Source organism: Delphinus delphis, chromosome 20, assembly GCF_949987515.2.
Source record: "Delphinus delphis chromosome 20, mDelDel1.2, whole genome shotgun sequence".
In the NCBI taxonomy this organism is placed as follows: domain Eukaryota; kingdom Metazoa; phylum Chordata; class Mammalia; order Artiodactyla; family Delphinidae; genus Delphinus; species Delphinus delphis.
Window position 1 is genome coordinate 1,792,164 of NC_082702.1, and position 144,179 is coordinate 1,936,342.

At 43.8% G+C, this 144,179-nt stretch overlaps 3 protein-coding genes and 1 long non-coding RNA gene across 14 annotated transcripts; 1 reads left to right on the forward strand and 3 right to left on the reverse strand.

Moving 5' to 3' along the window:
- Positions 1-6,324: 6,324 nt before the first annotated feature.
- On the reverse strand, positions 6,325-9,907 carry LOC132416642 (uncharacterized). The gene is made up of 4 exons (XR_009517673.1): positions 9,659-9,907; positions 8,723-8,849; positions 7,674-7,795; positions 6,325-6,427 (listed from the first exon to the last, which is right to left on the reverse strand). It is a non-coding gene; the product is annotated as an uncharacterized lncRNA (long non-coding RNA).
- A 6,231-nt stretch (positions 9,908-16,138) lies between these two features.
- Positions 16,139-108,248, reverse strand: LOC132416625 (zinc finger protein 805). Of its 10 annotated transcripts, none has more exons than XM_069540233.1 (7): positions 107,829-108,248; positions 106,064-106,190; positions 90,754-90,849; positions 84,158-84,301; positions 81,831-83,272; positions 44,453-45,358; positions 16,139-18,929 (listed from the first exon to the last, which is right to left on the reverse strand). In XM_069540233.1, the coding sequence occupies exons 1-7, from the start codon at positions 108,048-108,050 to the stop codon at positions 17,454-17,456; spliced, it is 4,413 nt and encodes a 1,470-aa protein (XP_069396334.1). In that variant the 5' UTR covers positions 108,051-108,248; the 3' UTR covers positions 16,139-17,453. The 10 variants fall into 10 exon arrangements, with proteins under 10 accessions (XP_069396334.1, XP_059856060.1, XP_059856062.1 ...); XM_060000077.1 differs by lacking the exons at positions 44,453-45,358; positions 81,831-83,272; positions 84,158-84,301; ... (1 more) ...; positions 106,064-106,190; positions 107,829-108,248 and adding exons at positions 19,938-20,081; positions 23,949-24,044; positions 31,894-32,020; ... (1 more) ...; positions 34,110-34,262; positions 34,441-34,847 and having other exon boundaries at positions 16,139-19,420; XM_060000079.1 differs by lacking the exons at positions 44,453-45,358; positions 81,831-83,272; positions 84,158-84,301; ... (1 more) ...; positions 106,064-106,190; positions 107,829-108,248 and adding exons at positions 19,938-20,081; positions 23,949-24,044; positions 31,894-33,999; positions 34,110-34,262; positions 34,804-34,873 and having other exon boundaries at positions 16,139-19,420.
- AURKC (aurora kinase C) lies at positions 65,273-68,588 on the reverse strand. 2 transcript variants are annotated; one of them, XM_060000114.1, is made up of 7 exons: positions 68,329-68,588; positions 68,173-68,209; positions 67,740-67,931; positions 67,193-67,331; positions 66,624-66,772; positions 65,740-65,914; positions 65,273-65,575 (listed from the first exon to the last, which is right to left on the reverse strand). In XM_060000114.1, exons 1-7 carry the CDS (start codon positions 68,354-68,356, stop codon positions 65,405-65,407), a joined length of 891 nt encoding a protein of 296 aa, XP_059856097.1. In that variant the 5' UTR covers positions 68,357-68,588; the 3' UTR covers positions 65,273-65,404. The 2 variants fall into 2 exon arrangements, with proteins under 2 accessions (XP_059856097.1, XP_059856098.1); XM_060000115.1 differs by having other exon boundaries at positions 68,096-68,209; positions 68,329-68,586.
- Positions 108,249-121,913: 13,665 nt separating the features above from the next.
- DUXA (double homeobox A) lies at positions 121,914-124,844 on the forward strand (the record flags this gene model as incomplete). Its single annotated transcript, XM_069540225.1, has 4 exons — positions 121,914-122,075; positions 123,161-123,263; positions 123,670-123,815; positions 124,746-124,844. Coding segments are annotated over 4 exons (510 nt in total), but the record flags the coding sequence as incomplete, so codon positions are not given.
- Positions 124,845-144,179: the final 19,335 nt, after the last annotated feature.

The following is a 144,179-nucleotide window of genomic DNA, read 5'->3' on the forward strand; positions in this document are numbered from 1 at the left end:
GAATGCATTTTTACAGACCGTATGATTCAAATTAGAACTATGAAGACTAATTGCTCTTAGGCTTAAGTGGGCAGTGGAGTTAACACAGTTTCATATCATGGTATACTTCATAAGATGACATCATAGTTCATGTCTAATTCACAAGAACAAAGACTCAAACTCCTCCTGCCTTCCCCTCTAACTCTCAGGGCAGGCAGACCTAGGTACAAATGTATGATCATGACATGGTCCAGTCTGATATCTAGTGGCTCAAGGTCACCAGGTCTGGTCCTCCTTCTCTTCAGCTCCCAAAGGAGCAATAATTCGTGGGGAGGTGTGAAAACTGGAAACAGTGAGGTCCAAAGAGGCAACCCCAGGAAGGAACATAAATAAGAAGATAAACTGAAGACACATTATTCACAATCACTCTTGCCCATTTCCATTGGCCAAAATTTATTTGCATGGTCCCAAATTAAATAAGGGAAGCTGGGACATGACTGTCCTCTTAGGTGTCCAGGAGGAGAAAACAGTATTGGTGAATGACTAGCCAGTTTCTAGCACAATCCTTGATTTGATCACCAGACACCCATTTTTTATTCATCTTCTACATTCTACACTCTTACACCCTCATTCATGTGACCAGATCATAATTTGTTTAAGCATGTTCCCATTTATGGTTGAGTGAGTTGTTTCAACCTCTTGGCTGTTATCAATAAAGTTGTTATAAACCTTCATGTATATATATTTTGGAGGAAAAAAAATGCCCTAATTTCTAATGGGTATACGCTTAGAATTGGAGTTGCTTGGTTATAATATATACATATGTTGAAATTTAATGGTAATCTTGACACATAAGAGTTAAAACTGAAATTAATGAAAGCACTGTGAGAATTAATTGGCATGTGGAATTTACAGTAGAGACTGTTGGATATATTATCATCATTTGTAAATTGTGTGCTATGCATCCTTTATGTCTGTAAAGTTTGTAATGAATTTATGTAATCTGTGTGCACTTTCTTCTTAAGAGCAGGTGTTAAACATTTATTATCACATTCCTATGTGTACAGATCTGATTATCTGCATTTGGGAATGCCTGTATAATTGTGTATGTGACCGAGTGAGCTCTTGTGTGTCTCTCTGGATGGCTATACCTATTTATGTATGACCATTTGTACATCTGCTTCTGTCAACATGGCTGTGCAAAGGTGTCTACCTTTGGCTCTGTACATGGAGCCCTCTCTCAATGTACCTGTTTCCGCTGTCCCTGTGATCTCCTGTGTAGTCTTTCTGTGTGTCTAGGAGTTTCTTTCTCTGTGTCTCCATACTCTTTCTGCATGCCTGTGCCCGTGTCTGCACGTACATGTTTGTGCCAATGGGTGCATCTGCCTTTTGCCCATGATGTCCCTGTGAGCACCGTTCTTGGTATGTATGGGATTTGTGTGCACACGTGTCTGGGTGTCTATGTCTGTTTTCATGTGTGTGTCTTTAGTTAATATAAATATATCCTCTCTATTCTGTTTGTGTCCTGGTGGGAATTTGTGTGTGCATCTGCATAGGATTTTGTGTCCCACATATGTGTCTGTGCACATCTGCCGATTTATTTTTGGGGAGTCCTATGTGTGATGGTCCTGTAGAGTCCACTCCTGGTCTATACATGTCCCACGGCATGTCTGGGTGTGCCCTGCGTGTGCCTCCCTCTAGGTGCCTATGCTGACCCCATGTCCCTTGTTCTGCCCTAGCCCAGTCACCATAAGGGGACCTCTTAGTGCCACTCAGGCTCTGCAAGCAGTTGGGCACTCCTGGAACAGGGTGTCTGCTGGGATATCTGTGCCCTCAGCTTGTCCCAACTCAGAATTCACCTGTTCTGAGAGGCCTCTCTGACCAGTCCCCAGGCCCTGGCCTCAGAGTTCCCTACACTGAACTTTCAATTTCTCAAGTGCCCCAGGATCACTCCCACACCCCCATCACTGCACAGGATGTTCCCTCTGCCTAGAACTCTGTGTGTGGTGCTGATCTGTATTACAGGTTTAAATTATATGCCATGGAAGGGGTTATGACTGGAAGGGGGAAAGCAGAGTTCAGGGGGATCCTGGGGGCCAGGCTGCTGGTCTGGCACTCACCTCTGAACTCTGGGTTTCTCCTGTTGAATATTGTTCACCTAAAAGAAAGACTGCCATATATTGCTCCAGCAAAGATTGGCTTACTCAGGGTCAGCTGAGAATTGTAACTCGGAGTCTGCAACCATGGTGAGCCACCAGGCAAGGACCTGCACAGCAAAGGTAGAACACTTTTATAGAGGTAAAAAGTAAATTAAGAGGGCTGTAGTAAAGAAAGAGTCGAGGGCTATTCACTGGCTGAGTCCTTGCCAAGAAAGAGGAGGAGTCTTTCTTCTTCCTGTTGAGCTCTGCTGTCAGTTGCAGGGTGTGAGAGTTTCCCCTGCTGGCCTCCTTTTTTTTTTTAATGTTTTATTTTATTATTATTATTTTTTTGGCTGTGCCACATGGCTTGTGAGATCTTAGTTCTCAGACCAGAGATGGAACCTGGGCCCTGGCAGTGAAATCGCCGAGTCTTAACCACTGGACCGCCAGGGAATTCCCTCCTGACTCTATTTAACCTAGGTTTTTATTTACTATTTTTTACAATATAAACAAGTTCACAGAACACCAACATCAGTCAGGGCCACTCAGTGACCATGATGAAATGAGACAATGACAAAACCACCCTATCATCATATCTGAGCAAAGACAACCAGAGTCCTGTGCAAACAAGCAGATAGCCCCCTCTCCTGGGTAACATGAGTGACAGCTGCATCTTCCAGTAGCTGCTGCTTTAGTGCCGCTGCCTTCCCCTGCCTTGTAAATAACAAATTTCAGGATATCTGATCATAAAACCAACTCCGTTTCCTGACAGCATCCAGTTCAGACCAAAGCTCCATTTCCTTAAACTCTTCTCCAAATCACTGAACACAAGCCCAGAGCCTAGAAAATGTCCTAACACCTTCATACTGAGGGCCCCACATTTCCCACGGTGTGGTAACCCACACTGCAGCACACCAATAAACCTCACTGCTCCACCACAGGTGTCAGACACGTTCCTGGTGCTGGACGCACTAGCACCACATATCTGCAGACCCGAATGACCCCCAAACTCCAGACTGCACATCCAACTAGATCGACCTTTCCTCTTAGATGTCTGACACGCATCTCAAACTGCACGAGTACAACCCAACTCATCTCTCCCTGCCCTGCTTTCACTGCCCACCCCTCTCCTCTCTACGGCTGCAGTGACTGTCAACTGGTTCCTGCACCAGACAATGCTCTTGTCAGTCTGTGTTGACACCTGTTACCTTTGCTGGAGATGTTCTTCTGCGACTCCAACCCTGCCTGGGGGTCCTGCATCATTCAGGGGTCTCCACATCAAGCTCTTCCTTCTTTCTAATTTGCTTCCTAAGCTTTAGTTCAATGTCCATCTTCCCATTTTACACACAAGAACACTGAACCCCGAGGATAAGTGACAAGACCAAGGTCATGTGGTTGGGGATAGGCATGGTGGAGACAGGCTGCAACCCCAATCAATCCCAACTCCAAACTCTGAAGGAAATAAAAACAGGTTTTTAAAGAGATATATGCACTTCCATGTTTATTGTAGTTCACAATAGCCGGGATATGGAAACAACCTAAGTGTCCATCAATGGATGAATGGATAAAAATGTATATATACCTACAATGGAATACTACTACTCAGCCTTGAGAAAAAAGGAAATTCTGCCATTTTCGACAACACAGATGGACCTTGAGGATGTTATGCTAAGTGAGATATGTCAGACAGAGAAAGACAAATACCGTACAATATCCCTTATATGTGGAATCTAAAAAGACAAAACAAAACCAAAAACTGAACTGGAAAACAGTAGAATGACGTTTACCAAAGGCTGGAGGTGGGTGAGGGGATGGGAGAGGTGATGATGTTTAAGGGTACCTACTTACAACTAATAATTCCTGGAGATGTAATATAAAGTACAGGATTACAGACAACAAAACAGCATTATAAACATTAAACTTGCCAAGAGACAAGATCTTATTTGTTCCCACCACTAGAAGAAATGATACTTCTGTGGCACAACAGAGGCTAAGGCTACAATGGCACTCATACTGCAATATAAATGTATCGAATTAAATATGTTGTACATTCTTAAACTTACACACCGTTATGTCAATTATATCTCAATAATTAATGAATAAATTAAAAAATGAAAATGAAGCCTTAAATGGTTTTAAGCGGTACACTAAAATGTACCCATTCATAAGTGTGTCCTTATCTCCTTAGATCTAATTTTAAACAACATTCTTAGTATCCTAATTTCTTTTAAGTTTTAAATGCTTCATAATTCAAGGCTTCACATAAGACAATATTTTGCAACAAATAAATATTTGCAGGGCTGTTCTCAAGTGTCCAGCTCTCCAGCTCTCCTAGCATGGCATGACAGACAGCGCATATGTAGTAATTTAGGTGTTTACCTCTCAAACACTGCTCCTCCCCTGCCACCCAATAACAACAAAAAACAACCAATAAATTGTCACAAGTTTGTCAGGAAAACTGGAAAGAAGTCATAAATATATTTCTTTTCCTGTTACATCTACTTCTTTTCTTCTTCCTCCCTTATTTTTGTCTTTTAAATATTCCTGTGGTTGCTTTTTCAGTGTATACTAAGGGTAGAGCTATAGCTGAAGATTTTTGAAATTGCACAATAGTCACTGGTTCTCTCTTCTTTGTAAATTCTCAGGTGCAAAGTCCTAGGATGGGTCCATTTCCAGTATGACTCTTTAGATGACAATAAGTGATGATTGGCCTCAGAAGATTTTCTCACAGCAATGACACTTACATGGTTTCTCTTTGGTATAATTTCTCAGAGTAAGACGTTTCCTCTGGTCAGATGATTTTCCTTAGGAGTTACATTCGAAAGGTCTTTCCCCAGTATGAGTTCTCTGATATCACAATAAGTCCACTTGTGAAAAGCTTTCCCCCATCTCTTACGCTCATATGGTTTCTCCCCAGAATGAATACTTCGAGGCTTGGTGAAGGATGAACGAAGGCTGAAGGACTGTCCACATTCACTATATTCATGGGGTTTCTCCTCAGTGTGATGCTTCATGTGTTGAGTCAGGGAAGAGCTGTTGTGAAAGGCTCTCTGATATTCTTACACTCAAAGGGTTTCTGTCCATTGTGGATCCTATTAGGCCAGATAGAAAAGGGTGAATGAAGGCCTTTCCACATTCATTGCACTCAGGGATCCTCTCCTGTGAGAACCCTCACATGATGAGTGAATAAAACAGCTGTCAAAAAGGGTTTACCCGCATACTTTGCATTCGAAGTGACTTTTTCTGGAGTGGGAAATATTATTTGGGACAAAAACAGACCTGACACAAGAGACTTTCCCACATTCTTTGCATTCATAAGGCTTCTCCTCAGTGTGAATCTGTTGTAGCTGCATGAGCTCTGACCTGCAGTTGAAGGCCTTCCCACAGTGGAAGCAGTCATGTGGTTCTGCTAAGCATAAATCCTCATGAGTTGACCGAGGTCTGCCCTCTTGAGAAAGGCACGTCAACGTTTGTTAAACCATTTCCCACATTTCTTCCACTTGCAGAGATTCTTCCCTGCGTAGATCATGGAAGCTTTACCTGGTCCATGTTGAGTTCTGTTCATGAAAAGCATCTCCCGGAGGATTGCTCTAGTAAAACTCCTGAGTGCAGATTATCATCTGTCCTCACACCATTGTGTTCAGAGCTCATCCTCCGGAGAAAACTCTCCTTGTGGGAAACTGTCCCTGGGTTCTTCCTGCAGTTCTAATGGCCCTCACTGTTTCCTGGTTTGCCCCCAACAGAGAGTTAAAGAATCAAATGACCCTGGAGCAACATTCCCTCCATGAGGGCAGCTAAGAAGCTTTATGGCCTGAGGTTGTGCCTTCTGGCCTAACGGGAATCCAATACCCAAAAGGGCCTATTAGTGAGGACAGCAGAGAATAAGCTCCCAACACTCCGGTGTGGCTTCTCCCCACTGTGAGGGGTCAGGTGTTGGCCAAGAAGTTCTTCTGACCCTCCCTGCAAGTGAAGGCCTTCTCTGATACACTGGTTCTGCAGCACTTCACAAACGAGGCCTGGATTTTCTCTTCTGAAGACTCCACTCCACTGCTTCTGCATCCAGTCAAGGTTTAAACTATACAAAAAGTCTCTCCTCCATGATTCACATGTTGGGAGTATGAGTGCTGCCCAGATGGTGTTCCCTGTGGCTCAGCCAGGTGCAAAAATGTCTTTCAAGACTGGGCCACACATGTCACAGGGGTGAGCCTTTCGGGTGGAAGGATCTGCCTTGGGAGTTCTCATGTGTGACACTCTCACAGAAACCCCCTGCTCAGAAGGTGCAGCCACATCCTCCACTCCATGCCAACAACCTGAAAAAAGATGAATGCTGGTGAAGTCTATGTTCAGTTGGTAGCAAATGGCATCCAGTAACAAATATGTGTCTGATACAACTGGCAACTAGTCTATGAGACTATGGGCATCATAGGGGACCCAGAATCAGGATGAGGAAAGGCTGCTGTGTGCTGTGGGCCTCTAAAGCTTAAAGAATGAAGGACAGGTTTTCCTGGTGGCGCAGTGGCTGAGAGTCCACCTGCCGATGCAGGGGACACGGGTTCGTGTCCCAGTCCAGGAAGATCCCACATGCCGCGGAGCGGCTGGACCCGTGAGCCATGGCCGCTGGGCCTGCGCGTCCAGAGCCTGTGCTCTGCAACGGGAGAGGCCACAACAGTGAGAGGCCCACGTACTGCAAAAAAGAAAAAAAAAAAGAATGAAGGAAACCTTGCAGGAGAGGATACCAGGATGGGATACAGTGTGAGCAAGAGAGGCATGCTCTCTGAATGACACTTTGCAAATGATCTCCCAGCAAGGCTCCTGGTTCCTTGTGACAGGTGAGTGCTATGAAAAAGGGTCTAGCCAGGACCAGAAAAATCTGGCCAGATAGAACATTTAGTGTTCAAGGAAAATTTAAGGATATGTGCACATCTCGTGACACGTTAAAAGAAACCCAGTGCTGTAGAGTTCCGCATGGAGCAGCAAGAGAAGAGCAGATAAGATGTGCGACTAGAAAGGGGGGTGGGACTAACAGGTACCTAAGGTCAGAGTAAAAGTGACAAATGAGCAAGGCATCAAAATTGGGGAAGGAAAAGTGGGATAAGTTTCGCCACTGGTGTTGCCACCTAAACACTAGTAGACATGGCACAAAGTGCTGGTATAAAGTGAAGCCAGCCCTGGGCTTCCCTGGTGGCACAGTGGTTAAGAATCTGCCTGCCAGTGAAGGGGACACAGGTTTGAGCCCTGGTCCGGGAAGATCCCACATGCCGCGGAGCAACTAAGCCTGTGCACTACAAGTACTGAGCCTGCACTCTAGAGCCCACGAGTCACAGCTACTGAGCCCACGTGCTGCAACTACTGAAGTCCGTGCTCCACAGCAAGAGAAGCCACTGCAAGGAGAAGCCCATGCACCGCAAGGAAGAGTAGCCCCTGCTCGCCGCAGCAACGAACCCAACACAGCCAAAAATAAATAAATAAAATAAATAAATTTCTAAAAATATAAATAAATAAATAATAAAATAAAATAAAGTGAAGCCAGCCCTGATTCCCGCATCTTCTGCTCACCAGGCCTAGGCCTCCTCCAGGTCTTCTCTGCTGTGACTGGAGCCACGTCTACCTTCTCAGGCACCCTGGGCTCCCCTCTGGCTCCAGCTGGGTGGCTCCATGAGACCTGGAAACCGCAAGTCCTGATGGGAAGGAAGAGCTGGTGAGTGGTCAGCACTGACCCAGGGAGACACTCTCCGCAGAGAAGATAATTAAATACTAAAAAAAGAATCTTGGAAGAGGGCTTACAGGAAGAGCTCAGTGTTCACCACAAGGAGTAACAATATCAGTGCCTGCAATTCCATGTCAGACCTTGGAAAATTAGAGGAAGGAGGCAGAACTTGGGCCAGGGATTTGGACAGACACCTAGCCAAGGAACGGCCAGGCCATCTGGAATCTCTGGGGCAGAGGGGAAGACTGCAAGACTTCTCACCCCCAAATTCTTCATCTCAAAGCTTTGGGGCAGTACAGGTTGGTGGTGCACATCACCCAGCCCTGATACTCACACTACTTACCCCAGGGAACCAAGGAAAGAAGCCGTGCCGTGACAGAACTGTGAGACAGAACTGCCCCTTGAGAAGAACAAAAACCAGCCCAGGAAACTGGGAATCATGTCCTTGTTAGCTCCCTCCTGCTGAGTGTTGGCTGGACCTAAAAATTACTTTCTAATGAATAGAATATGGCAAAAACGATGAGATGGCACTTGCGAAATTAGGTGATAAAAATACCAGTTTCCATCTTGGATGCTGTTTCTTGCTCATTATCATGGCTATCAGCTGCCTTGTTGTGACCTGCTTATGGAGAAGACAACATGGCAAGAAACTGTGGGAGGGTTCTGGCCAGCAGCCAACGAGGAAATGACTAGTCTAACCAGGTGAGCTTTCAGATCAGATGGCAGCCCTGGGCAGCTTGCCAGCAAGGTCATGAAAGACCCTGAGCTAGGGGTATCCAAGCAGGATATGCCTGATTCCTGACCAAAACCAACTGTGAGATAAACGTTTGTCTTTCCAATGCACTTAGCTTTGGAGTAATTTGCCATGTAGCAACACATAACTAAAACAGAGACTTACCCAGTGATGACACAAGTGCAAAGTTCTCCAGCATCACATCACGGTACAGGAGTCTCTGAGCTTCCTCAAGGAGCTCCCACTCCTCCCGGGAGAAGTACACGAACACATCCTCGAAGGTCACACAGCCCTGCCACGATGGGGACAGTTGAGCTCACGGACAACAGGACTCCCCGGTCTACCCACTCACCTAATCCCCCCACCCCGTCCCTCTCCTCCCCGGCCTCCCAGCTCAGAGGCGATGCCAGGCTTGGCACCACTAGTGCCTGCTCTCTCCTCATGTCCCTCTGATTACTGTGTCCAGCCCAGAGCAAAACCAGGCACGCGGGCAGACAAAATACTATCTCAGCTGAGTATGGCATGACAGACCTCAAACACTCTCCTGTCAGCCAGTCCTCCTGGTGTCATCCAGAGCCTACCCCCGAGGCACAACTACACTTAGGCTCAGCCTTCCCCCACAAGCCCCCAGGACTTGGGCCTTAAGGCTGTCTGTTCACCCTCCTCCCCGGTCTCCCTGCCTCCTCCTCACTTCCACAGTCTCCACTGTGCAGCCAGAGGAAAGCTTTCCAATGAATTATGTGTTAAATCACCTCCACCTTCTGTCCAAACTTTCAGAAGGGAGGTCTAGCTCCTCGGGCTGCCATTCCAGGCCTGACTTCTGCCCGGCTGCTCTGTTCCCTGATCACTCCCAACTCAGTCTCACCGAGTATTTGCACATGCACTAGGACACCGTTCTGATATTTACTCCCTTGGTTGCCAGTACAGGAAACTATACATAAAATCCTTGGTCTGAATTCAGTACCCTGCGCCACAAGTGACTCCCTCCAGAGACTCCACGACCAAGAACTGGGAGAAGAAAAGGCAGAGTCCCAGGACACCATCAGCTATCGCAAGGGGCGGGGACCATGAGCGTGTGGCCCTGGGTGACCCTCCACTCACCTGCGCTGGATTCATCAGTGCTGCTGCACCTGCCACCGCCAAAGGACCCAGTGGGCTGAATGGGGCCCTGAGAGGCGGGAGACCAGGGCGGAGTCACCTCGGGCTGCGTGTCACACTCCGAATCTCGCTATGAAATGTCAAACGCTCGAAAGGCCCAGGCCGCCGCCTTCGGGGGCCTGTCAACGGAGCGCGTGAGAAGACCCGGGAAACCGTGAGGTCCCGGCAGGGCCTGGCAAACACGAGGCGCGAAGTCGCCTGTCCCACGGACGGGGACACAGTGTCACAGTGAAGGAGCCGGGGCTGGGGGCGTCACGGCTCGGACAAGGTGCGGAGATAGCCCCCGGCACCTCGCTCTCCTTCCCCGTCCTGCCCTAGAGATGCGGCCCCAGTGCAACGCTCGAGTCCACGTGGCCGCCGTCCAACCAGCACCCGCTCACGGACGGATGTTCTCCTGCAGCGAGGCCGGAAGTCCCGCCCCGAAGCCGAAGGAAACGCCCCCCTCCTAGGTCGTGATTGGCTTAGGGCTGGGGGCGGTAGCGCCGGTGGCATCCACTTTTGGGTTACGTAGTTAACGCCCAGCCTGTGCCCACGCGCGTGCGCCATTTCCCTTCTCCATGGCGACGGCCCAGCGGCACCGCGGGAAGAGACTGGGAAATAATTTAGCTCCAGGAATCCTCATACGGGGTGGGGCGGGGCTTCGCTTCCTTTTAAAGAAAAGTGCCCAGATTTCCGTAGGCCTGGGGGTAATGCCCCGCCCTCCCTAATCGTGCCACCGCAGGACCTGGGAACCTGTTAGCAATGCAAGCTCTGGGGCCTTACCCAGACCTAGAGAATCAGAAACCCTGGGGACGGGGCTCAGCACTCTCTGCTTTCAGGAATCCTGGTACCGCTCATTCAAGTTTAAGAACCATGGCTCTACTGTGACTAGAATGGGAAATACTAAGTCCCTCGTGGTTATTTACATAAAAAGTGCCTATCTCATAGTTCATGCTCAGTAAATAAGAACGATTATTATTACTGTCATTAGTATTAACATCACAATGCTTTCACGTACAGGGCTTGGGAGGATAAGTCAGGGATACCTCTTTGCAGGATCCTTGGCGTTATTTGTGAAAAAGCAATGATTCTTTGACGTGGCAAGTAGCCTCATAGGCATTGATTAAACGCTTTACATAAAATCATACATTTGTATGTACTACTTGGCATATTTATTTCTTAAAGAGCACCGCAGGAAGGGTTTGTTTTTTTTGCCATGCCGAGTGCCATGCAGGATCTTTGTTGTCCGACCAGAGATTGAAGCCGAGCTCTCTGCACTAGAAGCGCAGAGTCCTAACCACTGGACCACCATGGAAGTCCAGGACGGCTTCTTAAACTACAGGTAAGCATGATGCCCAAAGAGTTGCATCATTACAAATAAAGCCACATGATTCAGATCTTCAGAACATCAGGACTAACTGTCCTCAGGTCTAACTGGAGTGGAGCTGATATGGTTTCATGTTTGTGACATAAGATGACATGTCATCTAGTTCACAGTAACTGGGGCCTCCCTCTCCCTCTCCTGTCCTCCCCTTGACCTTCAGGACAGGTAGACCCAGGTACAAATATGTGATCAGGAGATGGCCCAGCTTGAAGCTTAGAGGTTTTTCAGGTCATCAGGTCCTGTCCTCATCAAAACACCATCAACCCATCTCCTGAACCTACAGTACGCAATGGAGCACTAAATCCTGGGGAGGGGTGAAATCTAGAACCACTGAGGAGATTCCCAGAATGGTGCACAAATGCAAGAACAGTTAAGACACACATTCACAATCAATTCTGCCTGTATTTAACTGGCCATGTCTCATTCACATGGTCCCAAAGTTAACTGTAAAGAAAGCGGAGACACGCTGTCCTCCCAGGCATCCAGAAAGAGAAAATTGGGGTTGTTAATCATCTAGTCAGTTTATGTCACAATCCATCAACCTGGTCACCAGATACATATTATTTCTCCTATGCATTCTACACTGTCATCCTTTTATTATTCCAACAACTCAAAACCCCATCTAATGACTAAGCCCATCTCACCGTTACAATTTCTAGGGTGTGTTGTTCTTTGTATCAGGTTCAAGTACTGTTCCTTAACACCAGGAAACTATCAACACAAAATAAATTGTCTCCACTCACACCTAACATATAGTGGGGTCAGGGACATAATGGAAGGACATGTGAAGGTGCTGAGGAAATAACCGCCAACACAGATTTCTATACTCAACAAAAGTGTTTTTCAAAACAGAGCACGAAATATGAGAATCATAATAGAAAACTAACCCACACAAAATGAATCCTAAGGTTAAATTTAAGGCCAGAGGAAAGTGATCCCAGGTGAAAAGTCTGCAGTGACAGAAGGAATGAAGATCCAAGAGAAGGATGCACGTGTGAATCAATACAATTGATTCATTATCTGTGTAAAACATGAAAAACATCTCCTTGTTGAGAACAATAAAACTACCATGCAGGGGCTTCCCTGGTGGTGCAGTGGTTGAGAGTCCGCCTGCCGATGCAGGGGACACGAGTTCGTGCCCCTGTCCGGGAAGATCCCTATATGCCGCGGAGCGGCTGGCCCCGTGAGCCATGGCCGCTAAGCCTGTGCGTCCAGAGCCTGTGCTCCACAACGGGAGAGGCCACAACAGAGAGAGGCCCGCGTACCGCAAAAAACAAAACAAAACAAAACAAAAAAACCTACCATGCAATCCTCAATAATATCCCTTACATCGTGCAAAAGGAGGGTAATGGTATTAACTCTATACTTTTTTGTGTTAAAGACATTATAATTTTTAGCTTAAGCAATAATAAAATAGGAGTATATACATTCCCAACTAAAAGCGAAGTTTAGAATGTAAATAATCTACACAAAATTTTAAAAGAATGTATATAAGACACAGAACTGAAGTAAAGATAAGCACACAACAGGAAGATGCATCATACAGGAAATGTATATGGAATAAATGTTTGAATTAGTAGTCAGTAGTTTTCAGTGGGTTGAAAAATATACAGCAATATTCAGTTTATAAGTCACAGTTCGAAGATATGTTACAGAAATAAAGCAAATAAAAATTTGGAAAATATATACACTTATTAAACAAAAACATAAAAATGTGTATTTGTATCTGAAAAATAGATACAAGGAAGAAAATAGCAGGAAGACATTATACTTTAAAATTTGTACACAATTTTAAACATCAATTCAATTTACATAAAACAATTTTACTATAAGAATAAAGAGTTAAATCTATAAACAAATTAGAATATTTTAATGTTATCTCAGTAATTAATTTTTATAAGGCAGGAATAATGTTGGTTATGTTCTGTTAGGTTCATACACCAAAATGCATAAATCTGACCTAACAGATACATATAGAACTGCATACACCAACTGCAGGATGTTTGCTTTTTAGCACAAACTGAATATAGGTAAAACTGACAATATATAGGACCATAAAAAAAAAAAATCTCTAACTTGCATAGAATGTAATAAAACAGAGACTGTAATAAAACAGAGACTGAAATAAAACAGGACAGAGAATAGAAACAGAAGATGTGATTGAAAACATTTAAAGATATAGGACCACAAAAAAATTCTTTAACTTGCATAGAATGAAACAAAATGGAGAATGAAATAAAACAGGACAGACGTTAGTAACAGAAGATGTGAATGAAAACATTTAAAGATGTGCTTGGAAATTAAGTTATGAAATACGAAATAATCCATGCCTGAAGGAAGCAAAGATAATCAAAACTGGAGAACATGTTTTTTGAAAATAATGACATCCCCAATGCCAATTTGATGGGCTTTTTGGGGTTGTTTTCTTTGTTTGTTTGTTTTTGCGGTACACGGGCCTCTCACTGCTGTGACCTCTCCCGTTGCGGAGTGCTCTGGACGCGCAGGTCCAGCAGCCATGGCTCACGGGCACAGCCGCTCTGCGGCATGTGGGATCTTCCCAGACTGGGGCACGAACCCGTGTCCCCTGCATCAGCAGGCGAACTCTCAACCACTGCGCCACCAGGGAAGACCTGATAGGGCTTTTATAAGCAGTATAATGGACAGCAGTCCAGTAAGTTAGGAGAAATAGATGGGATCTGCCCTTGTCTGGAGAATATGGGCTTGGGCTGGTCACCTGGCTTCTCTGCACCTCAGTTTTCTCATCATTAAATTGAAGGGGTCTCTATGGTCCTTTAAAGTGTTCAAGCCCTATTATTCAAAGCATAACCTTGTTTTTAAATTATTATAGGATATTCAACTTGAGACTTCGCTTTACAATGTTTGAGAACTAATGACATCCCTATATAGTCTCATGAGATGCAATTAATAAATTACATTAAAAGGAATCTCCAGGCCCAAATGGTTTCACCAGAGAATTCTACCAAACATTTAAAGAAGAAATAAAACCAATTCCTCAAAATCTCATCCAGGTTGGGGGGGAGGGGGTGGGGGTGGGGGAACACTTCTTAGTTCATTTTGGGAGGCCAATATTACTCAGATACCAATAACAGTATAAAAATAAATAAATAAAATATAGACCAATATGCTCATGATTTTACACATAAAATTTCTCAACAAAACACTGGCAAAAGGAATGTGTGTATATATACACACACACATACATATCATTATATTCCATGTTCCATGACTGCAGGGATTACTGCAGAAATGCAAGGCTGGTTCAACATTCAAATCCAGTCAATCCATCATATCAACAGGCTACAGAAGAAAAGACATATGATCACATCAACTGAAGGAGAAAAGGCATCTGACAAAATCCAACACCTATTCATAATGAAAGCTCTTAGCAAATGAAGGAAACCTTCCAAACTAAAAAACATCTATATAAAAACCCACACTATCATCTTATTTAATGGTCAAGCAACACTGAATGCTTTCCCCTTAACATTAAGAACATGACAAGTGGGCTTCGCTGGTGGCACACTAGTTGAGAATCTTCCTGCTAATGCAGGAGACATGGGTTTGAGCCCTGGTCTAGGAAGATCCCACATGCCACAGAGCAACTAAGCCCATGTGCCACAACAACTGAGCCCGCCTGCCACAGCTACTGAAACCTGCATGCCTAGAGCCCGTGCTCCACAACAAGAGAAGCCACTACAATGAGAAGCCCGTGTACTGCAACGAAGAATAGCCCCCACTCGCCAGAACTAGGAAGAAGTCTGCATGCAGCAATGAAGACCCAATGCAGCCAAAAATAAATAAATTTATTAAAAAAAAAGAATAAGACAAGTGTGTGCTCTTTCACCATTTCTATTCAACATTGGACAGGAAATTCTAGCTAGTAGAATAAAGACAGGAAAAGGAAATAAAACTGATACACATAAGGAAGAAGTAAGATGTTCACTATTCACTGATAACATTATTGCTTATGAAGAAAATCCTGATGAATCTACAAAAAAAAAAAAAAACGCTGCTAGAACTAATAACTGAGTCCAACAAGGGCACAGGATACAAGGTCAACATATAAAAATTAATATTTCCCTATAACAGTAATGATAATGAGCAAACTGAAATTAAAATCTCAATACCACATATAAAGACTCCAAGAAAAGGTGTATGGATGAAGATCTAACAAAATATGTTCAGAATCTGTAAGGTGAAAATTATAAAACACTAATGAAATAAATCAGAGAATCTAAATAAATGGAGAGACATACCACGTTCATGGAATGGAAGACTCAACATAATAAAGATGCCAAATCTCACCAAAATGACCCACAATGTATCATCTATAAAAAATCCCACAAGATGTTATTAAAATATAGACAAACACATGATAAAATTTATATAGAAAACCAAAGGAAAAATTGACATGGAAAGCTAAATCAATTTTTAAAAACAATAAAGAAGATGGAATCACTTTACCCAATTTTAAGATTTAATGATAGCTACAGTATTCAAGATAATGTGGTATTAGCAGAGGTTTAAATACCCAGATCAATGGGATAATATAAAGAACTCAGAAATAGACCAAAATGAATATGCCCAACTTATTTTTTACTAACTTCACTTCAATAGAGGCAGGGCAGTCTTTTCCACGAATGGTACCAGAACAACTGAACATCCTGAGGCAAAAAACACAACCTAAACTTCACATGGTAATACAAAAATTAATTCAACATGGACTAGAGATTTAAATATAAAAGGTAAGGGCTTCCCTGGTGGCGCAGTGGTTGAGAGTCCGCCTGCCGATGCAGGGGACACAGGTTCGTGCCCCGGTCCGGGAAGATCCCACATGCCACGGAGCAGCTGGGCCTGTGAGCCACGGCTGCTGAGCCTGCACGTCCGGAGCCTGTGCCCCGCAACGGGAGAGGCCACAACAGTGAGAGGCCCGCGTACCAAAAAAAAAAAAAAAAAAAAATATATATATATATATATATATATATATATATATATATATATAATGTAAAACTATAAGACTTTTAGGAGAAAATATTCAGGACCTAGAGCTTGCTGAAGACTTCTTAGACAAGACATGAAAAGCATGAAGAAGGGGCCTTCACAATAATGCCATGGATTAACATAACAAAAATGACTTGGCCTTCAATGGGAATACAAAACTAGACATGCGGTCATTTGAAAGGCCCTGAGGAGGGTTCAGAGTGAATGCATGATTATTTTTATGTCTTTCTGTACAGTATATTTCTTAACATGAAGGAATACTATCACGTTGCTCAAAAAAAAAAAACAAAAAACAAAAAAAACAAAAAAACCCAAAACTCCAAAGAAGTAATTTCAAAATACCCTGACAAAAGATACTAGTCATTTAGTCATTATACTGGGACTAAGCCAATGGCAACAACTGTGGAACACACATGTACCTGCACCCACACATGCTCATATCATCTGTTAAAATTCTAGTCACTTTCCTTGACAGTGACTCTTCACACAATCTTTTGTAAGATTAAAAATGAGACTACCTCTCTGCATGTATCATTATCCTTTAGCTTAATTTAGCTATGTGTTTTATTTTGTTCTGGCTCTAATTTGACCTCTAGAAAGTCACTGAGGTGGACCTGAAGAAACCTCTCTAGGGAGGAATCAGAGGGAAGAACTGGGATTCATCTGGAAAGGTCGCACAGCTACACTGTCATTGTCACCCCACAGAAAAAAAAAGAATGAACAAGTAGATTAAGTATGAGTGTTGGGTGGTTAAAGACACATGACACAGTATGTTCTCAAAAAATCAGTCTTAAATATGCAGTAAAATGGGCCCACTCATACATACATCTTTATCTCCTTAAATATGAAAGTATTTCATAAGTCAAGCCTTCATATTTCTCATAAAGACATATGCTACTCAAGGATAGAGACGATGTTGTAGAACAAAGTTGGCTTGCAGTAAATATTTTCAGACATACTCTCAACTAACTCTCCTGACACTGGACAGCAGGTGCATGTATATTCAAGACAAATAAAAGGAACAAGGCCCTCTGATCTCTGCAACAACACTCCCCTTGCCTCAACTAAACTAAGGAAGGGATGACAAATTGCCACAGGCTCATCACTGAAATCTGAAAACTGTGTTTGCATTTTTCTCTTTTCTCGTCTCCTCCTCTTTTGTTTACAAATATCCCTGAGATAATTTTGTAGCGTAAGCTAAGGAGAAAGATGTGGCTGAGGGTTTTGCTAAGTGCACAATAAAGATTGGATCACTCTCCTGTGTGAATTTTCAGATACAGAATAAGTTTCTAGGCTGAGGCCATTTCTAAGATGACTCTTTAGATGACAACTGATATCCTGCAATAGCTTTTCTCATGGGGAAGAAAAATGAGAGGTTTCTCTTTGGTATGAATGATCAGATTCTGAGTAAGATGCTACCTCTGGCAAAAGATTTTCCTTAGTCGTTACATGCAAAAAGTCTTTCCCCAATAGGAGTTCTTGAAGACTGACTGAGGACTGCCCACTTGTGAAGGTTCTTCCCACATCTGTCACACTGACAGGGTTTCTCCCAGTATGAACCCTCTGATGCTGAGTGAGGGATGAGCTGCGACTGAAGGCCTTTCCACACTCACTGCACTCATAGGGCTTCTCTCCTGTGTGGATGACGGAGTGTCGAATGAGGCTTGTGCTCCAGCAGAAGGTTTTCCCACACTCGAGGCATTCATAGGGCTTCTCTCCACTGTGAATCCGCTGGTGCCTGGTGAGGCCTGACCTGCGGTTAAAGGCCTTCCCGCACTCCATGCACTCATAGGGCTTCTCTCCAGCATGGATGCTAATGTGTCGAATGAGGTCTTTCCTAGTGCTAAAAGCTTTCCCACATTCTTTGCACTCAAAAGGTTTTTCTCCAATATGGGCCCTTTTATGCAAGATAAAAGTATAGCAGTAGGTAAAGGCCTTTCCGCATTCAGTGCACACATAGGGCTTCTCTCCAGTGTGGATGATGGCATGTCGAATGAGGTTTGCCCTTTGGCAAAAGGCTTTGCCACATTCCATGCATTCATAGGGCTTCTCTCCACTGTGAATCCGCTGGTGTCTGGTGAGGTATGACCTACGGTTAAAGGCTTTCCCACACTCCATGCACTCATAAGGCTTCTCTTCAGTGTGGATGCTGAAGTGTCGAATGAGGTCTGACCGATTACTAAAGGCTTTCCCACATTCTTTGCATTCATAGGGTTTTTCTCCAGTGTGGGCTCTTTTATGTAAGATAAAAGTGGAACAGTGGGTAAAGGCCTTTCCACATTCACCGCACACATAGGGCTTCTCCCCGGTATGACTCCGCTGGTGCTGCTTGAGGTGTGACCTGCGGTAGAAGGCCTTCCCGCACTCAAGGCACTTGTATGGCTTCTCTCCAGTGTGGATGACATAGTGTTGGATGAGGTCTGTGCTGTCACAAAAGCCTTTCCCACATTCATTGCATTCAAAGGGTCTCACTCCACTATGAATCTGCTGGTGCCAGGTGAGATGTGATCTGCGGTTGAAGGATTTCCCACACTCCACACACTCAAAGGGCTTCTCTCCCGTGTGGATGATGTAGTGTCGAAGGAAACCTGTCTTATCTCGAAAGGCTTTCCCACATTCTTTGCACACAAAGGGTTTTTCACCAGTGTGGCTTCTGTTATGTAAGACTAAATTGGAGCGGTGGGTGAAGGCCTTTCCACACTCACTGCACTTGTAAGGCTTCTCTCCAGTGTGAATCCGCTGGTGCCTCGTGAGGTGTGACCTGCGGTTGAAGGCCTTCCCGCACTCTGTGCACTCATAGGGCCTCTCCCTGGTGTGGATCATGTGGTGCTGGAGGAGGTGTGTGCTCTTAATAAAGGTTTTCCCACACTCTGTGCATTCATAGGGCTTCACGCCAGAGTGAATCTGCTCATGTCGAACAAGGAACCAATTCTTGTTAAAAACTTTCCCACATTCCTCACACTTATAGAGGTGTTTCCCTTCATGTATCAAGGGTCCTTTCACTGGTCCACGTGAGTCACATTCATAAAGAATATCTCCTGGAAAGACTTGCTGCTGAACAATCCTTGAGTGAAGACCATCATGTGTCCCTAAACCACCATGTTCAGGGCTCATTTTCCCAGAGGGCTTCTCCCTCTGGGGGTCCATCCCTGGTCTCAAGTGGACTTCATGCATTTCCAGTGGCCCATCCTGATCCTTGGTTTGTCCCAACAGGGAGTCCCCTGAGGCTCGCTGAGTCAGTTGTTCCTGGGGTGAGACTTCCTCAGACAACGCCCGGTGAGAAGGGGTAGGCTCTGTGGTATCAGCTTTTGTGTTGCCACCTGAAGGGAATACAATACACAAAAGGCATATAAGTGATGGCAACACAGAAGAAACTAAATCACCATGTCAGTGAGAAGATGAAAATAGTGGCTCTGTACCTGCTGCGTTTTCAAATCTCTGAAACCCAGGTGTGCAATTTCTTTCTTTTTGGTTCTTAGATTCTTGAAAATTTTAGAGGGAAAACCCAAAGGGACAGCATGGACAGGGGACAGAATGTCTGGAGATGAGGGACAGGTAGACAAAGGAATGAAGACACTGTGTGTGGTGAGTGCTCGAAGCCAGAACATCTCAAGGTGCTACAGGAAGCCAGCAAAGGGGCACCTAGTGCAGTAGGTGGGAGACAGGAAGAGGTCATGCAGGCTTCCCAGATGCAGCCAGACCTTCTGACGTATAGAGAAAATGGGAAGGCCCTTTCAGCCTTTGGAAATACAACGAACAAAGGCACAGAATCTTCCAGAATCAGGGAACTGCCGTGCATGAGAGGATAAGCTCCCAAGATGGGATTAGTGTCCTTACCAGAAAAGATACTAAGGAGCTTGCTTCTTTTCTCTGCCATGTGAGGACAGAATGAGAAGCCTGCCATCTGCACACCAAGGAGCAGGCCCTCATCAGGTGCCAGATCTGCCAGCCCCTTGATCCTGGATTTCCCAGACTCCCGAACTGCGAGAAATAAACGTTTGTTACTTGAGGTGCCCACTCCGTGGCATTCTTGTTACAGCAGCCAGACTAAGACAGAACGGTATGAGTAATGTTCTCATTCTGGAGTTTGGTGATGTTAAGAATATTATTTTCAAAAAGAAACAAAGGAGCAAATAATTTAATTAATACATCAATTAATCAAGGTCATTGATTAATCAGTGATGACAATGTCCCCATAAAACCAAGGTTTATGATTAACTGAAACCCGTACCTGAGGTCCACTAAACAAAAGTTAGAGGTCACATGAGTATTATGGTTAAGAACATGGTCTCTGACCACAAAAACCCTAGGCCCAAATTCCAAAAGAACACAATATTAGCTTTGTAGCATCTGGTAAGGCACTCAAATTCCATAGGCCTTCATTTTCCTCTTCTGAAAAATAAAGCTAAAAATAAATCTGGTAAGGCACTCAAATTCCATAGGCCTTCATTTTCCTCTTCTGAAAAATAAAGCTAAAAATAGAGCCCACCTTGTAGGACTGCTATGAGGATGAAGTGAAACACTACATATACCATGTTCTGGAGGGTGCCAGACACAGGGCAAAAAAGTCAATTAATTAGCTTTAATTTTTTATTATGGGTTAGTCCAATAATGTACACCTGGGACCTAGTTAGGCAGCATGTAAATTGGAGGTGTGAGAATGAGAATGTGTGGATTAACCTTGGAGAGCATTTAAGAGTAAAGAGAATGAGCCATGAGATGCCCGACGAGCCAACATTCAAGTGATGACCAGAGAAGGAGAATGAAAGTCCAGTGAGAAGAGGGACAAAGAATCCAAGAGGGTCAAATGCTCAAACACGACACAGTCTGGAAAGTCTGTCTTGCGTCCTGAGCTCATTTGGCGTGGCGGTCAAGAGTGCTCACTCTGGAGCAGAACAACTCGACTCAAATTCTGCCTGTACCCAGCCAGCTAATGTTGGACAAATTCTTAGCTGTTTCTTGTCTAAGATTCCTTCTCTGAAAAACTGAGAGGCTCTCAGTGTCTGCCTCATAGGCTGTTGTGAAAGCTAAATGAGAAAATGTCTGTAAAGCACTGGGCACAGTGCCAGGTGTGTTCAGTAAATTGTGGTCCATTGCTCATGATCGTTTATGGTTGTGCTGTATTTGAAGATTAGGAGCAAAGCAGTGACCATGTAAGGAAGAGTTTCAGTGCTGTGGTGCAGAGGAACCTCCCCCAGACCTCAAAGAGCAAAGAGAACATTACCAAGAGCTGCCAAGGATAGGGACAGATGGAGTCTTTCATAGATGAATGGTGGGGATGTTAAAGGGGGCAGACACTCTGCAGAACTGTCTGGCAGTTTCTATCAAAGCTGAGCATACAGCTACTCCATGACCTGACCTGCACACATACCAGAATGTATTCCTAACGGAAATCAGTGCTTACATGCACCAAAAAACATAACATGAATATTCTCAGCAGCATTAAGTTGAAAACAACAGGAGTGCCCATCAGGAGGGGAATGGATCAATGAAGGGCAATTTTTCAAGCAATGAGCTATTACACCGTATTAAGAGTAAACAAATTCCAACCCCAGGTAACCACATGAAAAGAATCTCAGACATGATGATCAAAAGAAGACACATATGACAGACAGCATGCTATGGGGTTCAACAGTCAAAACGAATCGGTGCCAACAGTCTAAATAGGGGTTACCAAGCACAAGGGGCTATCGAGGACATGAGATCCCAATGAGATGCTGGAAATATTCTACATATTGACTGAGGTGGTGCTTACATGGGTTAAACATACCCAAGCATTCATGAAGTTAACCTCTTAAGACTTTTACACAACACAGGGTGTGAGTTACACCTCATTCAAAACGTGCAAGAAAATTTTAGTAAATGTGATGGACAGGACTCAAGTGTAGACATCTCTTGCAAGAATGAGACAGCTTCTCCAAGAAGATGGATTTTACAGGGAAAGTAGAGTCAATGTCAGTGTGAAGCCATTAGAGAGGCAGAAGCATTTTCTATTTACTTTCCCCGAATGTGAGGCAACTGAGCATATCTTTGTTACAAAAGAGGCAGAAAAAGTGAGAAGCAGCAGTTCCCTGAAAAGGTTTGGCCTAGACTCTTGTACATGAATTGGCCTTGGTCAGGGGTGAGATCTCCTCTAGGGAGGTGAGGAGGTAAGCTACACATATGAGAGATTTAGATGAATGTAGAAGGGTTTAAGGATCAAGCAACACAAGGATACAGGCTCTATTTTCTTTTTTAAGTTTTTTTTGATGTGGACCATTTTTAAAATCTTCATTGAATGTGTTACAATATCGCTTCTGCTTTATGTTTTGGTGTTTTGGCTGCGAGACATGCAGGATCTTATCTCCTCAACCAGGGATCGAACCTGCACCCTCTGCATTGGTAGACAAAGCCCTAACCACTGGACCACCAGGGAAGTCCCACAAGCTCTACCTTCGACATGAAAACGTGCTGAGGGCTCTGTGGCTGGGGGAGTGCTGAAGGTTGGGAACAAGATCTTGGTGGCTGCGGGGGCCACCGTGGGAGACAGAGCTGACTAGAGGCACAGAGGAGGTGTGGGGAGACCAGCCAGGAGTGTGCTGGCATCACCCAGGCAAAAGCTGAAAACCTGGACCGAGGTTGTGGGGGGGACATCTTCTCCTGGTGGTGGAGGTGACAGACTCAGGAGGCGTGCATGCAAAACGGACAGCATTTGGAGGGCTTGGTGGAGACGGGGGTGTTGAGGAGTTATCTGAGGCTGAACCCAGCCTTCTAACATGCACGGGAGGTGGGAGGAACGGGCAAGGTCAAAAGCCCCCTCTTAGGCATGTTGAGCATGAGGTGCCTTGAGGTTTAAGCAAACAGAAGGGATAGGAAGACTAGGGCGGAGGAGTGCTTCTGGGTGTCTGACTGACGCTCAGAGTGTGGGTGGATGGAGAAGGTGGGAAAGGGTAAGATAGACAGCATAGTTGGAAAGGCCCTGTTTACTTGCAGTTCAGAAGGAAATATGAGATACTATCATTACTCACTAGCACTAATCCCATGATGTTAATAATACTAATAGCTTACTTTTGCTGAGCCACTCACTATGGGTCAGACCAAGTGAGAAGCAGTTTCATACATAATCTATTACATCCTCCAACCACCCAATGAGACAGAATCGATTATGACTACAATTTCTCAGGAACAGACTGAGTGTAACAGACCACACTAATCAAACCATTTCATTCCTCTCCTTGAAAACACTCAGCCTCCTATCCCAGCCCCAGGCACCAAATGACAAAGTCGAGTATCTTGTCAGTGGAATGTGAGTGGAAACAATGTGTTGGAAGTGGGTGTGACATTTTCCCTTCTCTGTTTTCCCTCTGCCAGATGGAGGATGCCAGGAACCCTGAAGGTCCCACGCTGATGACAGAAGGTAGCTGAGTCCCTGAATAACTGTGTGATCAGAGCTTCCTACTGATCCGCATCACCCTTGGTTCAAGAAAAACACTTTTCGTGTGCTGAGCCATGGAGATTTTGGAACACACCTGTTAGAACAGCTAGGTTTACCTTGGCCAAACTTATATACAAAGGCACAACAGGATCATGGAACTTCCCCAGGGCCACAAGGCTGTGTGGTGTGTCACACCTAGTTTTTAAGCCCAAGTACATGGAGCCGAGAGCCTGAACTTACCTGATACGCCCCACACCTCCCCAGGAGCAGTGGAGAGTGTTATAGGGTAGAAGGACCACAGGTTAAAAGGTTCCACAGATACCATGCCTCCAGAGAGACCATGACAAGAAAATTCTCACAAATTTTATAGGCAATGGTCCTCCTGCTGTCTGCAACCTGCTGTGATGCCCGCTTGGCCAGCTGTTGGCACTTACCTGGGCAGGAGCTTGGGGAGAGGCCTCTCTTCCACGTCTGTAACTCTGGGCTGTGCTCCAGTGGGTGGATCAGCTCTGGCTTGGGCAAAGGACATCCTGTTCACAGAGAAAAAAAGAGAACATGAGGATTTTGGTGAGAAGAAAGAAACCTCTCAACCCAGATTGGGACTGCAGGATTTGGAAGAGACCTCGGAATGCAGCTGCTCCCATCTAGGCAAACAAAATGCTGCAACTAGGAAACAAACTGTAAAAACACCATCCTTTGTCCCTGAAGACTGTAGACATTAGTGCTGGCTGCACAGACAGCACCAACTCCCTTTGATCTCCATCCCACAGAACCCAGCACTGTTCAGATGTACCTCCTGAAGACGTTTTCTAATTCATTCAAGTCAGGGACATCAACCTCCTGTGCATCAGCAACACCTGGGGTGCCCAGCTACCACCACACAGCAGTTCAAACAAAATCTCTGGGAAGGGCCTGGGCATCAGACTTTAAACGCTCCCCAGGTGATAGTAGCCAACCTGGCAGGCTAAGAAGCCCTGGTCTCCATCATCCCACAAACGGCATCATCCGTATCTAAGGTAGGCAGGTGACCTACGACAGCTGCTCTGAGTAAAAAGAAAGCTTTATTTCAGGAAGGGCTGAGTGAGGCCCCCGCAGCTCCTGCCATCCAGAAGCATCTTGCGACTCCTGTGAGGGAACCAGCCTGAGCATCAGAACCAAGGAAGCAAAGAAACAGATACCTGGGTTGGCACCCTCAACCTGGAAGCCAGCATCACCTCTGAGCTGCTTCTTTCAGGGTGTAGACTGTTTGAGCTGGTCTGTCATGTGTACCCAAACATATATCAACCGATGTGGGGGTAAAGACTGTAGATAAATCAATGGCAAAGGTACCAGGACCCGCACAGAAAGCGCATCTGCAGATCCTGAACCAAAGCTCAGGATTCGTTTGTCATCACTAAGCAAATGTTCACTCCTGTCTGCTACATGCTCAGCACGGGGCTCAGGGACAGGGCAGTGGAAAGCGAAGGAGTCTTTCTTCAGCTGTCAGGAGTCATGTTCCCTGCAACCACAGGGCCTTTGCACGTGCTGTCCCTTCTAACTGGAAGGCTGTTTTTTCCCCTACTTTGCTCGTTCTAGATTACTCTAATTCTTTGGGTCTCAGCTCAAATGTCACTTTCTGAGATTTCACTGAACTGTGGCTCCTGAGCCCAGGTGCTTCATCAATCTGCCATGTTGCCATGGAATTTTTAAATCCTAACAGTTAAGTCAAAACTAATATTTAGTCGACTTCTTGTTTCCAGTTCTGCCTGTAAGGAGATTCCAGGTCGCCACTCCATCCTAACAACAAGTGGCAAACTGAACAGACTGAAAAGTCAACAAGTCTTCTTGGATCAATAAGGGGAGGAAACAAGGTAAACTGCTATCCCCAGGACTGGAGACACCGGGAATACAGTGAGTCACAGCTTACAAGAGCAGAGACTCATGAGCAGAAACTGCCACAGGAATCAGCGCCAGGATAGAAAACCTGAACGATAATGAATGGATTGGTGGAGGTTCAGTGCAGACAACCCTGACAGTAAAAAAAAACCTCCAGGGGATACAGTCACTATGAAATTTCTCTCCAGAAGCTCAACCAAGTTCCCACAAAAAATAGAAGAGAAAAATCCCCTTGGGCTTCTGGCAGGGGGGAAGGAAAAAGAACCAATTATGAAATATACCAGAGCACTCTCTTTAACCAGGCCTGTCCTCAGAAGAAACTAGTTAACCAGATCCTAAACTGCTGGGGTTTTATCAGAGCCTAAATGGCCTGGAAGAAGGGAAATACCCAACTCCAGTCAACTTTGGCCATCCTGTCCTACCTTAGTGGAGGAGATAAACACTTGTGACATTCACAGTCCAGAGGGATAGGCCCACTAAAAGACTGGGACCAAATCAGAACTATAAGAACACTCTTTCCCTCCTGCCCTGCCACTACATTTTTTTAAAAATTTATTTTATTTTTGGCTGTGTTGGGTCTTTATTGCTGCACGTGGGCTTTCTCTAGTTGTGGTGAGCGGGGGCTACTCTTCGCGGCAGTGCACGGGCTTCTCATTGCGGTGGCTTCTCTTGTTGTGGAGCATGGGCTCTAGGTGCACAGGCTTCAGAGGTTGTGGCTTGTGGGTTCTAGAACACAGGCTCAGTAGTGGTGGCACACGGGCTCAGTAGTTGTGGCACATGGGCTTAGTTGCTCCGCGGCATGTGGGTTCTTCCCAGATCAGGGCTCGAACCCGTGTCCCCTGCATTGGCAGGCAGATTCTTAACCACTGCACCACCAGGGAAGTCCCGCCCACCACATTCCTAAAGGCCTATTTACAGCAGTTACTTTTGCCCAGTATATCATGTGCAGCTATCAAAAAAAATTATGAGTCACGCTAAAAGTCAAAGAACACAATTTGAAGAGACAGAGCAAGCATCAGAACCTGACATGTCAGGGATGCTGGAATTATCAGATCAGGGATTTTAAATGACACTGATTAATATGCTAAGGGCTTAATGAACAAAGTAGACAGCATGCAAAAACAGAGGGGGAATGTAAGCACATCGAAGGAAATCCTAATTAAGAACCAAAAATAAAAAATGCTACATATCAAATAACACTGAAGAATGCCTCTGGTGGACTTATCAGTAGACTGGACACAGCTAAAGAAAGAATCTCTGAGTTTGAGAATATATCAATAGTCACCTTCAAAACTGAAAGCAAAGAGGACAAAGACTGAAAAAAACAGAATATCCAAGGACCACAGAACTATAAAAGTTGTAATATAAAGTAATGCGAATTTAAAAAGGAGAAAAAATGAGAAAAAGAAACAGAAGAAATACAGGAAACAATAATGACTGGGAATTTCCCAAAATTAATGTCAAACACCAAACCACAGATCCAGAAAGCCAAGAGAACACCAAGCATGATAAATGCCTACTACCCCCACCCCTGTCCCCCAACAAAAAAACCAAACAACCACACCTAGGCATACCATTTAAAAACTACAGAAAATTGAAGATAAAGAAAAAATCCAGAAAGAAGACGAAGGTCAAAACAAAACAAAACATCTTACCTATACAGGAACAAATACAAGAATTACATATGATTTCTCCTCAGAAATCACATAAGAGAGTTGAAAGATTTAAAGTGTTCAGAGAAAAACCTCATCAATCTTGAATTCCACACCCTGTGAAATTATCCTTCAAAACTGAAAGAGAAATAAAGAATTTCTCAAAGAAACAAAAATTGAGGGAATCTGTTGCCAGTAGACCTATCTTATAAGAAATGTTAAATTAACTTCTGTAGAGAGAAGGAAAATGATATAGGTCAGAAACTCAGATCTAAATATAGAAAGGAGGAATACTGCAGGAGGAATAAAAGAAGGTAAAGTTAAAACTTTTAGTTGTCTAACCAATCTAACAGGTAACATTGTGTTCAGAATAATAATAGTAATAATGTATTCAATTATGCTTATGTACATAGCTTACACACACTTATACATATACATACATACATATAAATGCTTATTTTTATATATGTATAAAATATATATTCCCATTATATATGCACTTACATAGTGAAACAAATGGCAGCAATGATACGAAGGATGGGAGGACAGAATATTTTGTTATAAGGTCTCATGTTACCAGTGAAGTGATATAGTGTTATTTGAAAGCAGACTTAGATTAGTTGCCCTTTGGCACATTATCATTTACATTAGCACTCCTACAAAATGAAATACTTAGGTATAAATCTAAGAAAATATGTACAAGATTTTTTTTTTTTTTGTGGTACGCGGGCCTCTCACTGTTGTGGCCTCTCCCGTTGCGGATCACAGGCTCCGGACGTGCAGGCTCAGCGGCCATGGCTCACGGGCCTAGCCGCTCCGCGCCATGTGGGATCTTCCCGGACCGCGGCACGAACCTGTGTGCCCTGCATCGGCAGGCGGACTCTCAACCACTGCGCCACCAGGGAAGCCCATATGTACAAGATTTATATGAGGAACTCCACAAAGCTCTGATGAATGAAATCAAAGAACAAAATAAATGGAGAGAGATTTTATGTTCATGGATAAGAAAACTCAGTACTGTCAAGATGTCAGTTCTTCCCAATTTGATCTATAGATCCAATGCAATACCAATCAAAATCTCAGCAAATCATTTTGTGGATATCCAAAACTGATTAAGTTTATATGGAGAGGCAAAAGACCCAGAACAGCCAACACAGTATTGAAGAACAAAGTGGGAGGACTGACGCTAATCCAACCTCAAGACTTACAATAAAGTTATAGTAATGAAGACAGTGTGATGTTGGTGAAAGATCAATGGAACAGAATTGAAAGCCCAGAAATAGACCCACATAATACAGTCAACTGATCTTTGACAAAGGTACAAAAGCAATACAATAGCTAGCAAAGCTAGTTTTTTTAACAAATGGTACTAGAACAGGACATCCACATATAAAAAAAAATTACCTTAGACAGACCTTATACCCTTCACAAAAATTTACTCAAAATGGATCACAGATCTAAATGTAAAACACAAAACCATAAAATTCCTAGAAGATATTATAGGAGAAAACCTAGATGAGTATGGGTATGTGATAACTTTCTAGATACAACACCAAAGGCATAATCCATGAAAGAAATGATTGATAAGCTGGACTTCATAAAAATTAAAAACTTCTGCTCTGCCAAAGGATGAGAAGACAAGCCACACAGTAGGAGAAAATATTTGCAAAAGACGTATCTGATAAAGGACAGTTATCCAAAATACACAAATATCTCTTAAAATTAGAAAGTAAGAAAACAAAAACGACCCAATTTTAAAATAGCCAAATACCTTAACAGACACCTCACCAAAGACCTTAAAACACATCTCACCAAAGACAATATACACACAGCAAACAGGCATATGAAAAGATGCTCCACAGAATATATCATCAGAGAAATGCAAATTAAAACAAGTTACTACTACATACCTATTAGAATGGTCAAGGGACTTCCCTGGTGGTGCAATGGTGAAGAATCCACCTGCCAATGCAGGGGACACAGGTTCGAGCCCTGGTCTGGGAAGATCGCACATGCCGCAGAGCAACTAAGCCCTTGAGCCACAACTACTGAGCCTGCACTCTAGAGCCCACATGCCACAACTACTGAGCCTGAGTGTCACAGCGACTGAAGCCCGCGGGCCTAGAGCCCATGCTCCGCAACAGGAGAAGCTACCGCAACGAGAAGGCTGCACACCACAACAAGAGTAATCCACGCACCGCAACAAAGAGTAGCCCTTGCTCGCTGCAACTAGAGAAATCCCACACGCAGCAACGAAGATGCAAAGCAGTCATAAATAAATAAATATAAATGAAAGAAAAGAAGGGAGGGAGGGAGGGAGGGAGGAAGGAAGGTCAAAACTTGGAACACTGACAACACCAAATGCTAGCAAGGATGCGGAGCAGCAGGAACTCTCATTTAATGCTGGTGGGGATGCAAAATGATACCACCATTTTGAAGACAGTTTGGTGGGTTCTTAAAAAACTAAATATACCTTCAACATAGGATCCATCAATCACAGTTCTCGCTATTTACCCAAAGGTGCTGAAAACTTATGGCCACATAAAAACCTGCACACAGATGTTTACAGCAGCTTTATTCATAATTGCCAAAACTTGGAAGCAACCAAGATGTTCTTCAGTAGGTAAATGGATAAACGATGGTAAATCTAGACAGTAAAATATTATTCAGCACTAAAAAGAAACATGCTACCAAGCCATGAATGAGAAACAAATGCATATTACTAAGTGAAAGAAGCCAATCAAAAAGGTTACATACTCTATGATTCCAGCTATATGACATTCTGGAAAACACAAATGGAGACTGTAAAAAAGATCAGTGGTTGGTGAGGGGGCAAGGATGAATAGAGAGGACTCTTAGGGCAACAAAAAAATTCTGTATGATACTATGATGGATACATGTCATTATACAGTTGTCCAAACCCATGGAGTGTACAACACCAAGAGTGAACCCTAATGTCAATTATGGACTTTGGGTGATCATGATGTGTCAGTGTAGATGAATTAACTGTAACAAATGTACCATTCTGGTGAGAATATTGAGAATGAGGGAGGGTATGCTCGTGTGGGGGGAGAGGGTATATGGGAAATCTCTATACTTACCTCTCAATTTTGCTGTGAACCTAAAACTGCTCAAAAAAAAACAAGTCTTAAAAAAATAATAACTATTTATAGGTATAACCATATTCCAGGGACTGTGCCAAGCAATTTAAATGCATAAAGAAAAAACTGAATTAAGTTTATGAACTAATTTAGAAATGAAATGACATACATATTTAAAATATTGAGTCTTTTCATTCAGGAACAAGGTAAATGTCTTCATGGATCTAAGTCTTTTTTAGGTCCTAAGCAAAGCGTTATATTGACCTTCCTGTGGGCCTTGCATGAAAAATTCTATTTTAGGATTTCCTTATAGCACCCACATGAAGTACATATTGCAATAAGCACCATTTTATAGACGAAGAAACAGAGGCTCAGGCAGATAAAATGATTTGCTGAAACCATGGACACGATGAATGGCTGAGCCAAGATGAAAACCAAAGTCTAGTCATCTCTGGCATCTGGCATCTGTATTTAACTACAAAACTACACAACACTGTTCCAGAAAATGCTGAGTCCAAGTGTAGGGTGATGACCATGACAACAAGGACGACGATGATATCACTAACAGTAGTGACAGCAGCAGGAGTCACAATTGCTAACCCTGCACACAGCCAGGCATCACCACACACTATTCTGAGCCATTCACCCTCACGACAGACGTGTGAAGCAGGTACTATATTACTTCATGAGATACTACCTATGAGATAACTGACACACAGAAGCGTTCAGTAACCTGCCCAGGAACACACAGCTCATAAGCAGCAGAGCAGGGATTAGACACCAGGGGTCTAGCACCAGACCCTGGACTCCCAAGTGCTACACGAAGAAGGAAACAGCAAACACTTCCCCGTGGGAGTCAGCAGCCTCAGACCAAGTGGGCTGTGGTGGTGAGAGGGGGACATGAGCAGAGGAGTCAATCCTCAGGAAACAGGGCCAGAGGAAGGAGCAGACATGGAGATGCCAGAATTCAGCATTTCATGAACTACTAAAAATAAAAACTTGGGTTTGGAATCCCACACAGTGATTTGGTCAAATAGAGACATTTGCACGAACATCATATATCATTTATTCTAATCAACATTTCACAAAAGGACGGATAAAAAATGCAAAGCAGAGCTGTTGACAACCAAGTTGTGCCTTTTAAGTTGAATGGATTAAGCTTTAGGAAGGACTCACAACAATGGCCCTATTTCCCTTACTTGTTGAGTACAGTGTGCTGGGAGAATTAACTGAGTACAGCATGAACAGAGAAACAAGATAAACATACAGCAAGAAACAGAGATGAGGAGTGAGTGGGCCTCAGAGAGCAAGGACTTAGTGACTACCTCCTTCTGCAAAATAGCTGCAGCAGAAAAAACCACTGTGAAAACAAAGTGACATGAGCAGGCCCACGAGAGAAGGCAGAACAAGAGACCCAGAAGCCAGGGCATAATCATGCTTCTCTAAGTCGCTATATCAGTCCCTCAAGGAGTTCAGCAGAAATTCCTACCTTTGGGTTCTGTGAGACACCTCCATTTCCTCCCAACACATCCTTCTCCTTTGGCTGTGACCAAAGGCAAACTATGTTTCTTGTCCAACTCTCCCTAAGTGAGATACAAGGAGACCAGGCAGCAAGAGGTGAGTCCAGAAAATAACTGAAGCTGTGCAGAGGGGGGTAGATGGGCTACAGAGGGCTTCTCAACCACCAGGCCTGGAGCCAGAGGGTGGAATGAAGCAAGTGACAGGTCCCACATGGATTGGGAAGGCCTTACCCAGAGAGACCAGGAGCCCGCAGGTCTCCAGCATCACCTCCTGGTACAGGGTCCTCTGGGCAGGGTCCAGCTGCCCCCACTCCTCCTGGGTAAAAGTCACGGCCACGTCCTCATAAGTAACAATCATCTGGAAAGTCAAGCAGATGCAGTTGTGTTGGTCTTGGGGCTATTGATCGAATCAGAGCCCATCTCTCTCCATGGCAAAGATGCAGAGACCAAACAGCCCCTGAAGGCCGAGTTCTGTGCTGGATTCCAGGAGGCAGACACTGCTCTAGACTGATCACAGCAGTGTAGCCGACAGAAGCCTCCTAGGCAGGAGGCGACGGAGAATGACACGAGGTCGGAACCCTCCCGCATGGACTGTGAGGCACAGAATGGTAAGGGTGCTAAGGTGTCAGACAAATGGGAAAGAATAATGACAACAAAACAATACCAATAATAATTACAGCAACAGTACCCCAGACCCACTGGTCCTCATTGTGTGCCTGCCTCGTGCTGAGGCATTTACATGTCTTGTTAAAGTGTCTGAAAGTCCCCAGCTCTTAAGTCCCACCCACTCTTGAGGTTTGAATCCTAAGTCCTAAAGTCAGCACTTGCCTGCTGTGTGAACTTGGGGGCCTCGCTTAATTTCTCTGAACGTTGATTTCTGAATCAATACAATGATTCTCACTGAGCAATAATAGTTATGAGAATTAAAGAAAAAAGAAACACTGGGTGACTGGCCACAGCCGGTGAGGTCAATGCCATTATCATCTTCATGTCAGTCAGGAGACCTGAGGTCCAGGGAGCTCTACGAGTTCACCCAAAGTTGACATGGGTTGTGATCAGAGGCAGGATTTAAAAGCAGGTTCCTCTGGTCTGAGGTCTAACAGCATAACCATGACCCACTGGCAAAGTAAAACCACAGTTAATGAAGATGTGAAGCATTTAAAATAAATTTCCCAGTTATATTCATTTCAGCCACTGCTGAAAATAATTCTGCAGACGTCGGCAGAGGAGCAGATTCATCATCACCCACCTCACAGGAGAGTCACCTGAGGTGGTGGTACCTGCTTGGGAAGTGGCAGGGCCTGGACCAGCTCCTGCTGCCATGGGAACCCTGGAGACTCCCAGGGAGAATCCACAATGAGCCATCACTTCTTTTTTCTACCTGAGACCTGACAGCATGTATCCCGGAGGAAAGAATACTTCAGGGACCAGGGAATAGGAATTGCTGAGGACACTGGAGGCTGTAGCCAGGAGAACAACAGCCTTTGATTGGCCATGATGTCTGTCCTGGCTGAGCAGGATGGAACATTCAGCCAACGGCCACAACGTCTGGCCCTCCCAGGACACGTCTCAGCAGATGGGGGAGTAGGGAGGATTCTGGCAATCGCAAAGACCCTCTGGGGGTTCCTTAAACAACCAATATACCTTTTATTTGGTCCACACTCTTCCGCATGCTGAAATGCCATGTCCTTGGTTCATGCCAAGACTGCCTACCGGAAGGAAGCCTGCTTGGCTTGCAAAGTTTACTTTAGGTGTCACCTCCAGGCAACCCTCTCCACTGTTCGTAGAGAAGAGGGTAAAAATACAGGCTGTGGTGGCGACATACTGGTTGTTAGTTTCTGCTACTAAAGAACTGCAGTGAACTTGGGCAGGAAACTGAACTTCACTGAGTCTCAAGTTGTTCTTGTACAAAACAGTGATAATAAGAGAACTTAGCTCTGAAAAGGTGAGGATTACATGAGGTGATATATTATGCCTGTCGACCTGCTAACAGCAAGGACTCAATCGAGGCCGGCCGGCTATTACGGTTCTTTTCTCATTGTTTTCTCTTTGCTCCCACAGCATCCTGGACAAATTCAACCAGGAATTTTGCCAGGTTCCCTACACAAAAATGCCAGAACACAGGCAACAGGAAGGGGCCATTTTAAGCTAACTGCTAGAAAAGTCCTCTCCAAATAGGAGACATCTGCGCAGAGGCCAGAAGGATGTGAGAGGGAAGTCCTGCAAAGATATAGGAACAGTGGGACTTCCCTGGCGGTCCAATGGTTGGGGCTCCATGCTTCCACTGCAGGGGGCGCAGGTTCGATTCCTGGTTGAAGAACTAAGATCCCCCAAGCCCTGCAGCATGGTCAAAAAAAAAAAAAAGATACAGGAACAGTACTCCAGGCAAAGGCCAGTGCAAATATAAAGATTGGGGGCGGGGCGGGGCGCGGGGATAGAGAACTTACGGTCAGGTTGGTGTGTCTGCAGAACAGTGAGCCAGGGAAGAACGGAAGGTCAGAGGAGGTCGGCCGGGAGGATGGGGAAGCTGGAATTCTAGAATTTTAAGTGTGACGGGAAGGAAGGAAGCATCATTCATCCTTCACGCACTGATGAAACACCTGTCGGAGACCCGAAACTGTGGTAAGACCGCGGATAAAATAACGAGTCAGCGCCACTTGTTGTAAGTAAACGACGAGGACAAAGAGAAACCCAATGGCTTACTTAGCCTCCAGCCTGCCCAGGAGCCCTCTCCGAACCAGCGGAGAAGCAGCAATGCCAGCAATATGGCCCACTCACCCGTGCCGGGTCCAACCACCCCGCCGCCATCACGGGACCGTGAGGAGAGAGCGGGGCCAGAGAGGCGGCTCCAGGATTCAGCCGCCCGCCTCCTGCCCAGAGCAGAGGGGTGAGGGGGTTGGGGTTGGGAGGGGTCACCTCGGCCTACGGTCGCACTCTGAGCCTCAGTTTCCCAGGCGCAAAATGCGCACGAGGCCCAGGCCGTCGCGTCAGAGCTGCGGGGACGGGGTCGGGGCCCCGGCAGGCGCTCACGGGACACTCCCGTTACGGAGGACCCGGGGCGAGTGTTGGGCTAGTACACCGACACGGAGGTAAGACACACCCTCCTCACTGGCCTGCCCAGCTCGGGGCTGGGAAACGCACCCGGCCCATCGCCACAGGACCCACAGCCCCGGAGGACCCAGCCGGCACAGATAGATGACGCAGCTCTCCAAATGGTCGGAGGTCCCGCCCCCGCCGGCGCGGGCCGCAGGAAACCACCCCCGTCCTGAGCCATCACTGGCCCAGCATCGGCGCAAACACGCGGCGCTCAGCCTTCTGGGTAACGTAGTATTTTTTTCCCCTGCAAACAACCAGGTGTGTGGAGCAACTTGCCTCAGAGCATCAGTGAAAGCAGTATTTCTGCACTCTCTCCTCAAACACCATGAATGGTCTCTATCGGTGGAAAAAGACTCCCAGACTGCCAGATTTTTTCTAGCAAGGAATGTGAAAATGTGTCCTGACCCTGGAATTCTGTCACCTGCTCCTTCCTGTTCATCCCTAGTATCACTTTAAAGCTCCCTGTGTAGAGCCCTGTAGGCCACTGTAAAGAAGTCATAATATGTTCCCTGTGTGTTCTAGAATATACCCAGGAATTAATTTGATATGTTAATATACACAGAAATGGGAATGATTGTCATGAAGGAAGTAGTTTATGCTCACACATTCCTAGAAACAGGAGACAGGGCACATAACAAAGGGCCACGAGGGGAAGACCAGGATGGGTCAGGTCAGGAGGTAAGAGAGGTGAAGAAAGCATGGTCCACAGCTTTTATTGTGTTTTCAACAGGAAAGATAAGACAGGGTAGGATAAACAGTTTGGTATTGGCTAGTTTGAATACTGTCAACAGGCTTTGGAGCATACGGGCTGACTTATTTGCCCGGCACAGGCCCTTAGATGATGAGAAATATAGTCTCCTAAGTGTAAGAGTCAGAAAGAGGAGGGTTTCCGACTAGGGGCTTTGGGTTGCTTAATTTACACATGAAAGAAACAGCCCCTAAGAGTAGTTTGTTACCTCTAAGAATTGGCTAGTCCTGAAAGGGGCATTCTTGGGAATTTCCTGGCAGTCCAGTGGTTAGGACTTCATGATCTCATTGCTGAGGGCCCAGGTTCAATTCCTGGTTGGGAAACTAAGAGCCCACAAGCCACGCTGTGTATTTGGGGACCTCAATTATTTGTCTTTCGCCATTTTCAGAGGTGTGGGTCTATGAGAAGGGCATGTGGAACAATCTCTCTAAAATACCAATCCCACGGGAGATAACTGGGATCTTACTAATACCATCATCCCTTGAATACCTGCTTTCTACTTGCACACCTGGACAGCCCCTCCTTGGAATTGCTCCTTACTCTGTCCATGACTCTCTACCTTGTTGCAAGTCAAAGATCACATCTGGCTTGACGCACTGACACCCTGTTCTTTGGAAGTGACATAAAAATGGCCAATTTGGGGCTTCCCTGATGGCATAGTGGTTAAGAATCCACCTGCCAATGCAGGGGACACGAGTTCGAGCCCTGGTCTGGGAAGACCCAACATGTCGCAGAGCAACTAAGTCCGTGCGCCACAACTACTGAGCTTGCACTGTAGAGCCCGCGTGCCGCAACTACTGAGCCCGAGTGCCACAAGTACTGAAGCCCGTGTGCCTAGAGCCCGTGCTCTGCAACAGAGAAGCCACCGCAATGAGAAGCCCGTGCACCTCAACAAAGAGTAGCCCCCGCTCGCCGCAACTAGAGAAAGCCCACGTGCAGCAACGAGGACCCAAAGCAGCCATAAATAAATAAATGTATATTTTTAAAAAAAGACTAAAAAGGGGGGTGGGGCACAACAACAAAAAATATATGTTTAATACACGGATCTCCAAATTAAAAATCACAGCAGAGAGAAATTTCCTTCAAGTCATCCAGCTGGTTAGAACAAGGCCAGGAAGTGTAACCAGGTGGTCTGACTAGAGGGTCCATGCTCTTGACACTGCTCCAAGGAAGGGAAAATAGTGCCCATTTACAATTTAGCTTAGACCACTCAATTGTCAGGTGTGTAACATACCTGTGAACAGATCACAAATCTTTAACCCTCAAAACTCAAGGATGACGTCTTTGAGCATTCCAGAGGCACCTCAGCATCCGATAACTAAGACAGGAAAGGCAGTCTGCGGGCCAGAGTATGAGTACAAAGGGGAGAGGCAAATACTCCCCGAGACCAGATTCCTACAGATCTCCAGCATCACATCTCTGTAGAGGGCCCTCCCAGCTGGACCAAATGCTCCCATACCATCTCAGTAAAACTCACAGACTGGTCCATGAACTTGACCAAGCCTGTAACCCTTTAATCTCCAGTTATGCACATTTAATGATGTAGGAATTATTATGACCCCATGTTCTTTAATTTTTTTTGTTGAAGTCAAAGGCTACAAGTTTCAACAGTGGGAACAAACAGTAAATGAGAAACTGTTGACACATGTGCAATGGAAATATACAGCATTGACCTGGTCGTTACATCTTTGTACAAATAAAAACAAATAAAGGGAATATTTGCAAGTCAAACCACTGACGACATACCTAAATAGACACAGATTTATTGAGAGGCAAGATTCTTTCTCACAAGACATTCTCTATATTTTGTCATCACTAAATTAAGTCTTGACCACTATGTAAGAATTTCCACTCTGACATAACTGATTGTTTTCGTTACAGTGATTTACATGTATATAAGCCTTCACCTCAAAGCTATGACTTATTTCTTGTTGTAGCAAACTGTATTTGTTAAAGAAATTTGAACTTCCTCAACATTTAGGTATCATTTAAGTCACTGTGAAGAAGAGTTAATATGGCATGCTATCATTTGAGCTTCAAAGTTTGCCCTTGGCTAAAGTTTGAGGCCTTAGATTTCGGGAGGCTTCCTATCATTCCCAGAAATGATGAATGGCTCAGTGCACCTATTGTTTGTGTAAACAAGGTGGCTTATGCTGCTAACCTGTTATGCTTCTGGAGGTCTAGAATTCTGTTATGCCCTAGACAGAGTGCCCAATAAAAATCATAGGCACTGAGGTTCTAATAAGTTTCCCTAGTAGACATTTCACACATGCAGTCATAATTCATTGACAGAACTTAAATTAAGCACTCAGAATTCCTAAAGCTTGTCCCTGGTTTCCTCTGGACTCCAGTCCTTGTATCTTTTCCCTTGACTGAGATTGCTTTGTATTCTTGTGCTGTCATAAACCTTCGATGTTCAGTATAATATGCTGAGTCCTTTGATGCTTCCTAGTAAGTCATAACCCTGGGTAGTCTTGAGGACTTTCAACACAGTCATTCCTTATGACTTTTAAAGTCTTATAGATCTGTCCATAAAAGCCCATATAGTTTCTCTTTGTGGTCAACATAAGTCATATACTGTGCCAACTATACACACAGCTTTGTGTAAACTCTGTGAGGGAGGCAAACATAAAAATACACTACTGTGTGGCCATTCACTAACACACATATATTGAGTGTCTACTGAGGAAAATAAAAACGTAAAGTGAACAGAATCAGACAGTGGCTGGATGTGAGAATGATAAAAGAAAAATGGCTGTGAGGTGTCTGGCTTTGTCAACAAGATAGAAGATAGTGGAATTCACTGAGATTGTTTTTTCAGGCACCTCAAACACAATGTCTAAAACCAAATGCCAACCTTAGCCCTTTTCTACCTCCCTGCTTCCTCAGAGATTATCTATTATTTCCTACAAAGTTACAAGAGATGATGCAACCACTGAAGACTGAGTTTGGTTTCTCACTCAAACTGAAAGGATGGCCAAGATGTACTATAAAATGAGAAAGGGGGTTACAGATCAAATGAGTATTATTTGATCCGTTTTAGTAAAAATGAATAGTGATCAAGAAAACAAAGATTCATACTACAAGAAGGAATCTAGGAAAGTGATAAGGGTATGGACTCTGCAGCCAGCCTAAATGGCCTCCAATCCCTAATCTCATACGTTGTAATGACTGTACAATTTTGGGCAAACTCCTTAATCTTTCTGTTCCTCAGTTTCCTGATTTGTAAAATGATGATAGTTACCTATCACATAGACTTGTTGCAAAGGTTAAGAGTTGATGTGTTTAAACATTCAAAACAATGGCTGATATACAGTAATACCACGTTTGCTTGCTCTTAGAATTATTATGGGTGCATCCTTATGGTGATGGTCTTGGCCAAATGACACATGCATAAACTCAGTGTATATGAATACACAGAAGGTGTGGAAGTATGAACAGAGGGTAACAGACATGAGAAATATTCAACCTGGAGACACAGATTTGGGGGAACTCTGTAGATCACTGAGTATAAAATGCATTGAGTGGGAATTAACTCACTCATGGAACACATCACAAGTGAGAAAGCAATGGCCTTGGATGGATCCTGGGAAGCACATTGTTTAATACATGGGCTAAAGACACAGACTCTCTGAAGAAGGGTAAGAATTCACAGAAACCAGGAAAGGACCTTCAAGTCAGAGAGGTGGGCAGCATTCCAACAGTGATGGGAGGGCGGGAGGAGGAGAGAGGACAAAAGGGAACTTTGTGAGACCTGCTTAAGCCAGGCAACCATGGTGGAGGTCATTCTTTAGTTGTCAGTGGAGCGAAAGGGACATGATGGGGTGAGGACAGGCAGTGGACAGAACAGTCACGCAGGGTGTATCTGTGAGAGAAAAGAGAAGGGCAGAGCTCAATACACATGTAGGGCAGAAAGTGCTTGGGGGTGAGGAACACAGGTATAGATTGTGAGGACAGAAGGGGATTCAGAGGGAGAATTTAAAGACCAAGAAGTAGAGGCACAAAAGAAAGACAGTGGCCCTATACAAGTTAGGGAATATGGGAGAATGTGTTCAACAACAATGAGGAAGACTGATCCTGGAAGACGAGTAGCCCATTCTCCTTTGAGGCTATAACAAGCCTTAGAGAGCTCAGAAATTTTACACACAAATCTTCCCTGGAGAACACAACTCTGAACAATCTGCAGGTTGCCCAGTTTTATTTTCTTGAGAAATATTTGTGGATAACAACACAGAAGATGGCAGGTCTTCCATTCCTCCAGATACTTCAGGATTTCTATTCCAGTATCAAGATAAACCACCAGAGAACCACTGACTTTGGACTACACAGTTTTGCTTGTTTTCTCAGAGTCCTTCTTTGGCATCATAAACTAGGCAAAGAAATAGAAGATGTGTAAAAGAACCAAACGGAAATCAGACAATTGAAAAATTCAAAAAGCAAAACGAAAATTCACTGGATAAGCTCAATAGTAGATTATATATGAGAGAGAAGGAATCAGTGAGCTCAAAGAGAAATCAATGGAAATTAATCAATGTGAGCAACAGAGAAAAGCAGACTGGGGGAAACAAAAAGATGGGAGCCTGAGAATCCTATGGAATAAGAACAAGAGAACAAAGGGCTGAAAAAACTATTTGAAGAATAACTAAAAAGTTCCCAAATTTGCCAAGTGGCATACACCACAAAATGTGAAAAGCTGAGCAAACACCAAACAGGACAAGCCCTCCAAATTTTATGGCAGGTTATGTCATAATCAAACTTCTGAACTCTATATACAAGGAAAAAACACTTTCAAAGCACTTGACATAAAGGATACATTACAGATAGGGAAATAATGAGTCAAATGGCAGCAGATTTCTCAACTGAAACAGATCAGATTTCCCATCTGGAAGACAGAAGGAAATTACTTACTTGCCTTTCAAGTACTAAAAGAAAAGAACTGCTGACCCTGAATCTTATATCCCACAAAAATATCCTTTGGGAATGAAGGAGACATAAAGACATTTTTAGATGAAGGAAAACAAAAACATTTTTTACCAGAAAATCTGCAACAAAAGACAGGCTATAGATTTTCATGGGGCAAAAAATTTAAAAAGAAACTGTTAATGGAAGAAACTTGAGATTTCAAGAAGGAAGAAAGAACAATGTAATGAGTAAAAGTAGAAGTAAACAGACTGTGCTTCTTCTGAGTTTTGTAAAAATTGTTTGACAGTTGAAGCAAAAAGAACATCATCCAATATGGTGTTCAGTATATGAAAAGGAAATACTTAAGACAATTATATTAAAAGAATGGGGAATGTAAAGGTACCCAATGGAAGTACGGTTTCTACGTGTCAAAGTGCTAAAGTGTTGATACCGTAGGCTGTGATAAGTTATGTATGTACAATACAATACCTAGAGTAACCACTAAAATACAAGAGATATACTCAAAAACATCATAGATATATCAAGTGGAGTTCCTAACATTAAAGTAACCCACAAGAAGGCAAAACAAACAACAAAAAGTACCCCCTCAAAACCAAACAACAGAGCAACAAAAACATCATAAAATGGTAGTTGTAAGCCCTAAAAATATCAATAATTATTTTAAACTTAAATGGCCTAAATATACCAATTTTAAAACAGAAATCAGTAAGATGGATATAAGAAAATGAGCCAAGTATATGCTATTCACAATATTCACATATTACATTACTTCAAATGTAACAATATAGATAAGGTTGAAAATAAAATTATGGAAAAATATAAACCATGCAAACATTAACCAAAAAACTCAATAGTAGCTATATTAATATCAGATAAAGTATACTTCAAAGCAAAAAATTTTAGAGGAGCAAAAAGAAAGCATAATGATAAAAGGGTTATTACACCAAGATGACACAGCAATCCTAAATGTGTATGCACCAAACAACAGAGCTTTGAAATACATGAAGTGAACACTGACAGAACTTAAAGGAGGAAGAGACAATTCTAGAATTAAACTGCAGGACTTCAACACCCCTTTCTCAGCTGTTGATAAAAATACGAGGCAGGAAATCAGCAGATATAGAAAATCTGAAAAACACCCTCAATGAACAGTATCTGGTACATACATATACAAACTCCACTCAATGACAGTAGGATACACACTCTTTTCAAGCAGCCTTACTGAACATTCATCAAATATCCTGGGTCATAAAACAAACCTCAAAAAATTTAAATAGCCAAATCAAACGTAAAAGAAATCAGAAGAAAGCACAAAATACTCCAAACACTGGGAAATTAAACAACATCCTTCTAAATAATCCATGGGTTAGACAGTCTCGAATAAAGAAATATTTAGAACTGAATGAAATGTAATTAGAACATAAGACAAGAAGCTAAAACAGTACTGTGAGGGAAATTTATAGAACTTAATGCTTACATTAGTAAAGTGAAAAAAAACCCCTCAAATCAATAACCTAAGCACCCACCTCAAGAAACTGCAAAGGAAACTACTATCAAAGCAAGTAGAAGAAAGGATATAATAAAGACCAGAAAAAAATAATAATTCAGTGAAATTAGGAAAAGATAGAGGAAAAAAATGATATAAAGTGCTGGTTCCTTGAAATAAAAAAATTGATAAATGTCTAAGAAGATTGACAAAGATAAAAGAGAGTTAACACATTTCCAATAATAGGAATAAAACAGGGACTATAAGTACAGATTCTGCTGCCATCAAAAGGATGATAAAGGAATATTTTAAACAAATAAGAAAATTTAGATGAAATGGGACAATTCCTAGAAAAAGATAAACTATAAAAACTTATCCAATATGAAATAGATACTCTGAATAGTTCTATACATATTAAATAAAATAAATACATAATTAAAAAGCATCCAAAAGAAAAATCTCCAGGACTAAATGGTTCACTGGAGAATGCTACCAAACATTAAAAGAACAAATAAAACCAATTCTATACAACACACTGTCTTGTGAATAATACAACACCTGTTAACACATGTTAGGAGGCCAGAATCACCTAGACACCAAAACCAAACAATGACAATTGAAAAAAATATATAGAAAGAAAACTACATATCACTGTCACTCATGAAATTAGAGGAAAACTTCCTCAACAAAATACTAGCATATTTAATACTGTAATATAATATATAAAAATAATTATACTCCATGACCAAGTGGGGCTTATTCCAAGGATACAAGGCTGGTTCGACATTCAAATCTCGAACGTAATACATCATATCAACAGGCTACAGAAGAAAAAACACAGGATTCTATCAATTGATTACAAAAAAAAACATTTGACAAAGTTCAACACTCATTCACAACAACAAAAAAACACAGTAAATTAGGAACATGGGAAACTTTCTAAACTTGATAAAGAAAACTCTATGAAGAAAACCTTACAACTAACACCATAGTTAATGATGAAAATCGGAATGTTTTTCCCCTAATATCAGGACCCAGGCAAGAACATGTTTTCTCACTACTAGTATTTAACATCATATTGGAAATCTTAGCTAGTGCAGTAGGACAAGAAAAGGAAATAACAGGTATACAGATGGGAAGAAGTAAAACTGTCTCTAATTGCAGATGATACTTCTATGTAGAAAATCCCAAGCATTCTATCAAAAGAAACAGCAAGGTTGCAGGATAACAAAATAATATGAAAAATATACACATTTCTGTATACTACCAAAGACTGTGTGGAAATTCAAAGTTTAAAAATCAATGCCATTTATAATTACTCAAAAAACAAAAACACCTGTATATAAATCTTAAAAACATTGTACAGGACCTATTACTGAAACTTATAAAATAGTAATGAAGTAAATCAAGCCATATCAAATAAATGTACAGACATAATGTTTTCATGAATTGGAAGACTCAAAACAACAAAGATGCCAACTCTCAACAAATAAATCTACCAATTTAACTTAATTTCTATCAAAATTCAATACAGCTTTTTTTTCTGGTAAAAACAGACAAGCTTATCCAAAATTTTACATGGAAATTCAAAGTAACGAGGAATGTTAATCAGTTTTAAATAAGAAGACTGAAGACAGAAGACTCACTTTACCCGATTAAAAGATTTACCACATAACTAGAGCAATTAGTAAACCAATAATAGTACAGGACCAAGAAAAAGTCTGAGTATTAGGTCTTTAAAACCACATGAAGAAAAGGTTTGTTTTTAAAGAATCAAAGCCTAAATAGTCTAAAATGGTTCAACAGAACGTGCCCATTCATATGTGTATTCTTATCTCCTTAAATATAAAGGCATTTGATGGCTCAAACCAAAAAATTAAGGTCCTTAAGAATAGAGACAATGTTTTAGAACAAAGGAGATGTTCAATGAAAGTTTTCAGACCTGTCTAACTCTCTTTAAACTGGATAGCAATGAATGTATATACAAGACACATAGAGTCTAGGTTCTTTACCATGGAAACAAAACTTTCCTCCTGCCAATTAACTAAGGAATCAATGACAAAGTGCCATAGCTTGGCAAGGAAGTCTGAAAGAAACATTTTGTAGTTCATTTTCTATTTTAAGTCTCTCCCTTCTTTTTTAAAAAAATTCCTGAGATAACACTGAAGTGTAAACTAAGAAGAAAGATGTAGCTGAAGGTTTTCCTAAGTGCATAATAACCACTGGGTCTCTCTCTTTGATGAATTCTCAGATGTAGAGTAAGGCTCTAGGTTGGGTCAATTTCCAATATGACTCTTTAGATGACAACTGATATCCTGCAATAGGTATTTTCACAGGGAAGAAAATTGTGGTGTTTCTCTTTGGTATGAATGATCAGATTCTGAGTAAGATGTTTCCTCTGGCAAAAGATTTTCCTCAGTGGTTACATGCAAAAAGTCTTTCCCCAATAGGAGTTCTTGAAGATTGACTGAGGATTGCCCACTTGTGAAGGTTCTTCCCACATCTGTCACGCTGACAGCGTTTCTCCCAGTATGAACCCTCTGATGCTGAGTGAGGGATGAGCTGCGACTGAAGGCCTTTCCACACTCACTGCACTCATAGGGCTTCTCTCCAGTGTGGATGATGGAGTGTCGAATGAGGTTTGTGCTCCAGCAGAAGGTTTTCCCACACTCGAGGCATTCATAGGGCTTCTCTCCACTGTGAATCCGCTGGTGCCTGGTGAGGCCTGACCTGCGGTTAAAGGCCTTCCCACACTCCATGCACTCGTAGGGCTTCTCTCCAGTGTGGATGCTGAAGTGCCGAATGAGGTCTGCCCGATTGCTAAAGGCTTTCCCACATTCTTTGCACTCAAAAGGTTTCTCTCCAGTGTGGGCCCGTTTATGCAAGATAAAAGTGGAGCAGTGGGTGAAGGCCTTTCCACATTCAGTGCACACATAGGGCTTCTCCCCAGTGTGAATCCGCTGGTGCCTCTTGAGGTATGACCTGTGGTTGAAGGCCTTCCCACACTCGAGGCACTCAAAGGGCTTCTCCCCAGTGTGGATGACATAGTGGTGAATGAGGGCTGCGCTCTCACAGAAGGCTTTCCCACATTCACTGCATTCGTAGGGCTTCTCCCCAGTGTGAATCTGCTGGTGCCACATGAGGTATGACCTGTGTTTAAAGACCTTGCCACATTCAAAGCACTCATACGGATTCTCACCACTGTGGATAATGTAGTGTCGAATGAAACCTGGCCTATCTCGGAAGGCTTTTCCACATTCTTTGCACACAAAGGGTTTTTCTCCAGTGTGGCTCCTGTTATGCAAAACAAAAGTGGAGCGGTGGGTGAAGGCCTTTCCACATTCATTGCATTTATAAGGCTTTTCTCCACTGTGAATCCGCTGGTGTTGTGTAAGGTGTGACTTGCGGTTGAAGGCCTTGCCACACTCCATGCACTTATAGGGCTTCTCCCCGGTGTGGACCATGTGGTGTTGAAGGAGATAAGTGCTCTTACTAAAGGTTTTCCCACACTCTGTGCATTCATAGGGCTTCACTCCAGAGTGAATCCTCTCATGTCGAGCAAGGAGGCGTTTCTTATTAAAAATTTTCCCACATTCGTTGCATTTAAAAATACTTTCCTCTTCCTGAATCATGAGATCATTACCAGATCCACATGAGTCATGGTCATGGACAGCACTTCCTGGAGGGACTGGCTCCTCTACAATCTTTGAACACACACCACCAGGTGTCCCTAAGCTGCCATATTCAGAGCTTGGTTTCCCAGGGAGCTTGCCCTTCTGGGGTTCTATCTCTGGTCTCAAGTGTCCTTCTTGCATTTCCAGTGATCCTTCCTGATCATTGATTTGGCCCAACTGGGAGTCCTCTGAAACTCTTTGTATTAGTTGTTGCTGGAATAAGACTCCCTCAGACAGGGCTGGCTCACAAGTTGTAGGTTCTGTGGTCTTGGGCTTTCCTTTGTCACCTGAAAGAAATTCAATACACAAAAAGATCTGTTAATAATGCCAACATGGAAGAAAGAAAATCAGTATTTCAGTGAAAAAAATGAAGATGGAAATAGTGTCTCTGTGTCTGCCACGTTTCCCGACCTCTGAATCCCAGGATAACAATTTCTTTCTTTCCTGATCCTCGGACTGTTGACACCTTGAAAGGGAGACCCAGAGAACTAGCTGGGTGAGAGGACAGGGGGCTGGAAAAAGACATGGTCAATTCCAGACTGGATAGTTATGCAAATAAGTAACTCATCTGGGCTCACAGAGAGTTCATGGTGAAGAGATGACTCAGTGCAAAGCCTGAAAGCCCAACTATGTGATCAGAAGGTTGGGGTTTTAAGCCATAAGATAACAACTAGACCTCCAGAAACAGAAGGAGGGCAGGAGACTGAGTCATACAGGCACTGATTTAATCAGTTGTGCTTATGTAATGAGACTTGGTGAAATTCTTAGGTTGGCAATATTTCATGCATATATTGCCATACATCAATGCCAGGAGGCTAACAAGTCTGAGGACATAGTAGCTTATGTTTGGAACCTCTCCAAAATCTGTTCCTAAAAAACATCTGATGCAAACCTATTGGACAAAGAATTTACAACAACCATCTTAAAAAAGCTCAAGGAGCTAAAGGAAGATACAGAGAAAGTCAAGAAAACTAGGTAAAAACAAAATGGAACCATCAATACAAAAAAAGAAAACCTAAAAAGAAATGAAAAAGAGGGAATTCCCTGGTGGTCCAGTGGTTAGGAGTCCATGCTCTCACTGTAGGGGGCCCAGGTTCGATCCCTGGTCAGGGAACTAAGATCCCGCAAGCCATGTGGCGCGGCAAACAAAAAAAGAGAAAAGAAATGAAAAAGAAATTCAGGAGCAACAAGTTCAGTAACTAAAATGAAAAACTCATTAGAGGGATTCAAAGAAAAATTTGAGCAGGAAGAAGAAATAATCTGCAAACTTGAAGACAGGACAATGGAAAATATTGAGTCTAAGAAACAGAAAAAAAGAAAAGACTGAAAAATAGTGAGTAGAGCCTAAGGAACCTGTGATACACCCAATGAATCAACATACTCATTAGGGAAGTCCCAGAAAGAGGAGAGAGAAAGAGTCAGAGAGAATATTTGAAGAAATAGCGGAAAACTCCCCAAATTTGATGAAACATCCAAGAAGCTCAATGAATTCCAAGAAAAATAAAGAGACTCACACTGAGAAAATTACAATCAAACTTTGGAAAGCCCAAGATAGAGTATAGCAAGCATGAAGCAACTTGTTACATACAAGGGGCACTCAATAAGATTATCAGCAGATTTCTCATCAGAAACTTGGGAGGCCAGAAAGCAGTGGTTCAATATATTCAAGTGTAAAACGAACAAAAAGTGTCAAGTAAGAATCCTGTATCTAGCAAAGCTGTCCTTCAAGAGGGGGGAAGAGGGACTTCCCTGGTGGTCGAGTGGTTAAGACTCCATGCTTCCAGGGCAGGGGGTGCGGGTTTGTCAGGGAATTAAAATCTCACATGCAGCTCAGCACGGCCAAAAAAAAAAAGTGAGGAAGAAATTAAGACATTCCCATATATGAAGGCTAAAGGAGTTTGTTACCACTAGATCTGCTCTGTAAGAAATTCTTAAGGGAAAATTCTTCCAGGGTGAAATGTAAGGACACTAGACAGTAATTCAAAGCTATACCAAGAAATAGAGATCCTGATAAAGATAAATACATGGGCAATTATAAAAGCTAGTATTACTTTGTAACTCCACTTTTTAAAAAAAAAAAAATATATATATATATATGTGTGTGTATATATATATTTATTTATTTATTTATGGCTGTGTTGGGTCTTTGTTGCACACGGGCTTTCTCTAGTGGCAAGGGGGGGCTACTCTTTGTTGCTGTGCATGGGCTTCTCATTTTAGTGGCTCCTCTTGTTTTGGAGCAGGGGCTCTAGGCACGCAGGCTTCAGTAGTTGTGGCACGCGGGCTCAGTAGCTGTGGCACACGGGCTTAATGGCTCCGCAGCATGTGGGATCCTCCCGGATCAGGGCTCGAACCCTTGTCCCCTGCATTGGCAGGTGGATTCTTAACCACTGTGCCACCAGGGAAGTCCCGTGTAACTCCACTTTTTGTTTTTAAATGATTTAGAAGACTTTTTAAAATTGTTAATCTAAAGGCTACTATTATTGTAACTTTAGTTTATAACTCCATGTGTAGTTTCCTACATAATTTAAGAGACTAATGCATTCAGAAGAATTAGTAGTTTAAGTTTCTAGGCATACAATATATAAAGATGTAACTTTGTGACACGAACAATTGAAAGGGGAGATGACAGAGTTGTAAAGGATTTTTGTTTGTTACTGAAGTTAAGCTGGTATAAAATCAAATTAGTGTTAAAACTTTAATATGTTAGATGTCATTCCCATGGTAACCACAAATAGCTATAGAATTTTAAGTAATTCCAAAAAGGAATTTAAATGTTTCATTACAAAATATCAACTAAACACAAGACTATAACACAGGAAATGAGAAAGAAAAAAGCTATAATGCATATAGAAATCAAATATCAAAATGACAGAAGTCTCTCCATATCAGCAATTACTTTAAATGTAAATGGATTAAACTCTTCAATTAAAAGACAGAGATTATCAGAATTGATAAAAACACATGATCCAGAGACTTCCTTGGTGATCCAGTGGTTAAGAATCTGCCTTCCAATGTAGGCAACACGGGTTCGATCCTTGGTCTAAGGAACTAAGATCCCACATGCCTTGGGGCAACTAAGCCCTGGCACCGCAACTACTGAGCCTGCACACCAGAACTAGAGAGCCCACATGTCGCAACTACACAGTCCACGCACTCTACTACAGAGCCCATGTGCTACAACTACTGAGCCCGCGAGCTCTGGAACCCACGTACCACAACTAGAGAGAAGCCCACACATTGCAACAAAGAGCCCACGTGCTGCAGCAAAAGATCCCATGTGCCACAACTAAGACCCCACGTAGCCATAAATAAATAAATATTAATTTCTTACAAAAACCCACATGATCCAACTATATGCTTTCCAAAAGAGACTCACTTTAGATCCAAAGACACAAACAGATTGAAAGTCAGAGGATGGAAAAAGATATTGCATGCAAATACTAACCAAAAGAGAGCAGAGGTTTCTATATTAAAATCAGACAAGATAGGCTTTAAATCAAAAAAGATTACAAGTGACAATGAAGGACATTATATAACTAAAAGGTATAATACAGCAAGAAGATATTACAATTGTAAACATTTACATAATGACAGAAGATCAAAATACATGAAGCAAAGAATGACAGAATGGAAGGGAGAAAGAGCACTACAACAACAGATGGAAACTTCAACGTCCCATTCTCAATAATGGAGAGAACAACCAGACAAAAGATAAGTAAAGAAATAGATGACTTAAATAACATAATAAACCAACTAGATCTAACAGATACATACAGAACATTTTACCCAACAACAATAGCATACACATTCTTCTCAAGTGTACATGGGACATTTTCCAGGGCAGACCATAGGTTAGGCCACAAATTAAGTCTCAACAGATTTAAAAAGATATCATACAGGGCTTCCCTGGTGGCGCAGTGGTTTAGAGTCCACCTGCCGATGCAGGGGACACGGGTTCGTGTCCTGGTCCGGGACGATCCCACATGCCGCAGAGCGGCTGGGCCCGTGGGCCATGACCACTGGGCCTGTGCGTCTGGAGCCTGTGCTCTGCAGCGGGAGAGGCCACAACAGTGAGAGGCCCGCATACCACAAAAAAAAAAAAAAAAAAGATATCATACAAAGTATGATTTGTGTCTAATGAAAACAAAAACTTAACATACCAAAACTTACAGGATGCAGAGAAAGCAGTGTTAAGAGGGAGAGTTGTAGCTATAGATGCTTCCAGTAAAAAAAAAAAAGACCTCAAATCAACAACCTAACAACATAATTAAGTAGGAAAAGAAAAGCAAACTAAACCCATACCTAGCAGTAGGGAATATGAAAGATTAAAGATAAATAATACAGGGGACTTCCCTGGCAGTCCAGTGGTTAAGACTCTGCGCCCCCAATGCAGGGGGCACGGGTTTGATCCCTGGTCGGGGAACTAAGATCCTGCATTCTGTGGCCAGTTTAATAAACAAACAAATATTTTTGAAAAGGTAAATAGTGCAGAGAATATTTTTTAAAAGGTAAATAGTGCAGAGAAAATAGAGAAAAATCAGTGAAACAAAAAGTTAGTTATTTGAAAAGATCAACAAAATTGACAAACCTTTAGCTAGATGGACCAAGAAAAAGAAAAGATTCAAAATACTAAAATCCGAGATGAAAGTGGGGATATTACTTTTGATTCTATAGATATCAAAACAGAGTATAAGAGAATACTGTGAAGAACTATACACCAACAAATTGGAAAACCTAGATGAAATGAACATATTCCTAGAAACACAAAACCTGTGAAGACTAAATCATGGAGAAATAGAAAATCTGAATAGACCTATAACTAAAAAGGGATTGAATTAATAATCAAATTCTCCCAACAAAGAAAAATCTTGGACTTGATGGCTTCACTGGTGAGTTCTAACCAAACATTTTTTAAGAAGAACTAAGACCAATCCTCAAACTCTTCCAGAAAACTAAAGTGGACAAAACACTTTTAAACTCATTCTGAGACAAGCATTACCCTAATAGCAAAGCCAAGTACACTACAAGAAAACTACAGAGCAATATCCTTTATGAACACTGATGCAAAAATCTTGAACAAAATATGAGCAAAACGAATTCAGCAACATATCGAAAGGAATATACACCATGACCAAATGCAGTTTATTCCTGTAACGTAAGGACAGTTCAACATATGAAAATTGATCAGCGTTAACACATCACATTAACAGAATGAAGGAAAAAGTCCACATGATAATCTCAAATGATGCAGTAAAAGTCTTTGACAAAATTCATGATAAAAAAAAAATCAATGATGAAAGTCTGAAAGCTTTTCCTCTAAGATCTGAAACAAGTTAAGGACATCTATTTTCACCACTTCTATTCAACATAATACTGGAAGTTCTAGACAGAGCAATTGGCAAGAAAGAGAAATCAAAAGCATCCAAACTGGAAAGGAAGAGGTAAAATTATCTTTGCTTGCAGATGGTAGTTTATTACATGTAAAAACCACAAAAACGTCACAAAATAACTGCTGAATAAATGAGTTCAGCAAAGTAGCAGGATACAAAGTCAACACACAAAAATCAGTTGCATTTATATACATGAATAATGAACAATCTGAAAATGAAATTACAAAACAGTTCTATTTACAATAGCATGAGAAAGAATACTTAGGAATTAATCAACGAAGTGAAACACTTGCACAATGAAAACTACAAAACATTGCTAAAAGAGTTAAAGATGATGTAAATAAACAGAAACACATACCATGTTCCCAATTTGGAAACCTAATATTGTTAAGATATCAATACTACCCAAAGTGATCTACAGATTCAATGCAATCCCTATCAAAATCCCAGCAACATTTTTTTTTTTAATCTTTTGGCTGTGCCGCATGGCATGGGGGATCTTAGTTCCCCGATGACCGGGGATCAAACCTGCGCCCCCTGCATTGGAAGCCCAGAGACTTAACCACTGGACTGCCAGGGAAGTCCTCCAGCAAAATTTTTTGCAGAAACAAAAAAAAATCCCCCCTAAAATCTATAGTGCATCTGAAGAGACCCTGAATAGCCAAAACACTCTTGAAAAAGAAGAACAAAGTTGAAGAACAGAAAATTCCCGATTTCAAAACTTACTACAAAACTACAATGATCAAATACAGTGTGCTACTGGCATAAAATCAAATAGACCAAGGGAATAGAATCGACAGCCCAGAAATAAACCCTCACATACATCATGAAATGATTTTTGACAAGGGTGCCAAAACCATTAAACGGGGGAAAAGACAGTGTTCACAACAAATGGTGCCGGGAAAACTGAATACCTACATGCAAAAGAATGAAATTGGACCCTTATCTAACATCATATACAAAACTTAACGCAAAATGGAGAGAAGTTACTTCCCTGGTGGTGCAGTGGTTGGGAGTCCGCCTGCCAGTGCAGGGGACATGGGTTCGAGCCCTGGTCCGGGAGGATCCAACATGCCGCGGAGCGGCTGGGCCCCCATGCGCCACAACTGCTGAGCCTGCGCTCTAGGGCCCGTGAGACACAACTACTGAGCGGGCATGCCTAGAGCCCGTGCTCCGCAACGAGGAGTAGCCCCCGCTCACCGCAACTAGAGAAAAGCCCATGAACAGTAACAAAGACCCAACGCAGCCAAAAATAAAATAAATAAATTTATTTTTTTAAAAAATGGAGAGAAGAAAACATAGGGCAAATGTGGCATGGCACTGGATTTGGCAAACATTTCTCAGATATGACACCAAAGGCACAGGCAACACAAGAAAAAATAGAAAAATTGTAGTTCATGAAAATTAGGAAAATTTGTGATCAAGACACTACCAACGGAGTAAAAAGATAATCCAAAGAATGTGACAAAATATTTGCAAATCATGTATCTGAAAAGGGATTAATAATCAGAATATACAGAGAACTCAAACTTAACAAAACAAAAAAACAGCCTGATACAAAAATGGGCAAAGGACTTGAATAGACATTTCTTCAAAGATATACAAATGGCTAACAAGCACAAGAAAAGATGTTCAACATCACTAATCATTAGGGAAATGAAAATCAAAACTATAATGAGATACCATCTCACAACCATTAGGACAGCTATTATCGGAAAAAACAGAATAACAAATGTTGGTGAAGATGTGGAGAAACTGAAACTCTTGTGCACTGTTGGTAGGAATGCAAATTGGCACAGACTGTGGAAAACAGTATGGCAGTTCCTCAAAAAATTAAAAATGGAAATATTGATACTACATGATTCAGTAATTCCATTTCTTGTTATATGAATTCTTTCAATTCAAAAGAATTGAAATCAGGGTCTCAAAGACATTTGTACACCCATGTTCACAGCAGCATCATTCACAATAGCTAAAACATAGAAGCAACCCAAGTTTCCACCAAGGGATGAATGGATAAGTAAAATGTGGGACTGAGACACACACACACACACACACACACAAAAGAATATTACTGAGCCTTAAAAAGAAATGACATTTTAACACATGCTACAACATGGATAAACCTTGAGGACGTTATGTTGAGTGAAATAAGCCAGTCACACACACAAAATAGCGTGTGACTCCATTTACATGAGGTACGTAGAGTAGTCAAAAATCACGGACACAGAAAGATTGTGGTTGCCAGGGGCAGGGCATGGTAGGGACATAGGGGGATTACTGTATAATGGGCACAGAGTTTCAAATGATGAAGAGTTATGGAGAAGGCTGGTGGTGATAGCTGCACGACATTATGACTCTATTTAATACCACTCAATGTATACTTAAAAATGGCTAAGATGATATATTTTACACTATCTGCATTTTACCATACCCACAAAAAAAGATAACATGAGTAATGCACAAAGAATCCCTACAAATCAGAAAGAAAATGCAGGGCTTCCCTGGTGGCACAGTCTGCCTGCCAATGCAGGGGACACGGGTTCGAGCCCTGGTCTGGGAAGATCCCACATGCCACGTAGCCACTAAGCCTGTGTGCCACAACTATTGAGCCTGTACTCTAGAGGCCACAAGCCATAACTACTGAGCCTGCGTGCCTCAACTACTGAAGCCCGCACACCTAGAACTTGTGCTCCACAACAAGAGAAGCCACCGCAATCAGAAGGCCACACACCACAACGAAGAGTAGCCCCCGCTCGCCGCAACTAGAGAAAGCCTGCACACAGCAACAAAGACCCAACGCAGCCAAAAATAAATAAATAAATTTGTTAAAACACAAGAAAATGCAAACAAGTCAATAGAATAAAATAGACGTTTATCATGAAATGACATTTCAAAGAAGAAAACTTAATTCATAGATTGACTCACAATCATACGATAAGGTGCTAAAGTTCCTTATGAACGAAGGAAAAGCAAATCAAAACCATGTGGGATACAATTCTGTATTCACTTGATTGTCAAAAATTGAGGAGCCTTATAATACCAGGTATTGGTCAAGGTATGGGTTGAAGAAACCTCCATTCTTTCCTGGTGGAAGTGTAATTGGTTTAGCCCCTTTAGAACATAACAGGAATTATCTTGTAAACTTGAGAATTTGCACAGACTATAATCCAACAATTTCACTCTAAGAAACATTAAAAGACAGCCTAAACATGAGCAAGATGACCAATATATACAAATGTTCTTGGCAGCACTGTGAGAGTGAAAAAATGTGAACAATTAAATGCTGCAGACAATGGATGAATACAATGTGAGACAGGAATATTTTTAATTTATTTTCTTCACTGTAAGGAACTTCAGCATATTTTTACTTTGAGCAGAGAAAAGGATAAAGTTATAAAACAAGCAGAATATAAGTGATGAAGGCACTTTCATGAAAAGCTATTTTCCAGATTCTGATGTCGGAACTGGCCATGCCCAGGGGCAAGACCTCTTCAACTAGGTGAAAAGAGAAGCTACAGATAGGAGAGTCCAAATGAGTGTGGAAGGGCTGAAGATCAAGCAATATGAGGCAGACTTTACTTTCCACATGAAAACTTGCTGACACATTAGTGGTCACATGCTGAGGCATCTATGGCTACACCTGGGGTAGCTCATGCAGGACAGAGAGCTGACCAGAGGCATAAAGCAGATGTAGAGACCAGTTAGGGGAACTACTAGCATCCGCAAGGAAAAGATGATGAGAGCTTGGACTCAGAATGTGGGGACAGATCTGATGGGAGGTGGTAGAAGTGACAGATTCAGGAGATGTACATGATGTAAAATGGACGGGATGTGGGAGGTAGCCGGATATAGGGGCCGATACAGGTGGAGGGGTGAGGATACAGTCTCTGGGGCTGTATCCAGTCTCCAACCTGCCTAGATGGCAGGACCATGCGCTCTAACTTGGGAGAGGAAGGAGTGAGCATCGTAACGGGTTCCTTGCCAGGCATGTTGACTGGGTGCCTCTGAGATATTCAGGTGGAGAAGGGCAGAGAGCAGAGGGCAGAGGCTCGGAACTGCCTCTCTGAGGGGCTGTCGACGGGCTGCACACAGACACTCGCAGGCTGGTGGGGCCGCCCGAGGGACTAGGAGGGAAAGAGCACGACTCTGCAGGGGCCCCATCACCACACACGGCGGCCCCAGTGCCCTCAGCAGCCCAGATGTGGGGCACAGCAGGACAAATGTCACCGTCAGGTTTTACCAAACAGGAGGAGTAGGGAGACATGCAACAAGGGAAGGCTTCTTGAGTATCTGGACAGTGTGGGAAAGGGGAGGCAGAAGAGAGCTGGAGAGGAGCTGGGAGAGGAAGGAAGGCCCTTTTCCTCAGAGGTCAGAGGGAAACGTGAGATGCATTACTCATTACAATACAGGGACATGAATGACACCAACGGCTTACTTCCCACGAGCCACTGACTGCGGTGCAGACGCTTGTGCTAAGCAGTTTTATGCTTTAACGCGTTATATGACCACGTCCCCAACAACCCGGGGACGGAGCAACTATCAGGAACAGACTGAGCGCAGCAGACCACACTCGCCAAACCACCTGCTCCTCCACTTGGACACATGGCTCAGCCCCATCTCCCAGCCCCATCCCCCGAGTGTGGCCAAGTGCCTATCAGTGGAAGCGCGGGGGGGGGGGGTGGGGGGGGGTGGCTGGTGTTTGTGCGAGTCTTCCTTGCCCTCTCACTCTCCTCTGCCTGCTGCAGGAGGTCAGGACAACCTTCAAGCCACATGCTGACGGCAGAGTGGACCCGGGTTCCTGAACAGCTGTGTGATGCACAGTCACACGGACCGGGTGTGCCTCAGAAAAAGTGCTTCCAGGGACATCCCTGGTGGTCCAGTGGTTAAGACTCCAAACTTCCACTGCAAGGGTCACGGGTTCGACCCCTGGTCAGGGAACTAAGATCCTGCACGCTGCGAGTCGTGGCAAAAGAAAGAAAGAAATACAAAAAAAGAACAAGTGCTTCCATATGCTGAGCACCAAGATGCTGGAGTCTCTCTGACATGGCAGCTAAGATTTAACTTAGTCAAACTTATATATACAAAGACACAAGGAGATCCCGAAGTTCACCAGGGCCACAGAGCTGGTGATCGGTGAAGCCCAGGCAGCTGGAGCCCAAGACACATCTCAGCTCATGCACCTCTATCCTCCAGGACAGAGGGACCTGGGGTCAAAGGGCTCCGTGGCCTCCAGACCACCAGAGGCCCGAACAAGACACTTCCCCAAGGAACCAGGGCCAGCGACCTTCCCCTGCAGGGTCTCCCAGCTGCCCAAACCTTGGCTCCTACCTGGACAGGTGCTTCGGGAGAGGTCTTTCTTCACTGTCCACAATTCCTGCCCCTGCTCCAGTTGGTAGATCAGCTCAGATCTGGGAACAGGACACCCTGTTCATGGAGAAAGGAAGAAGACACTAGGATTTCTGTGAAAACAAAGAAAACCTCTCGATCTAGTGTGGGACTTCAGGATGTGGACAAGACCTCAGAATGAAGCTGCTCCCATGCATATACAAAATGCTGTACTGTGAACTGGAAACCAAAGACATGCCACACTGCCATGGAGTTTTTATTCCTAAGTCAAAAACTAACATATAGTGTATAATCGTAGTAAAAGGATTGTGTTCAAGCAACTTAAATGCATTACATCATTTCAAAATTGAAATAAATTTATGGAGTAATTTAAACAACTAACATATTTAAAATATTGACTCTTGGGAATTCCCTGGCGGTCCAGTGATTAGGACTCTGTGCTTCCACTGCAGGGGACAATGGGTTCAATCCCTGCTGGGGAACTAAGATCCCGCAAGCTGCATCGTGCAGCCAAAAAAAAAAAGAAAATTGACTCTTTTCATTCAAAACAAGTTATGTGTCTTCATTGATCCAGTTCTTTTTTTAGAACCCAAGCAAAGTTTTGTATTGTTCTTCCTATAGGCCACAGAGGATTCTATCCTAGGGTTTCCTCACAGCATTCCCAGCAAGTACATATTGTGATCAGCACCATTTTTTAAAAAATTATAGTTCATTTACAATGTCAGATTAGTTTCAGGTGTACAGCAAAGTGATTCAGTGTATTTATACACACACACACACACACACACACACACACATATATATTCTTTTTCAGATTCTTTTCCATTATAGATTATTATAATATATTGAATATATATAGTTCCTTGTGCTATACGGTAGAACCTTGTTGTTTATCTATTTTATATATGGTAGTATCTGTTGATCCCAAACTCCTAATTTATCCCTCACACCCCACCCCCCAACTTTGCTTACCATATTTTGTGTTCTATGTCTGTGAGTAGCCCTATTTTATAGATAAAAACCATACAGAAACCATGCTCAGGCAGATAATGTGATTTGCCAAAGAGGCCAGAATTGGTGAATGGCTGAGCCAATATGGAGCCCAGGTCTAGCCATCTCTGCTCTGTGTGCTGTTTTACCACAAGGCTACACAACACTGTTCCAGAAGGTGCTGGATCCAGGCATGGGGATAATGAGACTCCTGAGGAGTAACAACGGTAGTGACAGCAGCGAGCTTCTCAACTGCTAACCTGCATGTAATCTGGTCACACGAGGCACAGTTCTGACCCCTTCCCATAAGTTAGCCATGTACCCTTGCTACGGCCCTGGCAAGTAGATACCATCTTACCCCATTTTACCAACGAGCACCCCAAGGCACAGACAGCTTCAGTAATTTGCCCAGGACCACAAGGTTTTAAGGAGCAGAGTGGGGACTGAACATAAGAGTCTGGCTCTGGAGCCTGGGCTCCCCAGCACTACACTAAGGAGGAAACAGGCCAGCATCCTGAGACCGAGTGCAGGGCAGTTGTGAGGCAGGGATGTGAGCACGAAGATCCACCTGTTGGGAACAGGGGCCGGGGTGGGTGGGGCAGACTCAGTGACCCTAGATTTCAGCGTTTCATGAACTACTAGAAAATAATAAAATTGAGAATCCTACACAGTGGTGTATGGTCACATTGGACATTTATAGAAACATCAAATAACATCTACTTTCATCAGTATTTCATAAAAGGATTGTTGCTTAAAATAAACCCACAGAAAAGCTTCATCAATGAAAGTGTATGTTCTTTACTGGGTAAGTTCAGCTGTATGAGACTCAGTGCAGTAGCTGAGTTTTCCTGACTTTGCTAAGGACCAGGAGAGCATGAGAATCAAATGGGTGCCTGGAACAGGCCTGATATGCAGTCAGTCCTCCAATGACCAGAGTGAGCTGTGACTAGCATTAACATTAATATTTTTCTTAAAAGTGACCCACTTTTTATTTTTCTTACATTCGTTCAAAAAGGGAATCCTCATTGTAAAAACAAAACAAAGCAAAAGGGAATCCTGGGCTTCCCTGGTGGCGTAGTGGTTGAGAGTCCGCCTGCCGATGCAGGGGTCACGGGTTCGTGCCCCGGCCCGGGAAGATCCCACATGCCGCGGAGAGGCTAGGCCCGTGAGCCATGGCCGCTGAGCCTGCGCGTCTGGAGCCTGTGCTCCGCAACGGGAGAGGCCACAACAATGAGAGACCCGCGTACCGCAAAAACAACAACAATAAAAACAAAAAGGGAATCCTGTTTAGCTCTGATAAACGGGAAACAGAAACCCAGAGTCACTTGAGTCGATGGCAGGTCAACCTGAAAAGGCAGCAATAAAATCCAAAGGATGGGGCTTCCCTGGTGGTGCAGTGGTTGAGAGTCCGCCTGCCGATGCAGGGGACACGGGTTCGTGCCCCAGTCCGGGAAGATCCCACATGCCGCGGAGCGGCTGGGCCCGTAAGCCATGGCCTCTGAGCCTGTGCGTCCGGAGCCTGTACTCCGCAACGGGAGAGGCCACAACAGTGAGACGCCCGCGTACCAAAAAAAACAAACAAAACAACAACAACAACAAAAAACTCCAAAGGGTGAGGTTAAGTGCCAGCGAGCTCATGCTGCTGCTCAGGGACGGGGCTCCCTCTGTTGAAAATGGGAAATTAGCAACAGTGGGGGTGGGGGGAGGTGTTCAGTACTGAACCCGGATTTTCACTACATAATCAGGGAGGACACAGAATAAAGGAATGGCCTCCTCGGGGTGTCTCTCAGTGTCCCTGGTGAAGTGTCCGTGAGCCTTCAGAAACAGGGTTTCTCAGCCTCTGTTCAACTGACATTTAGATCCAGGCAATTCTTTGTTGAGGAGAAGGGGAGGGAGTACGTATGTCCTGTGCAGCATAAAGATGTGTAGAAGCGTTCCAGGTCTCCACTCAATAGATGCCTGTAGCATCTACATCCCAGTTGGGACAACCCAAATGTCTCCAGACATTGTCATGTGTCCTCTGGGGGACAACATCATCCTTGAATGAGAACCACTGGCTTACAAGGATATAAATAGGGTGACGGGAAAAAGCGACTGTGACAGGGGAGGGGCCTCCAAGAGATTTCGTGATCAGGAAACAGCTGGTGAGGAGGTGGTGACTGTGCTGAGAAGGGGTAGCCATGTGAAAAGCCCAAGCACACCCACACCCACCAGGCATAGAGAACAGCAACTGCAGAGGCCCGAGGCAAGTACGTTAAGTATGTGCACAGGAAACAGCAAGACACCAGCGTGACCAGAGCAGACTGAGCTCAGGGAAAGCATGGGGAGGAGAGTGAAGGGTCAGCAGGGCCAGATAGTGGACCTTCTTATTTTTAAAATTTTGTTATAAAATATCTAAATATGTCAAACGTTTCCTAATTTTGTGTAACCTCTTCTCATTAACACAGAATACAATCCCAATTCTCTAAAAACAGGCATGTCTTACCCTATGCCCTGGATTTACAGCTCTCCTTTCCCTCAAACTGAGAGGTCTAAAGTGATTATCCTCAGGCTGCTGTTTCTCCACCTTGGCTCTCTTGCCCTTGTGGACTGGATCATCCTTTGTTGAATGGGGCTGTCTTGTCCATCCTCAGGTACTAAGCAGCATCTCTGGACTCTAACCTGCTAGATGCCGGGACCACCCACACCCCAGTTGTGACAGTCAAATGTGGCTGCAGACTTCCAAATGTCTCCTGGGGACAAAACCAAGTACTGAGAAGCACAACTGTCTCAGCTTCTCTCTCTTGGATCTTGGCCAGGACTCAGGGAACAAGAGACAATCATGAAGGCACAGGAGAACAGAAAAGCCCCATAACCGAGATCCTGTGGTTTAGAACAATACCTGTTGGCACTGACGGCAAAAACCTCCCGAGGCCCCACCTGCCTCACCCTCTTCCTGGAGACCATCCCATCACTCACAGCCCTGTGGACTGGGCTGCAGGGGATACGTGAGCCAACCAGTCCCACCCAGTCAGCTCCCTGTCTGGAATGTGAAACAAGAACCTCAGACAGAGGCCAGTCTGTGCTGGGCACTGGGGTAGAGGCTCAGGGAAGTATGGGCTCAGGTGGCCACTCCTGCACTGCCTCCATCCCTGGAGCCCAGCAGCAGAGAAAGAAAAAAAGAGAAACAATATAAGTATGCAAAGAAGTAGAAACAAGGTATCTTGGGGCCCCAGAGAGCAGGGACTGGGGTGGCCACTCCTGTCACAAACTTGCTGAGGCACAAAAGCCATTTTGAAAAGACAGAGACGTGAACAAAGCCAGAGGGAAAACCAGGACAGGAGATCCAGAAGTCAGGGTATAATCCTGGTGGTTCCCAGTTCCTACATCAGTCCATCATATGGCCCAACAAGAAATTCTGCCTTTGGGCTCTGCAGAACACCCCTGTTTCCTTCCATCATTTTCTAGGAGCCAAAAAGGAACTTTATTCAAAGAGACACAGGGATAGCAGGCAGGAAGAGATGAATCTCAAAAATGACTGAAGTTGTGAGGAAAAGGGAGGAAGGGCTCCTGAGGCCGTCTTGACCAGCCAAGACAGAGCCAGAGTTTGGGATAAAGGAGGTGGCAGGTCCTCTGCACGGCAAAGTGGCAAGGCCTTACCCAGAGACACCAGAAGCCCACAGTTTTCCAGCATCACCTCCTGGTACAGGGTCCTCTGATCCAGGTCCAGCTGCCCCCACTCCTCCTGGGTAAAAGTCACAGCCACATCATCGAAGGTCACAGACACCTGGAATGTCAAACAGAGATAGTAGCACTAGCCTTGGGATGGTTGGATGGGATCAGAGCCCGTCTCTGCATCGCTGGTAAAGGTGCAGCAAGATCAAGGCCCTAATCACTGGGTACTTCCTCTGCACTGGGCTGAAGGGGAGGTGGACAATGCTTTGGACATAATACAATACAGCTATACTTTGGAGATATTGGGGGTTTGGTTCCAGACCACTCCAATAAAGCCAGTCACATGATTTTTTTGGTTTCCAGGAGCATATAAAAGTTATATTTACACTATACTGCAGTCTATTAAGTGTACGATAGCGTTATGTCTAAAAAAATAATGTAGATATCTTAATTAAAAATTACTTTAGGGACTTCCCTGGTGGCGCAGTGGTTAAGAATCCACCTGCCAAAGCAGGGGACACAGGTTTGATCCCTGGTCTGGGAAGATCCCACATGCCGCGGAGCAACTAAGCCCATGTGCCACAACTACTGAGTCTGCACTCTAGAGCCTGAGAGCCACAACTACTGAAGCCCGCACGCCTAGAGCCCATGCTCCACAACAAGAGAAGCCACCGCAGTGAGGGGCCCGCGCACTGCAACAAAGAGTAGCCCCCGCTTGCCACAACTAAAGAAAGCCCGTGCGCAGCAATGAACACCCAACGGAGCCAAAAAATTAAAAATTAAAAAAAAAAAAGTACTTTATTGCCACCTACTGTATAGCACAGGGAACTCTACTCAATGCTCTGTGGTGACCTAAATGAGAAGGAAATCCAAAAAAGAGGGGATATATGTATACGTATAGCTGAATCACTTTGCTGTACAGTATAAACTAACACAATATTGTAAAGCAACTATACTCCAATAAAAATAAAATTTTAAAAAAGGAATAAACTGAAAAGCAAGAAGGAAAAAAAAATTTTTTTAAGTACTTTATTGCTAAAAAATGCTACCCATCATCTTGAGCCTTCAGTGAGCTGTAATCTTTTTGTGGGTGGAGGGTCTGAACTATTGTGAGAACTACCAAAATGTGACACAGAGACACGAGGTAAGTGAATGCTGAAACGTTTGCTGGACGCAGGGTTGCCACAAAACTTCAATCGTAAAAACACAGTATCTATGAAGTACAATACAGCGAGGTACGCCTATAGTGTAAGAGAGAAGAGCCTACTATGCAGGAGCCATTGGAAAATGACACAAGTCAATGGAAATGACATTGGAACTGTGAGATGCAGAGAGAAAGGACTCTAGGATGTCAGAGGACTGAGTAAGTGATGATAATATCAATAACGTTAACAACAGCAGTACCTGAGCTTCACTGGTCCTACTACCTGCTGGTCCCCATGCTGAGTGCTTTATGTTGTCTCAAAGCAACTAAGTCCCTAGCTCTTAAGCCATCGTTTTCACCAGTATCTCCTGATTAAACACACTCCATACAGAGTTTTCCTTGTTAATGTTACTTCCACCACCATATTCTATACATTCTCCTCAATGTGAAATGTCCAGCAGATGCAGGACCACATCCCTATGTGACCAGACCCACTAAGTAAATATAAAAAATCCAGCCACTCCACTCTCAGGTGAACAGCCCCACCAATGCAGATCTATCATTTAAATGCTCCAAGACATCGCCTCATGGTTTTTCACCTGCACTTTCAGTGCTCACATCTCTCTGCTTTCTAGCTTCATCCTAACAGCTTTCTTGAGTTAATATTTCAATTAAAGACCTAGAAATTCCTAATAAATTGACTGGTTCATACCTAGGAACCCTGCAATATTACTCATTTCTGGTACTGGATAAACTCATATTACTGGGCACATTTTGGGCAGGTAGGTAAGGATAGAAAAATTAACTAGGGCTTCAACATTGACTACCAGATGATATACGTTTAATTAATCAAAACTCTCTGGCAAGTAATCCTACAGCATCCTCTATGATTGTTTAAGGGCCCACATATGGATGGCTTTCTCTGGTTGGTTTTAAGTTGGAAGTGGGGACAAGGATTAGGGAAAGGGTCAATTATTAATCAAGTCCTGGCCATTTGGGGCCGATGTTACATAAGTCACTGTTTCTCTTCCTGGACTGTCTCTAGAGATAGGAATCTGGCTTCTGGCAAGTCTTAGGCCGGGCTAGACTCCTGGGTTGTTGATTGTAGATAAGGGACTGGATTACGGGTCAGGTTGTTTGTCAAAGTTCTATTTTTATACGCGGTCTATTTTCCATTTGCATATTCAGTCTCGCATGTTCTAAGACTGGAAATAAAGTCAGTGACGAGCCAGCTCCACTGGTCGTACACAAACACAACTGCAAAGAGAAGTCTAGCGCCTCTCTTGACTTCCACCCTGCTCAGGAGCCCTCTCCGAACCAGAAGAGAAGCAGCAAGGCCAGAAACGTGGTCCACTCACCCGCGTCGGGTCCATCCACGCCGACGCCATCATGGGACCCTGAGGCGAGAGCGGGGCCCGTAGAGGCGGCGACAGAGGCGGGTACCGCGGGCTCAGCCGACCACCACCCGTTCCCTGACCTGGGCTGGGTGGCCGATCGAGCGGAGGCTCACCGCTCGCTCAAATGCGCGGAGGCGAGCCCTAGCCTCCTTTCTGCTCATTTGCGAAGAGCCGCACTAGAAGCGGCCACTGAACTGCTATCCCCTCCCCACAGCTGGCGTGGACGGAACAGTCGCGCGCTAATGACATCTACAGCCAATGGGGTCGGAAGTCCCTCCCCTGCGCAGGAAATACCCCCGCCCTGGGCCGTCATTGGTCCAGCGCCTGCTACAGACGTGCGGTGCACCGCCTTCTGGGTAATGTAGTTTTTTCTTAACAAACAACCGGCCTCGGAGCGCGTTCCAGAGCCGTTATTCCTCCATGTAAACGACTTAGGAGGCCCAGGGGTACTTCCCTGGCAGTCCAGTGATTAGGACTCCGCGCTTCCACTGCCCGGGACCTGGGTTCGATCCCTGGTGGGGAAATTAAGGTCCCACAAGCTGCAAGGCACGGCAAAAAGAAAAATAGAAAAAAGACTTAAGAGACCCAGAGCCCTGAAACAGACCCGCCTCTTCACAGGGGACACAACTTTGGGGAACCAAGGAGCACTGAAGGTGCAGGTGAAAAAACTATGAGCCAATGTCTTGGAGCATTTTTTTTTTTTTTTTTTGGTTGCACACAGTGAAAGCGCGGAGTTTCAACCACTGGCCCGCCAGGGAATTCCCTTGGAGCATTTAAATGATGGATCTGCAATGGTAGGGCTGTTCATCTTAGAGTGGAGTGGCTGAATAGCTTGTATTTACTTAGTGGTTCTGGTCATATAGGAATGTGGTCCTGCATCTGCTGGACATTTCACATTGAGGAGAATGTATAGGATATGGTGGTGGAAGTAACATTAACAGGGTAAACTCTAAATGGAGTGTTTTTAGTCAGGAGACACAGTGGTGAAAAAGATGCCCAAAATGATCAGAAAACATGTTTGAGCTCCTCGCTGAGTAGTCTGGATGTTTACTCTGGTGCAGTCAAGCTTATTGTAAATGAAGGGAGCAGCTGCCATAAAAAACTGCAACAGGAGGATGTAGGGGAATGTTGGAAGAAAACTCCCAAAATTGCTGCAAGCAGAGCACATGATTTCAGAAGAGGTTGAAGATACATTTATTATCAGGGATGATTTATCCTGACGCAATAATATGACAACACCGCGTAAGTGCTAGTGAATTCATTTGAGAATTGGATGGCATTGATGTGCAGTGAAACATTTTATCTTGAAGATGGCACCATGTTGGATGTCAGTATAAAGAGAATGGACCTCTGGATTGATTAGTGTCCTGTTTTACAAATGACATACTCCTGAAAATATGGGGAAAGTGAGTTGAGTCTAGGAGCCACTGGGATAGGTGGTAGGTTATGCACCACCAGGGTGGTTATTTGCATAAAGTAGTAACTTGTTTTCAAGAAGAGTCGTTAAGTCACAAAACCTGCGGCCCAGGAAGGGCATCATTTTGGGCTGCTCTCATGGGAAACAGTTTCTACAGAAATAAAGATTCTAGGGACTTCCCTGGTAAGACTCTGTGCTGCCACTGCAGGGGGCGTGGGTTCAATCCCCGGTCGGGGAACTAAGATCCCGCATGCTGTGTGGTGCGACCAAAAATAAATAAATAAATAAATAAAATAAAGATTCTACTCAATCACACACCAACTCATGCAACTATAAAGACCTGGTACAAAATGATTCAGCTTTTATTAATTAGCAAGATGCATCTTAAAAGAGAAGAAACAAAAGACAGAGTAGATACCAGAGCCAAGGGGGCTCCATGAGCAATCACAAAGGATTAGGGGTATACAGGGCTCAGGAAACCATTTGAGCAGATGGGGGAAGCACCCTCCGAGAGTGGGCCCGGACCCATGGGTGCTCCAAGATCTGGACCAAGGGCAACCGCTCCGAGGGCTGGTATCTGAGAAGCTTGGAGATCAAGTCCTGAGCCCCCAAAGGCATTGATGGGGGAAACCTTACATCTACCTGATGAGGCCACAGAAGAAAGAGAAGTATGGTTAATTTCCTTGGTCCATTCAAGGCACTGTTCGGGATCTTAGCAGACAATCTTTGTGTGCCCTGGGCTACGCAGGCCCACCAGCCCCCACTGACTAGCTCCCACATGAATGCCCAGAGTGTGGCCTTCCCACCTGGAGGATGCGTCTGTAGGTCTCATTATGGGAGGGGCTCTCAAAGGGCGGATTTCCCACCAGCAGCTCGTAGCAGAGCACTCCAATGCACCATAGATCCACCTTCTCATTGTATGTTCTCCCCTCAATCATTTCTGGGGGCAAGTAGTCCAGTGTCCCACACATTGTCCTTCTCCTAGAGGGCAGAGAAAGGAGCACTAAGCAGAGGATCAGTATAAGGGAAACTCCTTCCCCAGCTTTCAATGAGACAGGAGACCCTAGGAAATCCTGGCAGCCCTCTCGCAGGCACAGGAATTTGGAAACACCAAATTTCAATACAGATCAAGGTTTGAAGAAGGCAAGTACTGGGATCCACCAACTCCATATTTTAGAACTTTTTTTTTTTGGAGGTGCTGCACGTCATGCAGGATCTTAGTTCTCCAACCAGGGATCAAACCCGTGCCCCCCTGCAGTGGAAGCACAGAGTCTTAACCACTGGACCACCAGGGAAGTCCCTCCATATTTTAGAATTCTTCATACAATTATTTAGCTCACGATCCAGGATATTTTCACAAGGAAGATTTGGAACAAACTGATGGTACACCAAGAGGGACGAAGTAAATTAATTATGGTTTATTCATACGGTAAAATTCCTGGAATTATGGAGCAATGGTTCTTAATTTATTTACATGGAAAGTTATTGGTAAAGTTATATGTTAACAGAGATTAATCTCTGTTAAATGGTTGAACCACATTCTTTCAGTCTACAAATACACATTAAATATAGGCATTTGAAAAAGGTAGTATTTAAATACAAACCTAGGCTTGTATCTGGATCTTATGTGTGAAATAAATCAAACTGGATCATTCTTAACTGGCACCCAGGGTGCCACCACCTGACCTACCTTAGAGAGGGGGTGTGCACAGACCAGCCAAAGTCTGCAATCTTCACCTCACCCCTGAACCCCAGCAGCAGGTTCTCCGGCTTAATATCCCTATGAATCACCTTCTTTTCATGGCAGTAGGTCAGAGCATCTGCCAACTCCTCCATTACCTGTGTGAGCAAAGAAAAAGCAGTCTGGAAATGGAGCTGGCCATGGGATGATTATTGCTGTGATTTCCCATCTGGAGGCCCCAAAAATCTCTTGCTTCCTATTTCTAAGTCAGTTCCACTCATTTATTCAGTGAACTGCCGTAGAGCCTTTCATGTTTCTTTCCATAAGGTAGCACACTTAGATTCTGTTGCTTACAACCAAAGAATCCAAACTTACACACACAATTTATTAATATTCTGGGGGTAATTAGGGTATCCAAATGTGAAGTTGTAGGATATAAGAGTCATTATATAAAATTTATAGACTGAAATTCAGAAATAAAGAAAAAAGCAATCTGGATACTCATGACCACCACAAGCAGTGACCCCCATCAGCCCATAGGAAACTCATGAACCCAAGCCCTCAGCCTCCCACCTCACCGTGGCTGTACGCTGTTCATCTAATGTGTGGCTCTTTTGCAGCTCCTTGTAGAGCTCACCCCTTGGAGCATATTCTAGAATCAGGTACATCCGGCGTGCATCATGGAAGTAGTTGTACAGGCGTAGGATATTGGGGTGTCTGCGCAACAGAAGGAGGAAGTGTCAAGACTCCTCCCTGAGGCCCAATTCATGATGCTATTACAAATGACTGGTCACACAAGGGGCAAATTGTGCTGGGACCAGAATAGTAACAGCATGATCTGGAAGTTTGTGAGGGGAAAATGAAACAGGCATCAAGATTCTGATGTCTGACACAGGGAGCTTTACATGGTGTAACTGGAATGAACTGCAGAGAAAAAAATCTTCATAAAGCAATTATACTCCAATAAGGATGTTAAAAAAAAAATCTTCAAGGTGAAAGCAAAGGGCCTATTTGGGGGTAGTATTGGGGGAAATGATGAGTTCAGATGTCGGAGATGGAAGAGGAAACAGGAACAAGTGAAAAAAAGAACCTGTAACAGGAATCTCATACAGAGACTGTCCTTACTGTAGATGTGCCTGGATTTCAATTTCTCTGCGCAGCTGGTGTTCCAGTCCTTCCTTCTCTATCTGGGACTTGAAGAGGACTTTCAGGGCCACAATGAAATGGCTTTCCTTGAGCCGAGCCAGGTACACATTCCCAAATTTTCCCTTGCCGAGAGGACGCCCGATTTCAAAATCATCAATTGTGAGGCGCCGCCTGATAGGAGAGAAGGAAAAGAGTCTCCGTTTCGGAGGTGGGTGGAGAGTCAGGGAAACTTCATGCTCGCCTTCCTCTTTCACTTTACCCTCCCTGGGCCCCTTTCCCTTCTCAAGGGCCCTGTCAGGGTGTTTGGTCAATAACTGTCAGTCCCATGAGGCAACCTTCACACGTGGAGCTTGCTCTTCATCCCTCGGTCCCACTCCCCTTCCTTTTTCAGATACAAAACAAAAGCGCTCACACGGTTGGGATGCTGGGCATCGTTTGACCTGCTACAGCTACGGAAAAAAGAAAAGAGACGTCAACACTTTCTTCTGTGCACACCCACCCCCAACAACTGACACCAGGCCTTTCTTCTAAACCCTCTTTCTCTGGTCCTGGTACTTATCCCTTTCACCTGCGGGCTGCGCACTGCCCGACTTCATCAGTTTTCGGGAGGCTCACTAGACAAGATGGTGGTGAGGAGGACGCCTTCCTGAGCCCTGAGGAGCTGGGTGTCCAGGAAGGAGGTAACCCTCAGGCTGAGGCTCTTCCAGTCCCGACCCGCTCCCACGCAGCCTCGGGGCAGTCACTGGGCGGGCACCGCCTGCGGGCTCCCCTGAGGCTCACCTCTGCACAGACCCACTACTGAATTAGATAAGATCTTAGACAACGCGGCCCAGGCCCTTTATACTAAGTGCTCTGGCCCCATTGGCTGAGCGGGTAGTTCCTGGTTGACTCCCACTGGTTGAAATGTCTGAGGCTTAGGCAGCGTGCCCAATAGAAGAGACAGGAATGAGAGCTCCCGCCCGTGGTTGCGGGGCGGGACTTAAGGCGCTGGGCCAATGAGAGGGCAGGGCGCGGAGACAGGAAGGCGGGAGCCGGGGCAGAAAGACACGAGAGGAGGGAGCGCCAGAAACCGGAAGGGGAGAGAGGGTGGAGGGGTGTGGAGAGTCTGTAATGCAAGAAGCCTGAATGAATGAGCAAACATATAAATCCGTGACTGAGTGACTGCTTTAACGAACTCAGTGACGTGACGGAGGTGTGACTGAATATAAACCAACCGTAGGAAGCTGCCGGGGTACGTTATGCAGTTGGCAAACTCCAGAACCACGTGCAGCCCAACTGGCCCCAGCTTGAAGGACGTGTCCTATTCAAGCCGCTCCCCAGGGTCCTCCTCAGTCACTCGCTTATGTGAGGGTCACCACTGTGGAGCTCCCCGAAATTTGTGCCTCTGTCCCCCAGTATCCTGTGGCTTGTGTGCCCTCCCCCAATACACCTGCCTCCCCCAGCCCAGGACTGCCCGGGCCACTTGAAGTGGGGGCACGGACCACAGCTGCATTCAGCCCTCCTGTCTCATGTACTTACTACAGCACAGCTGATCCTTGAACAAGCGGGATGGGGCGGGGGTGGTATTTAAGGGTGCTGACCTTCAGCATATAACTTATGGTTGGCCCTCAGTGTTACCACCAGGGTTCTTGGACTCCCTAATCAATAGAAATTGATATGAGGCCTGAGGAGAAATTCAGGTAAGGCTTTATTGGGACTCCTGCATCAGGAGGGAGAAAACAAGTAGCAGGTTCGCTGGCTCGCTCCCTGAAGCGGGGCAGGCTGGGCCCTTAACCGAGGTGAGCCCAGGGGTGGGGCTGGAGGGGTGGCTTAGGTAATCTGCCCACCTCCTTGGTGGTGCTGTGTGCAGGGGGCATGCACAGTACCGTTTTTGCTCCCAGTACCTTGTTTTTGCTCCTGGTACCCTGCTTCTGTTCCCAGCTCCTCAGAAGTGACAGTTGGGTTTTTGGTCTTTTTGTATCTTGTTGCTCATAATTTGCCCCAATTGCACATGCACGCAGTTATTTTTAGTCCCTTATAGTTTCTTTGTATTTTGTTGCTGGAGGAGATGTTTGTCCAGGTGCAAGCACTGCAGCAAATGGTCCCACGTCCCAGCTTGTCTTATCAGTATTTGAGATTCCTCCATATCTGCGGGTCTGCATCCAGGGAGGGGTTCAAACAACCCCAAGTGGTGCAGTGCTATAGCATTTACTATTGAAAAAAATCCTGCCTTAAGTGGACCTAGGCAGTTCAACCCCTTTTGTTCAAGGGTCAAGTGTATTTGTTGGACCCAGTAATCAGTTTGCATTCTGGGTCTCAAATAGTAAAACCATCCCCCATATTTATTTGTTTGGCATACACAGAAATTTCAAAAACATTTGCAATTGAATTCTTTTAGACAGGTAATAGTGTGAATTGGTGGGGAAATTTAAAAAGGAAAAAATCTCCAACTCAGAAAAACCTCTCCGAAAAGATAGTAGAGAAATAAAATAGTTTAATATTGTATAAGCATTAAACCAGAATGTGATGCACAGCACAGTTGCTAAGAGATTGCAAAGAATAAAACTCACCCTTTCATATAGCCAAACAGACACAACCCATTACATACATTTTCAAACAATAATTAGTTCTCAAGTATTGACAGCACCATTTGTTACACATAGTTCATCCTAAATTTACCTGGTAATTGGGGTGACTATCTGCTGTTACATTGGCTTTCTAGAAGGGAAAACTAACTTCTCAATTCTTTATGACAGAGGTAGTTTTGCTACTTGGAGCAAGGTGCCTGTCAAAGTTAGGCTCCTACCCTCCCACAGAAGCTGGGATGTAGGGATGCTATCTCCTTTGATGTCTTCATTTCAAAGAGATGGATTCCTAGTCTTTGAGAAAGACATTCCTGGGTTCGGAGTGTATTGGGGTGTTTGCAGAAAAGCAAGGCTAGTGTGGCTTAGAGCTGCATCTTCAGGGGTTAGAGTGGTTTGAGGTAAGTTGGAGAGATAAAGGGAGGCAAATTGTGTAAACTTTGTCAGCCATAGTAACGAGGTTCTAATATGCACCTGAACGTGTTCTAAAATGTACCTGTGGGGGACTTCCCTGGTGGTCCAGTGGTTAGGACTCTACACTTTCATTGCTGAGGGCCTGGGTTCAATCCCTGGCTGGGGAACTAAGATCCCACAAGCCGTGCAGTGTGGCAAAAAGAAAGAAAAAAATAAGGACTTGCCCTTGACCAGCTCCAGGAAGACCACTTCTGAGTCCTTGGAATATCTTGACTAGTGAGAGTGATTTTTATGCTTACGCCTGTAGGTCCCACTGTATCATTATGACCAGATAATTTATGCTAACAATGTGACTCATGATGAAGGGTGGGCTTTGTATTGCCTGAGGCAGCACTACATCTTTGCCTTCTGCGGATCCCGAGTATCCATGGTAGGTCACTTAGGCGCTGCGAGCCTCGGTAAAGGAATCTGTGGACTCTGAAGCTTGGGTGACCTTCCTTTGTTGGCGATAACTGAACATGTTGTCACACATCTTTGCTGAAATTTGAGTCCCTGTGAACTGCACAGGGAGGGATCACCTGAAAGGGGTGCTTGGTTTCTCCCGGACTTTATTACACGTGCCTTCTCCGTTTGGTGATCTTGGTCTGTGTCTTTTTATTGTAATAAACTGTCATCATGAGTATCACAGCTCTTCTGAGTCTAGTGAATCCTCCTAGCAAACCACCAAGCCTGAAGGTGGTCTTAGGCAGCAAAGAACCATGAAAGTTTCCCTGAAAAAGAAAAGTTATGACCTAGGTGGGTATTCTGGTAAAGGCTTCCCTAGGGAAGTGCTATTTGAGGTGAGATGTGAAGGATAAGCACTCACTCACTAGCCAAAGTGGGTAAGGAAGAGCCCTAGAGAAGGGGAGAAAATGAAAAGAAACGGAAACAGGAAGTGGAGAGAGAAGAGCAGTCAGACACATGCAAGAGAAAAGGCAGTAAATTAGGCACATCCCTTACCAGGTAAGACCCCATGGACGGGCTATGTTAAGGATTCGGTTTTTATCCCAAGAGTTAAGGAAAGTCATGAAACACTTTAACGGTGTGTGTGTTGGGCAGGTAGCAGGGAGTGAGATGCATCATCTGAGTTTCATCTCTGGTTACACTGTGGAGAATGGATTGAAGAGGAAACGGGTAAAACAAGACCTAATTACTAAACAGAATTAGAGGTGATAAATGATGGTATTATGGTCTAGGAAGGAAGTGGTGGATTACAGAGAAGAGGATAGACTTGAGAGGCATTAAAGAGGCAAAACTGGCAACTTTGCATGTGGGGGATGAGGAAACAGAGGTAACCAGGCTGAGTAAGGGATTTTTTTGTTTTGGCCGTGCTGCGTGGCATGTGGAATCTTAGTTCCTCAACCAGGGATCAAACCTGTGCCCTCTGCAGTGGAAACCTGGAGTCTTAACTACTGGCCCGCCAGGGAAGTCCCCTGGGATTTCTATCCTTGGTAACCAAACAGTGCCATGTAGTGTAGAGGCAAGACTAAAAGTGGATCAGGGGCTTCCCTGGTGACGCAGTGGTTAAGAATCCGCTTGCCAATGCAGGGGACATGGGTTCGAGCCCTGGTCCGGGAAGATCCCACATGCCACCGAGCAACTAAGCCCGTGTGCCACAACTACTTAGCCTGCGCTCTAGGGTCCACGAGCCACAACTACTGAGCCCGCATGCCTAGAGCCCATGCTCCACAGCAAGAGAAGCCACCGCAATGAGAAGCCCGTGCACTGCACTGAAGAGTAGCCCCCATTCACTGCAACTAGAGAAAGCCTATGCACAGCAACAAAGACCCAACGCAGCCAAAAATAAATTTTAAAAACTTAATATTTGATTTAAAAATAAAAAAAATAAAGACATGGCCTTATCTCATTCTTTAAGAAAAATAAAAGTAGATCAGAATCAGGGAGAAGTGGAAGCCACTTTAGGAATCTTTAAAAAGTCAAGTGGAGAATGAGACATCTTTGAAACATCCAAGTGGGGACAGTAAGAAGAAAATCAGGGGTTCAGGTCTAGAGCTCCAATAAGTCAGGACTGGGAAAATAAATTTCAATTTGTTCAAAGTAAAGAAGATAACTGAAGCCAAGGGTGCAGATGAAGCCTTGGGAGAGACCACAGAGTGAGAAAAAGGCCTATGAAAAGTATTTAGAAATTTCAAAACTGAATGGGTGACTAGAAGTGGATGAGTTAGCAAGTTAGAAAAAAAGAAAGAGGGAGAGAGAAACCCAGGAGACTGATGTTACAGAACCAAAGAAAAAGAGTATTTCAAGAATGGAGGGGTCAACAGGGTCAAGTTCAGTCTCAAGAAAGACAAGGGCTTAAATTTTTTTTCTTTTTTTCGGTATGCGGGCCTCTCACTGTTGTGGCCTCTCCCGTTGCGGAGCACAGGCTCCGGACGCGCAGGCTCAGCGGCCATGGCTCACAAGCTTAGCTGCTCCGCGGCATGTGGGATCTTCCCGGACCGGGACACGAACCCGCGTCCCCTGCATGAGCAGGCGGACTCTCAACCATCGCGCCACCAGGGAAGCACCAAGGGCTTAAATTTTATAAACATGGGAGTCACCACCAACCTTGCCTAGAGTGGTGTAGAGGGTGGGACTGTACCAAGGAGGTTCACAATGTAGGGAGGCTTGGGAAGTGGAGAAAAATAGAAGAGGTAATGGTGAAGTGCAATAATCGCAAGGAAAGGAAAATAGGTCCAAGGGGACTCCTCAGTTAAAGGGAGAGGGAGGAATAAAGAAGTGAGATGTGGGATAGAGAGTGGTGCCTGACACTCAAGGCCATGTGGGAGGACGAATCAGAAAGAGTGAAGGACAAAAGAACATGCAGATGAGAAGGAGGCTTTAGGCAGCTGAGATCACAGGCACAGCAAACATTGGGCAGACTACGATGGGGAAAATGTTGACGATTGCTTAAGTGATTTCAGGTTTCAAGGAGAGAGAAAGTGAGGAGAGCACATCAAATGTGTATGAAGATTTATACCCAAAATCAAGAGCATGAAATGGAACTAGAATGAGCAATAATAAGCAGAAAGGTTGAAAGACCACGTGGCTACAGATGCCATAAGGGACAAGGGAGGAAAGTGATGAGGATGCCTGTTAACCAGGAGGTGAACAAGAAAACAAATGATGTAGCAGGACTCGGGAGACAGCACACAGAAGGCGTTTCTTCCTTCACGTCTCAGAAAGTAGGAATCATACAGGGAGACTATCTGAAGTTGTCATTAATGAATTTGTGGCCCCCAGTTAGCCACACTTGGTCATTGTCTGAAGTGTGTGACTTTGAGAAGGGAATCTGGAACCATCTTTCTAAAAGACAAACACCTGGAGGTGGAGGTAAGTGGCATCTTACTAACACCTTGGCCTGTCAAATACCTGCTATTTGCTCACCTGGACAGCCTCTCCTTGGCATTGTTCTTTCCTCTGTCCAGGACTCTCCACACCGTTCCAATTTAAAGATTGCATCTGGCTGGGTGCACTGACACCCTGGTTTCTGGAAATGCCTGATTTGCTCTGTTATATTCCTAGTATTTATCCTCTCATTAACGCTTTCAGGCAGTTTTAAAATGTAGGATTTAGTATCCTGATATGAGGCCAACAGATGATTGCCGTTGAAGAAATACAGTTCTGTAAGATGAGGTCACGCCATGCTCCACAGGGTCACATGGGGACGCACTAGTGTGGAGTCAGCGGCAAAAGGATGGAGGCGGAAGTGTAGGCAAAGACTGTGTTGTCATTTTCACTGGGAGCAGTGGGCCAGGGGAAGCAAGCAGGCTAAGTAGGTTTAGGATTAGCTAGCTGGGATAATTTCAGCACAGTTCAGAGTGCAGAGGCTGTCCTTAGTTTCCTGGGATCTAGGGAAGGGTCTTGAAGCATGAGAACTTGATAAAGGCAGTAGTAGTGGGGTCTGGACTCTGGAATGGCTGGTTTGCATTTAAAAGGCACACCCAGTGGGGAAACTTATCTGGAGGAATCAGCTAGCTCTAGGAGGAGCAGTCTCTACAGGATCAGCAAGGTCCCAAATGTTAGAACTTCAGAATAAAAGCACATACTTTAACACATGGATATCCAAAACAAAGGGAAGGAGGAGTGGCCAGGAATTTTCTAAAAAGTCTTCCAGCAGGTAAGAACCAGGTCAGGAAGTACCAACCGGAAGTCAGACCACAGGGCCCATGGCACTGACACTGCTCTGAGGGAGGCAAAGTTGCCCATCTACCATTTAGACCTTTAACTGTGAGGTGTGTAACCTACCTGTGAGCAGATTACAAATCTTTAACCCTCAACTCTCAAGGATGACATCATTGAGCATTCCAGAGCCGCACCACCCCCCCATCCCACTGAGACAGGAAAGGTCATCTGCAGGCCAGAGTGTGAGTACAAAGGGGAGAGGCACATACTCCCAGAGACCAGATTCCTGTAGGGGTCCAGCACCATGTCTCCAGCAAGGGCCCTCCCCGCTGGAGCCACCAGCTCCCACTCTCTCCAAGTGAAACTCACACATAGATCATGAAGGCGACTAAGCCTGAAACGAAGTCTTTAATTAAATCTTGTCAGGTGCACTGAATGATGCACATGTTCCTTATTTCTCTCTTTGTTGAAGACAGAGGCAAAGAGCATCAATAGCAGGAACAAAGAGACAAGAAATTGTTGACTTACGTGCTATAGGAACACACAGCATTGATCTGGCATTTACATCTTTATAGATAAGGGTAAGCAAGCAGTGGGTATTTGCAAGTCAGACCACTTGAAGCCATGTATCTGTATATATATACACACACAGAAATACATATATATTAGGTCTATACACATTTATATACATATATATGGCCTCAAGTGGTGTACATACATACACATACATATACATACATATATTAATATTGGGAAGGGATAAGGAACTTTGTCACCAGACTGCCTCTGTACTTTGTCATCACTAAATTAAATCCTGGCTAGTTTGTTAAGTTCTACTTTGGCTTACTGATTTTTTTTTTTTAACAACAATTTCACCTCAGAGTTATGACTCACTTTTTGTTGTAGGAAACTGTATTTGCTTAATGTTTGTTACAGAAGTCTGAATTAATCGGCATCTTAGTACCATTTAAGTCACTATGAAGACGTAACACAGCAGGCCTGAGACTGCTATTCTCTTGAGCTTGCAAGGTTCACCTCTGCAAGGGCTGGGGTTTGGGACCTTAGATTTTGGGAGATTTCCCATCATTCCCACAAATGACGAGTGGCTCAGCGTGCCCAAGTTTTTTGTTTAACTGTGTGGCTTAATGCCAAAGATCTATCTATCCTTCTAGAGGTCTACAATTTGGTATGTGCTAGAGTGTCCCCAAGAAACCCCGGGCACTGGGTCTCTAATTAGCTTCCCCAGTAGACATTTCAATCTATTGCTGTTAACTCCTTGATGGAGCTTAAATTAGGCCCGTCCTGTGTGACTTCCCTGAGACAGGACCACTGCAGATTGTCCCTGGTTTCCTCTGGACTTCAGTCCTTGTGCCTTTTCCCTTGGCTGAGTTTGCTTTGCACCGTTTTGGTGTAATAAAGCACAGCTGTTGACTGTAAAAATACGCAGAGTACTGTGAATCAGCAAATTACTGCAACTGAGGGTGGTCTTTGACGACCCAAAACAATCATTCATTATGACTATGATCTGGCCATAAAAGCTTGTGTAGATTTTCTTCAAGGTCAACGTATGTTCTATACGGTGCCAACTATATACACAGCTTTGTGTAAACACTGTGAGGGAGCCAAACATTATAATATAAATCCCCTGCTGCATGTAGCCATTCACTAGAACACACATATACTGAGTGTCTACTAGGAAAAAAAGAACAGAATGGGACAGTGGCTGGATGTGGGTGATGATGAAAAATGGCTGCAAAGTGTGTCTGGCTTGGGCAACAAGGCAGAAGACAGTAGGATTCACGGAGAATCCAGGCACCTTAAACACAACTCTGAACAATCTACAGGTCTCAGTTGTAAGATCTGTTCTCAGAAATTCTTGTGGATACCAGGCTTTTCATTTCTCCAGTTAATCTAGGATTTCTATCCCAACATCAAGATAAACCACCAGAGAACCATGACCTTGGACTATACAGTTTTGCCTGTTTTCTCAGAGTCCTTCTTTGGCATTATAAGCTAGGCAAAAATACAGAAGATGTATAAAAGAACCAAATGGAAATCAAACAACTGGAAAATTCAAAAACCAAAATGAAAACTCACTGGGTGAGCTCAATAGTAGATTATATACGAGACAGAAAGAAACCAGTGAGCTCAAAGGGAGATCAATGAAAGTTAATCAATGTGCGGAACAGAGAAAAACAGACTGGTGGAAACAAAAAGATGGGAGCCTGAGGGTCCTATGGAACAAGAATGTGAGAATTATCATTCATGTTACTGGAGTCCCTGAGAGGAGAAAAAGTGTGGGGTTGAAAAAATATTTGAAAAATAACTAAAAATCTCCCAAATTTGGCAAAGAGCATACACCACATGATTCAAAAAGCTGAGAAAACACCAAACAGGATAAACCCTAAAAATGCTATGCCAGGACACATCATAAACTGAATATTATAATAAAAAACACTTTGAAAGCACCTGACGGAAAGGATGCCTTTCAAATAGAGGAACAATGGCTTGAAAGGCAGGTTTCTCATCTGAAACCATGCTGGACAAAAGGAGATGGACAGAAGAAAAAACAGACATGTTTTCTTTTGTCCTAGAAGAACTGTGGACCCCAAGTCTTATGTCGCACAAAAATATCCTTCAGGAATGCAGTGAACATAAAGACATTTTTAGATGAAAAAAGAAAAAACATTTGTTAACAGCAGACATACCCTAGAAAAAAGGCCACAGGAAATTTGCCAAACAGAATGGAAATGTTAACAGAAGACTTGGGACTTCAAGAATGGAGAAACAACAATGGAATGGTAAAAGTAGAGGTAAACAGACTATGCTTCTCACGAATTTTGTGGGGGGGGGGGGAATAAAAAACTAAGTTGAGGCAAAAATTACAATATCCAATATAGTTCTCAGTATACAACGAGAAAATACAATTATATTAAGAATAGGGAATGTAGGTGAACCTAATGGAATCAAGGTTTCTATACATCAAAGTGCTAAAATGCTGGTACAGTCTGTGATAAGTTATGTATACATAATACAATACGTAAAGAAAATTAAGATATATACTCAAAAACATTACAGACGTATCAAATGGAATTCTAAAAAATATTAAAATAACCCACAGGAAATGGGGTGGGGGAACCCAAATAATAAAAACTGGAAAACAAGAGAAATAATACAAAGGGAACACACACAAAAAAAAAGATTAATAAAATGGTACAGTTAAGCTCTAACATATCAATAATTATTTTAAATTTAGATGATCTAAACCTACGAATTAAAAGTGGCATAATGGATTAAAAAAAAAAGTATGACCCCAACTACATGCTGTCACAAGAAACTTACTTCAAATATAATGATGTAGATGTTAAAAATAAAATTATGGAAAAATATAGACTACAAACATTAATAAAAAAATGCAGTAGTGGGCTTCCCTGGTGGCACAGTGGTTGAGAGTCCGCCTGCCGATGCAGGGGACATGGGTTCATGCCCCGGTCCGGGAAGATCCCACATGCCGCGAAGCGGCTGGGCCCGTGAGCCATGGCTGCTGAGCCTGCCCGTCTGGAGCCCGTGCTCTGCAACGGGAGAGGCCACAACAGTGAGAAGCTCACGTACCACAAAAAAAATAAAATAAAAATAAAAATGCAGTAGTGACTATACTAATATCAGATAAACTATGCTTCAAAGGCAAGAAAATGAACCCCTTTATTATGATTAAAGGGTCAATACACCAAGATGACATAGCAATCCTATATGTGTATGCACCAAACAACAGAACTTTGAAATACGTGAAGCAGAAACTTACAGAACTTGTAAGGAATAGACAATTTCTCAATTATACTTCAGGACTTCATCATCCCTCTCTCTGCAACGGACAGAAATACTACACAGAAAGTCAGCAAGGATGTAAAAAATCTGAGCAATAACCCCAACCAAGAGGATTGTGCAGACATTTATAGAAACTTCACCCAGTAACAGCAGAATACACATTCGTTTCGAGAAGCCTTACAGAACAAGATATACCACACCCTGGGTCATAAAACAAACTTCAACAAATTTAAACAAACCAAACATGAAACAAGTAATAAATCAGTAACAAAAGATACCAGAAAATGCTCCAAACAGTAGGAAATGAAACAATATACTTCTGAATAATACATGGGTGTCAGAGGAAGTCTCTAAGGGAATCAAGGGATATTTAGAACTGAATAAATTGTAATGAAAACTTGTGGGATAAGGCTGGAACAGTGCTGAAGGAACTTTATAATACTTAATGATCCATTAGAAAAGAAAAAAAAAAGTTTCAAATCAGTAATCTTAGCATCCCTCAAAAAATAAAAAGAGCAAAATACAACCAAAGCAAAGTAGAAGATATGATATCATAAAGACCTGAACAGAAATCAGTGAAATTAAGGACAGAAAGGTAAAGGGACTTCCCTGGTGGGCCAGTGGTTAAGACTCTGTGCTCTCAATGCAGGGGGCATAGGTTCGATCCCTGCGGGGAACTAAGATCCCACATGCTGCGTGGTGTGATAAAAAAAAAAAACAAAATAAAACAAAAAAAAAAACCACCCAGAAAGGCAATAGAGAAAAATCAATAAAATAAAGTGCTGGTTCTTCAAAATGATCAGTAAAATTGGTATATGTCTAAGACTGACAATGATTAAAAAGAGAGGTGACATATTTCCAAAATCAGGAATAAAATGCGATGTAAGTACAGACCCTGTTGCCATTAAAAAGATAATAAGGGAATACTCCCAACAAGTCTCCAAATAAGAAAAGTTAGATGAAATGAAACATTTCCTTGAAGAGGACCAACTATCCAATTTATCCAATATGAAAACAGATACTCTGAATAGTTCCATACTTATCAAATAATATGTAACTAAAAAGTATCCAGAAAATCTCCAGGTTCAAATGGTTCACTGGAGGATGTTATGAAACATTAAAACAACAATTAAAAACAATTACATAGTCTTCCTAAAAAACAGAACTTGGGAAGCCACTATCACCTTGACACCAAAACCAGACAATGACAGTAGTTAAAAACAAGCAAAGAATGACAACTACATATCATCAATCAAGAGATTATAGGAAAACCTGCTCAAAAAAATATAATCAAATGGAATGCTTTAATATATATTAAAAAATTTATACTCCACAACCAAGTGAGGTTTATTCCAAGGATGCAAGGCTGGTTTAATATTCAAAACTCAATGTAATACACTATATCAACAGGCTAAAGAATAAAAACCAGATGATCACATTAACTGATGGAGCTAAAGTATCTGCCAAAATCCAACATTCATTCATGACAACAAAAATCTCAGCAAATTAACAGAGGGAAACTTTCTAGACTTGACAGGAAAACTCTATGGAAAAAAAACCACCTTACAACTAACATTGTACTTGATGAAAAACTGACCATTTTCCCCCTAATATCAGAAACCAGTCAAGGATGTCCTCTCTTACTACTCTTACTCAACATCATACTGAGAGTCCTGGCTAAGTGCATAAGAAAAAGAAATAATACGTATACAAATAGGAAGAAAGAAAACTATTTGCAGTTGACATTTCTATGCAGAAAATACCAAGGATTCTATCCAAAGAAATGGCTAGAAATAACTGAGTTCAGCCAAGGCTGCAAGATACTAAAATATCACCCCCCAGAACAATTATCTTTCTGTATGCTACTAAAGATTATGTGGAAATGAAAGTTTAAAACAATGCCAATAGGGAATTCCCTGGCAGTCCAGTGGTTAGGACTCCTCGCTTTCACTGTAGGGGGCCTGGGTTTTATCCCTGGTGGGAGAACTAAGATCCCACAAGCCTCGAGGCCAAAAAAAAAAAAAAAGCCATTTACAAATCACTAAAAAAAAAAACACCCCAACAACCTAGACATAAACCCTAAAAAAAATGTACAGAACCTGTATTGTTCAATATTACAAAATGGTAATGAAATATCAATAATTACTTAGATACATGAAACACCATACCATGTACTGTATTCATGGTGCTGCTTTTAAACAAACTGCTCTACAGGTTTAAATCAATTTCTATAAACACATGAGCAAGGTTTTTTTGCATCCTAAGATTTATATGGCAAGTCCAAGGAACTAGAAAGCGGAGTTAATTTAAATAATAAAAGTATTCACTTTACCCAATTTTAAGATTTACCGTATAGCTACAGAAATTAAAGAACAGATTGAATCAATAAAAAGTCTGAATGTTTGGTGTTTAAAACCACCAAAAGAACCGTTTGTTTTTTAAAAAAACCAAAGCCTGAAACAGTCTTAACTGGTGCAATAAAACGTGCCTGTGTGTCATATGTGTATCTTTATCTACTTAAATACCTGGCTTCAAGTGTCTAACTCTCCCAATACTGGACAGCAACGAATGTATATATAAGACACATAAAGGGTCAAGGCCCTTTGCCTGTGAAATAACATTCCCCTCACCCCAAGTAAACTAAGGGATCCATGACAAAGTGCCATAACCTTGACAGAGAAGTCTCAAACTATGTTTGCATTTCATTTTTTCATCTAAGTTTCCACCTTCGTTTTATAAAAATTCCTGAGATAACACTACAGTGTAAACTAAGGGAAAAACGTAGCTAAAGTTTTCCTTAGTGCACAATAAACACTGGTCTCTCCCTCACAGATGAACTCTCAGATGTAGAGTAAGGCTCTAGGCTGGGTCAATTCCTACAATGCGTCTTTACACAACTACTGATGATCCGTGACAGGTTTTCTCACAGAGAAGATACTTGTGGGGTTTCTCTTTGGTATGTACGATCAGATGTCATGGTAGGTGTTTTCTCCTGCAAAAGATTTTCCTCGGTGTTTACATTCAAAAACTCTTTCCCCAACAGGAGTTCTCGGAGGGTGACTGAGGTTTGCCCACTGGTGAAGGTTCTTCCTACATCTGTCACACTGACAGGGTTTCTCCCAGTATGAATCCTTTGATGCTGAGTGAGGGATGAGCTACGACTGAAGGCCTTTCCACATTCACTGCACTTATAAGGCTTCTCTCCCGTGTGGATGATGGCATGTCGAATGAGGTTTGTGCTCCAGCAAAAGGACTTCCCACACTCCATGCATTCATAGGGCTTCTCTCCACTGTGAATCCGCTGGTGCCTGGTGAGGCCTGACCTGCGGTTGAAGGCCTTCCCACACTCCGTGCACTCAAAGGGCTTCTCCCCAGTGTGGATGCTGAAGTGCCGAATGAGGTCTTTCCTAGTGCTAAAGGCTTTCCCACATTCTTTGCACTCAAAAGGTTTCTCTCCAGTGTGGGCCCGTTTATGCAAGATAAAAGTGGAGCAGTGGGTGAAGGCCCTTCCACATTCAGTGCACACAAAAGGCTTCTCCCCAGTGTGAATCCGCTGGTGCCTCTTGAGGTATGATCTGTGGTTGAAGGCCTTCCCACACTCGAGGCATTCAAAGGGTTTCTCCCCAGTGTGGATGACATAGTGGTGAATGAGGGCTGCGCTCTCACAGAAGGCTTTACCGCATTCACTGCACTCGTAGGGCTTCTCCCCAGTGTGAGTCTGCTGGTGCCACACGAGGTATGACTTGTGTTTAAAGACCTTGCCACATTCAAAGCACTCATACGGATTCTCACCACTGTGAATGATGTGATGTCGAAGGAATCCTGGCCTATGTCGGAAGACTTGCCCACATTCTTTGCACACAAAGGGTTTTTCCCCGGTGTGTCTCCTCTTATGTAAGACAAAGTTGGAGCGGTGGGTGAAGGCCTTTCCACATTCATTGCACTTGTAAGGCTTCTCTCCAGTGTGAATCCGCTGGTGTTGTGTAAGGTAGGACCTGCGGTTGAAGGCCTTCCCGCACTCTGTGCACTCATAGGGCCTCTCCCCGGTGTGGATCATGTGGTGCTGGAGGAGGTGTGTGCTCTTAATAAAGGTTTTCCCACACTCTGTGCATTCATAGGGCTTCACACCAGAGTGAATCTTTTCATGTCCAGCAAGAAGGTGTTTCTTGTTAAAAACTTTCCCACATTCACTGCATTTAAAGATACTTTCCTCTTCCTGAATCATGTGGTCATTACCAGATCCACATGAGTCATGGTCATGGACAGCACCTCCTGCAGGGACCAGCTCCTCTACAATCCTTGAACACACACCACCAGCTGTCCCTAAGCTGCCATGTTCAGGACTCATTTTCTCAGGAAGCTTCTCCCTCTGGGGGTCCATCCCTGGTCCCAAGTGTCCTTCCTGCATTTCCAACAGCCCATCCTGATCCTTGGTTTGTCCGAACTGGGAGTCCCCTGGGCCTCCTTGTATTAGTTCCTGGATAGAGGCTCCCTCATATAGGGTTGGCTCACAAGTGGTAGGTTCTGTGGTCTTGGGTTTTCCTTTGTCAACTGAAAGAAACCCAACAAACAAGGCCCATTAGTAATACGAACAAGGAAGAAACAAAATCGGCATTTCAGTGAAAAAGATAAAGATGAAAACAGTGCCTCTGTGTCTGTTTTGCTACCTCTGAATCTCAACATTGTAACTTCTTTCTTTCTTGGTCATTAGACTGCTGACACCTTGAAAGCCGGACCCAGTAAGAGAGTCTGCAATGGACATAACGCCACAATTTCACAGGCTTGGCTGGACAGAGTAATAATGCCTCTGTGGGCTTTCAGTTTCCTTTAATCGAAGACATCCCATGTTGCTGTAAGAACACGAGGAAAAGGGAATTCCATAATGGTACAGTGGTTAGGACTCTGTGCTTTCACTGCCTGCCAGGCCCAGGTTCAATCCCTGGTGGGGGAACTACAATCCCGCAAGCCAAGTGGCACGGCTGAAAAAAAAAACAAAACAAAAAACCCACTAGGAAAAGGCATCTAATGCAGCCCTGATAAAGGACAGGAAGTGTATAATGCCAATTCAACTATCTCCAAAGAGAAGTATGGTCCTTGCCCCAGCTCTAAGGAAGTAACCTGTAAACTGGGTATCTCCAGAGAGACAGGCATGTCTTCGCTGTTCATGGTGAGTCCCTAGGGATGTACATGATACTTTACGACAACAGATGACTCACTATGGGCCCCTAGATAGTTTATGCTGAAGAGATGACATTAGGTCTGGGTAAGGTCTGGGCACAGCAGAAAGACCAAACGTGTAATTAGAAAGCTGGGGCTTTGAACCACGAGTTATCAGCTGGATCTCTGGAAAGGGAAGAAGGGTGGAGACTGAGTCGCATGTACCATGACTCAATCAATCATGCTTCTGTAATGAAAACTCAACAAAAATCTGGATACCGAGGCTCTGGTGAGTTTCCTGGGTTGGCAACACTCCGTGCACATACTGCCAGATATCGATTCCAGGAGGTAACGAGACGCCGAAGACACGGAAGCTTCGTGTCTGGAACACCTCCGGCCCCTCTTCTACTCTGCATCTTTTGCCTGTAACAAACACGATTTGTGAGCATAACAGGTTTTAGGGAGTTTTGTGAGTCTCCTAGCAAATCACTGAACCTGAGGGTGGACTGGGAAACCCCTCAACTTGCAGATGGTTCACAACACCTGGGCAGACTTGGCAGTCCTGGAGTTCTGTATTTCTAACCTTGAGTTTGGCTAACTGTGTGCAGGAAGAGACCAGGGGAGTCCTACTGGCACCACTGGAGTTGCCACAGAGAGGAGGTGGGAAGGACACTATAGCCTTAGGACACAGAATGTACAAAGGCCCCCCAGGCCATGAGGATGGTATTGACAAGAATCCAGGGAAACTGATTCCCATGGTTTTGACTTGGGTTACAGTGAGGACTCCCAGGACAGGGCTCATAAGGCAGGAGGTGAGCAGGACTGGGATGGACACATTGGGTCTGTTATGCCCGAACAGTCTGGTGAAAAGACTAGAAAAATACACATGATCTAGATGGAGAAAATATTAATAGTTTACTTGAAAACATTAAAGAGGAGCTATACCAATGAAGAATTTAACGTGGGGGAGGTGAAATTGGAGAAAGACGGTCAAAAGGTACAAAATTCCAGTTTTAAGATAAACAAGTCCTAGGGAAGCTAAGAGAATTCAGCACCACCAAACCGGCTCTACAACAAATGCTAAAGGAACTTCTCTAAGTGGGAAACACAAAAGAAAAGGACCTACAAAAACAAACCCAAAACGATTAAGAAAATGGTCACAGGAACATACATATTGAAAATTACCTTAAATGTGAATGGATTAAATGCTCCAACCAAAAGACACAGGCTTGCTGAATGGATACAAAAACAAGACCTGTATATATGCTGTCTACAAGAGACTCACTTCAGACCTAGGGACACATACAGAGTGAAAGTGAGGGGATGGAAAAAGATATTCCATGCAAATGGAAATCAAAAGACAGCTAGAGTAGCAATACTCATATCAGATAAAATAGGCTTTAAAATAAATGTTAGAAGAGACAAGGAAGGACACTACATAATGAAAAGGGATCAATCCAAGAAGAAAATATAACAATTATAAATACATATGCACCCAACATAGGAGCACCTTAATACATAAGGCATCTGCTAACAGCTATAAAAGAGGAAATCAACAGTAACACAATAATAGTGTGGGACTTTAACACCTCACTTACACCAATGGACAGATCATCCAAACAGAAAATTAATAAGGAAACACAAGCTTTAAATGACACAATAGACCAGATAGATTTGATATTTATAGGACATTCTATCCAAAAATAGCAGATTACACTTTCTTCTCAAGTGCACATGGAACATTCTCCAGGATAGATCACATCTTGGATCACAAATCAAGCCTCGGTAAATTTAAGAAAACTGAAATCGTATCAAGCATCTTTTCTGACCACAATGCTATGAGATTAGAAATCAGTTATAGAGAAAAAAACGTAAAAAACACAAACACATGGAAGCTAAACAGTATGTTACTAAATAACCAAGAGATCACTGAAGAAATCAAAGAGGAAATCAAAAAATACCTAGAGACAAATGACAATGAAAACACGAAGATCCAAAACCTATGCGATGCAGCAAAAGCAGTTCTAAGAAGGAGGTTTATAGCAATAAAAGCCTTCCTCAAGAAACAAGAAAAATCTCAAACAATCTAACCTTACACCTAAAGGAACTAGAGAAAGAAGAACAAACAAACCCCCCCAAAAAAAAGTTTGCAGAAGGAAAGAAATCATAAAGATCAGAGCAGAAATAAATGAAACAAAAACAAAGAAAACACTAGCAAAGATCAATGAAACTAAAACCTGGTTCTTTGAGAAGATAAACAAAATTGATAAACCATTAGCCAGACTCATCAAAAAGAGGGAAAGGACTCGTATCAATAAAATTAGAAATGAAAAAGGATAAGTTACAACAAACACCGTAGAAATGCAAAGCATCCTAAGAGACTACCTACAAGCAACTGTATGCCAATAAAATGGACAACCTGGAATAAATGGACAAACTCTTAGAAAGGTATAACCTTCCAAGACTGAACCAGGAAGAAATAGAAAATATGAACAGACCAATCACAAGTAATGAAATTGAAACTGTGATTAAAAATCTTCCAACAAACAAAAGTCCAGGACCACATGGCTTCACAGGTGAATTCTATCAGTTAGAGAAGAGCTAACACCTATCCTTCTCAAACTCTTCCAAAAAATTGCAGAGGAAGGAACACTCCCAAACTCATTCTATGAGGCCACCATCACCCTGATACCAAAACCAGACAAAGATACCACAAAAAAAAAGAGAAAATTACAGACCAATATCACTGATGAATATAGATGCAAAAATCCTCAACAAAATACTAGCAAACAGAGACTCTGGGATGGCTCACACCAAGGAGTACTTCCCTAAACTTCTGCTGTCAGTGTCCTTGTCCCCACGGTGAGCCACAGCCTCTCCCTGCCTCTGCAGGAGACCCTCCAACACTAGAAGGATGGACCCCAACCTCCAAACTTGATTCATATGTTGAACCTGAAGACAGTTCACACACCAAGAGAATCTGACAGAACGTCATCACATGAGGGACTCCTGGTGAAATCAGTTTGTGGAAACAGACTAAATTTTCCGTATTGGATCAAGGATGGCAACACATTATAAGAGCTGAACAAGGAAAGAAGACATGAGAGGAGGCTACAAAAGACAGACACTACTGGGATCACAATGAATCTGAGGTCACAAAACTCTACCCCATGCTGCTTCTGGGCCTTGGAGCTCCATGTTATTTTTCCAGCACACTACCTTCCATTTGTGATGAAGAATGCTACCCATCAGTATAAAGAAAAAAGGAGATGAGGGAACCGCATGGCCACCTAATGATGGTGGTCCTGAACTGAACATGCATCTCTCTCAAGTATGCCTGTTATCCCACCAATAAAAGAAGCCAGCATGACAGAAGTGGAAGCAAAAGAGATGTGAAAGTACAACCTTCAGAAATTATCTTGGGGAGAGAATTAACATTGAACACAGTAACTATAATTATGACGCACTGCAAAGTTTGACACTAGTAACCACCTAAACTTATCTCCCTCTCTTGATTTCTGCTCTTCCCCCAGCTCTTTAGTATTCTTTGTGTACTTCTTTTTTCATCTCCTTCAAGGTTTTACTAAGGGAACTTATAAATTGTCTCATTCGACCTCAAAAACAAAACACTAGCAAACACAATCCAACAACACATTAAAAGGATCATAAAAAAATTAATTTAAAAAAGTAAAAAAAACCCAAAACACTGTATTCCTATCTCACACTATACTCAAATTCTACCTCAGACCAAAAAGAGTTAAATGTCAAGTGCCAAGTTTAGAACATCTTAGAATAAAACAAGAATATCTTTTTGATATTGGGGATAGAGCAGCATCTATAACTGATAAAAGTATCAAGAATGTACAAAAAAAATCCCTACAAACAAAAGGGAAACAAGGTAACAGAAACACAGGCATTTTCCATGAAATGACATTTCAAAGAAGTTGTTTCTCAGTATCCACAGCAGATTAACTGGTTCCAGAAACCCCCTGCTCAATACTAAAATCTGCAGATGCTCAAGTCCTTTATATAAAATGGTGGAGTATTTGCATATAACCTACACACATCCTCCTGTGTACCTTAAATCATCTCTAGATTGCTTATAATATCTAATACAATGTAAATGCTATATATTGATAAATAGTTGCCAGCACAAGGCAAATTCAGGTTTTTTTTTTAAAATTTTTTTGGCTGCATTGGGCCTTTGTTGCTGCATGTGGGCTTTCTCTAGGTACGGCATGCAGGCTTCTCATTGTGGTGGCTTCTCTTGTTGCAGAGCACAGGCTCTAGGTACACGGGCTTCAGTAGTTGTGGCACACAGGCTCAGTAGTTGTGGCTCACAGACTCTAGAGCGCAGGCTCAGTAGTTGTGGCACACGGGCTCAGCTGCTCGGTGGCATGGGGGATCTTCCCGGACCAGGGCTCGAACCCACGTCCCCTACAGTGGCAGGCAGATTCTTAACCACTGTGTCACCAGGGAAGCCCCAAATTCAAGTTTTGTTTTTTTGAACTTTCTGGTATTTTCTCTTCCCCCCAATGTTTTCAATCTGCGCTCAGTTGAATCTGCAGAGGCAGAACCTGCGGATACGAGGGGACAATTGTACAAATGGGCCTATAATCACATGATAAGGTGCTAAAGGTTGTGAATGAGGGAAATGCAAAGCAAGCTCACCTAAGATATAATTTTGTGTCAGTCTGTTAAGCAAAAATTGAGGAGCCTTACAGCATCAAGGACTGAACAGGACATAACTGGTGGAATCTGGAGAATTATAAATAGGTACATCCCTTTTAGAAAACATTATCACCTAAACTTGAAAATTTGCATAACCTATAATCCAACAATTTTACTCCGAGAAATAACAAAAGACAAGCCTAACCGTGTGCAAGATGACCAATATATATGAATGTTCTTGGCAGCACTGTTTGTGAGGGTGAAAAAATATAAAAAATTAAATGCCTCAGAGAGTGGATGAATACAATATGAAACAGGAGCATTTTTTACTTGCTTCAAGTGTAAGAAACACGGGCACATTTTTACCTTGAGCAGAGCAAAGAATGAAATTGCTGAACAAGCAGAAAGTAAGTGAAGAAATAATTTCCCTAAAAGGTGTACTCTAGACTATGGTTCAACAACTGGCCATGGCCTGGGCCAAGACCTCTTCCACTAGGTGAAAGGAAAACTATAGACTGAGAGTCTGAATGAGTGTGGAAGGGTAGAAGACCAAGCAAGACAAGGGGATAGATTTTTAACATGAAAACTTGCTGACACATAAGAGGTCACAGGCTGAGACACCTGTCCTGGGGAAGTGGTCACTGCGAGGATGGCCGGATGTAGGGGCCGATGGAGGTGGAGGGGTGAGGATACAGTCTCTGGGGCTGTATCCAGTCTCTAATCTGCTTGGATGGCAGGACCATGCACTCTAACTCGGGAGGGGAAGGAGTGAGCATCGTGACGGGTTCCTTGCCAGGCATGCTGACTGGGTGCCTCTGAGATATTCAGGTGGAGAAGGGCAGAGAGCAGAGGGCAGAGGCTCGGAACTGCCCCTCTGAGGGGCTGTCGACAGGCTGCACACAGGAACTGCCCCTGAGGGGCTGTCGACGGGCTGCACACAGACACTCGCAGGCTGGTGGGGCCGCCCGAGGGACTAGGAGGGAAAGAGCACGACTCTGCAGGGGCCCCATCACCACACACGGCGGCCCCAGTGCCCTCAGCAGCCCAGATGTGGGGCACAGCAGGACAAATGTCACCGTCAGGTTTTACCAAACAGGAGGAGTAGGGAGACATGCAACAAGGGAAGGCTTCTTGAGTGTCTGGACGGACAGGGTGGGTAAGGGGAGGCAGAAGAGAGCTGGAGAGGAGCTGGGAGAGGAAGGAAGGCCCTTTTCCTCAGAGGTCAGAGGGAAACGTGAGATGCATTACTCATTACAATACAGGGACATGAATGACACCAACGGCTTACTTCCCACGAGCCACTGACTGCGGTGCAGACGCTGTGCTAAGCGGTTTTATGCTTTAACGCGTTATATGACCACGTCCCCAACAACCCGGGGACGGAGCAACTATCAGGAACAGACTGAGCGCAGCAGACCACACTCGTCAAACCATCTGCTCCTCCACTTGGACACATGGCTCAGCCCCATCTCCCAGCCCCATCCCCCGAGTGTGGCCAAGTGCCTAGTGCCTATCAGTGGAAGCGGGGGGCTGGTGTTTGTGCGAGTCTTCCTTGCCCTCTCACTCTCCTCTGCCTGCTGCAGGAGGTCAGGACAACCTTCAAGCCACATGCTGACGGCAGAGTGGACCCGGGTTCCTGAACAGCTGTGTGATGCACAGTCACACGGACCGGGTGTGCCTCAGAAAAAGTGCTTCCAGGGACATCCCTGGTGGTCCAGTGATTAAGACTCTGAGCTTCCACTGCAGGGGTCACGGGTTCGACCCCTGGTCGGGGAACTAAGATCCTGCACGCTGCGAGTCGTGGCAAAAGAAAGAAAAGAAATACAAAAAAAGAACAAGTGCTTCCATATGCTGAGCACCAAGATGCTGGAGTCTGTCTGACATGGCAGCTAAGATTTAACTTAGTCAAACTTATATATACAAAGACACAAGGAGATCCCGAAGTTCACCAGGGCCACAGAGCTGGTGATCGGTGAAGCCCAGGCAGCTGGAGCCCAAGACAGCTTGAAGCCCAGGCAGCTGGAGCCCAAGACACATCTCAGCTCATGCACCTCTATCCTCCAGGAGGACAGAGGGACCTGGGGTCAAAGGGCTCCGTGGCCTCCAGACCACCACAGAGGCCCGAACAAGACACTTCCCCAAGGAACCAGGGCCAGCGACCTCCCCCTGCAGGGTCTCCCAGCTGCCCAAACCTTGGCTCCTACCTGGACAGGTGCTTCGGGAGAGGTCTTTCTTCACAGTCCACAGCTTCTGCCCCTGCTCCAGCTGGAAGATCAGCTCAAGTCTGGGAACAGGACACCCTGTTCATGGAGAAAGGAAGAAGACACTAGGATTTCTGTGAAAACAAAGAAAACCCCTCGATCTAGTGTGGGACTTCAGGATGTGGACAAGACCTCAGAATGAAGCTGATTCCACCCACAGAAATCCTGACCTAGAACCTGGAAACCAAGGTCAAAAACACCAATGTTGCAGCTTCCCTGGTGGCGCAGTGGTTAAAAATCCACCTGCCAATGCAGGAGACACATGTTCAAGCCCTGGTCCGGGAAGATCCCACATGCCACGGAGCAACTAAGCCCCTGTGCCACAACTACTGAGCCTGCGAGCCACAACTACTGAGCCCGTGTGCTGCAACTACCGAAGCCCACACGCCTAGAACCTGCGCTCTCAACAAGAGAAGTCCACAATGAGAAGCCTGGACACCAGAACGAAGAACAGCCCCCGCTCACCGCAACCAGAGAAAAGCCCGCATGCAACAACGAAGACCCAATGAAGCCAAAAAAAAAAAAAAGAAAAAAAAAAACACACCACCAATGTTGGGATCCAAAGACTTTAGACTGCAGTGCTGGTTGTGTAGACAACACCTATTCCCTTTGACCTCCACTGCAGAGTTCCAACTCTATTCAGCTGCAGCCAAGAGACACAGAGAGTATGACCGCCTCCTTCCAGAAGGTGTTTACTAATTAACCCAAGTGAATTTCAACCACCTGTGTATTAAAATCTCCTGAGATGTCTGGTTCACATCCAACTGAAACCAAATAGGGACTTCCCTGGTGGCACAGTGGTTAAAGAATCCACCTGCCAATGCAGGGGACACAGGCTCAAGCCCTGGTCTGAGAAGATCCCACATGCCACGGAGCAACTAAGCCCGTGCACCACAACTACTGAGCCCGTGTGCCACAACTACTGAAGCCCACGCACCTAGAGCCCATGCTCCGCAACAAGAGAAGCCACCACAGGGAGAAGCCTGCACGCCACAACTAAGATTAGCCCCCACTCGCTGCAACTAAAAAAAAGTCTGTGAGTAACAACGACCCAATGCAGCCAAAAATAAATAAATTTATTAAAAAAAAAAAAAAAGAGAAAGAAACCAAATCTCTGCAGATGAGGCCTGGATACCTACAGATTTAAAAAAACCACCCCAGATTCTGGCATCAAGGGAGGGCTGAAAACTCTGGTTTCCACCAACTTGCAGGTGACCTACACCAGCCCTCGGGAGGAGAGAGCTCTAGTCCAGGATGGCTGAGTGAGGGGACCAGCCAGTGCTGTAGTCCTGCAGCAGCCTGGGTCGCCTGCGAGGGAACCTGCCCGAGGCCCTAGACCAGGAAGAAGCAGACAACTGGGCTGGCATCCACCAACCCGGTAGCCAGCCCCACCTCTGAGCTTCCTACTGGTGAGATAATAAATTTCCTCCAGGGTGAAGACTGAGCCGGTCTGTCACATACAGCCAAACACAGATGCAGGGGAAAGACACACAGACTTGGCAGGAAGTCGACGGCAGAGGTGCCAGGACTCGCCGACAGCTTCTCTGTCAGGTCCAGGGTTCATCAGTCATCACTAAGCAATGTGCTCTCCTGTGTGCTCCGTGCTCAGCACGGGGCTCAGCGACAGCGACCAAGACCTCCCTTCAGCTGTCAGGAGTCATGTTCCCTAGGACCTCAGGGCCTTTGCACATGCTGGCCCTTCTCCCTGGAAGGCTGTTCTCTACCCACCTTGCTTCTTCCAGCTACTTCTCTTTGGGTCTCAGCTCAAGTGTCACTCCCTGAGAAGAGTCTGCTGAACAGTGGCTGAGTGCACATGCTTAACCAATCCACCACGTCACTATGAACTTTTAACCTTAATAATAATTGAAAAGTTAACATTTATAGGGTGTTACCATATCCCAGGGACTGTACTAAGCAATTTAAATGCATTATGTTGTTTAAAATGGATGGAATAATTTAAAGAACTCACATATTTAAAATAATGACTCTTTTCAGTCAAAGTAAAGTATGTCTCCATTGAGCTAAGTCTTTTTTTAGATACCCAGCAAAATTCTGAAGAGCGCTCCTCCTGTCTAGGTCCGCAAGGGCTGTGAGTCCCTAGCTGCCACCTGATCTGGGAAGAGACGGAGCACTTAGTCTGTCTCGCCATTGTCAACACACCAAGTTTCTGGGCTGGTGACCCCGGGGCAACCAGGTAACTGGCTACTGCCTAACGCCGAGGCCCCCCTATAGACGGTTGGGATTCAAGTGTGATCAACTGAGCCAACAACACTGAAGTCCGTGGGGGGCTGCTCAACTGAGCTGCCCACCACCCTATGAGAGACTGATGGCACTGCCTGCCCTCTGAGGGCACACCTGGCCAGAGTCCAGGCACTGGTCCCTGGAGCAATACAGGGATGCGAGTGGCATAGGGCACCCCCCTCACACATGCCATGGCACAGAAGAGGCTTAGACTGCTTCACAGGCAAACCTTGCCATGGCTGCTTGCCTTACTGTTGTTGCAGTTTGTCCCAACCACGTAGCGGATAAGAGATCCCATCTCTGGAGACTGCTAGTTCAACGTATAATGGGGGGAGAAACAAAGGAATAAGGAATATTGTTTTTGCTGCCCTTTGAGACACCTGAGGATGTTTCTCAACCTACTCCAGATTGTGTAAGCCCGGCCAGTGTGTCCGGCACTCGTGAGTGCTGCTGCAGACCAGCACGTGGAGAGCTCTTCCTCAACACCAAACTGTCACCCCGTCAGGACACTGCCACCACCACTGCTGTCCTGAGGCATGAGCCCCAGCCCCTCCCTAGAAAGGCAGGCTGCCACTCACAGTGGTTGCCACTTGGGACTGCTAAGAGCCTACCAGGTAAATACCCAAATAAAAGAAAGAAAAATGGTGGTGGTGGGGGCAGAAAGGTGACCACCCCACCCCCCAAAAAAGATTTTGTTTGGAGGCAGAAAAAAAAGGAGTGGGGAGGAAGGGGCTCGTTATGCTGTGGACCAGGGCCATCCAGGGGAGAGGCTGCATCTTGGAGGCCCCAGGCCCCTCCGCCCTTTCCTCTCCTCAGCAGGAGACAAACTAAAACTAAAAACCAGGGTTTTAAATGGCTGAAAAGCTCAAAAGGAAGAAAGAAGGGAAGGGGGCACATTATTAACCTTACATATCAAGCAAACGCCAGGTCTAGCAAACATAATACTGGTTCTAGACTACTTATTGATTTATAAGCAGTAACAACAATAAAAAACCTTAGATAACAGAGAGAGAGAATAAAAATTTAAATAACATACAACATATAACTAAGTTAGAACTCTGTCTATACTGACCCAATTGGAAATCCAAAATTTATATAATTATTATATAATAACTACATATGGTATAACAAAATTTATATATTAAAAAAATTTTATCACCAAAACAAAACAGAGCACTGATTGGTTTGTCTGACTCCACAACACAGGTTTTAAATTATCTTTAGAATTTGCTAAAATGCACCAACTGACAAAACTTCATGAATTTAATACTGGGGCTCAAATCATAGTTATACCTGGGGATCCCACTAAAATGAAACACTCTACTCCACCACTGTAAAAAGTACCTAAATATTAAAGAGAAAAAATAGGTATATCTCACTTTGACTGTAGTTTTACCTGAATTTCCTATAGCCCTAGTACCCACTGTCCTAAAGTATCCCATATTGGGCATAGATGCTCTGACACAATACACAATTAAGATAATTTTTTGGCACTTACAAATTAATTGGCTTGATAAAACGGGACCCTACAGACCCGAGTTAAAATAATAATTCAGCCCAATGTAAGTTGAAAAGGGGCCTTTGGGGAATAAAACTTTTATATAAGACCTAATTAATCAAGGGGTGGTGATCCCCACTGCTTCTCCACGTTGACAGCCCAGCTGTGCGTGTTCTTAAACCTAAAAAAACACAGGGCACCTCGCTGTGAGTTACTGCAATCTTAATGCCGTGGTCCCATCTGTTAGGGTTCCTGTTACTGACTGAATTGTGTCTCCCTAAACTGCATGTGTTAAACCCTAATCCCCAGTGTGATCCTATATGGACTTAGGGCCTTTAAGGAGGTAGTTAAGGTTAAATGAGGTCAGGGGGTGGGGCCCTGATCTGGTAGGACCCATATCCTTTTAAGAGGAAGAGAAGGCCTCTCCAAGCCAGATGAAAAGTCAGGTAAGGACACAGCAAGAAGGTGGCCAGCAAGAGATCCTTATCAGCAACTGAACTGGGACTTCCAGCCTCCAGAACTGTGCGAAAATAAAGCTGCTGTTTAACCACACAGTAATGGCAGCCTGAGCTGACTAACAAGATCCACACACCCAATACCCAGTATTATTAGAACCCGGTAATTACTCTTCAATTACAGATCTGGCTAACGTGTTTTGCTGGTGTGTATTTTGACAGCCTCTCAACCTCGGTTTGCCTTCGCTCTGAAGGCAAATAGGACTCCTCCCCAGGCTGCCCCGTGGGGTGGCTCAACAGCTCTGCCAACACCCACACCCTCTGCAGCCAAGACCTCAGCTGCACCCACCCACCTCTCTCCAGGAGCACAGGCGATGTTACATCAATGACAACCTCGTCTAAGGAGATTCATTTGACACGCTTGTGACAATGAGTCCAACACCTTTTAATCCTTTGGGGACTAGTTTTAGATAAAAAGACTATTTAGTATTACTTTGGGTCTGGTGGCCACATATTCCTCATTTATAAATTTTATTTACTCTCCCTGATGCTGATACTTGCAAATCAGCCCAACTTAAATGGAACTCCCTCCAACAAAAGCTCTAAAATCTGCTCAAAATACTGTTAAATAGCCAGTCCCATCAGTGTCCTCAGAGACTCCTTCACCAAAGAGGCTTTGACAACCTCTTCTCACACCTCCTCGAGTTTCTGAATCACCTACCAGGGCCACAGATGCCCAAGGGCTTCTGATGTAACAGACTGTCCCCTCAGCCTGGTACTATATGCTACTAAAACAACAACTAACTATACACAAGGCTCTCCGGATAATGAAGGCTGTTGCAGACCCCGAGCCACTGACCGCCACACCCAGCTGCCCATCAAGCTTTGCATCATGGCAACAGCACATCACAAGTTCAGCACAGCTCCTGAGGCCCCAGGACAGGATGGAACCCAACCTGGGCCCTCTGACATATTCCTCTTGTAGGACAAGGTGGGTCCTTGCCAGATGCTGTGGTGCTGGAGGAGGGCACCTCTCCCCACAGCCCTTGGCTACCTGGGGAGCACCTTGGGATTAAGCGAGTGAACAGTTGTGGATCTCTTACATCCACAGCACATGATGGAGCTCAGTAGATTGATGCTGCTTTCTATCCTGTAGCCAGAATGTCCAAATAAAAAATGGGATCTAAGAAACATTTCTTGGTCTATTCAGGGGGTCATCTTAGTACTAGATGCCCTGATCAACAAACGGCCTCCTCTTCACATTCATTATAAACTGTTGGGCCATTGCTTAAAAACTGCCTCCTTCAGGGTAAAGAAACTCTTGTCTCACCAACACCCCAAAAGTAAGTCAGTCAAAATCACATGTCCTTACATTTATAAAGGCCACAACGATAGGCCTTGCCAGGAAGCTCCTTACTCCCTTTGGAATTACAGACATTACTGACAATAACCAAGATACACATTTCACTTCTCAAATTACACAATGCTGGGCTCTGGAGAGAGGTAGTCAATAGAGCTTCATGGCCCCAATAGGCCCCAAATAGCTGGTTTAACTGAAAAACATAACGATTTCCTTAAACAGCTCCTTTTCAAACTCCAGTCTGACAAACAAACCCCTCATTGGGCCTCTATCTCACCCCTTAGCCTTAATTCAAGGCTCCTTGAATCACATACCTTTAAAAATGTCCCGCTGCCCTTTCCTACTCTGGAAGGGAATGTGCCTCACCTCTATGTACACAAAGACTCGTTCTACAGGAGGCCATTCACACTGTCTCCCCTGCAGTTACACACAGAGCTTCCCATCATCCCATGAGGCTGGAGACCAGAAGGAGGGAGCACACGCTCCCAGCACCCACTAGCCACAGACTGCCCCACAGGCCAGGCAGCTGGTCACCTGATATGGAATCCATTTGCCCTGAACTTCAAAACAAAACAAAACAAACCTTGAAGAACAGCCATATGGCATTCTGGTAACTGTTGCTCTTACTATAACTGGTCTGGGTACTTTCATTGGTTTATAAGTCAGAGGCCTGAACCCTCTGAGGAAGCCACTGTTTCAACCAAACATGGCAAATACTGAGGCCCACATCAAGTCAAGTGTGTACGTACCCACTTGCAAAGGATATCCTGCCCCACGTCCCAGACCAAGACCTCACTGATGAAGATGACTTCGCCTGGGGACACGAAAACCTTCACCCCAGCAGATACCCATGGACTTCCTCTCCTAAGACAGAAATCAGACCTGGGACCTTTTTGCTGTCTTCTATTAGGGATTCTATCATGTTCCTGAGCTGCTGTCTGTGACCCTGGTATATGCCTCAATCTGCCAAAAGGGAAATCTCCAATTTATAGCTGGTTGGTCAGGACAGGTTGTGAGGACTTGTGACTGACATCTGAAGTGGGTGGGTGGGAGGTGGAGGGGCTGTCTATGGGACTGAATCCTTAATAACCTGTGGAGTCTGTGCTAACTCCAGGTAGTTAGGGTCAGAATTGCCTGGTATGGAAAACCCAGACGTTTGATATCAGAAGTGTTATGAGGAAAAAGGATTTTGTTGGTTTGTTTTTTAATTAATTAACTAATTAATTAATTAGTGGCTGCATTGGGTCTTCATTGCACATGGGCTTTCTCTAGTTGCAGCGAGCGGGGGCTACTCTCCCTGGCGGTGCACGAGCTTCTCATTGCAGTGCCTCCTCTTGTTACAGAGCATGGGCGCTAGGCACGCACGTTACAGTAGCTGTGGCACGTGGGCTCAGTAGTTGTGGCTCGCGGGCTCTAGAGCACAGGCTCAGTAGTCGTGGTGCACGGGCTTAGCTGGTCCTCAGCATGTGGGATCTTCCCGGACCAGGCTCGAACCTGTGTTCCCTGCATTGGCAGGCAGGTTCTTAACCACTGTACCACCAGGAAGTCCCATGTTTGTTTATTTTTTACAAATACCACACTAACATGCACACACATGTATATATATAAAGCCATATTTTTAGCACACCTTATAACTCCTGAAAGATTCTCTTAAACACTCCCCAAATTACATATCGATTTTCTTGGCTAATGCTACATAAATGGGAAACTTAGTTATGAGCCTGCCTGCAAGGACTTCCTATATCTCTACTTATGTTCTTCTTTTTCATTCTCAAAATGGTTTTCTATACTCTACAAGACAACTTATGCCATACCTTCTAAAACTCTCCACTATTATCCCCCAAAGTTTCCTTAATATGATGTGAAATATCAGAGCACACCCTTCATGTGCAAACCAAACAATCCAAAACTACACCCTTGCCCACCTCTTTAAACCTCGCACACCAGGCCACTATTCCTCCTGCCTTAACTCAAGCAGATCCAGGTTCCAGACAATTAGGGACACCCCTAGTGCCCCAAAGCCTGTTGGAAATATTCAAATCTCACAGATACTAATTAATACAGTGGGGACCCTGTGACAATTTCAATGAGTGGAGCATGAATAGTGCCTGAACAGTCCTGGCACCTGGTCAGGGCCCAGGGTACCTGCACAGTGACAGTTATCAATTGCTTATTAAAAGTGACCCACTTAATAAATGTTTTCTTAGATTTCTTCAAAAAGGGAATCCCGCATTACTCTGATAAATGGGAAACCCAGGGTCACTTCCATTGATGGCAGGTCACCATGAAAAAAATGCAGAAGTGAAATCAAAACAGTGTTCTTAAGTTCCAGAGAGCTCAGCTGCCTGCTGCTCAGGGCTCCTGGCCTAAGGCTACTGCCTCTGTTGACAAGGGGAAAGTAGCAACAGTTGCAGGGGTAGGGAGTGTGGGGAAGGCAGAGAAGCTATGTTAGGAGGGAGCACTAAACTCAGACTTCCCGTCAAACACATTCAGGAGGCAGGAAGAGAAGAAATGATGGAATGGTTACATCAGGCTGTATCGCAATGCCAGGTGAACAAGTGTCCCTGCACTCTCAGAAACAGGGTTTCTCAAGCTGACATGATAATTTAGGTCAAGATAATTCTTTGTTGGAAAGGTGGGGAGGAGCCCATCCTGCGAATTATAAGGATGGTGTAGGATCCACGTGCAGATTGTAATAACCAAAACTATCTCCAGACGTTGCTGAGTTTCCTCTGGGGAGCAACATCATCTCTGGTTGAGAACCACTTTTATGGTTATAAATAGGATGATGAGAGAAAGTGAGAGGGATGGGTGGACACTCCATGAAGTCTGGTGGTCAGAACACAGCTGGTGAGGAGGTGGCAACTGGGCTGAGAAGGGGCAGCCATGTAAAAAGCCAAAATGGAGAGGGCAGACAGCAGAAGCAAGAAGAAATACAATTCTGCACCCTGTGGAAGGAAAACCACATTCACAGAAAGATAAAATGAAAAAGCAGAGGACTTTGTACCAGATGAAGGAAGAAGATAAAACCCCAGAAAAATAACTAAATGAAGTGGAGATAGGCAACCTTCCAGAAAAAGAATTCAGAATAATGACAGTGAAGATGATGCAGGACCTCGGAAAAAGAATGGAGGCAAAGTTCGAAAAGATGCAAGAAATATTTAACAAAGACCTAGAAGAATTAAAGAAGAAACAAACAGAGATGAACAATAAAATAACTAAAATACAGAATACACTAGAAGGAATCAATAGCAGAATAACTGAGGCAGGAGAACGGATAAGTGACCTGGAAGACAGAATGGTGGAATTCACTGCTGCGGAACAGAAGAAAGAAAAAAGATGAAAGGAAATGACGACAGCTTAAGAGACCTCTGGGACAACATTAAATGCAACAACATTCATATTATAGGGGTCCCAGAAGGAGAAGAGAGGGAAAAAGAACCTGAGAAAATATTTGAAGAGATTATAGTCGAAACCTTCCCTAATCTAGGAAAGGAAATAGCCACCCAAGTCCAAGAAGTGCAGAGAGTCCCAGGCAGGATAAACCCAAGGAGAAAAACGCCAAGACCCATAGTAATCAAACTGACAAAAATTAAAGACAAAGAAAAATTATTGAAAGCAACAAAAGAAAAACAACAAATAACATACAAGGGAACTCCCATAAGGTTAACAGCTGACTTCTCAGCAGAAACTCTACAAGCCAAAGGGAGTGGCATAATATATTTAAAGTGATAAAAGGGAAGCACCTACAACCAAGGTTACTTTACCTGGCAAGGATCTCATTCAGATTTGATGGAGAAATCAAAAGCTTTACAGACAAGCAAAAGCTAAGAGAATTCAGCACCACCACACCAGCTCTACAACAAATGCTAAGGAACTTCGCTCAGTGGGAAACACAAAAGAAGAAAAGGATCTACAAAAACAAACCCATAACAATTAAGAAAATGGTAACAGGAACATACACATCAATAATTACCTTAAATGTGAATGGGTTAAATGCTCCAACCAAAAGACAGAGGCTCACTGAATGGATACAAAAACAAGACCCATATATATGCTGTCTATGAGACCCACTTCAGACCTAGGGACACATAAGACTGAAGAGGGGATGGAAAAAGATATTACAAGCAAATGGAAATGAAAAGACAGCTGGAGTAGCAATGCTCATATCAAATAAAATAGACTTTAAAATAAAGAACGTGACAAGAGAAAAGGAAGGACACTACATTATGACCAAGAAATCAATCCAAGAAGGAGATATAACAATTATAAATATATGCGCACCCAACGTAGGAGCACCTCAATACGTAAGAGCACCTCAATACGTAAGGCAAATGCTAACAGCTATAAAAGAGAAAATAGACAGCAACACAGTAATAGTGGGGCCTTTAACACCTCATTTACACCAACGGACAGACCACCCAAACAGAAAATAAGGAAACACAAACTTTAAATGACACAGTAGACCAGATAGATTTAATTGATATTCATAGGACATTCCATCCCAAAACAGCAGATTACTTTCTTCTCAAGTGCACACGGAACATTCTCCAGGATAGATCACATCTTGGGTGACAAATCAAGCCTCAGTAAATTCAAGAAAATTTAAATCATATCAAGCATCTTTTCTGACCACAACGCTATGAGATTTTCAATTACAGGGGAAAAAACGTAAAAAAAAAAAAACAAACATGGAGGCTAAACAACACGTTACTAAATAACCAACAGATCACTGAAGAAATTGAAGAAGACCTCAAAAAATACCTAGAGACAAATTACAACGAAAACACGACAATCCAAAACCTATGGGATGCAGCAAAAGCAGTTCTAAGAGAGAAGTTTATAGCAATACAAGCCTACCTCAGGAACAAGGAAAATTTCAAATAAACAATCTAAACTTCACCTAAAGGAACTAGAGAATGAAGAACAAAACCCAAAGTTAGTAGAAGGAAAGAAATCATAAAGATCAGAGCAGAAAAAAATGAAAAAGAAAACAATAGCAAAGATCAATAAAACTAAAAGCTGGTTCTTTGAGAAGATAAACAAAATTGATAAACCATTAGCCAGACTCATCAAGAAAAAGAGGGAGAGGACTCAAATCAATAAAACTAGAAATGAAAAAGAAGTTACAACAGACACCACAGAAATACAAAGCATCCTAAGAGACTACCTACAAGCAACTGTATGCCAATAAAATGGACAACCTGGAAGAAATGGACAAATACCTCTTAGAAAGGTATAACCTTCCAAGACTGAACCAGGAAGAAATAGAAAATATGAACAGACCAATCACAGTAATGAAATTGAAACTGTGATTAAAAATCTTCCAACAAACAAAAGTCCAGGGCCACATGGCTTCACAGGTAAATTCTATCAAACATTTAGAGAAGAGCTAACACCCAACCTTCTCAAACTCTTCCAAAAAATTGCAGAGGAAGGAACACTCCCAAACTTATTCTATGAGGCCACCATCACCCTGATACCAAAACCAGACAAAGATACCACAAAAAAAGAAAATTACAGACCAATATCACTGATGAATATAGATGTAAAAATCCTCAACAAAATACTAGCAAACAGAATCTAACAATACATTAAAAGGATCATACATCATGATCAAGTGGGATTTATCCCAGGGATGCAAGGATTCTTCAACATATGCAAAACAATCAATGTGATACACCATGTTAACAAGTTGAAGATTAAAAACCGTATGATCATCTCAACAGATGCAGAAAAAGCTTCTGACAAAATTCAACATCCATTTATGATAAAAGCTCTCCAGAAGTGGGTATAGAGGGAACCTACCTCAATAAAATCCATATACAACAAACAGCAAACATCATTCTCAACAGTGAAAAACTGAAAGCATTTCCTCTAAGATCAGGAACAAGACAAGGATGTCCACTCTCGCCACTACTATTCAATATAATTTTGGAAGTCCTAGCCACGGCAATCAAAGAAAAACAAAAGGAATACAACTTGGAAAAAAAGAAGTAAAACTGTCACTGTCTGCAGATGACATGATACTATACATAGAGAATCCTAAAGATGCCACCAGAAAACTACTAGAGCTCATCAATGAATTTGGTAAAGTTGCAGGATACAAAATTAATGCACAGAAATCTCTTGCATTCCTATACATTAATGATGAAAAATCTGAAAGAGAAATTAAGGAAACACTCCCATTTACCACTGCAACAAAAAGAATAAAATACCTAGGAATAAACCTACCTAGGGAGACAAAAGACCTGTATGCAGAAAACTATAAGACACTGATGAAAGAAATTAAAGATTACACAAACAGATGGAGAGATACACCATGTTCTTGGATTGGAAAAATCAATATTGTGAAAATGACTATACTACCCAAAGCAATCCACAGATTAAATGCAATCCCTATCAAATTACCAATGGCATTTTTTACAGAACTAGAACAAAAAAATCTTAAAATTTGTATGGAGACACAAAAGACCCTGAATAGCCAAAGCAGTCTTGAGGGAAAAAAAACGGAGCTGGAGGAATCAGACTCCAGACTATACTGGACCTCAGACTATACTACAAAGTTACAGTGATCAAGACAATATGGTACTGGTACAAAAACAGAACAATAGATCAATGCAACAGGATAGAAAGGCCCAGAGATAAACCCACCTATGGTCAACTAATCTATGACAAAGGAGGCAAGGATATACAATGGAGAAAAGACAGTGTCTTCAGTAAGTGGTGCTGGGAAAACTGGACAGCTACATGTAGAAGAATGAAACTAGAACACTCCCTAACACCACACACAAAAATAAACTCAAAATGGATTAGAGACCTAAATGTAAGACTGGACACTATAAAACTCTTAGAGGAAAACATAGGAAGAACATTCTTTGACATAAATCACAAGAAGATCTTTTTTGATCTACCTTCTAGAGTAATGAAAATAAAAACAAAAATAAACAAATGGGACCTAATGAAACTTAAAAGCTTTTGTAAAGCAAAGGCAACTACAAACAGACGAAAAGACAACCCTCAGAATGGGAGAAAATACTTGCAAACAAATCAATGGACAAAGGATTAATCTCCAAAATATATAAACAGTTCAAGCAGCTCAATATTAAAAAAACAAACACCACAATCAAAAAATGGGCAGAAGACCTAAACAGACATTTCTCCAAAGAAGACATACAGATGGCCAAGAAGCACATGAAAAGCTACTCAACATCACTAATTATTAGAGAAATGCAAGTCAAAACTACAAGGAGGTATCACCTCATACCAGTTAGAATGCTCATCATAAGAAAATCTACAAACAAGTGCTGGAGAGGGTGTGGAGAAAAGGGAACCCTCTTGCACTGTTGGTGGGAATGTAAATTGATACAGCCACTATGGAGAACGGTACGGAGGTTCCTTAAAAAACTAAAAACAGAATTACCATATGACCCAGCAATCCCACTACTGGGCATATACCCAGAGAAAACCATAATTCAGAAAGACATGCACCCCAATGTTCATTGCAGCACTATTTACAATAGCCAGGTCATGGAAGCAACCTAAATGCCCATCGACAGACTAATGGATAAAGAAGATGTGGTACAAAAAAAAAAAAAGAAGATGTGGTACATATATACAATGGAATACTACTCAGCCATAAAAAGGAACGAAATTGGGTCATTTGCAGAGACACGGAGGGATCTAGAGACTGTCATACTGAGTGAAGTAAGTCAGAAAGAGGAAAACAAATATCGTATATTAACGTATACATGTGGAACCTAGAAAAATGGTACAGATGAACCAGTTGGCAAGGCAGAAACTGAGACACAGGTGTAGAGAACAAACGTATGGACACCAAGGGGGGAAAGCGGCGCGGGGGGCGGGGCAGGGGCGTTGGTGGTGGTGTGATGAATTGGGAGATTGAGATTGACATATATACATTAATATGTATAAAATGGATAACTAATAAGAACCTGCTGTATAAAAAGTATATATAGAATTAAATTTTAAAATTCAGAAAAAAAGGGCTTCCCTGGTGGCACAGTGGTTGGGAGTCCGCCTGCCGATGCAGGGGACGCAGGTTCGTACCCTGGTCCGGGAGGATCCCATGTGCTGCGGAGCAGCTGGGCCCGTAAGCCATGGCCGCTGAGCCTGCACATCGGGAGCCTGTGCTCCGCAACGGGAAAGACCACAACAGTGAGAAGCCCGCGTACCGCAAAAAAAAAAAAAAAAAAAAAAAAAAAAAAAAATCAGAAAAAAGAAAAGAAAAGCCAAAATGCCTAAGCACACTCACCAGGCACAGAGAACAGCAAGTGGAGAGGCCCAAGGCAAGTATGTTAAGTCTGTGCACAGGAAACAGCAAGACGCTGGCATGACCAGAGCAGACTGAACTCAGGGAAAAGTGTGAGGAGGTGAGTGAAGGGTCAGCAGGGTCAGATAATGGGCCTTCTTATTTTTAAAATTTTGTTATAAAATATCTAAATATGTCAAACGTTTCCTAATTTTGTGTAACCTCTTCTCATTAACACAGAATACAATCCCAATTCTCTAAAAACAGGCATGTCTTACCCTATGCCCTGGATTTACAGCTCTCCTTTCCCTCAAACTGAGAGGTCTAAAGTGATTATCCTCAGGCTGCTGTTTCTCCACCTTGGCTCTCTTGGCCTTGTGGGCTGGATCAACCTTTGTTGAATGGGGCTGTCTTGTCCATCCTCAGGTACTAAGCAGCATCTCTGGACTCTAACCTGCTAGATGCCGGGACCACCCACACCCCAGGTGTGACAGTCAAATGTGGCTGCAGACTGCCAAATGTCACCTGGGGATAAAACCGCCAAGTACTGAGAAGCACTACTCTCTCAGCTTCTCTCTCTTGGACTAGCAGAGGATCTTGGCCAGGACTCAGGGAACAAGAGACAATCATGAAGGCACAGGAGAACAGAAAAGCCCCATAACCGAGATCCTGTGGTTTAGAACAATACCTGTTGGCACTGAAGGCAAAAACCTCCCAAGGCCCCACCTGCCTCACCCTCTTCCTGGAGACCATCCCATCACTCACAGCCCTGTGGACTGGGTTGCAGGGGATACGTGAGCCAACCAGTCCCACCCAGTCAGCTCCCTGTTTGAAATGTGAAACAAGAACCTCAGACAGAGGCCAGTCTGTGCTGGGCACTGGGGTAGAGGCTCAGGGAAGTATGGGCTCAGGTGGCTACTCCTGCCTCAGGGACAACCCCCTAGAGACCAGCAGTAGAAAAAGAAACAATGTTAAGTATGCAAAGAAGTAAAAACAAGGCATCTGGGGGCCACAGAGAGCAGGGACTGGGGTGGCCACTCCTGCCACAAACTTGCTGAGACACAAAAGCCATTCTGAAAAAACAGACTTGAGCAAAGCTAGAGGGAGAAGTCAGGACAAGAGATCCAGAAGCTGGCATACTCCTGGTAGTTCCCAGTCCTTATTTCAGTCCCATGTGGCCCAACTGGAAATTCTGCCTTTGGGTTCTGAAGAACACCCCCATTTCCTTCCACCACCTTTTAGGAGCCAAAGGGGAACTGTTTCTTGCTCAAAGAAACACAGAGATAGCAGGCAGGAAAAGATGAATCTCAAAAATGACTGAAGCTGTAGGGGAGAGGGTAAGCTTCTTGATCAGCCGGGCATGGAGCCAGAGCATGTCTGACAAGGAGATAGCAGGTCCTCTGCATGGCAGAGTGGCAAGGCCTTACCCAGAGACACCAAGAGCCTGCAGTTTTCCAGCATCACCTCCTGGTACAGGGTCCTCTGAGCCGGGTCCAGCTGCCTCCACTCCTCCTGGGTAAAAGTCACGGCCACATCATCGAAAGTCACAGACACCTGTCAAATAGAGGTAGTAGTGCTGACCCTGGGGCTGTTGGATGAGATCAGAGCTTGTTTCTGGAAGGCTGTTAAAGGTGCAGAGAGATCAAGACCCTAACCACTTAGCACCTCCTGAGGGCCAAGCTCTAGGCTGGGCTGAAGTGGAAGTGGACAATGTTTTGGACATAATACAGTAGTGTAAGAAACAAAGTCACACAAGACAATGGAAAGTCACACAAGACAATGGAAAGTCACACAAGACAATGGAAGTGATGTGTGGGCTGTCAGATGCAAACAGGAGAGGCTGTAGGACCTCAGAGGAATGAATAAATAATGATAATAACAGTATCAATAATGGTAACAACAACAGTACCTGAGCCTCCCTGGTCCTGCTAGCTGCCTGCCCCATGGTGAGGGCTTCACTTCCTGGTTAAAGTGACTAAAAGTCCCCAGTTCTTTCTTCCTTCTCTTGTTAACATCCAAACTCTTGAACCCAACACTTACCAGCTGTGTTACCTCGGAGACATCACTTCATCTCTCTGAGCCTTGGTTTCTGGATCAATACAACAATAGTTCCCACTTCACTAATATCAGTTGTGAGATTTAGACAGAAATTATTCAATGTTCGGTGTGCTTGGGGATTTTCATTAATTGTCCCACAGCCCCTGAGGTAAACATCTCCATGCCAGCCGATGACCCGAGACTAAGGGAGCTCCACCAAATCCACCAAGAGTCTTGTGTCTTACAAACGAGGAGCAAGATTTTAACACAGTTAACCCTGATACACGGTCTAATAAAGTAACCCGACACGCTTCCATCATCAAAATGAATACCTAATGACGAAGTTGTGAAGCATTTACACCAATTTTTGCTGTTAAGTCCATTTCATCACGCCTGAAAATATTCCTGTGAACATGCACAGAGAAGCAGAGCCTTCGTCATTGACCTCCCTGGAGAGACCCCTGAAGGGGTGGAACTACCTGGGTAATGGCAGGGCCCGGACCAGCTTCCCACACCCTCCTGGGTCTCCCAGACTCCGGGGAGGTTCCACAATGAACCATTAGCCGCTTCCTTCCTGAATCCTGACAGCACTTAGCCCTACGCCAGGAATACTTCAGGACCAGAGAGCACAAATGGATAAAGATAACACTGGCTTTGGCCATGAGACTGGCCACAACGTCTGACCTGGCTGAAGGTGAGTGGAACATTCGACAACAGACTACAGGACCTCGCCCTCCCAAGACACGTCTTAACATCTAGGAGGCACCATGGCAACCTCACAGGCCCTCATGGGCCTTGTGAAACAACCAATATACCTTGGCTTTGTCCATGCGCTTAACTCTCCCTCCATTTCCCAAGGCCACCGGTTGGAGAAAGGCGGGGGCGGGGTGGGGGCAGGGTACATCCCTGCAGCACGTGGCGGAGTTCGGGATTTACTATGATGGAAACCCCTGAAGGATACATCACTCATTTTTCCACAACTTACTGAGCATGTGTCAGAGACCCAACAGCTTTTAGGACCAAGGATAAATTAAGTAGCAAAGCAGCTCCACACGCCAGAGCACACGACCGCGAAGACAAACCCAGGGGATGCCTCCCTTCCGGAACCGTCTCCGCCCTCGTAGAGAAGCAGCTTCGCAAACAGCGTCCACTCACCTGTGTCTTGTGGGTCGGCGCCGCCGCCATGATGGGGCCCTGCGTTCCAGCTACGCTGGGAGAGGCGAGCACCGGGCGGCCTGTTGCTCCTCGCCTCCGCCCCGCCTTGGCCGGGCGACCTCGGCTGACAGCCGCTCTCCGAGAAAAAGGCGCACCAGACCTGGCGCCGCCCTGGGGAACTGCGGGGACGAAGGGCGGGTGCTGAAGGCCCGGAGAGGCCATGGCCCGGCGGGCGACCAGTGCACACTCCCGTTTAGGGAGTCACGGCCCGTTCCAAGGCACGAAAGGAAGTCCCATCCCCCTTTCCTGCTCAGTCCCCACGAAATGCCCTAGTAGCCACGCAGGCCAGCTCTCGGCACCTAAAAGCCAGGCAGAAGCGAAAGGCTGAGACAAATGGCGTCCTCTGAGAGAAACCGGAAGTCCCGCCCACGTACGTGCGCCGCAGGAAACGCCTCTACGACTGGCCGTCATTGGCCAGCGACCTCCTCAGACGCACAATGCACACCTCTGGGTAATGTAGTCTCCCCTAGATTCGCAGAAGTGAGGAGCGCCTTAACTGAGGGGAGGGAGTGGGGCGGAGGGAGGAGAGGGAGTGGGGCGGAGTGGGGGAGGGAGTGGGGCGGAGGGAGGGATAAGGGGAGGGTCTTCCTCCACCTAAGAGCCACAGGAGGAGCTGAGCGCCGGCCCAGACCTGTTTCTTAACAGTGGGTTCAAGTGGAGAGGACTAGGCAGTGGGGGTGAGAGCGTCCATGCTGTGCCTCAGGGAAACTGAGGCTTGGAATGCTGGGACAGTCGCCCAGGGCGGTGCAAAGGGTGTAGGGCTGTGACTAAGCTCGCAGCCCGCATAGTGATTTTCCCCCCTTCCCCTCCTTACGCCTTCCCAGATCCTCTTCTTTTTTTTAGGTCCCCAAACAGGGACCCAACCGGGATCCACAAAAGTGAAAGCACGGAGTCCTAACCACTGGACTGCCAGGGAATCCCCAAGAGCCTCTTCTTGAAACCTAGCAGGGCCCTGTGGAGCCTCCTCCCACCCCTACCACCCAAGCCTCTCTGCGTCCCCTACTTCTTGTCTGTGGAAAAAGCTTTAGCGGACTAGGCCTCCCTCAGTTCCAAAGAGTGGGCTCAAACAGTTAATTATTTAAGGGGCAGCAATGGGAACAAAGAAGAGGCATTCAAGGAGGGAAGGGGATAATAACTAAAGCAATAAGTCAACCTTTGGGATGGGGTCACAAGACCATAGTTCTCCTTAAGGAAAACAGTTAACAATGTCTGATGCATGTTCTTAAGTTGTTTTTATAGAACCCAGACTCCCACCAGGTGGAAACTGCTGACCTCAAACACATCAGAAGCTAGGCTGGTTGGAATCAGAAGACTGATGGTGAGATTCCTGAAACACCACCCTGCTACCTCACCACCAACCGATCAGAAAATTGTCCATGAGCTGATCTTGCATCCTAGGACCCTCTCCCCTAACAGTCTTTAAAAACCCTTTCCTGAAGCCATTAGGGTGTTCAGATCTTTTTGAGCATGAACTGCCTGTTCTCCTTGCTTGGCACCCTGCAATAAATGCTATACTTTCCTTCACCACAACCCAGTGTCAATAGATTGGCTTTGCTATGCATGGAGTGAATGAACCCGAGTTTGGTTTTGTGGCATTCTAGGGGAACAGATTTTTAAAAAGTAGCTTCCCTGGTGGTCCAGTGAGTAAGACTGGGCCCACTTACCCAGTGGGTAAGACTCCGTGCTCCCAATGCAGGGGACCTGGGTTTAGTCCCTGGTCAGGGAACTAGATCTTACATGCATGCTGCAACTAAGAGTCCACATGCTGCAACTAAGACCTGGTGCAGCCAAAATAAAATAAATAAATATTTTTAAAAGTCTTTTTTAAAAAAAAAGGTAGCTTAAAAATTCTCCTGAGGAGGAAACCAGAAGTCCCATCTTGATACACAGCACACTTGTCTACTGCACCCTCCTGAGTCTTCTTTGGCCCAGAGCCTCCTTCATATGTAGTTGGCCTAGATCACCTGAGGAATGGATTTTCCATCCCCTGGGATGGGGAAACCACATGTGGAGGAGACTTGGAGGGAAACTCAAGACTCCAGTTTTAAGCATGGTCAATTTGAAATGTTTATGAGACTACAAAGTATGTGTCACTTAATCATTTCAACCTATGACTGAACATTAGGAGAGAGTTCAAGCTTGGATATATAAATTTGAGAGTTGTTAGTTTACACTGTTATTTCAAGTCATGACTAGATGAGACTGTCAAGGGAATGAGTGTAGTCTGGAGAAGAAAATGATCAGAGCATGAACACTGGACCAGCCTGACTTCATTAAGTGGCTGATGACAGGAAACCAACAAACTCATGTCAGAGCTTCTAATGTCCACCCAGAGATATATTAGGGAATTTTAGAAGTCCCCATTGATGATTTTTTTTCATAAGTGTGGAGCTGAAAGAGTAAAACGCACTTTTTTTTTTTTTTTTGCGGTACGCGGGCCTCTCACTGTTGTGGCCTCTCCCGTTGCGGAGCACAGGCTCCGGATGCGCAGGCCCAGTGGCCATGGCTCACGGGCCCAGCCGCTCCGCGGCATGTGGGATCTTCCCGGACCGGGGCACGAACCCACGTCCCCTGCATCGGCAGGCGGACTCTCAACCACTGCGCCGCCAGGGAAGCCCGTAAAACGCACTTTTCATGATTTCAGTGTGCATACACATTGAGAAATGGAATCAGAGAGTGCAGAAAATGCCCTTAAGGGATTTAATTTTTTTTAAGATGAGAGAGAAGTATAGTGACAAGATGTTAATTAGGTCAAAGGAATGAAGAGTGTATGATATGAGTCAGTTCTGCAGAGAACTAGTAGGATTTACATATTTATAAACATTTATGTGTGTATATATATGTACATGCAATATATAAATAAAATATATTATATATATATGAGATTTATTTCAAGGAATTGACTTATGCAGTTGTGGGGCCTGGCAAGTCCAAAATCCATAGGGTAGAGGACAGGCTGGAAACTCTGTAGCCAGAACTAATGCTGCAGTCTTGAGGCTGAATTTCTTCCTCAGGGAAACCTTACTTTTCCTCTTAAGGCCTTTTAACTGATTGGATAAGGCCCAACCACTTAATCAAAATAGAATCCTTTGCTTAAAGTCAACTGATTGTAGATGTTGAGCACATCTACAAAATACCTTCACAGCAACACCCTAGATTAGTGTTTGATCCAATAACTGAGTAGTATAGCCTAGTCCAGTTTACACATAAAACAAGCCATCACATTCCACTCCTTGTCAACTTGGCACCCATACATACTACCTAAAGCCAGACTTAATCTCCAGATGAAGACATGCTTCTGCCTAATCAGATCAAATCCAGTATTGATCCATTGTTATGATGGATCCTATTACATATGGTGGATTACATATGATGAATGTAATGTGAATCATACGTATCTATTGATTTAATGCTAAATTCTCTGATATTGGAAATTTCTTCTAGTTGTGTAAGATAATGTCTTTCTTCTCAGAAAATACAAACAAGTATTTAGGAAGAAAGAGACATTAAGTGTAAAGCTCTCAAAAGGTTCAGAAAAATATAAATTGATGGATAATGGGAAGGAGAAAGAGAATGAGAACGATAAAGCAAATGTGACAAAATGTTAGTTGATAAATCCATTTTAAGGGTATACAGAGTCTCTTTGTGCTTTTCTTAAAATTTTCCTGTAATTTTGAGATCATTTACAAACAAAAAGTATGGTGGGGTGTGGCAGAGCGAAGTGAGGTGGGAGTTTTCTCCACCTTCTCACTCCACTACAGTCTGTTCTTGCAGTAACCTGAGTGAGCCTCTTAAAACTGTGTGGAAGATAGACTCTAGGATGACCAGTGTGGGCCTCATAATTGCTGCCTATTGGTGTTCTAGCCTTTGTATGACCTCTCTCCTTGATTGTGGGCCAGACCTGTAACTTGCTTCTAGACATATAGAATATACCAAAGGTGATAGGTTATGCATGATTATGTGTACAGGTTAAGGCCCATCTTGCTGGATTCTCTCTATCCCTTGCAGTCTTGATGAAGCAAGCAACCATGATGGCAGGCTCACATAGTAAGGAACTGCAGGCAGTTTTTAGAAGCTGAGGGTGACCTTCATCGACAGACAAGAAACTAAAGCCTTCGGTCCTACAACCACAAGAAAATTAATTCTAGCAATAACCTGAATGAGTTTTGAAGCATCTTGTTCCTCAGTAGAGTCTCTGTTGAGACTTCAGTCCTGACTGAAGACTTGAGCACAACTTTGTAAGATCTTGAGGCAGGCAACTCAGTTAAGCCATGACCAAACTCCTAATCCACTAAAAATGTGAAATAATTGGTGTGTGTTGTTTTAAGCCATACATTTATGATAGCTTTTACATAGCAGTAGAAAAGTAATACACACATAAGTTTGGAGTATGTCTTCTTCTATACAAAATCCAATTGCAATGGCCTCATCGTCCCAGAGTCAAAGTCAAAGTCCTCACAGTCTTTTACACCTTTCTTCTTTACTCCACATTAGTTTCCTGCTCCATGCACTGGCTGGATACACACTTGCTTTAAATCCTATGCCAGGACAGTCCCTGTCCCCTCCCATCTCCACATGGCTCACACTTTCACCTTCTTATTGACTTTGGTCATGTATCACCTTCTCCATAAGCTCTTCCCTGATTATCCTAATAAAAATTGCAAACCGATAACCCCAACTCTGGCACCCACGTCCACCTTACTGTTCTCTTCCTTATCATTTTCTTTGTCATAGCACCGATTAACTTCTGATATATCCTTTGCTTGTTTATTATAATTATTGTTTATTTTCTGTCTCCCTCTCTTGATGTTCGTGAGGTCAAGGCTCTTTGTTTTGTTCACTACTGTATACCAAAAATTTAAAACAATGTCTAGTACAAAGCAGACACACTATAGACGTTTCAGTAAGGTACAGTGGAACCCTGGTTCACAATCTTGAAAAATTATGTGTATAATTTTAAGCACTGCAATTGAGTTTTTGAACTGAAAAAAGATTTTTTTGTGCTTATGGCACAAAACCAAAATGATGGGACATCCATGGTGGCTCAGTGGTTGAGAATCCACCTGCCAATGGAGGGGACACGGGTTCGAGCCCTGGTACGGGAAGATCCCACATGCCATGGAGCAACTAGGCCCGTGCGCCACAACTACTGAGCCTGCACTCTAGAGCCTGCGAGCCACAACTACTGAGCCCACGTGCCACAACTACTGAAGCCCACGCACCTAGAGTCCGTGCTCCCAACAAGAGAAGCCACCACAATGAGAAGCACACGCACCACAACGAAGACTAGCCCCTGCTCGCCGCAACTAGAGAAAGCCCGCGCACAGCAACGAAAACCCAACGCAGCCAAAAATAAATTAAAAAAAAAACCCAAAATGATATGACTCATTTATTTTGTAACTGGAAGTTTATACCTCCTAACCTCCCTCACCTACTTCACTCATTTCCCCCACCCCATCCCTCTATGTTCTGGCAACCAAGTGTTTGTTCTCTGTATCTATGACTTTGTTTCTGTTTAGTTCTGTTTGTTCACTTGGTTGTTTTTTTAAAAAATAAATTTATTTATTTATTTATTTATTTTTGGCTCGTTGGGTCTTTGTTGCTGCATGTGGGCTTTCTCTAGTTGCAGAGAGCAAGGACTACTCTTCATTGTGGTGCGTGGGCTTCTCATTGCGGTGGCTTCTCTTGTTGCAGAGCACTGGCTGTAGGCGTGCGGGCTTCAGTAGTTGTGGCTCACGGGCTCTAGAGCACAGGTTCATTAGTTGTGGTTCACGGGCTTCCTTGCTCCACGGCATGTGGGATCTTCCCAGACCAGGGCTTGAACCCGTGTCCCCTGCATTGGCAGGCAGATTCCCAACCACTGTGCCACCAGGGAAGTCCCTTGTTTTGGTTTTTTAGATTCCACATATAGGGGATGTGTACATTTGTTCAAGCAATGAAACCATATCTGGTACAGCAGGTGCAGTTGGAGTCACCACCTGGTGAAGCTTATGCTAATCCACTGACATTTTCCAAGATCCATCTGTCTTCTTCACAGGCTAAATAGGAGAGCTGAATAGGGATGTGGTGGGAATCACCACCCCTGTATCTTTCAAGTCCTTGATGATGTCACTCTCTGAAATCTCTCCAGGAAAGTAGTATGTCTTTTAATTAGTTTCCTAGGTAGAGGTAGTCCTAATGGCTGCCACTTGGCCTTTCCCACCATAAAAGCCCTTACTCCCCAGGTCAGGAATGTAGGAATTCTGCCATCTGCTAAGTACGTCTATTCTAATTATGCATTCTGGAACTGTGGGAATAACCACAGGATATGTTTGAGGATCCACTGGACCCCACTATAAGATGGATCTGAGATAGTACTCCATGGATCACCTGAACTCCATAACTAGTAGATTTTGGGTCTCCTGGAATTAGGGTCAGTTCAGAGCCAGAGTCCAGTAGTCCTTAAAAGGTCTGATTCTTTCCTTTTACATAATGGACACTTACCCTAGTAAAAGGTCGCTTTGGAGAAGACCAGGAGAAAGAGTAACAATATAAATTTTCTGTGATGTACTGTGGTTCTTCCTCAAGGGGACCCTCCCTCCCCTTCATCCAAGATGTTCTGAGCTTACAAACTGGCTCAAGTCTTGGAATTGATTGAGGGGCATTTCTTGATTGGACTATTTCATAACCTCTAGGAAAATATATCTTCTCATAGCATAATTTCTTTCCTCAATGTGGTACAAGACATGTCTAATAAATTCAAACATCTTTAGTTTCCCTCATGTAAGGAGACAGAAATAGGTAAATTTACACCTGTTTAGCAATTAACGTTCCAGTATTTTATCTTATTTGAAATGACCTGGATATTCATTGAAATCCCATCATTTAACTTAACTTATCAAAACTCAAGCTACCAAAAATCTGGAGAAACTATTTTAGATAGACATACCCAAAGCATAATTATTCCTAAAAAGATCACCTGAAAACTCTTATCTCACTTACCTTTATTTTATAACTTGTGAAAGTATCACCGCACCAAGTTAACTTTTTCTTGCTGACAAACTGCAACAGAAATAACACGAGCTTATTGACCTTTAGTTAACCTAGGTACAATAAAAGTAAGACATCTATATTGATTAAACCAACAAGCTTAAGTTAGCTTTAATACCAGGTATTAATTTAATATTGAATATTTCCTAGATCACACAAACCTGAAATTTATTCTGGCCAGTTTCTTTTACATTTAGAAATATTGAATTTGTAAGCATTTACCATTAAGTCAATTAAATACATCTTTTTTAAAAATTAAATTTTGGTAACATTATACAGAGGTAGAGACATATCAAATGTATGATGTGTACACAGACATACAAACAGGCAAAATTAGAGTTCTCATAGCTTCACTTTAACACTTAGCTATGAATCAGGTATTGCAACGTAAACTTACTAGCTTATAAATAACAGTTGGAATAAGTTAAATTTGCTTGCTCAGATGACTACGGCCTTATTATTTGTGGAAAAGACTTTTAAGATTTGTATTTTTCCTTGATAAACCCTTAAAGAGATGATGAATTAGATTTTAGGTTAGGGAGACTTTCCAGCAAATTCTTCCCAGGCTTTCAACTTAAGATAACCTATTCAGTGTCTAAACTGAACAAAATCATCCCAGCCTTTCAACTTAGGATAACCCACTCAATATCTACACTGAGCAAAAATCTTCCCCGTCTTTCAACTTAGGATAACCCAGGTACCTCTTTTTGAAACTAAGCTTCAGGATAATCTACTCCAGAGAGGAGTTTAACACACCCCAACAAAACTTAGCTTCATCACTCAAGAAGGGGAGACCTGAGAACCAGGAAAGGTGTCTGCTGTGGGTCACTTCATTGGTAGTCAAAACTGTCGACTGAAAAAAAAAAGTACAACTTAAAAGTTGGGATATGCAAAAAGACACATGCACCCCAATGTTCATTGCAGCACTATTTACAATAGCCAGGTCATGGAAGCAACCTAAATGCCCAGCGACAGACTGATGGATAAAGAAGATGTGGTACATATATACAATGGAAGATTACTCAGCCATAAAAAGGAATGAAATTGGGTCATTTGTAGAGATGTGGATGGATCTAGAGACTGTCATACCAAATGAAGTAAGTCAGAAAGAGAAAAACAAATATCGTATATTAATGCATATATGTGGAACCTAGAAAAATGGTACAGATGAACTGGTTTGCAGGGCAGAAATTGAAACACAGATGTAGAGAACAAAAGTATGGACACCAAGGGGGGAAAGCGGCAGGCGGTGGGGTGGTGGTGTGATGAATTGGGCAATTGGGATTGACATGTATACACTGATGTGTATAAAATGGATGACTAATAAGAACATGTTGTATAAAAAAATAAATAAAATTAAATTTAAAAAAAAGTTGGGAATTGTTTTTTATTCTGAGAATTTACTGAGGACTTATGTCAGGGATACAGCCTCTCAGCGCTGAGATACTGTTCTGAGAGGTAACTGAGGAGACAGGATATGTAGAATTTTTTGCAAAAAACAAAACAAAACAAAAATCCAGGTAGTTGAACCTCAAAAGATTACTGTTAATTAAAGAATACCAGAGGGGGCTTCCCTGGTGGCACAGTGGTTAAGAATCCGCCTGCCAGTGCAGGGGACACGGGTTCGAGCCCTGGTTCGGGAAGATCCCACATGCTGCGGAGCAACGAAGCCTGCACGCTCTGGAGCCCTCACCACAACTAGAGAAGAGCCTGAGCGCTGCAACTAACACCCGATACAGCCAAATAAATAAATAAGTAAATAATTTTTAAAAAATACCAGACATCTCAAGTTAATGAACTTAGTGCATTTTTACATATGGGAAGACACAGGAGTCTGGGCTTCTTGAAATTATTCCTTTGATATACACCTTAACTATCTAGGGCCAGTATACTGTTCTCGTCTATCCTGAATCCCCTCAGAGACACTTTGTGTATGTCTATAAACACCCCACACCATGTATTTACTCTCAGTGCTCTCTTTACTACTAGAAAGAGAGCCATCATCATCTTTAAATCTAATGTGATTAGAGAGCCAATTCTAGAAACCCAAGAACCAATTCAGAAAACTCATCCTTAAATTCTCTTCCTGTAGAACCACTCTTGGTTCCCAAATCTGTGTTAATCAGGGGTCTTCAGAGAAACAGAACAAACAGAAAAGATATATAGATAGAAAGAGATTTATTATGAGGAATTGGCTTACATTCTTATGGAGGCATCTTGAGGAGGAGTTTGTGCCTGAGTGGGTCCTCAATGCTGCATACTTGTAAATGACAGTTAGTTAAGAGGAAATATATGAGAAAATATTCATGGCAGAGTCTCATGCCTAGAAGCAGTTTTTAGCTTACACCACTCAAGGAGATTGCTTTAGCTCTCTAAGTGGTTTTCTCTACTTACTAGATGGCTTAGGTGGCTCTATAAGGGACTCAATTTTTGTTTTTTTTTCCTTGGCCACAGCGCTGAGGCTTGCTGAGGATCTTAGTTCCCTGACCAGGGATCAAACCCAGGCCCTGGAAGTGAAAGCGCAGAGTCCTAACCACTGGACCGCCAGGGAATTCTCATCAGCTTCTTTACATTATTTTCCATGGTCATGTTTTCATCTCTTAAGTGCATCATCGCCCTTGTGGAACAAAGGTGCTGCTTAAAGTATTGGGCCTCCTTGGTAGTGTCACCTGACACTTTGACGTCTCCTGAGTCACACAAGTTTATATGGGTAATAAATTAAAATTTCTCTTTTATTCTGCAGTGCTGTGGAAGACAGCTATAAACAATTGAACAATCTTGTCAACTTCCCTCAGGACTGATCAATGACCTTGAGAAGATTGCAAGGGAAAGCAATTGCACGTATGCCCTCACATGCATAAATCCTGCCAGTGCAGGATAGGATCCTGTTTTTATTTATAATTTTTATATTTTGTAAACATGGGCTTTTTGCAATTAATTTTTTTAAGTATTGCATTCAAATATTATTTATATTTTTTTGCTTTTTTCTTTTCCTGTTTTTCTTTTCATACAATTGATTTTATTTTTTTGTAATTAGTTTTTTTAATTGAAGTAGAGTTGACTTACAAGGTTGTGCCAATCTCTGCTGAACAACAAAGTGACTCAGTTTTACACATAAATACATTCTTTTCTTTACATTCTTTTCCATGATGGTTTAACACAGGCTACTCAGTATAGTTCCCTGTGCTACACATTAGGACCTTGTTTATCCATTCTAAACGTAATAGTTTGCGTCTACCAACCCCAAACTCTCAGTCCGTCCCTCCCCCACCCCCCTCCCCCTTGGCAACCACAAGTCTGTTCTCTATGTCTGTGAGCTTCTCTTTTGTAGATAGGTTCATTAGTGCCACAAGTGTTATCTACTTTGATCACAGAATTTTTAGCACCTCCCTTAAACATTGCTCCCTGGAAATGAGAGCCTCACTTGCCTCACCCTAATCCTGGTACCAGTTATTAATTTAATAAGAAAAGGCTACCACTTCAAAAGATAAGTGAAGGGCTTCCCTGGTGGCGCAGTGGTTGACAGTCCGCCTGTCGATGCAGTGGACACAGGTTCGTGCCCCGGTCCGGGAAGATCCCTCATGCCACAGAGCAGCTGGGCCCGTGAGCCACGGCCGCTGAGCCTGTGCGTCCAGAGCCTGTGCTCCGCAATGGGAGAGGCCACAACAGTGAGAGGCCCGCGTACCGCAAAAAAAAAAAAAAAAAAAAGTGAAGACCATGAAAAAGCAATTTCAAAAAGAATATGTAATAAACATTGGAAAAACAAGACGTGTAAATGCAATAGTACTCAAAAGTGTGCTTGTTCAGCTGTATATGTTGGTATAAATGATTAAATCTCTATCAAGGGAAGAAAAGAAAATCCTATCTAGTCCTTCCTAGATTAAGTGGGTGTATGCCTAAGTAAGCAGGAGGGACCATCCCAGCTCATCATATAAAGCCAGCCTCGCCAAGGCTGTTTATCTCTCTTTTGATGGAACCAGGCTTCGGAGCTCCCTTCCAAGATGGCTGAAGACAATTCTCCATACAGTAAGTTCCTCACACATCAGATTGCAGTTGTGGTTTCCTTGGTTTGGGGCGGTGGGTTGGGCTGAAAACATAATGGGCTTGTTAGAAGTTGTGGGAGTCCCATTTTTCAAACTTTTAAATAACTGTGCTAGGGTAAGGGAAAATCAGTTTCTTTCATGTAATATGAAAATATGCTGTTTTCTGTGCATCTGAGCATTGGGAATTTCAGAAAGATGCAGGCATGTAAGAACTAAACAATACAAATTATTGTTTAGGGGAGGGAAATGGGAGGAAAAAATAGATGGGAAGAAGAAAAAGGAGAGAAACACACTAAAAGAAACTAAGGGAGGCATCAAAAAGTCCTGAGACCAGAATGTCTTTGGAATCAAAGTAGCTTCCTGATTTCTCTCTCCAGACTGAACTTTTCTCCTGAACTTCCAGCTTTGTCTACATAACTGCTTACTCGTCTGTAACAGGCATCTCAAACTCAACGTGTCCCAAACTGAACTCCCGATGTTCAGACCCAAACTCTTCCTCCTACTGTTTTCCTTGCACAAGAAATGTCAATTGTTCATGCCAAAAACCTAGGAAACATCCTTGACCTTGTCTTCCTCTCATAACCTATATCTAATCAGGCTGAAAATTCTGTTGGCTTTAACGAAATATTTTAGGGATCTTCTGACTATTTCTTGGACTGTTTCCACCATTGTCACTGGATTATTTTTTTAATAAATCTATTTATTTTATTTACCTTTTTATTTTATTTTTTTAAATTTTCGGCTGCATTGGGTCTTTGTTGCTGCACGCGGGCTTTCTCTAGTTGCGGCGAGTGGGGGCTACTCTTAGGTGCGTGTACAGGCTTCTCATTGTGGTGGCTTCTCTTGTTGCCGGAGCACAGGCTCTAGGCGCGCGGGCTTCAGTAGTTGTGGCTTGTGGGCTCTAGAGCTCAGGCTCAGTAGTTGTGGTGCAGGGGCTTAGTTGTTCCGTGGCATGTGGGATCTTCCCAGACCAGGGCTCGAACCCGTGTCTCCTGCACTGGCAGGCGGATTCTTAACCACTGCGCCATGAGGGAAGCCCTCGTCACTGGATTATTGCAAGAATTGATCTCTCTGCTTCCATTCTGGCCCTGATTTAATCTGTTCTCAACCCTGTAGCCCGTGTGATCTTATCAAACTGTCAGATCAAGTCTTTTATCTACTCCAAACCCCTCGGTGACTTCCCAACATACTAAGAGTCAAAGGCACATGGTTGGAAGAGGTCCCATATAATCTGCCCTGCCTAGGAGGTCTAGGACCTCATCTGTTTCTGCTTCGTTTTCTCTTCTCCAGACTTATAGCCTTCTTGATCTTCCTATCTATCTTATTTCTCTGTCATTTTTTCCTCATTACTTTGGTCTTATGCATAAAATTCTATCACGGGAATATACCATATTTCACTTATCCATTCTCCTAGCAATGTGCATTCAGTTGCTTCAGCTGTTACTACAAACAGCATTCTGAAAAATGTCATGCAGATGTAGGCAAGAAATGGATTGCAGGGTTACAATTACTTACTATACATAATTTAAACAAGCATACCCTGATTGCCCTACAGATTATCTTAAATAAATTACATTCTACCCAGCTCTCAAGAAGGGTTCTGATCTCCCCACCTTACCCCCATCATTGCAAGCTGCTGACTTTTATCTGGTTTTCTACCTTTTTGAACTGAAGGTTTCAATTACGATATCATTAGTTCCAGCAATTTTTCCCATTATGCATTTTGGTATCTTATTTAGTATATAACTTTTTCTATCTCAGTGTAACATAGGTTTTCTTGTACATTATCTATTTTTAGCTTTCATATGTATTTAATTTTTTGGCATTTATTTCTATATGCTGTATATTGTGTGACCCAACTTAATTTTTCTTCATATAGTAAGTCATTTTCTGTATCCAACACTACCCTTTCACATTGATTTTGGAGGCTATAGCTATCCCAATTCTAAGTGTGGACTTCAGTTACTAATAATGTATCAATATTGATCCATTAGTTGTGACAAATGTACAGTACTGATATAAGATGTTAATAATAGGGGAAGGGCTTCCCTGGTGGCGCAGTGGTTGAGAGTCCGCCTGCCGATGCAGGGGACACGGGTTCGTGCCCCGGTCCGGGAAGATCCCACATGCCGCGGAGCGGTTGGGCCCGTGAGCCATGGCCGCTGAGCCTGCGCGTCCAGAGCCTGTGCTCCGCAACGGGAGAGGCCACAACAGTGAGAGGCCCGCATACCGCAAAATAATAATAATAATAATAATAGGGGAAACTGGGTGTGCAATATATGGGAACTCCCCATACTATGTTTTATTTGTTAAATGATATTCATTCATTTATTTATTTAAATTAATTCATTCATTTATTATTTTATTTTTGGCTGCGTTGGGTCTTCGTTGCTGTGCGCGGGCTTTCTCTAGTTGCGGCGAGCAGGGGCTACTCTTCATTGCGGTGTGCAGGCTTCTCATTGCAGTGGCTTCTCTTGTTGTGGAGCACAGGCTCTAGGCGCGCAGGCTTCAGTAGTTGTGGCTCGTGGGCTCTAGAGCGCAGGCTCAGTAGTTGTGGCACATGGGCTTAATTGCTCCGTGGCATGTGGGATCTTCCCGGACCAGGGATCTAACCTGTGTCCCCTGCATTGGCAGGCGGGTTCTTAACCACGGAGCCACCAGGGAAGCCCCTCGCCTGCATTTTCTTGACTGATATTGTTCTTGATCCATATGAACAGAACATATCAATTTTTCATGTTGTTTGAAAACAGAAGACCTTGACTTCCTAGTCATGGCATTCAGATCAGCTGAAGAAGTTCAAGAATCACCCTTGTGTTCTTAAGGGCTTTATAATTGAGAGTTCTTTCCTCCTGGGTTCTCATGGATTCACAATGAAAAGAAGAAATGAGAGACAAGCTCGAACCTGAAGTTGGAATACATAAAATGGCCTATTTAATGCTTCTCTCCTAATCTTTCCACAGAGGCCGTGGCAACAAAGTGTAGACGCAGCCGCACCAAATTCACAGAAGAGCAATTGAAAATCCTCGTTGATGCATTCAACAAAAAACCTTACCCGGGTTATGCCATCAAACAAAGACTTGCTTTGGAAGTCAACACTGAAGAGTCTAGGATCCAGGTAAGTTACAAATTCTGTATCTCCAAGACGAGAAATAGAAAGGGAGGGGGGAACCATTCAGTGAGCACATATCATGTGCCAGTGTGACAGGGCTTTTTTTAAAACAACATTTATTATTTATTAATTTGGTTGCACCAGGTCTTAGTTGTGGCACATGGGCTCCTTAGTTGCAGCAGGCGGGCTCCTTAATTGTGGCTCGCGGGTTCCTTAGTTGTAGAATGCGAACACTTAGTTGCAGTATGTGTGCAGGATCTAGTTCCCTGACCAGGGATTGAACCTGGGCCCCTTGCATTGGGAGCGCGGAGTCCTAACCACTGTGCTACCAGGGAAGTCCTGTGAAAAGGGCTTTGAGTAGCATGTCCCACTTGACACTCAGAATGAACTCCCAAGAATGTTGCTCTTAATCTCACTTCATGAATATGGATACTGAGGGTGAAGCTCCCAGGAGTGTGCAAGAAATATGTAGGTACACCTCCAGAAAAGAGGAAGTATGTGGTGTGGTGGCACACTTATTCCAGGGTGTAAATCCAAGTAAGTCATTATAAGCAGTGTGGTCACAGATAGGCAAGTGTCTGGTGACATGGTAAGATTCCAGAGGAACTGTGGGTGATGTGAGGGTTAACCTTCCCCTTTCAATGAAATACAATAGACCAGAGAGTAGTGGACTGGTGTGCCATTGCAGATTTAGGCTGGAGGGGGTTCTTAAATACATAATAATGGCAGCATTTATTTATTAACTTAAAAAATTATTAGAGTAGGTCATGTTGGAACCAGGTCATGAAGATGCTAAATGCCAAGCCTTGATCTAAGTCTTAGTCGAATGTGACAGGGATCAGTAATAGTAATCCTGAGCTTAGGGCTCATAAGAATCCTTCACAACCCCCTTTTTTTTGGCCACGTCGAGGCATATGGGATCTTAGTTCCCCAACCAAGGATTGAACCCTTGCCCCCTGCAGTGGAAGCACAAAGTTCTAACCACTGGACTGCCAGGGAATTCCCAGAATCACTCCCTTTGGAGAAAGGCAGCAATGGGGCTGAGATGACATAAATATGCTTAATTCCCTCATTTTCTTTTCCTCTTGTAGATATGGTTTCAGAATCGAAGAGCTAGGCACAGGTTCCTGAAAAGACCTGAGAAGAACTTAGACTTAAGACAAGACCGAGCTTACCCTGAAGAGAACATTCAAGGTGAATAGCCTGCTCCAGTCCTGCTACCCAGCAGAGCCTCTTGGGTACCCAAGTGCCTTTTTATAGTGAAGCCAACTACTGCTCTGAGTGGGAAGAGAATGTTTTCTCCTTCAGGGCCTCCTGTTCAGGGTCTTTGGTAGCAAAGGGCTCAACATGGCCCCTGGAAATTCTTCCCCACAAGGTCCAGGGACCTTCTGAGGCTTACCTGATTTGCACCGGAGTCCAGCAACTCAGCCAAATATTGCCTCTCCTCTAGAACCTTCTGTCTTGAATAGGCTGGGACAAGGCCCTCCCAAGGAGAGGCAACATGTTCCAAGTTAGATGGTGGGACGTGTTTGGGTTCCTTGTTTGAACATGTAAACTGATCTCAAATGTTCCTCTGCCTTCCATCTTTCACCTCCTCCAGGTGTGAGAGACAGACGATGTCGTACCAGCTATACTTCTTCCCAATTGCAAACTCTTATGAATGCGTTCATGGAAAACCCTTATCCTGGGATTGATTCCAGACAGCAACTTGCTGAAGATATTGGGGTTCCAGAGTCAAGAGTCCAGGTAAGTGATAAGGAATTTGATGTTGGTAGGAACATATATAGTGAGACATCTCGGAATGACTTCTCCAACAGGGATTAATTCTCATAGATATTATAAGCAGGACAGATGGGAAAATGGGATTTCTGGTTTGGATAGGTGCAGCTCTTCCAAAACGATCAATCATTTATCTGTAGAGTGGTATCAATATATGCCTTCTGGAGGGAGGTCAAAGTTCAGTGCTATTAGGTGACTTTTCTAAAGTCTGGTTTTGGGGCTCCTACAATAGACCTGTGTTTATTCTACTTGGAACCTCTGAAAACCAAAAGTAGTAGCTGTGAAACATGAGGGGGGTGTGTGTGTGAGGGGGGGCACAAGCAAGGGGTAGCAATTAATGACATCTTATGGAAAGAAAAATGTCTTCCTTGGGACATCCCTGGCGGTTCAGTGGTTAAATGTCTGCGCTTCCACTGCAGGGGGTGCAGGTTTGATCCCTGGTCGGGGAACTAAGATCCTTCAAGCCATGCGGTGCAGACAAAAAAAAAAAAAAAAAATGTCTTCCTAGAAGATATTACTCTATCCTGCATCATGGAATAAAAATAGGTGTTTTAGGGAGGAAGAAAAGAAGTGGAAAGAGAATTCTAGGCAGAGGAGAGAGTTGCAATATAGGCATGGCACTTTAGGGAAAGACTAATACTTGTAATGAGGGGATCGTGGGGACTTCCAGGATGTGAAACCCATCACTAGACCATAAAGGGACTTGGTACAAGATTCAGAATCTTGAGCTTTATCTTGAGACATGATAGGCTTTCCCAGACATCATATGGAATGTCAATGATTTGGGAATTCGGCCTAAAAGAAGCCACCTCTTCCTCCCCTTTGCCTTATGAGAAGAGCAATGGTGAGGCTCGCATGACATCGTTTTCAATAAATCTCTTTGTTTTACCCACTTAGATTTGGTTTCAAAACCGAAGATCTAGACTCCGTATCCAGAAGAAAAGAGAACCCGAAGAAGGTTCAGCCCAAAGACAAAACCAGGGACAAGATCTCTGAGATGGGAGCGTTCAAGGTACCAGCCTGTGGTTCCCAATTTGGCTCACAAGTGGAGTGTCCTGAGTGCTCAGTCCTTCCACATGGTGTAGTCAACTCCAGCTTCCTCTCAGGAGGTGGACGACGTTTCCACACATGTGCCTCCAGAGAGTCAGGGGCTTCATTGGTCACAGCCCCTGAAGGCTTTTCCCAAGTCTGTGGTCCTGCCAAGGAATTCCACTGCCCACTTTTCAAGCTCTGAACTGGAACCCAGACAACCCATTAGTATGTGAACTTCGTTCACTGATGTTTTCCCAGTGCCTGGCACATAGTAGACGATCCATAAACTTTTGTGGCAGGTATGACGGAGTGAACAGAGGAATGAATCCTCAGGCGTGTTCTGCCGGGGGCCGGCTAATGCATGGCTTTCCCAAGAGGTAGGAGGTTCCATATTTGACTGGAAAGGTGGGAAAGAGCTGACCTCCCTTTCTGTATGTATAAATTGGCTTCTTCGATTTTTCTTTCCCTTTCCTCTTTAGGTTTACAGAATGGCACTCCCTAGTGACTGTTTTATTTCCCTGGAGCCAGAACAAGGTTAACAGAGAGACAAATTCAGTGTATTTGATGTCATCAGCCTGGACTCCAGATCGGTTCTCTTCCTGGCAACATACCCTTCCAAACATACTTTCGCCTTCTTCTTCGTCTTCTGGAAATGGTAAACAGGACTTCAGGACTCAGAGGCAGATGACACAAAGTACCACACAGCCCTAGTGACTGAACCTAGATTTAGAGTTCAACAGATCTCGAGAACAATGAAAGTAAACTTATTAACACCGTTTTTATGGTCATACAAATAAATGACCGATTCAAGTAAAAATCATCAAAACATATGTGGTATTGTGACTTTGATCAACTGTGCTGATGTACTGAAGCCTCCAGAAAAACCCAGAAGGATGGGGTTCAGAGCTTCTGGGTTAGTGAACGCATGGCGGAGAGGAGAGCGATGTACTTGAAGAGGGCATGGAAGCTCGAGCCCCTTCTCACATACCTCGCCCTATGTATCCATCCGGCTGTTGACTCATATCCTTTAATATCTTTTGTAATAAATCTGTAATCTAGTGAGTTTCCTGAGTTCTGTGAGCCACTGTAGCAAATTAATCAGACCCAAGGAGGGGGGTTCGTGGGAAACTCTGATTTATAGCCTGGTGGTCAGAAGTACAGGTAATAACCTGAACTTGAGATTGGCGTCTGAAGTCTCGGAGGAGTTGTAACGGAGCAGGAGCTTATGGTGATTTCCCAGGACAGATCCCCCCACCCCCATATCCTCTGCCTGCTTTTTGTCTGTAGAAAAACTTTAGCTGAAGAATAAATTTAATCAGAGAAATGAGAAAAATGCAGAAATGAAGGAAAACAGTCCAACAAGATGAAATAATAGTTCAGCTATTAAACAAAGTCAGGGATCTTTAGTTCCTTCTCAAGGCTATAGATCATATTCTGAGCCATATCCTTTAAGCTGTTTTGTAGATACTGAAACCCCACCAGAAGCAAGACGTTAACTACACGATGACCAGACTGCAGCCACAACATAAGCTTCTCTATCTTACACAATTCTGAGAACTCACCTCAAGGAAGTGGGAACAAACTGACCCTGGAATTGAAGATTAACTGTACTTAACACAATCAAGATGATGCTGACCAGACCACCACGAGAACAGTTTCAAGATGATTGTCAGAGATGACTGCTGCTCTTCACGCAGCCACCCCCCCAGGCCTGTGCATTCCTGAAATTCCCCTTTAAAATCCCTTGCCCTTGATTAGCAGCGGGGATTTGTTTTTTTGGAACATGAGTCTAGCTTCTCCCCAGGATGGTCGGCTTCCTCAATGAAGCTATCTTTGTTTTCACTCAACACTTGTCTCTGTATTGGATTCTTGAGTGATGAGCAGCAGAACCTGAGTTCAGCAACAGTGTCTTAGGACTGAGCCCCTAATCTGTGGAAGATGATACTATCCCTAAGTAGATAAGAGTCAGAATTGGGTTGAATTGTAGGATACCCAGCCGGTGTCCCCAGCACTGCTTGGTAGTGTCAGGGGAAGCCCCCTCCCACCTCCACACATTGGAATTGGGACCAGAAGCCAAATAGGATGCCCAATATAGTAGCCACAAAAAAACAAAAATCAAAACAATATAGTGGCCACAAGCCACAATGGACTTCTGGGCACTAGAAATGTGCTAATGTGACAGGAACTGAATTTTTAATTCAATTAATTTTTAATTAAAATTTATTTAGCTACATGTGGCTAGTGGCTATCCTATTGATCAGTGCAGATCTGGAAAGCGTTTTAGTAACCATTTCATTCAAGAATACATGAACAGGGCTTCCCTGGTGGCACAGTGGTTGAGAGTCTGCCTGCCAATGTTCGTGTGCCGGTCCGGGAAGATCCCACATGCCGCGAAGCGGCTGGGCCCTTGAGCCATGGCCGCTGAGCCTGCGCGTCCGGAGCCTGTGCTCCGCAACGGGAGAGGCCACAACAGTGAGAGGCCCATGAACCGCAAAAAAAAAAAAAAAAAAAAGATGGTCAAAGATGCTTTTTCTTTTTTACTTTAATATGTGTAGATCTGCCTTATTTCAATGCATTTTTAAAAATTCTTCTCCTAGATACCTCCTCTTCCCCTCCTTTTGTCATAAAATTTTGCAGATTAACATTTCATGCCTTAGTTCCTTTTCCCTCCATTGACTTCAGTCTCATATCCCCCTGCATCTACCAAAATATTCATTTGAAAGTCACCATGTTCGGGATTTCCCTGGTGGTCCAGTGGTAAAGAATGCACTTTGCAATGCAGGGGACACTGGTTCAATCCCTGGTTGGGGAACTAAGAGCCCACACGCCGTGGGCAACTAAGCCTGCGTGCTACAACTACTGAGCCGCGTGAAGCAAACTACAGAGCCCATGCGCCCTGGAGCCCCGTGCGCCACAACTAGAGAGAAGCCCGCATGCCACAACTAAGAGCCAGCACAGTCAAAATATTAATTAATTATTTAAAAAGACACCATTTTCTTTCTCCTGGCTAAGTTGTTCTTGACTTTATCAAACCCAGGGGTCACTTTTTATAACAGATATTTTATACCTCTCCATGTACCATACTGAGAGAAACTCCTATTTAATTTTGCCTTTATAGGGAATTCCCTGGCGGTCCAGTGGTTAGGACTCCGTGCTTTCACTGGTGGGACCCCAGGGACAATCCCTGGTCGGGGAACTAAGATCCTGCAAGCAAAGAAAACAAAACAAAACGAAAACAAACAAACCCAAAAAACTGCCTTTCTAGATGCATAATATTAAAACATCAACATAATGTTCTGACTATTGATGGAAAAATAAAAACAAAGTTGCTTATAATAAAAAAGAACGTGTACTTCACTGTGTAAGTGTTCTGGCATGATTCTGCTTGAGGTCAAACACAAGTAGCTAAATTACCTGCTCAGCTGTAGATTGACCTTGACACAACAACAGATGCAGCGTATGTATTGGCAACTCAGATGACCTGAGTGGCATTGCTTGGAGGTGTTATGATTTTTGAAATGATGTCCCCCACTTGGCAACATCTCAACTAAAGCAGTGTTCCCTCATATCTTGATCATCATATCTCTTAGGAGTTTCAGCATAAATTAAAGCATGGAAAAATGCTCAGTGTTTATATGTAAAATAAGGTTCAGTTTCAGTTACTTATCAACAGGATTTCCACCCATGATATCTACCTGCATGAATGTCCAACAGAACATTCAAAGGTTATGTGTTTGTTCCTTCATTTTCTCTTCACCTTCATCTTTATCCCATCACCTTCTCTGCCTCCACAACTTTTTTGGGGGGAAGTGGGGGCCGTGCTGAGCGGCTTGCAGGATCTTAGTTCCCCGATCAGGGATAGAACCCATGCCCCCTGCAGTGCAAGCGCAGAGTCTTAACCACTGGACCACCAGGGAAGTCCCAACACAACTTTTCTCCATTGATTAGTTCCTCTTCCTTTTGACTGTTTTCCTCCCTCCCCTCTTCCCTCAGCCTTAAGTCTCAGCTCCTCAAGCAACAACAAGAAATTCTCTCTACTCCTCCACTTTCTGAGACCTGGCTGCTCCCACCCCATTCTGCTGTCTTGCGTTTCTCCTTCCCAGGGAAGCATTGCCTCTGTTCTTTCTGTACCCCCTCACCTCCCACGATCCACTGCCATCAGACCTCTACCAACACCTCCCCACTGAAACTGTTCCCAAAACGTCACCAGTGTTCCTCCCTTCGACCAAATCTAAGGGAAGTTTTCAACCCTTAGTTTACTGGATTTCTGCTATATTTTATAGGGCTGACTACTGCTTCTTTCTTAAACTGCTCCTGTCCTTATTCATCTGGTCCTCAGACCTTTCTGGCTGATCCATCTTTTTTTTTTTTAATTGGGGTATAGTTGTTTTACAATGTTGTGTTAGTTTCTACTGTACAACGAAGTGGAGTTCCCTGTACTATACAGCAGGTTCTTGTTAGTTATCTATTTTATACATATTAGTGTGTATATGTCAATCCCAATCTCCCAATTCATCCCACCCTCCATCTGTTCCATCTTGATTATTTCAAGCATGTCTCTTCCTCTCTGTAAGCACTGTGAATCCCTGGGGCTTCATCTTTGCAATAGTCTGATTTCCTCTCTGCAGGCTCTCCCGGAGAGAGTTTATCCATTCCCTTCTTTTCCTAACTACTGCTTTTTGTAGATAGATAGATAGATAGTTACAGATAGATCTCTCTCTCTCTCTCTTTTTACTAGAATGATTTCGAGCAACACAGGATTTGCTCCCTCTTAATATATTGGGGAAACTTTCTATAGCAACAAATATTTCTATCCCTTATCCTTAGTTGTGGATACACATCATTCCCTTGTGCTTTGTACAAAAAGAACTTATTGAGTCAGTTTCTTAAAGATGGATAAACTGTTTCTGATGTTTTTACCCATGAGAAACAGTGCTGTGTTATGTGTGTTAATGTATGTTGCATACTCTCTAACATATAAATTGCTACAAGTGTAACTTGACCGGTAAGAGTAGGCTTTACTGGAAGATTCTCAAGGGATATTGCCAAGTTGCCCTCAAAAACAGATGATAACACATTACAGCCCACCACCTCTGTTTTCACCAGAACAGTTTCAGGAAGCCCTGAAAAGGTCCTCCAGCATCTTTACTCTTCCTGTTTACGATGATAAAGTGTGTATGGTGTGAATACTTTCATTTTTTTTACTCCTAGTGAATGCAAACTTTCTTTAATGCTTATCTACCCCTCCCCTCCCTTTTTTGTGGGGAGGGGTGTACTGCACAGCTTCTGGGAACTTATTTCCCCAACCAGGGATTGAACCTGGGCCCATGGCAGTGACAGCGCTGAGTCTTAACCACTTAACAAGCCAAGGAATTCCTTCCCCTCCCTTTTTTGCTTCTTTTGTGAACTGTGTTTATATCCATTGTCAACCCTTCCATTGGAGTACTTAGGGTTTTTTGGGGTTTTTAATGAGCACTCTTTCAGTGTGACTATTTGGAGATGAGGCCTTTATGGAGGGAATTAAGGTTAAATGAGATTATAAGGGTGGGGCTCTGATAGGATTAATTACCCTATAAGAGACAGCAGAGGCCCTCTCACTCTCCCCCTCCCTTTTTCTCTGTTTCTCTCGCTCTCTTTTGCTATTATCTTGTATTTATTGCACCTGCTGCAGTGTTCCATTGAAAATGACGTACCTTTTAAAATGTGTTTTTGATACAAGTAGATATTATCATACTAAGTGAAGTAAGTCAGAAAGAGAAAGATAAATACCGCATGATATCACTCATATGTGGAATCTAAAATATGACACAAATGAACCTATCTATGAAACAGAATCACTGACATAGAAAACAGACTGGTGGTTGCCAAGGGGGAGGGGTTGGGGGAGGGATGGAGTGGGAGTATGGGATGAGCAGATGCAAGCTATTATACATAGGATGGATAAACAACAAGGTCCTACTGTGTAGCACAGGGAATTATATTCAATATCCAGTGATAAACAATAATGGAAAAGAATATAAAAAAAGAATGTATATCTATGTATAGCTGAATCACTTCACTGAACAGCAGAAATTAACACATTGTAAATCAACTATACATCAATAAAAAAATAAAATGCGTTTGTAAAGTGCACCTATTTAAAGAAAAACTGTTAGGCAGAATCGGATGACATGGAAAACTGTGGTGATGGTGTTGAAGTGTCTAACTTGTGGGGCTTCATGATTTAACGGGGCGGGGCGGGGCGGGGCGGGGCGGGGCGGGGGCCCAAACAAGAGTGTAAATTTCTTGTTGGAGACAAAACTAAAAGATCACTTTATTACTGGTCTTCTATCACCACCTAGTGGTAACACATAGCAACTGCCACAGAAATTCACAGACCCAGGCTCACACATGTAGACAAATAAAATAAAATACAATGAAATAAAATAAATCGAAGGAGGCATTTGTGTGCTCAGGAATGCTGAGTTATTGCTCTCTCACAAACTGCATGCACATTAAAGGCTTAGCAAAATGCAAACGTCCCACTGGGCTCTTAACTAGCCCCATATGTTGATGATTTAAATACTTCCCTGCACAATGAAAGAAACTTTTATTTTAAAAAAAGAAGAAAAGGAAAGAAATCCTGATTGTTTAGAGTAGGGACTTCTCAAGGTAAGGTTCCCAGACTTCCTGAACCAGGATCTCTAGTTTTGGGGCTCAGCCCTGTGTTTATTCTCCCCACCCTGTGGGATCCACTGATTTAGAGCAGTGGTCCTCAACCAGGGGCGATTCTGCCTCCTAGTGGACATTTGGGGATGTCTGGAGACATTTCGGTTGTCACAAGAGGCATGAGTTGGGGGCCGGAGGCCAGGACACAGGACGTCCTCCTGGGACAAAGAATCATCTGACTCCAAATGTCAATAGTGCCAGGTTGAGAAAGCCCACCGATAGTACGGAATTTCCTCCATGCCCCAGCCACTGCCCCACCCTACTTTCTTACCTCTGCCAACTTTACTTATCCACCTGATGTTCATCCGTGTGCTCGACCCTGATAGGCAAGGAAGATATTCAAAATGTATAACCACTGTGTGAGCATTAACCCACCCTCGTGGGGCCCTGACTGTACGAGCCCCTGCTTCTCCGTTCATCAGTCCTGCCTGCGGGTATTTGCCTTTTTAACCTTTGCTTAATCGTAAGTATGTTTCAGATTTATAATTTAGAAGAACCAGGGGGATTCCCTTTTGGTGCAGTGGTTGAGAATCCTCCTGCCAATGCAGGGGACACGGGTTTGAGCCCTGATCTGGGAAGATCCCACTTGCCACGGAGCAACTAAGCCCGTGCGCCACAACTACTGAGCCTGCGCTCTAGAGCCCGCGAGCCACAACTACTGAAGCCCGCGTGCCTAGAGCCCATGCTCCGCAACAAGAGAAGCCACTGCAATGAAAAGCCTGCGCACCGCAATGAAGACCCAACGCAGCCATAAATAAATAAAGTTTAAAAAAATAACATAAAAGAACCAGGGGCACAGCATAACCACAGTTGAGGGGAACACATGTACATGATGGGGAGGAAGCCAAGACGGTGAGAAATGTTCTCATATTGAGGTATGGGGAAGTCATTCTGGCTTACACATGATTTAATTTACCACCAGCCATTTTCAAAACAATATCTACTGATAGCTGCCAGCTGCAACCTTATCGTCTCAAGGTCTCCCCTGGTAACTAGGCAACCATTTCAGACCCCAGCCAATCCTTGTTTCACAAGCACACATTTTTCTTGCCAGATCCGATGATAATTCTGGACAAACAACCTGTAACATTGTGGGTTTTGCCTTTATAAGGCCCCCCCATTTTGTAGTCCAGTGGAATACAAGTCAAGTGCTTCCTGAATTTGTATCTCCTGGGCTATAGTCTTCAGTTTGGCTCAAATAAAACTCTTTTCTATTCCTACTATAGACTGTGTGTGTGTGTGTGTGTGTGTGTGGCCTGCGGGCATGCGGGATCTTAATTTCCCGAGCAGGGATCGAACCCGTGGCCCCTGCAGTGGAAGCCCGGAGTCCTAACCACTGGACCGCCAGGAAAGTCCCTTCAGTTCTTTTCTGTTTGTTTGTTCCCTGGACAATGGTAACATCCACACCTGTGCACACTCAGCATCGCCCCTTAATGAGACTGGAGAAGATGCCTCTGTTTTCCTTACCTGTTAAATGCCAGTAATGATGGTAACCTCCTGCTAGAAAACAAAAGTGAGCAAGATGACTTACAATTGTGATCAATGCTCTGAAGGCTAGACAACGATTGGGTGAGAGAGACAGCGCGCGCCTGGCAAGGTTACTCTGCTTGGGGTGTCCACGGAAGGCTTCTCGGAGGAGGTGACATTTGACATGAGGCTTGAGTGATGTAAGGGAATCAGGTCTGTGAGAACCTGGGGTAAGAACCTGAGTCACGAAAGAGTGACCCCAGCCCTAGTGAAGGAATAAATTCTGATGGGTCTAATCCAGTCATGGAGGCCTCCATCTCCTTGCTAAGGATTGGATTGGGGTGGTTACCATGACCCAGATCTGGCCAACGGGACAGGAGATTGTGTCTGCTGAGAGAGGTGTTCAGAGGAAGTTTTCCTTACTCCTGAAATGGCTTCCTTTAGACTCTGGATGTTTCTGTGGCTGGAGAGGGTCCTTGAAACCACAGCTGCCATCGTGCAACCACCCTGAGCGGGTGGCTCCCTCTGAGGTCCGTGAGTTGCCTGCGGTTCACGGAAAAGACCACGTTTTCCTCAGACCCCTGCAGTCTGCTGCTTCTGGGGTTTCTGCTAGAAAGAACGAGGCAGAGAGGGAGAGAGAGGGTGGAGACAGAGAGAGCAAGATACACGCAGAGAGGAGAGAGGCAGACATGGAGAAAAACATAAATGGGAAGAAAAAGAAAGTTCAATTTTTTGTTTTTGTTTTGGTCTATTTTCCCTTAAGGGGGAGTGGAGGGAAACAAATAGAGGCCAGAGGAAAATAATTTGAAGAAAGGGAAAGGGCAGAGCAGGGCAGGTGAGATTGAAATGCTAAGCTGAGCCCTCCCCCCACTACACACACACACACACACACACACACACACACACACACACACGCATTGAGGCATCCCATGCCATGTCTGTGTATTATACGGACATAAAAAATGAACAAGAGTATATCACAGCGTACCAAATTTTACTTATGCAGATGTGGGACCACCACTAGCAGGGATCCCTTGCTACATTGGAAAAACAAAAGGACCTTTCCACAGCCCAGCCCCCGCCTCGGGAATGCAGTGCCTTTGTTTGTTTGCATTTACTTATCCATTTATCTCATAAATATTTATTTTATTTTTAAAATTGGTGTCCAGGGACTTCCTTGGCAGTCCAGTGGTTAAGACTCTGTGCTTCCAATGCAGGGGGCACAGGTTCCATCCCTGATTGTGGAACTAAGATCCCACATGCAGTACGGTGTGGGGAAAAAAAAAAATTTTTGTGTCCAGTTTGGTTTTATCTGAGTAATTGTGTGTGTGTGTGTGTGTGTGTGTGTGTGTGAACTCTCTTAGCAAATCTCAAGTATATGACACAATATTAACTACGGTCACCATGCTGTACATTACTGTACGTTAGAGCCCCAGAGCTTATTCACCTTGTAACTGAAGGTTTCTACACCTCGGCCAGCATCTCCCATTCCCCCGACCCCCACCCCAGCCCCTGGCAACCACCCTTCTACTCTTTCCATGAGTTCGATTTCTTTTTTTTTTTTAATAAGATTTCACATATGTATAAGTGAGATCATACAGCATTTGTCTTTTCTGTCTGGCTAATTTCACTTAGCATAACGCCCTGACGTTTCATCCATGTTGTCACAAATTGCAGGACTTTCTTCTCAGGGCTGAATAATAGCCCATTGTATGCTTTATGTTTAATTATTTAAATAAGTATACTTTAAGCCACTGGCACTTTCGGCCTCTGCCGACTAGAACCTGGGATTTCTTTAGCATCTGCAAAATACTACAAAGCCATTTTATTTTATTTTTGGCCGTGCCAGGCGGCTTGCAGGATCTTAGTTCCCCGACCAGGGACTGAATCCAGGTCCCAGCAGTGAAAGCGTGGAGTCCTCACCACTGGACCGCTGGGAAACTCCCAAAGCCATTTTATTTTCTATCCTTTTGTAAAGACTATAAGTTTTCATTTTAATAGCAGCAAAAACATACATGATCTACTTCTTAGGGCAATTGGAGGTTTGAGCCTTTGCTCAGCGCTTCCTTTTCCAGCCATGCTGGTCTGGCATCCACCTCTGCTATGGACTCAATGTGTTTGTGTCCCCCAAATTCATATGCTGAATCCTAACCGTCAGTGTGGTGGTGTCAGGAGATGGAGCCGTTGGTGAGTGATTAGGTCACAAGGGTGGAGCCCTCATGATGGGATTAGTGCCCCTGAGAGCTCCCTCTGGAGGACACAGAAAGAAGATGGCCATTTATGATCTAGGAAGTCGGTTCCTCACCAGACGCGGAATCTGCTGGCACCTTGATCTTGGACTTCCAGCCTCCGGAACTGTGAGAAATAAACGTCTGTTGTTCGTGAACCACCTAATCTATGGGTATTCTGTTATAATGGCCCGAAGGGACTAAGACAACGCCTCTACCCTCTTCAGGTCATAGAAGCTCCCTCCCACCTGGGTGAGGCGAGAGGCTGTTGCCATGGAAACCAAGGCTGGCAGCCCAGGAGGAGGGGTCGGGGAAGGGACAGAAGGAGCCCCAGAGACTGAGATTTCCCGGGCTTTGCAGACTTTGTGCGATCCCAATCACAACCTATCCACGCAGGAGGTGCGCAAGGTATGAATACAAAATAGAGAAACTCTGCAAGCGGCTTTGCCTCTCCAAGCCCCAGCTTCCTCTTCTAGAGCACAAACTACAAGCGTTCCTTGATCATGAGGTTGGTGTGAGCATAAAACAAATCATCTTATACAGTGCTCAGCACCAGATCTGACTCTTTTTAGCCTGTGTTCCTCCAAGTGGAGCCCAGAGACCACGTGCCTCAAGGCACTTGGCTGGAGGGGGGCTGTTGTTAAAAATGGAGAATCCTGGGGTCCCTAAAGCTAAGGAGGCAAAAGCTTTTCCTCTTCACTTGTTTAAATGTTTTAAGAAGTTAATTTATTTTATTTATTCATTTTTTTTGGCTGCATTGGGTCTCCATTGCTGTGTGCAGGCTTTCTCTAGTTGCCGGGAGCAGGGGCTACTCATTGCGGTGGCTTCTAGGCGCACGGGCTCAGTAGTTGTGGCACACAGGCTCAGTACTTGTGGCTCGTGGGCTCTAGAGCGCAGGCTCAGTAGCTGTGGTTCATGGGCTTAGTTGCTCTGCAGCATGTGGGATCTTCCCGGACCAGGGCTGGAACCCATGTTCCCTGAATTGGCAGGTGGATTATGAACCACTGCGCCACCAGGGAAGCCCCGTATTCATTTTTAAAATATCACCCTCCTTCATTTTCTTCAGAGCATGTGCCCATATCCAGAATGAGTTTTGAAAATTGGTTCATCTGCTAATGATCTGTCTTCCTGCACTATGGTGTGAGCTCCAATACAGCATAGAGCCTGTCCTGTTCCCCAGGGTACACCCCCACCCCCGATCCTCCCACCTAGAGCGGGTCTTACAGCTTAGCTAAACTTCAGTGTATTCTTTTTTTTTTTCAGTGTCCATAATTAAAGTTTTATTGGAACACAGCCACACCAAGTCATTTCCATATTGTCTGTGCCTGCTTTCCCCTTACAATAGTGAGAGAACTATGGGCCACAAAGCCTAAAAAATGTACAACCTGGCCCTTTTCAGAAAGTGTTTGCTGATCCCTAAAAACAGAGAATAACAGAGTCAGACATGCTTTACAGGGGGTAATCTGGGAGGACTTCTCCATGGAGGTGAGGTTGAAGTGGCAAAGAGTCAGGAGGCATTTGGGACAGTCTGAATGTGGGTGAACCGATCAAACCAATGTTAAATATCTTGAGTGTAAATTTAACTCCTCTAGGTACCCCATATAGGTGGACTCCTACAGTATTTGTCCTTTTGTGACTGGTTTATTCCATTTAGCATAATGACCTCAAGGTTCAGTCATGTTGTACATATGTCAAAATCTCCTTCCTTTTTAAGACTGAATAATACCTTATTATAGGGATACATTACATTTTGTTGACCCATTTATTAGTCGATGGACACTTGGGTCACTTCCATGGGTCAGCTTTTGTGAATAATGATGCTATGAGTATGGGTGTACAAATCTTCAATGTATTCTTGTTGAAAGGGTGGAAATACCAGAAACTTATTTTGAAAGAGGGCAGATCTATGGGATCCTAAATTCATAGGGAAGAGTCCCTGCCCAAGGTGGTAAGGGAGAGGGACAGAGGGAGCTGGCGAACTGCAGAGTAGCCAGGAGTGAGGTGGTCATGGCTGGGATGGAGACATCAGGTGAGAGAATGCCTCCATCCAAACCTGGACCAGCCAGAAGAATGACAAGTGGGTAGAGGGGCAGTCGGAGGTGCCCCTCCCCCGGTGGAATCAGCTCACATATTCTCAGCTACTTCTGACCTGAGGGACAGGGCAGGGACTACATCTCAAACGAGCCAGGACCAGGCCAGAAACGCAAGAACAAAACTCCCCCTATTCCCGCCCCTTGGTTCAGTGGCTTCTGGTTAAGGCATTGCGCTTTGGCGCCAAGTATTCACCAGTGATTGAGGTCAACTGTCAAAAGAGGGTGCAGATTTATTTCCACATTTATTTCAATCCATTTTTTTTTTCCCCAAAAGAGGGAAATCTGTCCCCAGAGGGGAAACACATAAACTTAGAGAAGAAGGCAGGGGAGCAAATTCCACCCACTGCCTACGTGTCATGGCGCCAACACAGCAGCAGGGCCCAGGAGCAAGCGCTCCCGAGGTTGAATTTACAACCTGGCTCCACTACTTAAGGAACGTGGGCCGCTGCCCAAATGCACTGCTGCCTCTGAACTTCAATTTCCTCAGGGATATTTCTTTCAAAAATTCGTGGAGCCCTTGCTCTGCCAGTCAAGGAGTCCTCAAGGAGCTTATGTTCTAATGAGGAGACAGAGAGTAAATATGATAAAATGAAATATACAGGCTGTTAGTGTTGGACGTTAAGGAGTGTCAGTGCCCCAAGCCAGAGATCACCAGGAAGACACCTATAGATGAATACGTTGGTTATTGTTAAAATGAGGGAAAAAGCACACAATAGGAAACTGTGAGTAAGATGGTGTTAAAAAAACTATTATAGGATTTGGATTTGAGTTGGGGATTTTGAGGAGAGCTTACGGAAGCTGGGCTTTGTTCTAGATTGTGTGCCATCAGGAAGCGAGGTTATTTCTATGACTGAGTTTCTTAATAAATCTTCTGGAGAAGGAGGGTCCGCCAGAGCAAGGCTAAAGTTGTAATTGGTTAAGATGCAGCATCAGCCGGGAGAGAGGACTGTTTGGTCATTTTCGTGGCTTAGATGATGTTCATGTCTTGTCTGTGTTCAGACATGATTACAGAGTGGTTGTGTTCTGTCTTGATCTATAACGATTACTGAGTGGCCTTTTCTGAGGTTGATGTGCCGTGAGAACACTTTTTTTTTTTTTAAATTGAAGTATAGTTTTGTTTGTTTATTTGTTTTTGTTTTTGCTGTGTTGAGAATAGACTCAGGAGGACAGGATAGAGGTTGGGAAAACAGACTGGGGGTGGAGGGTTCTTGAAATCATTCAGCTAAGAGCTGTTGGTGTCATGGACCAGGGCAGTGACATTGGTCATGGTGAGGAGTTGTTGAATTTTTAGATATATTTTTAGATGAGGATTGGACCTGATTTTTCTGATGGACTGGCTATGGGATGTGAGAGAAGGAATTGAAGATGGATCCCAGGTTCTAGGGCCTGGGCAACTGGAGAAATGAGATACCATTATAGGAACATTGCAGGAGTTGTTGGTTCAGTGGGTGAGGGTGGACATCAGTGGCTTAGTTTTTTTTTTTTTTTTTCGGTACGCGGGCTTCTCACTGTTGTGGCCTCTCCCGTTGCGGAGCACAGGCTCCGGACGCGCAGGCTCAGCGGCCATGGCTCACGGGCCCAGCCGCTCCGCGGCATGTGGGATCCTCCCGGACTGGGGCACGAACCCGTGTCCTCTGCATCGGCAGGCGGACTCTCAACTACTGCGCCACCAGGGAAGTCCAGTGGCTTAGATTTGAATTTATTATTTATTTATTTATAAATTTATTTATTTAATTTATTTATTCTCAACCACTGTGCCACCAGGGAAGCCCAGGATTTGTTATTTATTTATTTTTCTTTTTTGGCTGCACCCTGTGGCTTGTGGGATCTCAGTTCCCCGACCAGGGATCGAATCCGGGCCCTCAGCAGTGAGAGCACGGAGTCCTAACCACTGGACCACTAGGGAATTCCCTGGATTTGTTATTTTGAGACCCCTGTTAGATGCTCAAGTGAAGATGTAAAAAATGCAGATAGAGGGCTCCCCTGGTGTTGCAGTGGTTAAGAATCCACCTGCCAATGCAGGGGACACAGGTTTGAGCCCTGGTCTGGGAAGATCCCACATGCTGCCAAGCAACTAAGCCCGTGCGCCACAACTACTGAGCCCGCATGCCACAACTACTGAGCCCTCTTGCCTAGAGCCTGCGCTCGGCAACAAGAGAAGCCACCGCAATGAGAAGCACACACACTGCAATGAAGAGTAGCCCCCGCTCACTGCAACTAGAGAAAGCCCACGCGCAGCAACGCAGACCCAATGCAGCCAAAAATAAATAAGTTTTAAGTATAAGTATGTGTCAATATTGCATGAGACATACACTGAAAAAAATTACTTTTTGTGGGGAGAACAAATTTCTTGTACATAAAAATTCCAAATAATTTATGTAGATACTCCGCCCCCAAGGAGGTGGAGCATAGCTCTTTACTTTTTAAGAGCAGGTGACTTCCTTTGAAAGAGTATAATATGGAAAGGGAGAAAAAAAGAATAACTTTACAGTAGAGAAACCTGACACACCTCATCCTGGTAGTAACCAAGGTTACCAAGAGTAAACTTGATCACAGTATGTACTCATGATACGGTGTGATAAAAGTGGTACTTTTCCTCTGCTCTTCTTCCACAAAACCCATAACCCTAGTCTAATCATGAGAAAAATATCAGACAGCCCTAAATGAAGAATATTCTACAAAATACCTGACCAGTCTTGAATACTGTCGAGGTCATCAAATACAAGGAGAGTTTGAGAAACTGTCACAGCCGAGAGGAGCCCAAGGAAACATGATGACAAAAGGCAGGGACTTCCCTGGTGGTCCAGTGGTTAAGACTCCACGCTCCCAATGTAGGGGGCAAGGGTTCGATTCCTGGTCGGGGAACTAAGATCCTACATGCCGTGTGGCGTGGCAAAAAAAAAAAAAAAAAAAAAAAAATGTACTGTAGGGTCCTGGATGGGACCCTAGAAGAGAAAAAGGGCATTAGGTAAAAACAAAGGAAATCTGCATAAAGCATGGACTTTTGTTGATAATATTAGTTCATTAATTGTGATAAGCCATATTAATGTAAGATGCTAATCAGAGGGAAACCAGGTGCAGCCTCTATGGGAGCTCTGTCTACTGTCTTTGCAGCTTTCCTCCAAAGTGAAATCTATCTTAAAATTAAAAGTTTATTCAAAATTAGTAGTTGTTTATCTGAAATTCATATTTAACTGGGCACCCTGTATTTTCACAACTCTATTCTGAGTTATCTAACTCAGTTATGCATTTTGGAGCCATCAGTGTGCTTGTGATCAAAGCCAGGAGCCTGCATGTGGGTCACCAAGGGAGTGAGTGTGATTAAAGGATACAGTGTCAGATGTCGGTGGGAATGAAAACGGGTGCAGCCACTGTGGAAGACAGTACGGAGGGTCCTCAGAAAACTATAGAGCTGCCATAGGACCCAGCAATCCCAGTCTGGGGCATATATCCAGACAAAAGTATAGTTCAAAAAGATACATGCATACACCCCTATGTTCATAGCAGCACTAGTCAAAATAGCCAAGACATGGAAACAACCTAAATGTCCATCAACAGATGAATGGATAAAGAAGATGTGGTACATGTATAAAATGGAATATTACTCAGCCATAAAAAAGAACGAAATAATGCCATTTGCAGCAACATGGATGGAACTATGATCATACTAAGTGAAGTAAGTCAGAAAGAGAAAGACAAATACCATATGATATTGCTTATATGTGGAATCTGAAAAAAATAGTACAAATGAACTTATCTGTGAAACAGACTCGCGGTCATAGAGGACAGACTTGTGGTTGCCAAGGGGGAGGAGAGCGAGCGAGGGATGGACTGGGAGTTGGGGATTAGCAGTTGCAAACTATTATATATGGGATGGATAAACAACAAGGTCCTACTGTATAGCACAGGGAACTATAGTCAACATCCTGGGATAAACCATAATGGAAGAAAACATGAAAAATAATATATATATATATATATATATATATGTATAACTGAATCACTTTGCTGTACAGCAGAAATTAACCCAACATTGTAAATCAACTATACTTCAATAAAATAAATTTTTTAAAAATTGAAAAAAAAAATAGTGCCAGGAGGTGGAAACACAGCTAGAGGAGGTGTTAGGTGTTTGAGCAAAGTGTTTAAGGGCGTCCATTCACTGCTGTGTGACTCACTCTCTCTAAGCCTCAGTTTCCTCACCTGTAACATGCAGTTTAGAATTGTGCCTGCCTTTTGGGCTCCTCTGGAGGAGAAAAGGAGATGACCTTGATAAAACATTTAGCATCCCATCTGGTGCACAAAACCCAAACAATGAAATTTAACGTTTACCCTCGTTTATCAACCCAATCTTCTTTACGGATACGCCTCTACATATGCACATACATACATGTACTTAGGTAATATGAAATAGATGTTTATTTATTTTAAACATTTTACTAGTCCTATTTAATTTATCTATTTTTGGCTGCATTTTTGGTCTTTGTTGCTGCATGCAGGCTTTCTCTAGTTGCGGCGAGGAGGGGCTACTCTTTGTTGTGGAACATAGGCTCTAGGCACCCGGGCTTCAGTAGTTGTGGCATGCGGGCTCTAGAGCACAGGCTCAGTAGTTGTGGAGCACGGGCTTAGTTGTTCCGCGACATGTGGGATCTTCCCAGACCAGGGATCGAACCCATGTCCCTTGCATTGGCAGGCAGATTCTTAACCGCTGCACCAACAGGGAAGTACTGAAATAGATGTTTATGTTTTCAAAAACAGGGTACACATTAGGTAATGTGAAATGTTTCACTCCTGTTGACTACATTAGGGAAATTGATTCCAGAAGCATTCCATTGTGCATTTATTGTGTGCCAGACACCATGATTAACACTTCCAAATAAATAAAGCCTGCAGATTATAAAATTCAATGTTGTCAGTTCCCAAAATTTGGATGAAAACTGGTGGAGGATTGAATCCAGGGATAATTTGCTAAACAGGTGGGCATTCAGACAAATGAATGATTTTAAACAGATGTCTGCAGAATACTGTCCGCATTGTCTTGTGTCTTAGAGAAACCTTCCCTATTCTTAATTACACCGGTATGTATATCATTCTTGGAATCCAGCCTGGCCTTTAGCTCAGTGGAAAATTCCGCTGGTGATTTATGAGCTGTTTCATCTGGCCGTTGGAGAGTCAGTAAACATCCTCGCTGCTTTTCCTCACTGAGTACACACTCTCTGTGCTTTTATTCTTTTCACGTTGTCTCTCAGTAATATCCCTCCAATTGTTTCTCCATTTCCACCGCCCCTGGCCTAACCACACCCCCTACATATATTCCCTGGGTAATTCTTGTAGCAACCTCCACCTCTCCCTCTTGTGTCCCAGGCTGGCCCATGTCAGTAAATGTTGTCGTGATCCACCAGGTTGCTCGAAATGAAAACCCAGAAGTGATGCCTTATTTATCCTCTTCTTTGGAACCCCTGCATCCAATCCATCTGCAGATCCCACTGAATCAACTTCATCTTCTCCCACTGTCTACGTATGTCTCAAAGATATATTGTGTACAGAAAAAAAAATTAACCAAAAAAAAAAAAGGAAGAGACTATTGTGTACATATTTCTCTCCTCTAGACCAGATCACCATCAACTTAGGCCTGTGGATTAGTCTGGGTTCTCCAGAGAGACAGAACCAACAGGAATGATAAATAATTATAAAAATGTAAATTTATGGGAATTCCCTGGCGGTCCAGTGGTTAGGACTCGGCTGGGGCCCCGGGTTCGATCCCAGGTCGGGGAACTAAGATCCCGCAAGCTGCAGGGTGCGGTTGAAAAAAAAAAGTAAATTTATATTATAATATAAATATTATAATATAGGTATATAGTTCTATGTAATATGTCATAGATAATATATTTCTGTGTAATATATTATAAAATATAATGTATCTTATATTACAATATGTTGTAGATGTGATTAAATAATCAACTGACTTAAAGCCAGTTACCCTCCACTATGTGGGTGGATCTCATCTAATCGGTTGAAGGACTTTTATTCTGCATTATCATGTTTATAAAATTACATTGGTAATGAAGCAAAGGGGGCAAAATGTTAATAAGTAGCCAATTTGGGTAAAGGTGTGTAGGAATCTTTTGTTCTGCTTTTGCGACTTTTCTGTAAGTTTGAAATTATGTTAAAATTTTAAAGTTATATAAATTGTATTGACAACTTGGAAAAAAAAATAATGAGAGTGCAAGATTGGTCAGCCCCTCCCTCCTGGCTTCCAACTTAGGGAAAAGCAGGTTTATAAGATAATCTAGGGATAATAATTTTGCAAAAACAATTACCATTGCTTGGGTGTGGAAATGGGCACCTGCACACTCTTATTCCATTTTTTAGGATATTGATGGATATGCTGCCTGGAATCAGGCCTGGCATTTAGCTCAATGGAAATTCCGTGGAATTCTGGGGAGCTGAGTGTCCATCAGCCACTGGACCTTGTGTGAAAATTCTAATGGCTTCTTCTTCCTGGCCGGTCACGCTCACTCAGAAGTGCATTTCTTTTTTATTTTTGATCTGTCAGAGGTTTTATTAGAGGGGAAAATGGCAGGTCTGTCTCACAGTAAATAGACATGTAAAAATTCTAAACAGAACGTTGCCACATTTATAACCAATGGTATATAAAAGAGTAACACATCATGAACTAGTTGACTCATCAGGAATGCAAAAAAAAAAAGAGTTTATTAAATCCGTCATCCATTATCGATGAGGACATTTAGGAAACTAGCAATAAATTACAGCAAACACAGAACAGTGAATATTGAAAATAT

Coding starts and splice junctions, on each gene's coding strand:
- LOC132416625 (XM_069540233.1), bottom strand. CDS start 108,050: ATGGCCTCTCCGGGCCTTCAGCACCCGCCCTTCGTCCCCGCAGTTCCC. Junction 90,850..106,063: donor CAGGCTCTTGGTGTCTCTGG/GTAAGGCCTTGC, acceptor CTCCATGAACAG/GGTGTCCTGTTCCCAGACTT. Junction 83,273..84,157: donor GGAAACTCACCAGAGCCTCG/GTATCCAGATTT, acceptor GGTTTCTTTCAG/TTGACAAAGGAAAACCCAAG.
- AURKC (XM_060000114.1), bottom strand. CDS start 68,356: ATGAAGTCGGGCAGTGCGCAGCCCGCAG. Junction 68,210..68,328: donor GGGCAGTGCGCAGCCCGCAG/GTGAAAGGGATA, acceptor TTTTTTCCGTAG/CTGTAGCAGGTCAAACGATG. Junction 67,332..67,739: donor GAAATCCAGGCACATCTACA/GTAAGGACAGTC, acceptor TCTGTTGCGCAG/ACACCCCAATATCCTACGCC.